The following is a 144179-nucleotide window of genomic DNA, read 5'->3' as shown; positions in this document are numbered from 1 at the left end:
GTAATGGGTGATCTAGGTTGAATTCCATACAAAAGCATAAAAGGAATAAACCTTGTAGTCACATGCTTTGAACTATTATAAGCAAATTCCAATATAGGTAAGTAGTCTTCCGAATTGGTTTTCTTCTTGCTAACGTATGATCGTTGCATATCCTCTAGCACTTGATTAACTCTTTTTGTTTGACCATCCGTTTCTGGATGATCAACCGTACTTAGATTAAGTTTAGGTTTCAAATTTTGAAACACAGCTCTCCAGAAGTGATTATCAAACTTTCGACCTCTCTCACTAACGATACTAGCTGGAAGACCGTAGAGTTTATATATATGCTCTACAAATAGCCTGCTAATTCCGGTGTCTGAACCGTAGTCTTAGTGGGAATGGATTGACCCATCTTTGTGAGATGGTCTACAATTACCCAAATTTCATCATGGCCACGATTTGTAGTAGGTAGTCCTACTACAAAATCCATAGAGATGCTCTCCCACTTACCTTGTGGAATCTCTAAAGGATGTAAAAGTCCGCCTACCTTGAGGCGCTCTATGTTATTAACTTGGCACTGTTGGTAGTTTAGTACGAACATCATGATGTAAGACCGGCCAATAAAATTGCCGTCGAACTAAGGCATATGTCTTACGGATACTTAGATGACCAGCACTTGGACTATCGTGACGCTCAAATAAGATTTGGCGCCTAGTTTCTGAGTCCTTTGGCACACACACTCTACCTTTGTGGAGTAAGTAGCCATCATCAATGGAAAAATTCTTCCATCGCTTAAGCTCTTCCTGAGTAGGGGTGGAGCTCTGTGTGTTGGAGTTTCTATTTGCGCATCCAGAGACATGTTGATCTGGCTATTAAGAGACATGTGAGTGTGAGGGATCCCTTTTTAAAACTGCACTCCACACTTTAGCATATGATTGATCTTGTGTACACTTGCTACGTAATGACTCCAAAAATCCACTCTTTAGTTCCGTGAAAGCAGGTGAATTAATATGAGGCATTCAACTTAGTGCATCCGCTACTACATTATATTGCCCTTGCAATACTGTAGCTTACAATCATAGTCTTGAAGGATTTCTGCCCATCTAGCTTTACGTCCCTTCAAGTCTGTTTGAATAGTAAACCATTTGATACTCTCATGGTCAAAAACTTCTTCAAACTTGGCACCATATAAATAGTGTTGCCACTTTTGTAAAGCATGAATTATGGCATAGAGCTCTCTCTCATAGACAAAATAATTTTTTTCAGCTCTATCTAACTTTTTACTTTCAAAGGCTATAGGTCTTCCCTCCTAGAGAAGTACCGCACCGATGGCTTTATCACTAGCATCAATCTCTACCACAAATGGCTTAAGAGGGTCGACCATTGCTAGGATGGGAGAAATGGCTATAGCAACCTTGAGCTGTTCGAAACTGCCTTTTTGGGCTTCTTCCCAAGAAAAGGTCTTACATTTTTCTTTAAGTTGATCCATCATAGGAACAGTGATTTGGCATAGTCACGGATATACTGTCGATAAAATCTAGCAATGCCTAAGAATATTTGAAGCTCCTCAACCGTGTTGGGATGTGGCCATCGAAGAATGGCAGCGACCTTGTTAGTGTCGATCTTGATGCCAGAATAAGAGATCACATGACCGAGGTAATGTATCTCTGTTTTAAAGAAATCGCACTTGCTTTGCTTAGCATACAACACGTGAGCTCATAGCTGTTCAAACACTAATCATAAGTGTTCTACGTGTTCATCTTCAATCTTACTGTAAATGAGAATATCATCAAGGAAAACCGCAACAAATTTTCCAAGATAGGGACGTAAGACACTATCCATGAGTGTCATAAATGTAGCTGGAGCATTCGTTAGATCAAAAGGCATAACCAAAAATTCAAAATGCCCAAACCGTGTTCTAAAGGTAGTTTTGGAGATATCTTGCAGTAGATACGTACCTAGTGGTATCCTGAACGAAGATCTATCTTTGTATAGTATCTTGCCCCGTGGAGTTGATCAAACAACTCATCCACTCGAGGCAGAGGATACTCTTTCTTGATGGTTATCGCATTTAACCCGCGATAATCTATGCACATGCGCATAGTACCATCTTTCTTTTTTACCATTAGAATTGGTGATGTCCAAGGCGAAGTACTAGGTCTAATGAAACCACAAGCAAGGTAGTCAGCCAACTGACTCTCAACCTCCTTGGCTTATTTAGCACTCATATGATAAGGTGGTTTACTCACCGGTTTAGTGCCTGGCAAGACATCTATGCCATGCTGCACATCACGTGTAGGGGGTAAACCCAGTAGTAAATCACTTGAGAACACATCACTATACTTCGTGAGTAAGTGAGTCAGCTTTTGCCGTGCAAAAGGAGAAAGTAAACTAGAGTTATGTTTGGGATGGAGAATCTTGTAACTCTTGTAATGTTCGTTTTACAACAGTTGCACGTTTCTCTATTGAAAATTGAGAGCACTCTGCTCGTTAGATTTGTTAACACTTTGTTTATCAGTAGAATTCATTGCACTTTACACACCATTACTAGAATTCACAGCAATTTGCTCTTGAGAATTCACAAGACTTGGAGACAAGCAGTAACACAAAAAGACTTCATCTATTAGATTTTCTTTTTGCAAAATAGAAAGCTCGTATGTACATATAAGAGGTGCACATGGTATATTTTTCTCACTGAGCAAAAGCACATGTTTACCATTGGCCATAAAGGATAAGAAGTTGTGCTCATAACTAGTGTGCAATGTGTTTCCTAAAACATGCAGCCACTCCCGTCCTAAAACTACATCAGTACGGTCCATGTTCATAACTTGGAAGTCAAGGGTCATCGTATGATCTTGAGCAATAAGCTCAACCCCTTGAACTACCGTGTTCCATACTTCTTTATCATTCACAGACATCTGATCCAACACATACTTGTGAGAGCAGGGAGTCTGTGTAAGCTTCAATTTCTGGACTAGTTTATAGTTCAAGAAGTTATGAGTTGCACCATCATCCACTAAAATACGAACATGTTGTCCGTTAATAGTGCCATGCATGCGAATCAAATCATGGGGGCCAAAGGTGGGCTGCCACATTGAAGCAGGCACACAACACTTGTGCTTTTCTTCCATATGAAGAACCTCTACAACACAATATTTAGGAGATGAATCTAATGTGAGGCATTGCATTGTGTGCATGGCCTTTTCTTTGCCTTGCAAAAGAGGACAATGTTTCTTGTTATGTTGGTCCAAAAAACATTTAAAAGACAAATTGTGTTTCTTTGCACGCTCAAAATCAGTAGTGCTGAGAGACCCACGCGGTATCTCGTGATTGCTTAGGCTTCTTAGCCTCTTGTGGGCGTGGAGAGGTAGATTGTCTCTTATTCCTCTTGGAACGTGTGGGAGATCTATCTCGCCATTGGCTCTTAGCCACATTGCTCTTAGAAAAGGTATTCTTAGAGTAGGGAACATTTCCTTTCCTCTCTTAGTCACCATCATATCTTTGTGCATGACTAATGGCTTCTTCCAAAGTTTTTGGATGTTGGGTCTTGACATGAAAACGATAGTCTTTGTCAAGACCCCTATTAAAACCCCATATCTTTTGGAATTCATCAAGATCTTCTAGTTTTAATATGATTTCCCGATACTTTGAAAGGTACTTTGTGAGAGAGAGGCCACACATGCGGCATGCATGTAAGGATTAAACACATGCCTTCACTCGATCTCTTAGCCATGTGGGAACTAGCCCTAGAACACTCTAGAACATCTCATGAGAGCCTACATAAGAAGGCACCCTCCACAAGCTCTAGACATCACTTGTAGTTACAAGCTTTGCTTATGCACTAGTTATTTTGTTCATTTCAATGGTGTAAGTTCTCCTCTTGCATAGGCATTTTATTTCTCTCTCATCTCTCCTCATTTTGTGTCTACAACATGAATGCTACATGTGTGTATCCACCCTAAAAACCCAAAAACTAGTATCAGAGCATTAAAGACCCTCATGGTATCACTAGCACACACTAGCATTCACTTTTAGGTGGTTTTCTCACACTCTCTCTAAGCATTTTTGGAAGAGCTAAAAGAGGAGAAAGTCAAGCCTCACAAGTGGGCATGCAAGTGGACAAGTGGCCTTGAAATGTGGAAAGTGCTCTTCACTTGATTCTTGCTCATTCAACCACCTACTTTATCTCTCCTCTAAGAGCTTCTCCTTCTTCCCACCAAGCTTTCATGGAAAGATTCAGCTCTCCATCAGTCCCAAGCTTCATCTCAATGCTCCTTACTCTCACTTGCTTCATTCTTGCAAGACTAGGCTTCTACTAGCTCCTATCTTCGTCTATCTTATCCTCTACTTCACAAATAAGCTCTCGAAGGTTTCATGAATTTTTTTTTCCTTCAAAAACAGTCCATTTACTTGCTCTAATTAGCCCCATTTCATGTTTCTTTGATGCCTAAAGCTCCGTACATTAATAGTACAAGACTAGCTAACTAGTCACTAGCTACTAGTCACATTTTCATGAGTTTTAAGCTTCATTAATTCTCCGTTTTCATATCAGAGAATTAAAAGTGGAAAACATGCCCTTATATCTAATTTTTATGCTCTATTAAAGCACTCTTAATTAACACTAGAATGGTAACATGACACTTTTATGTCCTTGGACACTTTTGTGTCCTGTTAAGTGACCATTTTGCTTGAATTATTTGAAGAGTATGAAAATGAATTTCTAGGTGCTATATATCCACAAAGTTGCCTTATGAGCTGAAAAAAACTTAGCATTTTTTTTGGAGTATCAATCTCACCATTAACCTTACTCTTGCACAACATTTTTGAACCTAAACTGTGTGAAAAAATGGGTCTTGTTTTTGGCTTTTTTTTCAATTTTTGGCAACTATACCACTCTAAACTTCATGTTTGTGAGGTTTAGATGGCTAGAGGTTAGGCCTTCATAGTTCTCAACATGTTTTGATGCTTGTAGGGAGAGCTAAGTGTTAAAATTGAAAGTTATGACCAATTTATAAGAATTGAACTTTTATGATTTTTTTGGTGGCTTTCTTGATATCCAAATTCAATTTTGATTGTGTAAGTGTAATGTATAACATAAATCTAATCTTCCTTGAGTTTTGGGGGACCTAATATGCTATATAGCATAGTATATGATAATGGTTGAGTTTTTTGATTGCTGAAGAATACGATACATTTTAGAGTAGCAAGTATAACTTTCTCAATATTGCTAGTTTCTTAGGCCAATTGTGTGTATTTTGTAGGTAGTAACCATATCTAATCATAGACTACAAACTTGGCTAGATATTGAGTAGTTTCTATGGGTTTCTAGAGGTCATAATGCTAAACCCAGTTTTTTCATGTTTGCTGTATTTAGCACTTTATCATTGCCCCCAAAGTTCCAATTATAAGAGATCCATTATCCTTTTGACATGCTCCATGGATCCTTTTGAATCCAAAGGCCCAAAGGGAACTAATAAAACATGTATATAGTATCTGTATTGAGCGTGAATATAGAAACTTTGATGATAGGTCCGCAGAATGGAAAACATGCAACTTTTTTGTACCTATTTTTTTTGCCCAAAAAAAAAATAGTGAGGTAAAAGCAACCATATGTTTTGGTCACCAACCCACTGAAGTTAACGGGGCATTTTATCTCATGTCCTACAAAAATCCCCACTCTTATTTATATGCAATCAACCGTAAGAAATTGTTGTTTTGGGCAAAATGCACTGGTCCATCAACTTTGGAGGCTTGTAGTGACCAAGGGATGAGAAAATTTCCATATGTAGTAGTTATTGAACTATAAGCTCATGAAAGGATTTTTCACAATGAGTGGATCTACTATGGTTTTGGAATTTTTTCCCAAAACACGGAAAGGACACTTTTATGTCCTGTTAGGTTACCATTCTAGTGTTAAGGCTTGGGCAACACTCTACGACACTTGCCAACAAAGACTACATCAATTGAGAGCGTCTACATCACTAGTTCGAGGCCGATTCTACTTCAACAAAGGGGACATTTCAAATCAGAAAAAACAGCAAGCAATAGGCTGATTTCTCATCATTCCACACTCTTCAACAAAGGGGGAAAAGGACGCTTCAACTCTACTTTGAAGTGGCAATACATTGCCGCACTTGGTAACCCAAAACAAGCATTTTGTAACTCTATATACTACATTTTACTTGCTTCATTTGTTTGCTATTGTAACGGGCCAAGACACCATCAAGAGAGTCTCCTGATAGGACCGCTCTTGCGATTGCATATTCACCTATCATCATACATCTGTAAGATTGGTAACATTTGCATTGAGTGCAGAGAGGTTTCTTTCAAGTATGCTTTGGTGATGTTCCAAAGTCTTGAAGGAAGCCATACCTACAAGCCCATGATCTCCTAGATCATCATCATCATGCATATTAGTATCAGCAGCACGCGTGGTGCCCTGATTTTGGTCTACGTGCTCAAAATCAAACGTGTGTGTAGGTGGGATATCCTCACTGGCCAAGGTAAACACACACTAATGCAAAGAGAGAAAAAGAAACGACAACTTGTACCTTGAGAAATTGAAGTCTTTGTGTTTTGTATGATCCACAATTTGTGTTGCATGCGAACCTCGCCTTGCGGAAATTTGAGAGCTTCACTTGTCGTTCCTTGTAAGAGCACCTTTGATGATTCTTCACAAAAACTCGTCGTTTTTGTGAAGGCGTTTCTTCACTTTGAAGCTATCTCCTTGAGGAAAAAAGAATTTTTGGAAGAAAACTTGCCTTCCTCCAAGAAGTGAAAAGGAAGGGTAAAGCTACTTCCTTGAAGTTTGAAGCTTTCCCTTTCCTTCTAGTTTTCCTTTCAACACAAGTAGATTATCTTTCCTTGTTATACACAATAAAGGCCAATATCTTGATGGTAAAGTGTTGGCCTCTTAGCCTCATGGGCTGGGCTCAACCCTCCTTCATGCAAGGGTTAAGCGGGCCTCCCTATGCGCGCAACCAATGGTGTCAACGGAAGCCTTTGGAGCCTCACTGCTATAGAGTTGTCGATCGAGTTTGCCTTTCTTCCCTGCCTTAGTCGACCGCTCTGGGGTGGCAACCGCGGTTGGTTGTCATTGTCTGTCTACGCGTTGCATGACGAAAACATCGCTGTCTGCGAAACGTGGGAGAGAAGCAGGGCGTCGCATGCACATGTAAGACACTTTAAGCCTCCTCCCAAAAATAGCTCTAATACCAGTGAAAGGGTGGTGGTAATGCGTGTGCTAGTCTCCACCCAATCGTGCTATCTTATAGCGCCCCCCTAGCATACACATTGTCCGGCCGTGCTGGTGGCCTTGTCCATAGGACCCATGTCCTTACACTTCAGTTTTACTATGTCCTTAGATTAGTTGTGTTTTGTGAGTGTTCTTCAAAATGTAAAAGATCATTTCACCATTCAAATTCCATAATTGGATCACGACGCGCCAGTTATGTTATGAAGATTTGTTTACATACTCCGCGCGCCGTTATCCTCTTCTAATATTTACAAAGGGATTTTTTGTATAATAATATTGTAGGTATTTCAACGCATGAAATCCTGCTAAGTGGATCAGGACGCGTCAACAACTTTTTAACCATTAATTTACATACTTCATGTGCCGTGATCCTCTTTTGATTTTGTACAAACGTTTTTTCTGAAAGTACAATTGCTTTGATGTATTGGTAGCTATTCTATTTTTTGAAAGCCCAATAAGTGGACCACGGTGCACCTATAGCTGTATGGATATTGTTTTATGTATTCTTCGCGCCATGATCCACTTGTATGGCTTTTAATCCTCACATGTATAACCCATTTTAACCCAGTTTTGCATTTAATCCATAGTAATCATCTTATTTTTTTGACTATATGATTCGTTGGTAACAATTGTGAGATACCTAATTATAGTTTGTTCAAAACTTATATGATCATTTGGTGCTCTTCTTTTTATATATACTCATTGAAACTTATATTTCTGAGTATGAAATAAATGGTAGGTTTAAGATCACATAGGAGGAAGAGGCAGAAAATAGATCCCGAGCACATTGTTGTCCAAGGAAACCTTCCAAGAAGACTGCCGGAGCTATTAAAAACATCAATGAAGAGGAATGTAGACTTCACAGACCCCATTGATATAACTACTGTAGAGCCTACCAGTAGTTTGGAGGAGCCTGCTCTAGGTTTGGAGGAGACTGATACTGACCCATCTGTAGAAATGGAGTCCCCTTCTACTCCAAAATTTACTGTACCCAACTCACTTAAGAGAGAAGTGGATTTTTCAGCACCTACTTTGCAGAGTGCCCAATGTATTGCAACAATCCAAAAGAAAAAAGAGACATTTATTTATGCAGACCCTATAATGATTGATGAAAGGCTTTTAGATTTTGCAGTTTCTTCTGGGGCTGGTGATAAGTTTGATTTGGTCTCCTGCATTTTTAATGCTCCATTTAATCTTGATGTTTTTATAGCTGAACAGAGTGAACACTTGAAGCTGGAACGAGAGAAGTTTGACCTTCACACCCAAGAGGGCAAGGTTAATGTTGGTGAAATGGTGGTAGTCCATTTAAAAGTCTGTGATCCTAAAAGACAGTCTTACAAGAAGTATAATTAGCTGCCTCTTATGTACATGCCCCATTGGAGCAGCTTACATGATCGGGAGTGCAAGCTGATTCAAGAGTCCTTTGGATTTCTAATATTTTTAAATGGATTATTTACAAGTCTTATGCAAGATCCTAAGGAGGTCATGGAGGAACAAGATTTACCAGCAGATGAAAAAGAGGAAAAGAATGAGGAATACATTGAAGTGACAGAGATAGAGGAGTCCATTGATCTTGAAGAAAAAGCAAAGGAGGTGAAACGAAGCAATCTTCTCTCAGTGAAAACCTCAGATATCAAGCTACCTCTAGATGTGTCAGGTTTCAATGGGCGGCAAGCCACCTTAATGCTACCAGGAGTGCCAAAGTTTAAATTTGGAGATAGGTCGTACATTTTCCTTCATGATATACAAAGTATTTTTGTTTGTGGGAGGACTTTGCACTGGCCACTATCTCCAAGTATCAGGAGGAGAGGAATGGATTTGTTTCAGATGGCAGTAGTGATGACGAGGCAATGGAGATCTCCATTAACCCACTGGAATACCTTAAACTCTGCTTTGAAAAGGCAGAAAAGTATAAAGAAAGCCTTCCTGATGAAGCCACAATTCAAGCTATTCGAAATAATCTTAAGCCATCAACTAGTAAAGAGGATATGGAGGATTGGTTTAAGCGACCATCACAGGAGTAAACCGGGTCAGTCAACCTATGGAAGGATGAGTTTTTTTTGCAAGGTGAAAGTTTCATGGTATAAATTCTTGCCCCCCCCCCCCCCACGATCTTTGTCTCTCTCTCTCTCTACACAAACACTTCTTTTGTTTACAGCCATGGATTGCTGAAAAGGATGTCTTTCTTCGTCGTCAAAGAAGACATTTCCGTGGTAGGGATGCAGCTCTAGGACAATATCTTCCTAGTTTATGCGAGGCACCCATCCTAATCTTCCACAATGGAATGTCACAAGAGGGAAATACTGCAACCTATGCTTTCAAGACATTATCTTGCTTCTTAGGTGGTCCAATGTTGCCACAAAATGCTGACGAAGTAATCCTTGTTGACAAGGTTTTTGGGAGATAATGTTTTGGTTACTCGCCAGGATATACTGGGGGCCGTGCAACATATTACTACACATACACAACAATGAAAACATTTAATAATTAGATACAAGGGCGAGGTTCCAAATGATATTTGCAAATATTCAAAATGTTGAAATAGTTGTGGTACATATTGAATTTAATTCTACTGGCATTTTGGGTACATCGATCATCTAAACTCTAACTCTCTTGTTTCACCGATGATTGGCATATTGCATTGTCTCTCTCCACCTGATTTGAATTTCAAGAGCACTTGAGTTGTTGAATGCGTCTGCTCGCTTTCTTTTCTGAATTTGCAAATGTCTGATTGCCTGTACAACTACTGAAGAGGCCAATACTTGCTTTTGTTGCATGTGATGAATGATTCTGCGATAAAACCACTGAAATAACTCCTTTAGACTGCTCACCTTATTTCGAGAGCCTCCATGTTGTGTGTGTCTGAAGTAGGCATTTCTAGCCATGTAATGAGACTTCTCCAGGCCCTAGGTGTTCCATATACCTGGATTCCCATAATTTTGGATGAAGTATGGAAAATGATTAAAAATAATGTGCTGCAAAAGAAGAAATTTATTTAGAAATTTAAACACACACTTAGTACTAAGACTATATGAGGCACTTTGAATTTACCATGTAATGAGTGATTTGAGTGTCAGTCCATGCTGTCTTGAAGGATTTTTAAGTAGCTGAAGGTTCTGTTTAAACTTACTGACATTATCCTTCGACCAATCATCATTTTCACACATTTGAAATAATGTGTCAATGGAACGCCACACAACACCCTTTGCATTGCGAGTTGTTGGCTCTTGGTCTTTCACTACTAAATGAAGTTTTTTCGAGTGCATATACTCAACTTTTCTAATGTAGGTAGAGTGATATACTCTCCCTCACTTTGCTAGCTTCACATCTTTCATACCTTGAGGTGTAGATAGAAAACGGCGTGCCTTGACCCCACCTATGGATGGCTTGCAGGTTACATCTTTCTTATTGATTGACCTTTTTTCATCCCGCTGTATTTTCACATTTCCCCCATGTAGACCAATATCTGACAAAACTAGTTCCAAAGCCTCTAGAGTGACTTGTCGTTCAGATGACTTTTTGATTTTCCAAGCAAACCCAATGTACAAATAGACCAACTTCTCTACAAATAGACCAACTTCTCTACAAATTGGCAAAGAGCATGCATTGTACAAATATGGACATTAACAAGTGGTATATTCAGAACTCGTTAGAAATTAGAGTCTTGATTGTGACGAGTAGGAGCCTTTCTCCACCACTTTGTGTCCATCACTTTTGTAGGTTCCATGAAATACAAGCATGGAGACTTTGCCATGGCATCCACTCCAAAATTATACATACACTTCAGTGTTTTGAGGTCACCTGCAAGATGCCATTGAACTTGAAAGTCTCCTCTCCCATCTATAGCTGCCAATACCTCTCCTCGATTCATTTGCCTATCAATGATATGTGGAATAGGGGTTTGATGGAACACTCAAAATAAAATGTCATGGTATTCTTTCTTTACCTGCAAGATGAATCCTTATGAGATACAAAAAATTAAATCTAAAATTTAGATACAATAGAGGGCTTGCTAGAGCTGCAAAATTGGAGATAATTTAGATTACCTGAAATGCACCAAGCCACCATATGTTTGTTTCTGATTGAACACTGAAGTATGAAGAGTCATCAGTGGGACATTTGGAAAGGGCCCTATTCATTAATGTGATTGTATCTCGCTCTAGCTTCTTCTCTTTTAAGAATATCACACTCATCTAGCTTCAAAACAAAATGTAGAACGCCACCTATCTCTTCAAATGTGATATTGTAGAACTCTACCATTCTAGTTTGCAGCAAAGTGAGGTCCATGAAGATATTGTTGTACTCATCATAAGTGAAAGTAGTTCCCTGTGAGCTATAAATATCTTGAATATGAAATGGACATCCAATGAATTCTGTCTGTTCATTATTGAGATGTAGTCTTTCCTTCCAAACACTTGCAGCTGTTGGTAAAAGCTTAGACTTTATTCCCTTCTTCACAAACATGGAAGAAATAGACTGTTGAATAGCTGAGTAACCTCTTTTACTAACTCCAAGGGAGTCCAATGTACCCTGTACATGCTTGGGAGGCACTGCATTCTTTGAAATGAATCTGTCAACAACATCTTGTTGCAAAACCTTAAACTTTTTGTCATGCATGATATCCTTTGCAAGACCACTAGTTATCAATGGCTTTAAGTACTTTCGTACATTGGCCTTCGGGTCTATGTTTTCTTTGTCTGGGTAGATGGAATCTCTACAAAGAAAGCATAAATAGCATAAACAAACACTTAGATTAATTTAAATTAATTAGGCAGTTTACAATGCTCACCTCAATTCTTGGATTCTTTTCTTAAGGCCGCCAGAGCCTACCTTCAACGTTTCAAGATTCCGTAGTTTCTTCTTTCGCACACGAGTGCCTAACATTGTCTCTTTGTTTTGTAATGACCGTACCTTTGTTCGCAAGACCTGTGATTCTTGTGTGCGCTGCATTACAGTCTTTTGGTCCTCATGATGCAAGTTGGAAAGTCTTTGAATCTCATTTTCTTGGTGCTTCACCATGTCTTTATAAGTTTTTGATTTGTTGTTTAGAGCTTTATAGTAGCCAAGCAATCCATTCTCGCCATTACCTGCAAAGGTCAATAAGTTAGTGGGATTTGAAAATGCTAGGAAAGCATTTGTCATGGGATTCAATGGATAGAGTGAGTCTTTTGTCCAAATATCTAAGTGTTTTGCTCCCTCCGCTCTGAGCCTCTCTGTCATGATCGGTGTCACTTTGATGTTAGTTTTGCATCTTTTACACAGTGGTGTATATTGGGGATCCAGGTCAATGTGTAGATGATAGAAGGTTCTTTCCAGGAGGAAATTTGTCGGGGTGGAAGAAGAATCCATGTGTGCAACAGGTCAAGTAAGGGAGGATTTCTTTAAGGTCAGCGCACAAACAGTGAGAGAGTAGGTTTCGAAGGATACGTCCTATTTCCTTTACGCATACATTCCATGTACAAGAAACTCCCTCCAATTCTACGACGTTCACTAAATGCAACTGAAAACGATTTATACTTCAATCATCACGGTTGTTATGACACTTTGGCAAGAATCTACTTGTAAGTACACTTTTCGAATGGTTATTCCAACATTACATTTGCTTTTACCACACCTATTTTCTAGAGAGAGAAATTCAAAATTCTATTTTTCTTAGAAGGCCCTCCAAATGACCTCCAAAATTTCCTAATGCTCTTGATGATATCAATTATCGTTTCATGGAACTCCCAAGTGTCTTGGCTTTGCTCCACCCTCACATATCTTATTAGGGTTATCATGTGTGGTTGCTGGGCTTTTGCGGTCCTTTGAGAGGGCTACTACATTGGAACCCCACCAATCACAAAGTCATTTCAAGTGTGCGTATGTACTCCTCTCACCATGACTCTCGCTCCATGTTCCATTCGTGATTTATGTGGAGCATTAGCAACTTGTCCAAAATTCTAAGTCTCAAATTTAAGGAACACACATGCACTCATTTAAGGGGAATTGAAAGAATGGAATTCCAATCTAGATCCTCCTCTGCGCGAGATTGTGGCTTGCTCTAGTCGCAATTCATGATGACATTGAACCACACATGCCCCCCACTATCCTTTTGATTATCATTTGGGCTCTTAAACCCTGCTTGCTTGTGGAATTTTGATCTTCTGACCCTTGTGCCCTTCCCCAATGCATCCTTACGCATCTTTGCATGGCAACAAAAAATGCATGAAAATAAAGTATTTGCACCGCGCTTTTTGCCCAACATACATTTTAGGGTCTTCATGTCGCCACCAAGGTGCCAGTCTATTTCAAAGTCGCCAATGCCAGGGACATTGAGGAGTTCCCCATTGCATTGTCGATATATTGCCTCTTGAATACCTAAATGGTTGAAATACCACCTCAAAATTTCACGGTCCTCTTGAATACCTAAATGGTTGAAATACCACCTCAAACCCATAAAAATCTTGCCTTTGCTGCCTCCTGCCAAGTGGCCGGCTTGACCACCTCTTCACACTCTAACCCCTTTTCCACCAGTCCTTGCTCATTAGTGTGAGGCTTGTGTGCTCCACCCCCTGGCCTTTGAAAACCTGCTAATCTTAACACAAAAATAGTTTTTCCACCTGTCTCCTCTATTGTGATATCGTAATATTGGATCATATCTTGCTGTAGGGCTTCTACTTCACCATAAACATTGTTGAACCTGTTGTAAACAAAACTCTTTGAGGACATTGACATGTTATCATCCACCCACTTGTACCCACCTCGCAGGGTTGAAATGTCATTGTTTGTGGGTTTTCTTGCCATAGTCATACTGTATGGGGCTAGTAACATTGATCAAGCCATTCCCTTGCTGCATAGATGCTTTGTTATGCATGTATATAATGCTTTGTACCCCTTGTCGGTGATCCCGATTGAGCTGCACACTATAAGCATGTCGCAAGGGGGAATAATATGATGAAACTCCTTCAGTTAATAGTTTTTGAAGGGATTGTTGTTGCAATGTAGCATGTATGGGCTCAAAGATGATATTCAAAATGTCTTTCTCATCAGAGGATCCCTAACTCCGAGCAAGAATTTCCGAGCAATCTCTAAACCGAGCAAAACAACAAGCTACAATAAAAAAAAAACAAGGAGCTCTCTTAATTTTTAGCACACAAACCAAGGGAGCGAGTAGAGGTGTTATTTTTCACGTGATTGCAATATTCTGTTGTAGTTTATATATATACAATCACTAATAAGTAGACACTAAGCTAGCAATGCCCAAAATTGAAATTTTGTGACATGTCAATAGAAAGATATATAGTGCTATTACAATGTATGAAACTTCAGGATGATTGTCTATGAGTTGCAAGTCCTCTAATATGCAAGTCTAATGAGCTAGTGATGGCTGTAAAATAGAAATCTTTGCTATGGACTATTATAACATAAGGACTAAAATAAACAATTATAAAGATACTTGCAATTTTGCACAAGAACGAGTCTTACAAACACTCTTAAATGTGTCCATTCCAGAGACCTCTTTCTCAATTTTAGACCAATTAGAATTGTGTAAAGCTATGAAGATCTTTCTTAGAGTATGGTAGAACGCTCCCATAAAAAAGAATAACTTTTCCTATTTAAGGTGTAGTTACAAATGTAGGGCCCATGGAAAATAGCTATAAAGAAAACTTTTAGTATTAGAACACAAGGCTAGATCCACAAAAAAAAAAAAAACGGTTTTGACAAATTTTCCTTTAAAAGAGAGCTCCTCATTACCTTAGTTTTTCTATTTTTTTAACATCATAACTTTCTACTGGATTGACACATCTAGGTTTGGTATGGGCACAAGATTTTTGTTTCTACTAACAGGGTGAGTAATTTTGTCACAAGAAGCCATCATTCCTCCCCCTATTATTCCCACATGGTGAAGTATGGAAACATCATGTGCTTATATTTGTATTGTCTTTGCTTAGCTAGCTAGGTTTGACATTGGAGGTAGGAGGAGTATTGGCCTTTGTAGTCCTCGTACACAAATGCCATCTCTTTGCAAACTTAGCTAGGTGCATTTGTGTGTGAAGGCTACAAAGGCCGATAGTCCTCCTACCTCCAATGTTAGGCCTCTATTGGGTCCATGTTTGGGAAAGGTATGCCTCAACTTAATATTGAGCTGATTGAAAATCAAGATTACTAGACTGCAAACATTTGAAAAGGGAATAAAAATTGATAAAATATATAAAAAATAGTTCAAAAATCCTACAAATTTGTACATTTCTACTTGTACTTCTAGTTTTCATGTCTACAAGGAGGAATCTCAATGGTTTGACCGAAAGAGAATAATCAACTTTCTTGAACATGATCCTCTCAAACAGAATTGCAGGGACACATACCAATAATAGTGTTTTTAAATGGTGTCCCAGCCAGGGCTTCCAAAAAACACACTTTTGTAATTGAAGAAAATAAGGGCATATTAAAAACTTCAACCATTAGGTCAAAATTTGAAGCATTTCCTAGTTTTCTTATTCTTCAAACCATGCTAAAAATCTAGCTAGAATGTTGTAATTCCGACTCGTAGGTGTCTACTTTTAGCTTGAACTTTCCTCCAATTTGGAGGTTGATCAAGGGATCAAGATGCACAGCTTGACCATGCCTGTAGAGTAGGTAAACAATCTTTGATTTGCATCGAGCTTTCGTTTGATGCCTTTGTCATATTTGTAGGAGTAGGTCATATGTAGGCTGGTTGCAAAGAGAGGGGACCATCATAATGATTCTGGGGCACCCCCTTATTTTTTGTGATATAGCCATACACATAGTGCTTTCCCATCTGCTAACACTAGCAAGATACACCATCTGCTAAGAGATATAACTGTGGACTTATTTTGTATCTCTCTGGATTCTTCCCTCCCTTATTTTTTGTGATATAGCCATACACATAGTGCTTTCCTATCTTTCTAACACTAGCAAGATACACCATTTGCTAAGAGATATAATTGTGGACTTATTTTGTATCTCTCTGGATTCTTCCCTCTCTTACGACCTATGCCCCTTAGGATTCTTCACCCTTTGTGCCAATTGTGCCCCTTTGGATTTTTTATTCTATGCACTATGCCCCTTAGGATTCACCACTTGCACCGCCTTCATGAAGCTAGAGTAGATTATTCATGAAGCCTGATATCATTCCAAAACCATAACACCTCTTACCTTCAAAGCTCACTGTGTTGAGATTGTGTTATCACGATCACTATGGGAATTAATAATCTGCATGATAGTGTAAAATTTTCAAAATCTTCTTGGTGGATCCGCATGCGGCATACGTCCTGGTAGGTCATTGGCCTACTGTTGTGCTTCTTTGAGTGTCATGTTGGAGACTCTCTCTCTCTCTCTCTCTCTCTGACCAGGTGTCGGTGTGCGCCCTTAAAGTCAGTTCAAGGCACATGAGAAAACACACACACACGTACACACCCTCAATTTCTGCCTCCCTCTCTCTCTCTCTCTCTCTCTCTCTCTCTCTCTTTAAAAAAAAATCGCACCAATACCTATATAAGCAAGACAAAAAATTCCTAAAAAATCAAAGTACAAAGTCACCCATGATTCCAATTTCCAACACCACCAAAGAAGTGGAGGTCATGATCTGTCAAAGGCAGCTTCCTCAACTTAGGAATGTCTGATGACAATAGTTGCTTGCAGCAACAAAGGCCACAAAATCTAGAAGTTCTGGTCATGCTAAAGAATTGTGGACCCCCCCATGAATGAAGAAAAACATTGATTTATTACACTAGGCACAATAAGCAAGATCATCATCGGCAGGTGCAACCCTCTTGGATTGTGGGTTGCCATCATTAGGTTGAGGAGGGATAGGGGAGGTGGCATTGTTTTTTGTCAAGCTCGTCATCGACACTGTAGTCGAGATCAAGAGACTTCTTGATCCCTGCCCTGCCTACTTCAACCATGGATTGAAAGCCAGCTTAGCTACGGCTACCCATGCACAAGCCAAACCTCCCACACATAGCAATGTCAACCTAAGTCCACCATCTTCCCCATCCTTCTCCTTCCTGTCCTTGCGTTTTTTCCTACTGATAGGCATACTCTCTCTCTCACTAATCTTTTTGTGTGTGTCTCTCTCTCTCTCTCTCTCTCTCCAGTGTGCACCCTTTATTGTACTTCCAAGTGCTGTTCAGATATGAGGAATACTCTCTCTCTCTCTCTGTCTCTCTCTCTCTCTCTCTCTCTCTCTCTCTCTCTCTTATCCTGTACAAATGAGCCGTATGCAAGCTCCGTTCAGCAAAAAATCGCAACTTGGCCCAGCTTGCCCCACCACACCCCTGTCTTCCCATGATCGGCTACATGAACAACTACATGCATCGGAATGAAGACCAACCGTACAGGTGTTGATTACACAAGAAGTTTTAGAAGGAGTTCATAAAAGAAAACACCATGGTTTCTCACATTATTTCCCTTTCTCAAGTAGGGAAGAAATTAGGGAGATATTTTTCCATGTGGAATAGAGAGGTGGATGTGGAAAATCTAATTCCCATGAGGAAGCATGATGTCATAGTAGTCCCTTTGAGGGAATCTCAAGGGATAGCCTTTCCCTAAGTTAGAAGTGGGATTGACAAATGGAAAATCTTGTAAGTCTCCCTTCGAGGGAAACTTCTCCCTAATGTAAAAGTGGGACTGTCAAGATTACCTATATATGTGTAAGTGGGAGATTATTTCCTTCAAAAGAGTCTTTATTCCATTTCCCTTTTAAAAAAACTTGGTTTTCCTATTTCTAAAAGAGGCTTTGTAAAGAGTTGGTTTCACTTAAGAAAACACTTCAAATAACTAAAAGATAATGAGAGTCTTTACAAATGTAAGCTAAAAGATAATGAGAATCTTTATAAAAAAAAAAAGACAGGTTCTATGTGATAATGTTTGGAATGAAGTATAGAGTGTCTTGAAGGATTCCATGTACTATGTACTAAGAGCTTATGTGTAAAGGGTTGGTTTCACTAAAGAAAACATTTCAAATAACTAAAAAGTAATGAGAAACCTTACAAATGTAGGTAGTAGCAATGTGTAATTTATGCATGTCCTCCATAGTACCAAGAAGTAATATATATATCGCATACATGTTGAGAAGGCATGAGAATTCTCCCTATTAATGCCTCCCAAGATGGATTTTAGAATAAGACACATAAAAAACCTTTTTATTTGAGAAGAGAAGAATGTAAATGACTCACAAGAGATGGCAAAGTATGAGAGCTTTGAGGCTCTTCACCATCTACTTGTCCATTTTGACCATTGGGCTGAAATTGAGACAAGTATAAAAATATAAATAAAAGGATCATAAGACTATATAACAGGGTACATGGATCACTTATTATACCATAAATTTGACGCTTTCAAAGCATCTTGCTTGCTGAATTTCTTTTCCATGTGGCTCCCTTGTGTACATTTTGTCATTGACATCCTTCAAAAGAGAGAGAAATTTAGACATCGAAAAAGAAAAGAAAAAACAATAATTATGCAATTATCCTATTCTTACATCATGGTACTCAAATGCATCTAGTCCATCTTGTATTAGCTTTGTGAAAGGCTTAGAACTCTGAGTTGGCATAGCTTGCTCCATAAAACCTTCTTCCTTCTCTAGGACATGGGTGAGTGGCTCATACTTTTTTCTTCTAGCATAGACGGATGGTATTTCAATAACATCTCCCTGAAAAAAATATCATGATTAATTTGCACAAGCATGAATTGGGATATATCATAACCTAACAAGGAAAAATAAAAATTACCAATTGTATATTATGGATAAATTTTCCTCCGCTATTGGGGATAAAGGCAAGGTCCAAACCACTTCTTAGCCAAGCAACTTGCACCTCCCATACATCATAGTATCATATGTTCATTGATTTTATAAAAACACCAACACCAAATTGGATCACATCATTATCAAACAAAGGGGTTTCAATGTACTCCCTTATGTCTCCTTGTTGCATATTGTAGCGCCATGCTACAACTTGAGGAGGTAGGTCATGGATGGTTCCATATAGCTCAATATGATAACCCAATTGCTCCTTACACAAGAAACACACTTCACTAGGGGCATATAACTGTTGGCATCGAACATCTAGGTGTGCAATGCTAGCTTCACTCTCCTAACTAGTATGGTCCATCTTTTTAGTTTTTGTAAGTCCTGTGGGGTTGGAGGAGCATGGATTTTTTGACTTTCTTTGATAGTGACACCACTCCAATACTTTTAAGTAAACATCACTAGCGTGCCATGAAATGGTTGTTTTCCCAAAATGCAAGGGCTCTAGCATGTACATGTGTGCATTACTAAAGTTGTGGATGTGGTTTGCTTCATCCCTATGGGTGCGTAGATTAATGTAAGCAAATTCAACCCCCACATAGAGCTCATGTTTGCACCAATTCCGATTACAACCATGCTTCGATTGTAAGAGGCATGTTGGTTCTTATAGAACCTCTCGAGGAAGGCTTTACCTCTCAAAGGAAACAAGTGAGCAACTATCGTTGGCTGAAATATGTGCTCATAGGTTACCGGTTAGAGCATCCGGATGCATGTAAGCATTGAAGTTGATAAACCTTGGCATTTCCCTTTCAAGATCTAGAGCTTTGAAGTTCATGTTTGGAGCACCATTGATGATTATGCTTGTGGTTGACCTTTCTCCATGGGCTGCCATGCTTACTTGATTAGCCTCATTAACCCTACACAAAATGAGAAACACATTGAGCATAAACTAAAGTTCAAACATTTAAAAAACATTCAAAATCAAAAGGTAACTCTCTTTCTGTGTGTGTGTGTGTGTGTGTGTCTTTCTGTCTGCCAAGAGATGAGGAGGCGCAGCTGGGGGTAGCCAAGTTGCAGGGCCTCCATGCCCTCATCGGTCAACTCACCATCCCTCTGAATGGCATCGAGCTCCTATAGCTACCTCCTTCACTCTGCCGGAGCATGCCATCCGACCATGTCCACCTCAACATTCTCGATTCGCTTCAAGCATTCATGGGCTATGGCCAGCAAGTAGATAGCTTCAACCCTCTCTCTCTCTCTCTCTCTCTCTCTCTCTCTCTCTCTCTCTCTCTCTCTCTCTCTCTCTCTCTCTCTCTCTCTCTCTCAAACAACTGATGAGAAAGTTAGTTGGAAGCCCAACATTGTTTGTTGGGGTATAAAGCCCAATGTGGTCGCCCAGGTAAGTGGCGGGCCGCCAGGTATGTACACATATTCTTTTGTAAAAACCTAATAAGAACTCACTATGCTCTACACATTACAGTAGAGCGACTTCACCATATCGTCGTGCTCTTCTTCTCGCACTCTCTCTCGCGTCACACTTCCGCTCGTACTCCTTCAACTGGTATCAAAGCTCAGATGGAGGCTCGGGGCAGCACTGCAGGAGGCTAGAGTCACCAGCTCAGATTGGAGTGAAATTCAACAGGCGAAGACATGGCCCCTAATCTCGTGGGAACACCCAAAGGGCTCGGTGTGCTCAGAATTTCATTCTGAGGTCATCTCGATCACCGTTCGGCTTCGACAAAGGTCTGCGCAGGCCATTTTCGACTATGTGGTCTCGACGGGTGCAGATCCGACTCTGCAAATTTGGGGTTTTTGGCCTACGACTGCAGGTGCTGAGGATATCGACACTCCCAGAGTGTTGATTTGTGGTTGTCTACACATCGAAGGACGGCTCACAGTTCTTGGAGGCGTGTCACATACGACACGGGCGCATCTACACACAGACTGTAGGCGACATCCACTAGTTCATCAGGTAGCTTGTGTTTGTTGCTTGATATTCCAGATTTCATCCTGACATTGCAGGTACTTCCACATGGGATGTATTGTCAGAGATGATGTATGCTTATTGAGGGTTTGCTGGCTATGAGTCACGCAGCAAACAACCGCCGCAGCGGTTACAGCATATAGTGGGAAATTTGTGGATGTATGACTTTGTGGGAAGTCTATGTACTGTCACATTTATTGCAGCCTTTGTTGAGGGTCGAGTGAGGTTTTATTGAGATGGGGGATTCTCGAATGTTGAGATCCTTTCGGTGATACAGGTCTTGGAGCGATCCCTCGAGCACCCTTACATAGGCAGCTAGGATGTATTGACTGTGAGTTAGATAGTTGGGATTGCATCTTTGCTTTACTGCCGTTGAGGCATTGTCACAGTCTATGCTTACAGGACAGGGACAGGACAATGAGAGATAGTACAGGTGAAGAACAGGTTTACCCATTGCTTACAGTGTCAGAGAGACAATGTTTTTTGAGCTGTTTTTTGGTCTGTTTTTAGTACACCAGAGCCATTTTACAAAGGAGACTTTGCCAAAATTTTTGCAGAATCTGAAGCTTTTTTGGTTCATTTGACAGGTTGATATTGGTTCAGAGGTCAGTTTACAGGGGAAACTCTGCCGAATTTTTCCCAGGAAAGTAAACCACTGTGAAGCGTAGCTATGGCTGGATCATAGGACACTGCTCTTTACAATATCAAGAAGCTGGATGGAACCAATTTCCCATTGTGGAAGAAGTAGATTTGGCACGTGTTGGTACAAAAGAAGCAGATAAAACCTATAAAGCTCAAGGGGATAAAACCAGAAGATATGGACGAAGATAAATGGAGCGAAATGGATGAATTGGCACTTTCTACCATTATGCTGGCTTTGGCAGAAAGCGTTTACTTCAATGTAGCAGACGAGATGTCGGCTTATCAAGCATGGTTAAAGCTGAGTGATCTTTATGAGAAGCAGAGTGCAGCTTCACAGGTATACTGGCTTAAGAAGCTTGTTGACTTGAAGATGAAAGAAGGGACACCTATGTCCAATCATCTGAATGAATTCAACACAATCTACAGTCAGTTGTCAGCTCAAGGTGTCAAGTTTGATGAACCTGTTAGAGCTATGTTCCTATTGATCACATTGCCGGAAAGTTGGGACACTTTTCGCACAGCTTTGAGTAATTCTGCACCTCCAGATGGTTTGAGCATAGCAGGTGTAGAAGGAAGTCTGCTTACTGAAGAAACCAATAGAAAGACAATGGACAAAGGCAAAGGAACAGCCTTACTTGTCAGGGGAAGGACCAAAGAAAAGTACAAAGGTGGAAAGAGGAATCAGTCTCGTAGCAAGTCCCGCAGTGCTAAAGGCAAGAGTGACATAGAATGCTACCATTGTGGCAAGAAGGGTCACATGAAAAGAGACTGCAGAGAATGGAAAGCAGAAAAAGGCAAAGAGAAAGCTGAAGACCATAGTGAGAAGAACAAGTCCTCAGTGAAGATTCAAGAAATAAATGTGACAAACACTGTTGCAGAGGATGACAGTCTAGTGTCAGGAGACATCTACTTCTTGAAGAATACAATGGACTCAGCTCTTCTTACAGCATCTGATGGAAATGCAATGAGTGATTGGATTATAGACTCAGGGGCATCACTTCATGTGTCTCTAAACAAGGAGTGGTTTACCTCTTATGTGACCACTAAAGATCATGTTCGGCTAGGCAATGGGAAGACATTTGAGATCTTAGGTGTTGGAGATGTTCAATTGAAGTTTCAGAATGGCTCTTCTTTCACGCTGAAGAATGTGAGACATGTTCCCGCAATTACAAAGAGCTTGATCAGCACAGGTTTACTTGATGATGGTGGCTACGTCACCACTTTTGGACAGAACATGTGGAAGATATCCAAGGGTTCTATGACAGTAGCACATGGAGTAAAGTCTGGAGGACTTTACATGATTTATGTATCAAATGTCTCTAAAAATGTAATCAATGTAACCGAGCAGCCGAACGTTTCTTTGTGGCATAGCCGGTTAGGACATATGTCCAAGAAGGGAATGGAAATTTTGTCTTGTTCTGGTTATTTGCCTGGCTTTTCATTTAATGATTTTGAATTCTGTGAACATTGTCTGTATGGTAAGCAAACACAGAAACCACATAAGCATAGAAGCAGTAGAAGAGATACACAGTTGGCACTTGTTCATAGTGATTTGTGTGGACCTATGCCTAACCTATCTCTAGGGGGAGCTTCTTACTTTATGACATTTATAGATGATTACTCGAGGAAAGTATGGGTTTACTTTCTCAAGCACAAGGATGAAGCGTTTAGTGTTTTCAAAACGTTTGTGACACTTGTGGAGAATTAGAGTGGCAAGAAGCTTAAATGCTTACGCACTGTCAATGGTGGAGAGTATGTTTCAAAGGCCTTTCAGGACTTTGTGAGTCAAAAGGTATAAAACGTGAACTTAATGCTCCTTACAATCCTCCTCAAAATGGTGTTGCTGAGAGGATGAATAGGACCATACAAGAGAAGGTCAGAAGTATGTTGTCTAATGCACACCCTAAACCCTAAAACCGGGAATTGGCAATTGGCCATGCAGTCAGAGATGAGAGCTCTGCATAAAAACAGGACATGGAAACTAGTTAAATTACCACAGGGCAAAAAGGCTCTACCTTGTAAATGGGTTTACAGGTATAAGATCACCGCTCATGATAGTCAGCCAAAGTACAAAGCAAGGCTTGTTGCCAAGGGCTTTAAGCAAGAACAAGGCATTGACTTTGATGAAGTCTTCTCTCCGGTGGTCAAGATGACTACATTGAGATGCTTTCTTGCATTGGTTGCCATATTAGATTTGGTGTTGCACCGAATGGATGTCAAGACAGCGTTCTTGCATGGTGATTTAGATGTGGAAATTTACATGCAGCAGCCAGAAGGGTTTGTTGAGAAAGGCAAGGAAGATTGGGTATGCCAGTTGTTAAAGAGTCTTTATGGATTAAAACAATCACCGAGGGCATGGTACCATAAATTCCACAAGTTTATGCTTTCTCAAGGCTACAAACGTAGTGAGTTCGATCACTGTCTATATACAAAGAAGGCTAAGGATGGCAGTTGGCTGATCCTTATTTTGTATGTGGATGACATGTTGATTGCTGGCAAGCACTTGGAAGAAATTTCAGCTTTGAAGTCAAAGATGGCAAAATCGTTTGACATGAAAGACATGGGTGAGGCAAGTCATATACTTGGTATGCGCATTGAGAGAGACAGATCAAAGAAGTTGATTTGGTTATCTCAAACAGAGTATATTGACAAGGTTTTGCAACGTTTCAATATGGAGAAGGGAAAAGCACTGAGTGTTCCATTGCCACCATATGTGAAACTTAGCAAACAAGATTTTCCTGTGTCTGAGGAAGAACAGGCTGAAATGGATAAGATTCCATATGCATTTGCAGTGGGTAGTTTGATGTATGCAATGATTGATACTCGCCCAGACATTGCATTTGCAGTGGGAGTAGTAAGTCGATACATGTAAAACCGAGACAAGAAACATTGGGAGGCAGTGAAAGGAATATTGAGATACTTGAAAGCTACAAAGAGTATGCGTATATGCTATGGGAGTCAGGAGCTAAGTGTAAAGGGTTTTACAGACTCAGATTATGCAGGTGACTTAGACAACCGAAGGTCTACGTCAGGGTATGTCTTTACATTGGCTGGTGGAGCAGTATCATGGCGTTCTAGATTACAAGATTGTGTTACTCAGTCTACTACAGAGGCTGAATATGTTGCAGCATCAGAGGCATGCAAAGAATCAATTTGGCTTAATCGACTAGTAACAGATTTGGGAATCAAAGAAGAGATGCCTGTGTTATATTGTGATAGTCAAAGTGCTATACAATTGGCTCGCAATCCAGTTTATCACTCAAAGACAAAGCATGTGGATGTGAAGTATCATTTCATCAGGGAAATGCTCGAGGATAAGCAACTTCAGCTTGTCAAAGTTCACACCACAGAAAATCCTGCTGATCTACTTACAAAAGGACTTCCCTCAGAGAGCTTTGCGCATTTTCGCAAGCAGTTAGGTGTAGGGTAGTACATCACTTCTCTACATCTCTTGTATATTAGCTTGTATAGTAGCTTCTCTCACACTTAAAGTACCACATTGGACTTTAAGTGGGAGGTTGTTGGGGTATAAAGCCCAATGTGGTCGCCCAGGTAAGTGGGAGGGCCGCCAGGTATGTACACATATTCTTTTGTAAAAACCTAATAAGAACTCACTATGCTCTACACATTACAGTAGAGCGAGTTCACCATATCGTCATGCTCTTCTTCTCGCACTCTCTCTCGCGTCGCACTTCCGCTCGTACTGCTTCATTGTTGACCATGGGAAGTGCTTGATCCTACCATAATGACAATGGAATATGTGTAACTAGTATATTAGCAGCACGGGTTCAATATACGATAGCAGCTCATGTGCAATATTGGCCGAGATTAGAGCCATGATACATAATATTTATAGAGGAGCGGGAGAGCATATATTCGAGATGTCTTATGGCACGAGCACTATGTGTGTGTGTGTGTGTGTGTGTGTGTGTGTGTGAGAGAGAGAGAGAGAGAGAGAGAGAGAGAGAGAGAGAGAGAGAGAGAGAGAGAGAGAGAGAGAGAGAGAGAGAGAGAGAGAGAGAGAGATTGATGCAGCTACAAATGAACGACCCTGCACCATGAGCATGCAGGTATAAGATCTGCAAGTTCTCAATCTCCGAGATGGCAATTGATGCAAGACTCATAGAGAGAGGAGGCACTTGACGTGAGAGAGAGAGAGAGAGAGAGAGAGAGAGAGAGAGAGAGAGAGAGAGAGAGAGAGAGAGAGAGAGAGAGAGAGAGAGAGAGAGAGAGAGAGAGAGAGAGAGAGAGAGGTGTGGTCTTAGATGTGTACCAAAGAAAGAAAACCTACTTGCCATTGGCTACAGGAGATGGAGCATGACACATTGCTCGTTAAAATTGTCTAAAGCAAGTTGTGAGTCCCCATGCCTACCTCATTAAGGCCAAGGTCACGTGTCATGCCATTTTCTCAAACATACAAAATTGTTTTTCTTGAATTTGTCAAGAGGAGATTTTTAGAAATTATCTTATTTTTAACAGTATTTTTATCTATTTTGGGGGGCAAGGAATTGGAGGAGGGTGAATTTCTCCCTTTTGCGCTTGCCATTGATGCATTGTATCATATTATCTTGTGGCTTGTTATCTCTCTATCTCTCTCTCTCTCTCTCTCTCTCTCTCTCTCTCTCTCTCTCTCTCTCTCTCTCTTTGCCTCTTGGCCAAGCTTTTGGGGCTGGCTGTAGGACCCTTCCCTTGACTGGCCTAGGGCTCGTACTGTGTGTGTGTGTGTGTGTGTGTGTGTGTGGGCGCAAACCCTAAGCCTAAGCCCTCCTTCCTTGCATCAAGCGGGTCTCCCCTTGGGCGAGGGCAGCCCTGTGGGGGGACTTCAAAACTCAAGCTCTGCCCCCAGCACTAGCGCGACACGCACAAGGGCCCTCCCGCGTGCTGCTGCCGAAGACAGGCTCCGTGAGCTGCTGTTGAAGATAGAGGACGGCCAAAAACCTCTCTCTCTCTCTCTCTCTCTCTCTCTCTCTCTCTCTCTCTCTCTCTCTCTCTCTCTCTCTCTCTCTCTCTCTCTCTCTCTCTCTCTCTCTCTCTCTGGGAGGGCGTCCGGGCCCTGGCCCTGCTCTACACACCGCCAAGCCCTGCTGTCTACACAGAGCCCCCATTTCTGTCGACAGAGGCAGTTTTTCTCCTTTTTTCGAGCTGAATCAAAAAATGCCTTCTCAGGGCTTGAGCTTGGTCACACAGTGAGCGACTACAACACAAGGGCCGTGAGAGAATCTCTTGATTTGGAAAATAACAAGCACAACACCTCACAGGGGTACAGAGAGTCAAAATTCCAGGGGCTATGCACTCCCTACACAGCACTTAAAGATCTACCCACCAAGCCATGGCTTCTTTCAACACACCGACCCCTAGCACACGTAAGAGCTTTCTTGCTGTGGCGGCAACTTCACCTCGGAAAGACCCTGCCGCTCGCCAAGACGCAAGGATCACAGCCAATGATGTTTCAGAGAATGATGCACTCAAACAACGCTTGAATAATCTCGAGGAGGCGACAAAGGAGAACACAACTCTACTTGCAAAGAAACATGAAGTTGAAGCTTCCCTCAATGAGACTGTCAAGGTGGCTCAACAAGAAGCAAATGCGGGAGCACATAAGAAGATGGACATCGAAATCCAAGCAGCCCTACAAGAATGTCGGCTACAAGATTCCCTTGCCCTCAAGATCATAATTGGAGGACTCTCTTCACCCCGGTGCATCGAGGACACCCTTGAAGAGGCCATCACCAAGCTTAATGACACCCTGCAACCAATCAACATCGAGCCCGATACTGTCTCCTGGATCAACGACACGCATAGGCATATACCACTTGGCCAATGTATCCTTACTTTCAAAACCAAAGAATAACGGACAAGGTTGCTACACCAATCCCACCGTCTCAAGGGGACAAAGCTCTGGATTGCGGAGGAATTGACTACAAACCAACTCAAGCTTAAAGCAAGCGAGCTCAAAAAGGTGCATGACACACGAAAGCAAGGTAAATGGGCAGTCTACCGCGGCGGTAAATCCATCATTCAGGAGTTTCAAACTCCCAAGCCAGCCCCCCCTCCACTTGACTCCCCTTAGGATTCTTCTCTTGATCTCATCCTCCTTCCCCCTTGATGGACCCTTAGTCCCTGACTCATATGTATCCAACGCCCTCACCTCAAAAAAGAACGGATGTAATGTTTTTTCTTGGTCCCATAGGTCATATTGACCTCCGTGGACGATAATCCATCCATCTATCTATCTATCTATCTATCTATCTCTCTCTCTGTCTCTCTCTCTCTCTCTCTCTCTCTCTCTCTCTCAGGTGGGTGGGCGGCTGCATATTGACTTCTCCCTCTTATATATATTTGGCTGCTTCTCAATCAAATCGCTACGCAAACATGTGAGAGAGGGAAAGGTTGGTGTAGGTGGTGTGTGCAAGATCGGTAGTAAGGTGGCATATTCATCTAAATAGATGGATAGCCCATGGAGAGAGAGAGAGAGAGAGAGAGAGAGAGAGAGAGAGAGAGAGAGAGAGAGAGAGAGAGAGAGAGAGAGAGGATCAAAAGAATAATAAGGTATACATTCATAATACATAAAAATACAAGGATAGGTCGATATATATCCTGTGTGTGTGTGTGAATCTTTTGGGGTTATTTATCAAAATTAATTACATATAATACATAGATCAAAAGATATATTTTCTAGCATATAATATAGTATTCATGGATAGACCATTACATGGATAATTGAGAGAGAAAGATACATGCATGTGGTCATTATGATACATGATATAGGCAAGTCAATAGATATTTAGATACATAGATAAATATTGGTAGATATAATATAGAGAGTGGATGGATAGAGATAGAAGGAGACACATAGTCATATTGATAGATAAATATGTAGATGGGTACTTATATAGGTGTAAATTATTTTTCAATTGGATATATATATATATATATATATATATATATATATATATATATCTCTCTCTCTCTCTCTCTATATATATATATATATATATCTCTCTCTCTCTCTCTCTCTCTCTCTATATATATATATATATATATATATATATATATATATATATATATATATATATATATGGTATGTGTATGTACATGAGTGCATGTGTATGTATGTGCATACATATGTCCATATAATTAGCTTGCCAATGATTATTTATCTACTTATTACTATCTATCCACTAACACTCTATATTCATGCTTCTATATTATATATTATCTATCTATCTCACCTTGACTAAAATAGAAAAATTGATAGACTTATTATAAAAATCTAGGTAAAGTGATAATGGATGGACATTGGATATAGTATATACAAAATGTTATTATGAGATATAGGAAAATGTTTGCACAAACAAATGTATAGTCCATGAATAGAGAGATAGGAGGATAGTGGCTTGTCAGGCACATAACAAGTCAAAACATATAAATATAGAGTTTTGGATCATTTATCAATAACAGATAGGTGAATATATAAATAAATAGGGACGTGATAGATAGATGGATACATGAATACATAGAGAGATAGGCTTAATATATATATCATGTAGCTTACTATTTATTGATAGATAGGCCATAGATACATGATTGACCAGTCAATATATATAATATATTGTAGATAGCTAGGTCAATATATAGAAATAAATGAATAGTTATTAGGTGGATATGTATATGCGTGTGTATGTGTGCGTGTGATATATATATAGTGTGTGTGTGTGTGCGTGTGTAATATATATATACACAGGTAGATAGGCTCAATATATATATTTGGTAGCTTCCTAATTCTCTATCTACTAATTAGTATCTATCTATCAATTAACTCTCTACACTCATGCTTCTATCTTATATATTATGATCTATCTATCTCACCAGTAGACCTCTAACTACGCATACATTCTATTTTTTCATTAAACCTATGTTGCCACTAAATCTCTATCTACTTCTCATTATGTATATATCCACCAATATTTCTCTAGATTTATGCTTCTATCTTATATAGTCCATGCATAGCGAGATAGAGAGAGTGGATGGATATAAAGAGAAAGGGATACATTTACAATGACATAAGAATATATAGATATATTCATGTGTGTGTGTGTGTGTATCTTATGTGCGTAGGTATGCATGCGTGTGTGTATATATGAATGTTTTGGGATCATTTTATCGTGTTAGAATGTCAATACATGGAAAAATACGATGATACATAGATAAATAGTGGATAGGTAGAAAATGAAAGTGATACATATAAACTATAAATGATAAATATATAGATAAGTCAATATATATCGTGTTAGAAGGTGAATACATGGAAAACAGATACACACACACCAACACACACACACACACACACACACACACACACACACACACACACACACACACACACACACACACACACACACACACACACACACACACACACACACACACACACACACACACACACTGTTGGACGGATACGCCGCGATGGACGTCAACATAGCGAGACCTCACCTAACAAGATTTTTCAGCTAAGGACGAAGCTCAACCCGCCGGCGCATGGAAGAAAGTATAAGGTGTCAACCTACACTCGACCGACTCCTAACTAATTCCTACAGAGGTCTCTACCCAATGTCTGAGTCACAGCCTTCAAGAGTGCATAAGAGGAAACTTCCTACAACGCTTTCTAGAGCCGAACACCCATAAAAAAATCCCAAAACACCACAGAGCTTGAAGGAGACCCTACTAACACCAATAGGTCGCTCTCCCTAAGGTCTATGAACCAAAATCCCAACCCAAAATACACAGTGCAAAATCACGTAGGATGTATGGCCAAAATTTTCAGGTCTTTGTTTCCAAAATCTAAAGTGCCTAATGTGTAGCTCTACTCAATGTGAATGCGTGGATATGCTGCAATGCAAAATTGGATGACGTATGCTCACCAAATCACCAGATGAAGCTCGTAGAAGGAGCTCACAAAATAGGAACGTACGCGCGCAATGTAGGTATCGGCGCGTAGCTCTCGTCGGGGGCAACACGCTGCACTTCTTTGCACTTGATTCCGACCACCAGTGCACACGTAGTATCAAGATGAATCTCACTCTCTCTCTCGTACACAGTACACTCACTCACAGACTTCAAAACTTCCTTTTAAAAAAAAATGACAAAAGGTTTTTCATTAAGGTCAAAAAGTGGTATAAATACCTTACAATTCTCAAACCCTAAAGTTCCAAATCAACCATCTACTCAATCTAACTATCAAAACTGGGATACAATTTGGAAACTTCTATTAAGCCCCAATATTTACAAGGTGAAATGTCAAGTTTTCTCAATAAATGAATAATTACAAAAAAATGATAATCTGCCGAGAAGTCAGTTTTCGTAGGGTGTGTCCAGCTTCTAACACTCCCCCCCTCCTTGCTCATGTCGTCCCCGACATGGCTGTTGAGCTGCTTCTTCATCGTATGGTTTCGCGCATCTTGATCAGTGATTCATATCTTGAATGTAGATTCATCATTGTTGGGCCGAAAATATTAGTGTTTATAGTGAAGAAGCCGATGTAGAACACTTCTTCAAAGGCCTGGAGGTGATAGGATGGCAGAAACATTATCCTTTGATACAAAGCATGTATCACCTCCTTGGAAGGCTGACCAGACAAATCATAGGCACATCTATAAGTATCTTGGAAGAAGAAGATACTATTTGTCACCTGGCCTTGCTTGAATGTTTCAAATACTGCTAAAAGAGTTTTGCAAATTTTCTTCATCATGATGCACGTAAGGTCAGGTGAGCTTAGGATAATTTAGCCAAGTGGGTTGGCTCCTTTGTAATATCTCCTGGCCCTTCCACATCCTGATCCTTGGTAGAGGACAAAAGCTGAGGTTGTCTTTGATGTTTTTGGGTGCCTCTACCAAATGGATTAGCTACTGTAGGTACTTCGTCAGCCACACCTTCCTCCATTTTGGTTGAGAGTCAACTATTAACCTAGCCCCTTCTGGTTGGGAGATATCTACGTTGTACAGTGGCAATGTCGACTCTTCTCTAATCCTCTTATTGATGGTGTCGGCTTCATACTTTAGCAAAGGATATGGGAGAGAGGGCTAAAGCCATTCGCGCCTGAGGTTGCTGGAGTCAATCTTCTGGATGGTCATGGATTTGAAAACCCTCTGCTCCCATTCCAAGCCTTCCTTAGTTGTCTCTCTCATCTCCAACTCTATTTCTTTACGCAACTTTTCTTCCTCTTCCTGTGTCACATCTTGTGGATCTTGAGAGGATCCTACTGGGATTTTCTCTTGCATAGGTGTGTCCATAGGATCTGCCACATTTTCTAAATCTATGCCCTCAGTGGCTGCTGGCCCTGTACCTTCTTGCTCTCCGGCTTGCTGTCCTCTCAGCTCCTCAATCTGCTTTAGGAGTTTTTGTTTTTCTGTTTCAGCTCCTTCTCCCATGTTCACGAGGAGGTCATTCAACTCGGCGTTTATCTTCTCCGTCTCCTCGAGCTTTCTTTTGATACTTTCTAATTCCTCTTTCATGCCTTTTTGTTCTTCTTCCATTCATGTTTGCATAACAATTGACCCTTCTGCCATCATCAATCGTTTCTTTTTCTCTAGAGTCAGCTCTTTCTAAAGTTCTTGCATCTATTCTTCATAAATTTGGCTTTCCGTAGTGATGTGAGTCGAGCTAGTAGCTCTGACTCTGGCAGGAGATGCCCGTAGCCTTTGGATGGTCTGATCTTTCACTTTAAGCTGGTCCTTGAGCTCAAGGACCTCATCCTGGCTGGCTTCTTGATCTAACTCCGCCTTTTCTTTTGCGTTTTTCATTGCTTCAACTTCTTTGGACTCCTCAGCTAGCTGTAGGGTCAGGTTATCCCTTTCCCTCTCCGGATCTATCAATGATTTGCTGAGTTGCTTACACTCCTCTTCGACTCCTTGCATTCTTTGGGTTGCTTCCTGATTTTCTTTTTCCATTTCCTGGCATCTTTGCAATGCCTTTGCTAGACTGGACTATAGCTCCGCTTCTCTCTCTTTTTGCCTTTGACTTTGTCTTTGTAAAGAGTCTACTTCCAGTTTTATCTTCACTTCAGTGGCCTTGAGAGTTGCCATCTCACTTTCTGAGGCCGTGGACTGGGATCTTAACCCGGTTAACTTTGTCATCACCACATCCCAATCGTTGGAGGGGGGTGCAGGTCCACTGTATCTGTAGCCTTCTCTTTTAGTTCTACTAACCTGATGCTTTGCATTTGCTCCTTAGGCCCTGTGCTTGCCAAGTCGAATGCGAATGTGGCAGCCTCTTCTTTTGTGTATCTTGCAGCTAGCAGGTCCAGAAATGTGTTGTATGCTTCATGTGGCTTTGGATCCTCACTCTTGGGTTTAACCTCTTCCCTCTCCTGGCTTTGTTCTTTCTTGGACTCTTCCTGGCCTTCGTGGTTGTCTTCCTTCTCTTTATCTTCTTGTGGAGGGCTGCAAGGAGGTGGTGAGGGCGGTGGACTGGACTCAGGGCTGATGTAGGCTTTTCTTTAAATCTTGGTCTGCCTTTGTCTTCCTTTCTCTCTCTTGGCTTTCCTGCTCGTCTAGCAGTTTCTGTCCTACTAGCTCCACTTCCTCTTCTGTAAAATATACATGTGGGATATTTTCTGCTGTGGCATCAAGAATCTCAATAATTTTAATGTAATCTTCGAATCTGTCCCTTTGCACGCTTTGGGATGATCCCGACATTGCTTCTAGAGACGGTTTCTAGAGTTCACTCAAATCGCCTTTAAGGGCCCTTTCTGCTCTAAAGCTCTCCATCAACCGCTCTAGTCTATCTTCTTTTTGTGACTTTGTCTCTTTTTCCAGCACTTGGGCAAATTCTTTCTTTCCCTTATTTTGCTCCGGCTGCTCTTCTTGAACAGGCTCTAGCCATCTTTTCAATCTTGTGGAAACCCTTGGTGCTTTTTGTTGCTCGTCTTCTTTGTATTCTTTGAGCCTCAGCCAGTTGTTTTGTGATGGAGGGTCAGGCCATCTTCCTTTTATGTGCAATGCCCCTTAAATCACCTTAGTGATTAGTTCTCCTGGAACAATATATGTGGGCTTCTTGTTACCCATCTTCACTAGGTTGTCATGTATATATCCTGCATAATTGATTAGCTTTGGAGTGCTCTTCATCATTGCCCAAGTGAATGTCGTGGCAATTGCTCCTGGCGGCATTTTTTACTTTTGTGGCCGCTTCGTACACATATGGAAGTATTGGTTGTACAAATGACTCATGATTTCCACTTTTGGGTTGGCAATATCTTCAAAAGTGTAGTTACTTTTATTCTCAGTGTACACCTTGACATCATGTCTTCTTTTAGTTACACTATCCCCCTTGTTGGAGAGGTCTAATGCATCTGCTACCACTTGCTCGGTGATGACTATTTCTATTTCTGGCCTGCCTTGTAGATCGGTTACTCTGGCCACTCCATCTTCTTTTATTGTTGTCACAAATTCCTAGACTCTCTTTATGTCAACCCCCGTCGGCACTGCTTCAAAATAGTTGTGGAGATCAATCTTCTCCAAGTACCCGGCCATCTTGCTTCTTACAAACTCATTGAGTTTCCGCGATAGCATTGGTAGCTCGATCACATTCCCTTCAAAATGTCTTTGAATACTCCTTGGTAGATCTTCAGGTCGTTGGACTCTAGCAGATCTTCAAGGATCCATGTGCTGGTGGGCTTTAGTGTTCCTTCTGGTATGATGAAGGGCTTCACTTCTTCTAGGTAATCCTTAATGGTCATTCTTTTCTTCTTTGCTGGTGACTTTGCGACTGCCAGTGATCCTGTTACACACAGTAGTCCGAAGTCAGCGTTTTTTTTTCATATTAACTGAGAACCTAAGTTTTATCTATCCAAATGACTTGAAAATTGAAAATAAAGCTTAAAAGGAACTTGTGAAACTGTGCATGTGATCACAATGCAATTCTGGCAAAAAAATTCCCTCTAGACATCCTACGTGTAGGATGTCTTTTTCATCAGAATTGGGTGATACTTGACATGCTGGTAGTCCTTGGCCTATGGAACATGGCTATGTGCTTGGATATGGATTTGGGCATCAAAAAGTGAAAATTTTTGGGCTGATTCAGACTTTAGGTCACAAATTGGGTAGAAAGTCCATAACAGGTAGCAAGTGATGTCCAAATGGGTTGAAAATTGATATATGGGCTCATTGCACTATGTTATTGACTTCCATTATGTCACTCTTTGCACATAAGGTCTAAATTATGCTGGAGACATCCTACGCCTAGGATGTCTATTTCATCAAAATGGCATGGGATTTGTTATGTGGGTAGTCCTTGGCCTATGGAACATGGCTATGCTCTTGGATTTGGATTTGACAAGGATTGATGCTTCTAAGAGACTGTGTAGTGTTTTTGGGCTCAAAAAAGTTTATCTTGAAGGTGGTGGGGGTAAAAAATGATTAGAATGGCTTCAAAATTGGTATATGAGCTCTTGAAGATAATGTGATTGGATCTGGAATGGACAAACATCCTCTGTAGGCCAAAAATTTCAAATAGACATCCTACTCATAGGATGTCTACTTCACCAAATTTTGCATGTGAGTACACAGATGGATTGGTTATGTGCTTGTAAATGTGTTGTGCAAGTTTCATGTGATTTGGACAAGTTTTGGTAGGTCTATGGCCTATTATTGCCTCTATGCCCTAACTTTGCGTTTTTTATGCATATGAGGTCAATTTTGGTCCAAATGTGATTAAACTTGGTGGCTAGCATGTAAAGGTCATTCAGAAAACGTGTGTGATGAAAAATGTTGGGATCTGTGCCCAGAAATGACCTTGAGACTAAATCGTTTTCTATATAGACCGGCTGAGACTTTTCACCTGGTTCCGCGAGGTCTATCCTTTTTGCATTTTCTAGACCATTGTAAGATTCTTGGTTGGTGGTTCTTTCCCTGAGTGGTGGCGTCATGATGATTTTTCTATCATGGATGGTAAATTTTCGATAGTGTGATGTGTGCGCTCCTTGCCACACTGTCGAAGCAAGGGACTTGCCAATACACCGTGTGCGAGCCACAAACGGCTCCAAGCACACAACAAGCCTAAACTAGCAAGCTCAAGAGAGCAAAGGGTGTGTCACTCACCGCTCTACGCTCGCCTTCGTGGTGGATTCCTCGCCGTGATGAAGAAGAAGCTGCAGTCGTGCCGCGCTCAACCGCCTCGCCCCCGTCGTGCCTTCGTAATGCTCGATCGCACACACACTCTCCCTCTCTCTCTCTCTCTCACACACACACACACACAAGGAGGTGAAGAAGAAGAAGATGGAGATGGAGCAAGAGCACTCTTCTATTGCACAAATGAGAGAATGAGTAAAAATTAGGTTTAGTTGGCTTTTATAGGAGCTCACCCCATTCACACTTGGGCGCCCATGCTTAGCCAACTAACCCTAGCATGTTCGTGTTAGAGTGCGCCTCTCATCGGCGATCACTCTACCTTTCCCTATTGGACCGACAAGCCCGGTGCCTGACTCTACTTAAATAAATAATATGGTTACAGTGTCCGTCGTAGGCGATAGGGTGTCCGTGAGCCACGAGGGTTAACATTGCCCCCCTTCCTGATGTAGATTCCGTCCTCGGAAGCTATTGAGTTGAAGCTTGGTATGTCCATGTTGTAGAGCATCTAGATTTGAATCTGCAAGGCAAAGTCACTGTTTTAGCAAGCGGAATTATATTGCCATAAATCATGAGGGGAATGTAAAGTACATGTGGAAATGAGTAATTGCAAGACTTATGAAATGTTAGACTGCCATTAAGGACAAATAAATTGCACTTTGAGTAGATTAATTAATCAAGAGTTTTGAGCTTATGGGTGAGTCTATCAATTAGTTAGCTATGACTAAGGTTAAAACAACTACTCTAGTACTAGCTAAGCTAAGAAGATTATCTAAATGCAAGATTCCCTAATTATGCTTTTCAGCTTTGATTAGCCAACTCGCTCTCACAACTGCAAACAAAAGCTTGAAATGTTAATTGTAAGCTCAATGGAAGTCTTTTAATTTTTCTTTATCTTTTTTTAATACTTTTTTGCTTTGGGTCACAATCATGTGACGTGTGTGCTTATTTTGTATGTCCGGGGTTTTTTGCTTCTCAAGGAAAAGCGCCCACAGTGGGAACCTCTAGGGCTCTAGTACCATAGACAATACATGTGAGTGAAGTACCAATTCAAGCCAGGATTTCTCTTCCAGCATAAGATTTTTCATTTGTGGCACTTATGTTTTTTTTTTTTTTTTTGCTTCCATTTCCTTGGTATTCGCACTAGTGTTTTTTGTTGTTTGAGTGAGCAAGCCTTTCTCTGCCTAAAACATTCCTAAGGTCTCAAATACTCGGATAATTTTATTAGCTAGGCCTAGTGGTCAAGTAAATGAGTTAACCTAAAGTCACGGTCTCCTAATCTCCAGGCTCATCCATAAGATTAAACTGGAGTTCAATCAACTTAAGCAAAGACAAATTTATACATCTATAATGGCAGATAACAATCATAACTATTGCACTCAAACAAAGAATGAAAAATCATTATTAGCAACTACACATATCCACCAACATGAATCATGGAAAGTAGTACACCTAGAGGTATGGAGTGGCTCATTTCGTTGAAGCAGATGTCCTCAGCCATGTGGATGGAGATCCATATAAGTCCTACCTAACACATCCAAAAACAGGCACTATACCTCTAGGAGGCATGTCAGTGTGAAAAATTAAAACTCCTAAAAAACAAACTCAAAACACAATCTAGACCCCTAACCTACCTATCTGTCACCCCTTTTAGAATCAAGGAAAGAGGATATTATATAAACCGGGTGGCCACCCTAAGGCTAGGCCTCTATCCTCATCATCTAGATAAATAAAATCGTTGTCCGTGAGGCCATAGTCTTCCTCGTTCTCTATTAGTTCCTCTTCATCATCCTCTTGTGCAAGCATGCTAATCAAGAACCTCATGATGCGTGGATACTCATCTTGTGCAAAAGAATAAGCATGTGCCATTGGAGACACATTCGCTACTGGGTAGGGATCACTAGTTATCCATAGATGTATCAGCCATTCTAACTCCTCAAAATTTCTCTCACATGCAAAGCTCTCTATCAAATCCCATTCGCAAGAAAGTATAGGGTAGCATACGTAGAACACTTGAGGAAAAGACAAAGGGTACCTTTCATCAAAAATAGAAGTGCATGCCTCTGGTGAAGTAGCCATTTCTGACAAGACAGATAGATTTGGTTAGGCCTTTAAAACATAAGAGTTGTTTTTGTGTGTTGCTTGAATTGACACGGTGAATTTGGACTTATATGTAAGATCTGATAGGGTGCTCTCTCATTGCTAGGCGCTCTTGCTCTTTACTATTTTTGTTTTTTTGTGAGTATAAGGCTATATATATACATTCCCTAAGATTGGAATTGAGAGGTCAGGGAGGAAGGTTGAGAGGGGAGCGAGTGAATGATTGATGTTAGCAAACACTCCCCCCTTCCTTGGGTAGATCATACCATTTGAAATGAGCTTGTCACCCTCTGAAACCAATTGTTCCAGTTGGTAATAGGTGAGGATTTTTGCCAGTAGTTTTCTATTACCCTAGGTGCCTCGTCAAGTTGCAAGGGTGGTAAGGTACTCTCCCAGGATCGAACTTGAAGTGGTTCATCAGGTGATTCTTGAACACTGGGAGGTGTGGATTCTTTTGTAGCTTCATGGAGGTCCACTACTATAGATGGAGGCGGTGTAGAAGCTTTTACCTCTATGGATGTATTACATGAGGAGCTAGAAGCTTCATGGGACTCCCCCCTTCCTGAGCTAGGTAGAACAAATCGTTCTTTCTTTGGTACCCAAACTAGGTCGGGAACGGGGGTGTAGCATTCTGTGATTTTTTTCTTTCCACGATCATTGATTCGTTTTGGAGCTACGGGATTGGGCTCACTTGGATCAGGTGTTAGGTAAGAGCACAATCTACATTTCGGCACCCAGATTTGATCATTTCCTTGATAGTAGCCTTGGGCTTCCAATAGTCGTTTAGGGATCCATCGCAACATTTTCTTACTTTTCTTGGAGCGAGTGGTACGTTTCTTACAAGGCTTCTGTTTTTTAGCACTAGCTATGGTCACTAAAGAAGCTTTAGGGACCCACTTGTATGTTTTCTTCGTTACATTAGGATGAGTTTTGTCGGAAGCGATATGCATTGCTTGTAGCATATTTAAGGGTATAGGCATTTCAACCCCCTCAGGTGTTACCCAGGTCGTCCCCCTATTTCCCCAAGTGTCTATGGTTGATGCTAGGTGGACCCAATCCACATTGTCTGACTCAGTCATACCCGGTAACACATCCATGTAAGGAGAATCTTGGCCAATGTCTGTATCCTTCTTACAAGTGTAACAATATTGTAGTGGGGCCGAGTGAACTGTGGTGTCAGAGCGATGATCAATAATGGTTTTACTCCCTAAGGGGTGTACCTTACCAGTCACCAAATCCACTCTAAGGACAGAGTCTTGGAATTGCAAATAGACATGATTTTTAGACCAATCGTGAACCATTTGTGCTTCCCTCATGAATGGTCGTCCTAAAATCATCTCATATGACATAAGGTGTTTAGAGAAATCTATTACAATGAACGTATGTCGTACCTTGTGTCCTAGAACTTTGATCTTAAGATCCTTGAGCATCCCCATAGGTTTGGCTATGGTACCATTTGCCATCTTTACCACAATGTTAGTAACACTGAGGCGGGGTTTTCCCATGGATTCCCAACAATCTTTTGTAACGATGCTAACTCCCGCACCACCATCAAGAATTCCCTTTATAGTTAATCCCTTGGTAGTGATGGGTAGGGTCTCATTAGACTCGTCGCCTTCAAAATACTGCCCTAATTCGTTAATGGGTACCTCGATCACAGACTCGTGTCCATCTAAGTCAAGTGATTGCACATGATTTTCCTCATCAATCATAATCGAGTCAGGCCTATTTGGTTGCGCAAACTGCGGTAATCCCGTTCGTAGCTCTCCGTTAAGGAATGCTCGAAGTGCAAGGAATAACTCAGGATCTCCATACAGCTTTGCTATGATCGTGGTTCGGACCTCAGAAGACATGAAGTCCACTAGTTTGGCAACATTCATTGGCGTTTTGCAGGGTGTAGGTCCTTGACTAGGAACTGGTGAGGATGGAATCTCATATTCCTCAATGGGATCAGGTATTCCTTCGTTAAACATCCTTTCCAACAAGAAGGGTGTATGCTCACTTTCTGATGTCCCGTCCTCACTCCCTTCTTGGATGATACTAGATATGGCTAACGGTCTATGGTTCATGTGGGGTGGATGAACTTGTGTGGGAAACACTGTGTCATGAATTTTGACATGCATGGGTTCTGGTTCTAGTTTCCTTTGAGTCTCCTCCACTAAACCTCTTAGATGTTTCACCTGCTCAATCTCGTCTACTAGGTTTGGGTACGTCCCGATCTTCTTTTTACGATTTTTCCCTTTTTGCCCCTGCGGTTTATCTTGGGGGTCTTGGATTGGATTTGGAAACACCTGTGGTGTTTTCAGAGGCTCTTTATGGTTTTGTCTTATTCGGTTTTCATTTGGTTCCATGTTACGGTTTTCTGTGTCGGTCTTTCCCCTTGTGGTATTGGTTCTAGTCTCCATTGTCTCGATTGAATCTGAATCATCCTCGAGGTCATTCATATACACGGGGTCATCTCCTGTTCCTATGTTTGTTTTGGAACTTGGCTTTGAATTTTTCGTATTCTGCGACTTCTTCCTTCGTGTCTTCTTTTTCTTTGCTTGGATAACTGAAATGGTATCTCTCTCTTCGAGGATATGGCCTGGCCCTTGAAGCATGGACCGTGTAATCGCATAAGCGGGTGCGACGGGTGGTATTGGCGATGTCACACTAGCAATTTCGACCAAATTCAGGGGTGTGATTTTAGGCGCATTTGGGTTATAGGGGCATTGGGCAATCAAGTGATCTATGCCACAACGATTACATGTGAGTATTGGCATTGCAGACGTGCTCCCTTGATTCATTTGCATCTGTGCAGCATTCTTTTGCAGCCTAATAGGGCACTCCGCTGCTCGATGTGGTGCACCACACTCGTAGCATTGAAGAGGTGGCCTCCTAGCCTGGGTGTTGATATTTTGACCTCTGGATGCGAGAGCAGCAGCTTGATAAACCGGCTTGACTTGCCCCCAACAATCTTCCATGTAGTATATAGGACACTCTTCCAATGTATCAAGTCCGTAGGCAATACTAGTGTCTATTTCCTCCTCACAGCCATCTGGATAAGCATTTGATGGCTCGCAACCCACTTGGTTCATAGGGGCGACTCTTGGATGCGGGGGCTGCGGTCCTAGCACAGGAGGTGGTAGCGGTGTAGCTTGTACAACATTTTGAGATCTAGGGACCATGTGTTGCGGCAGTTGCTCAACAGGTTGAGCAGGCATCAATACAGGAGCTCGAGGCGCATCCGTCCAGGCTACAGGTGGTCTATTTGCCATCATACGTTTGATCATTAAACAATCCTTAGCTTGGTGACCATACCTACCACATGCGTTGCAAGTTCCATTAAATTTTACTCTAAACGTAGGGCACTCACTAGTGCTATGTGGACCTAAGCAAATGGATTACCATTGTTGCTCCCTTCTTGGATACATGTGACTATTTTGAGGGGGTCGATTATCCTTAAGAGACTCTTGGATTGCCTTGGTGAGGTCTGTCAAGAATGTCTCAAATACCTTTGGCTCATTGGCAATGGGCTTTGCAGTCATGGGTTCATACTCAATGGCTTGTGAGCTAGTGGATCTCGTGTCAGTAGACACCCTCATGCCTGCTATCATCAAGTTGTCCTCTAATTGGATTGCATTGGCAGTGACATCTTCCCAGATTGTGATACCTCTAATCACTAGTCCATTATAGATTCCTTCATTCCTCAACCCTCGAATGAATCGATCAAGCAGTTGGTTATTGTTGAAGCGCTCATTTACAGGGCAGCGAGAGTTTAAGTGCTTTAGACGACTAATGAAGTCCCTTACTGACTCTCCTTCCTTACGTTCGGCCTTCTGTAGCTGAGATGCTACACCCCAAAGCACACCTTCTCGTATGTACTCCTTTAGAAACAACCTTCGAAGGGTAGGGTAGATTGTTTTCTCGTCCACCCTTAGGGTTCTATACCAATCTCCAGCCTTCCCACTTAATGTCAAGCTTAAGGCATTGCACTTATGTAGTTCGTTGCGTTCCCCTAAGGAATCACATACTTGTTCAAACACTTCAATGTGTTTCCTAGCATCTTCGTCCCCATTGAATTTTTGCGTGAGTTTGGCAATTTGTACTGCCTTACTTCTAGGCTCTCTATCAGATGCGTGACGCATATTTTCTGTGATAGATCGACCTATGGTTTGAGCAAACGCTGCCAAGTCACCTATGGGAGGAGGTAGGGCCGGTGGAGGTACTCTTGGAATCATATGTGGGAGAGGAACGGGTACCGGTCTTGGCATATGTGTGGATGATGCAGTATATGGAACATAACCGGGCAGAGGTCCACCCGGATAAGGGCTAGGGAGCGGCACTCGAGGAGCATAAGCAAGTGGTACAATTGGAGGTGTGGGGGCCATGTGTGCATAAGGGGCTAGAGGCACATATGGTCGAGGCCCCATATTAGGTACTACGACACTAGGTAGTGGCATTGCGCTAACCGTAGATGTCATCGGTACATTCTCTGTCAGGCTTATCCCTGGAGTGAGCACTGTGTTTTCCTTGATAGAGGGTTGAGCCAAGTTAGGGAAGCTAAAGTTTTTTCTCGGAGTCTCAGATTGCATAGAGACCCCAGGTGAAATGACGTAAGATGGGTCCATGGGGCTCATTAGAGGAGTCTCCATTTGTGATAGAGTAGGCTGTTGAGCCTTGCTCGTATCCAGAAATCTCATGGGGCCAGTTGAGAGTATATTTACCCCTTGGTTTTGCCTTTCTGATTGAATAATGCCATGGATAACATTACAGATCATTTTCTGTTGATCTTCGATGCTCGTGGCACTAGAGGTGGATTGTACAATCTCTATCCATCCTACATGGTAGGCGTGGCCAGAGTGTAGATCCGTCAACACCTCAGTGTGGAGGTCGTATATCCAATGATCATTAATGAACAATCCTTCTAGAGTCGACGTGTTAATGGTTTCTTGTGAGGTAGAAGCAATGTTGCTCCCCGTGGTTTTACTTGTCACCAACGGTACTCTAGAGGGAAATTCGAAGGAGGCAGCTCAACAGGGCCTTCTTGGTAAGAAGTTGGTAGGATATCCACATGGACACTCTTTGGGGGTGTGGGGTCCACGTGCGATGTGAAAGGAGATTCCACTTCCCCACCCCCTTCGTGTGCTTCATTTGCATCAGGTTCCGAGCGAGTAGCTCTACCTAATGTTTCCATGAAACGGCTAAACATACTAGTACTAGGCTGTGGAGCTTCGCGAGGTGCATGGCCTTCTCTCTCAGTGTTTTGGGTAGGGTATGCTTCCATGATTTCTGAGTCGGAGGAGGAATCACTAGCGGCTATTTTAGGGTCTTGGGTGGTGCTACCTTGTGTCCCCGCTGAGGGTCTAGAGCTTATCGTGGATGGGTAATGGGTGTCCGTATGAACAGAGGCACCCTCAATATGCTCGTGTTCTAGCACCCGCCCAGAGCGTAAGTGCACGTGCTTTTGATACCCTAAGGTGTCAAAAAGCTGCTCTAGGAGGCCTTGTGACTAGTTTTTAGCGTGTTTTTTGTTTGTTTTTTTGCTAGATTTTTTAGAGCGTGTCGTGGAATGGGTCGTGTGATAGCTCGAAACGAGCGTATCGGTCAGAGGGTCGTGCCGTGCTTTACAGCCCTTTGTTTGGTCACTCTATGCCCTCAGAATCCCTAAAACTGTCAATTTCCAGTAGGGAACTAGGCCCAAACTAGAAAGTCTAAGGGTGCAAGTGGGAAGAGAAAGGAGGAGAGTGGAGGACTTGTCCCACATCCTATCATTCTCTCTTGATGGAGTAGGGTATATATATAAGAGTGAGTCTAGTATATATCATAAGATTGAGGACTGAGGCCTGGGCCTAGGCTTGGGCTTGGGGAAATGATCCCGATCTATCTTTTATACAAACCAACCCGTCCGTTTTAAGAGTGACGTTTTTTATTTTCGAAAAATTTCGCCTCAATCGCGTTTTTAATTTCCGTTTTTTTTAAAATTTTATTATTATTATTATTTTTTTTAAATGCAGAAAACGCAAAAATTGAAATTGCAGAAATGCAGAAAATTGCAGAAATTGAAAACGCAGAAATTGAAAATGCAGAAATGCAGAAAATTGAAAAAACGCAGAAATGCAAAAAATTGCAGAAATTGAAAACGCCGAAATTGTAAATGCAGAAATTGCAGAAATTGAAAAAACGCAAGAAATGCAGAAAATTGAAAAAGCACAGACAATAGCAGAAATTGAAACTTGACAGAAAACGCAAAAACAGAAATCTCCACACACTCCTTCCCTGCCTTTCCTATGATAGAAATTGCACCACAAGGAAGCGTAAAGTGCTAACCGAGCTTAGTGTAGGGCATATCCCCGGCAACGGCGCCAAAAATGTGCGCTCCTTGCCGCACTGTCGAAGCAAGGGACTTGCCAATACACCGTGTGCGAGCCACAAACGGCTCCAAGCACACAACAAGCCTAAACTAGCAAGCTCAAGAGAGCAAAGGGTGTGTCACTCACCGCTCTACGCTCGCCTTCGTGGTGGATTCCTCGCCGCGATGAAGAAGAAGCTGCAGTCGTGCCGCGCTCAACCGCCTCGCCGCCGTCGTGCCTTCGTAATGCTCGATCGCACACACACTCTCCCTCTCTCTCTCTCTCTCACACACACACACACACACAAGGAGGTGAAGAAGAAGAAGATGGAGATGGAGCAAGAGCACTCTTCTATTGCACAAATGAGAGAATGAGTAAAAATTAGGTTTAGTTGGCTTTTATAGGAGCTCACCCCATTCACACTTGGGCGCCCATGCTTAGCCAACTAACCCTAGCATGTTCGTGTTAGAGTGCGCCTCTCATCGGCGATCACTCTACCTTTCCCTATTGGATCGACAAGCCCGGTGCCTGACTCTACTTAAATAAATAATATGGTTACAGTGTCCGTCGTAGGCGATAGGGTGTCCGTGAGCCACGAGGGTTAACATGATGATACATTCATGTTTCCCTTCTCTGACTCCCCTTTACCATGACTATCTTATGCCGTAGTCCATATCTCACGTAAGGACCGTTTCAGTTCTTGGTATTTCTGTTTACAATCCAGTTTGGTCCACTCTTGGTCTTTTGTTGTTTCTTTTTTTGATTTTTTTAATTTTTGTGATTCTGTTTCTGTTTTAGCTTTTTGTACCTGTTTTATTTCCTCTTGCGTTCTTTCCCTTCGATCTTTTGAGAATCTTCCTGATATTTGATCTTTTACACAATCCTCTGCTTTTACAAGCATCAAATAATGAGTTTTACCTTTTATCCTGGGCATCAGGTTCTCTCTCACTTTGTTTCCTGCAGCTCGTTTCCTCCTATAGCGTTCCTGGCATCTAGGGTGCTGATTAGCAAAATCATAAAACCTGATATTCTCTGTTTTCCCCCCACACTCACTTGAGTTGTCTGAACACTCATTAATTGCATCATCATTTACTTCGAGATGTTCAGAGGAGTTATAAAACTCTTCTTTTTCTAGTGGTTCTATCGTCTCATCTTCTCCGGGTATAATGCTTACCATGTAGTAGGGTAACACATCAAAGCCATCCTTATCGCAAAATTTTATTGTTGGACTATCTGTAATGGTATAGACATCCAATGTTGCTAGTATGTGTTCCCATTGTAGAGGTTCCAAGGCATCTTCAGGGAAAGGTTCCGGAATATACTCCTTGTCCTCAATCTCTCTTTCTAAGACGCATTCATCCCTTCTTAAGCTTCCACAATGTGAAGCTCCGCACATCCATAGCTCTTTTTGTTGCCCTAACCATGTTGGGAGTTCCAATCCTGCTACTGTAGTAGCTGAATCAAACTCTTTCACAGGTGTTTGGTTCACATCTTTGTAACTATGGTCTTTCAGGTGTATTTTAGTTGTTGTCTCACCATGTCTGAGGTATATGTGGTCGTAACCCCAATCTTGGACCATCTTCAATTTTCGCATGAATGGTCTTCCCAAGATGATCTCATAATTGTTCTTTTTGTCGAAATCGATTATTGCAAATGTATGATTATACTCGATCCCACACGAAGTGACAATCACTTTTTCTAAAAGTCCTAGAGGCTTCTCCATGAACCCATCTGCCAATTGCAATTTCATTCTGGTAGCTCTTAAATATGGTTTTCCTCATTTTTTCCAGATTTTCTTGGTGGCGATAGCAACTCCCGCTCCACTATCAAGAATAGCTTTGGAAACTACTCCTTGGAATTCTACTGGTAGCGTGGTGTTTCCATCTTCTCCCTCGCAATACTCTCCAACCTTGTTTAATGGTATTGGCCTAGTGTTTAGTTGAGGCCTGTCCAACTCTCTGATCCCTTCCTGTAGCCTCAAGGTGGGGTCTTTTACTCCAAATTTTTCTAGGCATTTACCTACTGTGGTCCACATGTTTGGTCGTAACCTTAGGAGTTCGGCTAATGTGATCATGTGCATGCCACCGGGGTGGACAATAACTCAATCAATCCTTGTGAATCCATCACTTTGTTAGAAGAAAGTCTTTGAGATGGGATTGCTCTCACTTTAGACTTGGCTTCATACTCTCCTAGGTAAGAGGGTAAAGTTTTCACTGAGTCTGGTTGGTTGTGCCCCGAACTAATTGATCCCTGGTCTCCCCCTTGTGAATGTATCTCAAAGTTCATTTGTGACCTTGCCTCAAATTCTTCAATAGGAGGTAAGATCATATTCTTCTCTTTTCTCATGCTATTCATGTGGTTACTCATCCTGTTAGCCTTGTTGGCCTCACGGATTTGCTTCCACAAATCGTCTAGACCGTTACAATCCTTACCCATTTCTGTCAATGTTTTAGGCCGGAACCCATCACTTGCCTCATCTATTGTATTTGGCACTAGGATAGGTTCTCCTCTGGACTCATAGGCATTAGCGAGTCTTCCCTTTGTTTCTACTTGTTCCTCTAAAGTTGGTTGGATAGGGGTTGGAGCTAGTGCTTCATGCCAATTTGCAGGTTTACCCAGCGGGACTTCCATCAATGATTGGGTTGTTTCAATCATCTTTTTACACATTTCTAACCTTTGTTTTTCTATTTCTGCTCCTGGGTTTGGTTCTTTTTGAGTCTGGCTTCATAAGCTTTTAGAAGCGCATCCAACTGCTCATTTACCTTGTCTGCCAGTACAGATCCTCTTGATCCTGCAATTTTGGGCTCTGCTATTTCCTTGGGTGCTATGGTTGCCGTGGTGTGTGAACTTAAGCTAGCTAGATCCTCTAACCTCTCTAATCTATCCTTTGTATGTTTTAACTCCTCGGATAGAGCTGTTTGCTCTCGTTCTTTCTTGGCTCTCACACGCGCCTTTCTAGCTTTCCAAGTGCTTCTCTGATTTTTTGTTTCTGAACTTTGGGCATCGGTTTTTGGCTCTTCAATTATGGGTTCATTCGTCATTCCTTGAGCTTGGGCTCGTGTCACCGCCTGAATAGGTATTATTGTTTCATTTTGTGGCCCTCCACTGGAAGGTACTGTTTCTAGCATGTTCAAGGTGGTTTTTGCTCCTTTGCTCGGATTTTTAGGGAAATCGGGAATCAAATGAGTAACTCCACACTCGGTGCAATATGCGTTGACTCTAATGATATCATCATGAGGACAGCCTCTTAGTCAATGGTCTCCACCACACTTGTAGAAGGGTCCCTTGGGCTATTGAAGTGTTCCTTGAGCTCCCCTTTGTTGGTATGCATGTCTCTTTCCGCCCATGCCTCTGTTGGCTATGAACAACAATGTTCGTTCATCTAAGCTATATCTTCCTTCTCCTGCTACATGTGCAGCTGTTGGTGGTCCTGTACTTCCGATCGTGCTCCATGGTTTTGGTGTCGAGGTTTCTTGCAGTGGATAATAGGTAGAGTTTTCCGCATATCCATTGGGATCTTCATAATATGCATGCATAGGCACCAAAGCATTATCCTCTGATTCGGTTACGGTTGGTGTGTATCTTATACCGACGGCTGGTCGTAATCCTGGTAGGGGTGGTTGTTGCCCCAACACCGGTTGTGGTCTTTCTACACCTACAGGTTCTGGTAGGTTGCCTGCTTGATACCTAGGCATGGGTGGAACTTGAGGAGAAGCTACCTGAGCTTGGGGAGCATAGGGTCTCTCTCTCACATATCCCTTGTTATAATAACATTCCTCGGTCCCATGGTTTGTCCATTTTTGTTCAATAGCACACCACTTGGGCTATTTAGCATGGGGTTTGGCGTACAACTTAATCTTTTTTAACACTTCATCTACAAGCAGCTCTTGGTTTACAGCTATTTATCCTTTTGGTGCTGACTTAGAACTTGCTTCCACTTTGTTGTGAAGATGAATCGTCGTCAAGGTCCTTGAACTCCCCCTCTTTGTAGACTGCACAATTGTCCACAAGGTAAAGAGTCTCCTTGGTCAACTCATTCAACGTCGTGCTCCTCTTCATATGTAAGTCTTTTTGGAGATCCGCATTCCTTAGTCCTTGGATGAATATAAGCATAAGTTTGGACTCAGTTGGCAGTTCTTCCATAGGACAGAACTTAACATATCTTTTTAGTCTTAGGACTGCCTTTCGTACAGATTCCCCATCTTTCTATTTGAATTTATGGATTTGTGAGATGGTATTATGAGCTATCCCCCTTTGTGAGAATTCGATAAATTCGTCAAACACTTCCTCCATAGACTAAAAGTCTCTACGCTCTACAGAGTCAAACCAAGTAGCAGCGTCATCCTCTAGGGTTAGTCCAAACCCTGCAAATTGGGTAGGGAAGTTTAACACCTCTTTAGCTCTAATTACACGCACAAAGGCTACTACATGATCCCTTGAGTCTCTGTTTCCTGTGTATTTCTTGTTTACCCATTTTTGCACTTGAGAAGGTCTAATTCTATGATGGTCTAAAAAACTCATCACTGGATCTCCACGTCCTAATCGATATACCTCCTCAGGTCTTCTGTAGTAGGCTGGTTCCTCTCCCAGTGGTGCTCCTAAGCCATAATTTCTAACAGTTCTTGCCAGAGATGGTTCATCTCTTCGAACTCGTTCTATGATTGGTCCTCAAGGATCTGTTGACCCTTGAGTCTTTGGCTTACTTTCTCCTTGATACCTTGAATAGAGTGGTGGTTCTTGCAAATCCCTTAGCCCTCGTGCGGCTTGATAACCATCTCGGTTTTAGTCTTGTTTCAATGTTGCACTCTGTCAAAGCCATGCCTGCAATGATGGCTGAGTTGCTGGTTGGTTTTGATTGTTGAACGTCTGCGATTGGGTAGAATGTGAGATGGCATCATAATCTTCTGAAAAGGGATTCGTCGACTTGCTAGGGGTGTAGGTGGCTCTTGGCACGTTGTCTGGGGTGTATGTTGATGCTCCTAGAACTGTTGCTTTTTCTACCTCCTCCGGGAGAATACGTTGGTATTCTCACCCGTATCTATCAACAAAAACTATACCCTTCCCCATAGCAGTTTCATAAGAGAATAAGTAAAGAACCTTGTCTTTGCTTAATTCGTTTAAGTATGGTTCTTTGCTGCGAAAGTAAGCGACTATACCCTCACTCTCATGCTTGTAGATTCCCACGTTCTCATTATAAATTGGAAACCTGGTTGTTTTCTTATCATACATAAAAATAGCTCCGGGCCGATCAATGTTTGGTGGCGGTTCTTGAGCTTCTGAAACCATTTTCCTTTCGCCACGTTATCTCCATATCTGTTGTAATCTTCAGGGTTACTGACTATCAGATAGTGGTTCCCCTTTTCGTTTCGAAATCTATCTCCATCATCATAGACTCAAATTATCTCCAATCTCTGAGCCGGCCTCTCTTTGATACAAATGCACTTGCGTCCTCAATAGTCAGAATAGACTAGGGCTCCCCTCAGGTTTAAGAAGATCACAATGAGCTTGGAATCATTCAAAGGATTTAGGGAGGTGCTTCCTCTTGGCATTGGTCCGTCATAGGTGAAACCTCCTAGCTCTTGACTACCCATCATGAAGAAATATTTTTCTGACGAAGTGTTAGTATCACTACCTTCCTCAATAATCTGTGCTAGTGGATCTAGCCTTGCTTGAGTTACACTCTCCTCGGTGGACACTAAGATATCTTGGTCACTTGCCACCTTCTGGTCTCTAAAAATGTATCTTCCTGATCTTAAATTCATCAAAATTATCAATGCAATTTACCACAAATCCAACCACTCACCTGGCAAAGGATCAGTCTCCGCACAACTTCTTGATTTGCTGCTGAATATACCTGTACACAAGCGTTTAATTTCGGCAATCGAATCAAAGCATTTATTTGCTAGAGGTTATCTTAGTAATGATTGGTATAACTGGAGAGTTAATCTCAACCACTAATATATTTTATACACTGCTGATGTTCTGGATTAGGTGTGCTAATCTGGAACTGTACTTCTCTCGGATGTTGGTCAATTTACGTGAAAAAGTCTGAATTTAGTCTTTGCTCCGTCAAATGGACAAACAAGGTCCAAATTCACTTTTGAAAGAAGCTCTGGAACCCTTAAGCCAAATGGAATCTCACTGTCTAAGCCCAGTCAATTTTTCTCTTCAGTAGAGTGTAGTAGACATCCTATGCGTAGGATGTCTCCTACTTTGTTTTGCCTAGATTTTTGCACTATGGATTCCCCTTGATGTGCTGAGTCCACAGCTGTTTTTACTTTTTGATTTGGACACCTATAAGCTGGTCAATGGATCAGAAATCTGTTCCGAAAGCCTGTTGCTGATCTTGATCAGTCTATTCAACTCCAATTTGGACCAAAATGGACTAGGGAGCTTGCCTCAGGCTATACAACACCTTGCTATGTCCACTGTCAGTATCTGGCTTTAATTTCTTGCTTTAGACATCCTACGTGTAGGATGTATTTTTCATCAGAATGGCTTCAAATTCAAAACATAGGCTCCCCTTGAGTTGCTGATCACTTTGGTATGCTCAAATTAGGTTTGGAGTGTAAAATCACACAGAAGACATTCTACGGGTAGGATGTCTTTTTGGCCTGTTTGACCCCGGACTTGATCCACAGCTTCCCCTTGATGTCAGCAACCCAGTGGTATGCTTAGATTTTGCTTTGGATTTCAAAAGTCCCCAATTTTAGCTGTTCTTGCCTTTTTCAGTCAAAATGCTAAAGTCCGCTTTGAATCCAAATTTTCTCACCCAAATGAGGTGAAACCCCTCTCAGTCACTCAATATATCATGCAAATCATGCTCATATAGCCATCATATGGTTTTGGTCTTAAAATAATGCTTTGGCACAATTTGGGTAGGATGTCTGGCAATTTCAGTCTATCTGGCCTTATTCTGTCAAGATATGGTCAAATTTCCACTTTCCAGTTGAAAATACGGTAAACCCCACCTTCTGAACACACTGGTCAACTCAAAATCCCAAAATTCCCACCAAATTAGCCTGTAGACATCCTACGCATAAGATGTCTCCTGGCTTAAAATTAAAATTTTTCCTGATAGAAATGCTCTCGATGCTCTGTAGCTCTATCAGAAACACTCGCAGTAACTTTTGGACTTCACTTAGGCCTTCAAACACACTTTTGTGTCTTTTTGCATCTTTTAAAAACTTGTGATGAATTTACTAAGCAAGTATACATGCATGAAGTGCTCTAGATCGTGAATCATGATGTCCTACTTACTCTACTCTTACTCATCATGTGAAATGGTGATAATGGTGTTTTGGTTGCTTTTTGGACTCTCCGGACTCTCAAGCTCTGCTCTCAGCACTTCTACCACTCCAACTCCTACTCAAGAACTCAACTAATACCTAAAACTATCTTAGTCTACCTAAATCTACCTAAGTCGAAGGATCTAGGCCAGACACATGCTTCCTAGACTCTCTCTAAGACCTAGAGAGTCCTCCACCCTCTGGTCCTATCTAAATATAAAATGAGACTCTTGGCAAGCCAAAAATCCCTATCCTCAAGGACTAGTTTTGATCACCTACCTAAGGTTTTCGTCCGCGGCAGCGGTGTCGTGCTGTGACATGTACATAGTGGGAACGCATGCTACAAGATCTATCTTGTAACTTTTTAGATACATAATTATCTTTCCTATAATTTACATATGCATATTTAAGTATAATAATAAGCCTTCTATCTCATCCTATTATTTTTCTCAAGGGTAACCTATCCTTACTTTACCATCAAAAAATACTATGGGAAAAGCTCAATAGCTCCGTCTCTTTAACTTGGGGCAAAAAGCATTGATTCTTTATTTCTACTATCTCATTATCATCTCACACCCTAGCTAGATCCTATATCTAGGGTAAACTCCAATATATATATATTCTATGTATTTTTTATACTTTTCTTATATTTCTTTTTAAATAGCTACTAGGAGGGAATCAAATCCTAGTGGGACACTAGGTGGCATGATTTCAAAGATACACTTATTTTAATACATTATTTCAAGCATGATTACAAAACTTTGTCAAGGAGCAATGTCATGCTTTCATATGGCATGAGGTGTCCTTTAGAATTAAATGAAAGTCTAGACTAAGGGGACCACGGAAAGACTTTTGCTGCTAGAAATGGACCCTATTTTGATGAATTTTTTACACAAGGTTCCAATTCGAATTGGAAAATGATTTTAAAATGAAAATCGTAGCTAATGAGCTGAAGTTTCTGTCCATATTTTTACTTTTTTATTTGGAGCCACGGTTGAGGAGATATAATCAAAATACTGGACCCCAGTCTGCCCACATCATGCAGGGACAGCTCATTTCCAACTTTTCCAATTCCTATTCACACTAGCTCCTCTCTTCTTGTGTAAACCCTTGGGGGTTCCCTTCACCTATAAAAGGGGACCTCTTCTTCCTTGAAAAGGAACTCAAGCATTCAAGCCATTGATGAGAGGAATTGTTGAGGGAGTGAGTAGTAATGCCTAATTGTACTTAGCCCCATTAACATAAGCCCAAGCCTACACTTTCTCCTAGAGGAAGACTAGCCATTCTTGTACGCTATCCTTGGAAGATCAACTCTAATCAAAGAAGGTGTTGTACTTGGCGTATCAATCAACGTTGAATTCTCCCCTCTTCTTCTCTCTCCCATCAATAATGGTGCCGAAGGGTTTCAAGTAAGATGTGTTCTACATTGATGTTTTCTTGATTTCTTGTTGTTTTCATTTTCATCTCTAATCCAACATATATATATATATATGTATCTAATCTCATCTCCTTAACAAAACCTATCTCTCTCATTCTTAGTAATTCATCCTCTCTAGGTTCTCTTTGCTACAGGTACATCTCTCCCCGCAGTATCCTTATTGCCTACGGGCAAGAATAGGGCTTGGGAGAGAAACTTCTCATCTCTTCACTTCTCTCATATCTACATTTCTCACATACTATCCTAGATGAATAACCCACATGATGATCATTTCTATCGCTTTCACTCTGTACGATCTATCAGAATTAACGTATGGATTAGCCGAAAAATACACTTTCAACAACGTATAGTGTTTCTCTTTGGCCCAGAAAGGCTTAATAAAATACTTCTATCACCAGATCCCATCATACTACCTCTCATAGACTATAAATTTTCTTTTGACGTAAGCGTGGTTATCTTGCTATGAACCAAGAGGATTTGTACACACAATTAATCCCAATCACTAAACAAAATATATATATTATGGTAAGCACAAAACTACAATTCCAAAGAACAATTCGTAGCCTATTTGGTCAGCCAAGATTGAATGTCATTAACTCATCTCTTTTCCCTTTCATATTACCCATGATACGATATGACCATAGCCTTGATGTTTTCATTTTCGTATTGTTTTGACATTCTCTTTTGTGTTCTTTCTTTGTGTGTGTGAGTGCAAGAGAGAAAGAGTGAATCTTCTTTGATTGCACTTCTTTCCAAACCCTAGTCTTCATGGCATCTATGGTTTAACTCCTTCATATAGTTTTTGTTGAGTTCTCTCACAAACTCTCACAGCCATAAGCCCGGTGCTTTCCTGGCAAGACCGCAAATTTCTCGACAGCGGCGCTAATGTTGGACTGATACGCCACGACGGACTTCAGCATAGCGAGAACTCACCTAACAAGATTTGTCAGCTAAGGATGAAGGTCGACCCGCAGGCGCGTGGAAGCAAGTATAAGGTGTCAACCTACACTCGACCGACTCCTAACTAATTCCTATAGAGGTCTCTACCCAATGTCTAAGTCACGGCCTTCAAGAGTGCATGCATAAGAGAAAACTTCCTACAACGCTTTTTAGAGCCGAACACCCATCAAACAATCCCGAAACACCACAGAACTTGAAGGAGACCCTACTAACACCAATAGGTCGGTCTCCCTAAGGTCTATGAACCAAAATACCAACCCAAAACACAAGGTGTAAAATCACGTAGGATATATGGCCAAAATTTTCTGGTCTTTGTTTTCAAAATCTAAAGTGCCTAATGTGTAGCTCTACTCAATGTGAACGCGTGGATATGCTGAAATGAAAAATCGGACAACGTATGCTCACCAAATCACCAGATGAAGCTCGTAGAAGGAGCTCGCAAAACAGGACCATACGCACGCAATGTAGGTATCGGCGCGTAGCTCTCGTCGGGGGCAACACGCTGCACTTCTCCGCCCTCGACCACCGGTGCACTCATAGCATCAAGATGAATCTCACACTACGCTCACTCACAGACTTCAAAACTTCCTTTTTTTTAAAAATGACAAAAGGTTTTTTATTAAGGTCAAAAAGTGGTATACATACCTTACAATTCTCAAACCCTAAAGTTCCAAATCAACCATCTACTCAATCTAACTATCAAAACTGGGATACAATCTGGAAACTTCTATTAAGCCCCAATATTTACAAGGTGAAATATTAAGTTTTCTCAATAAATGAATAATTACAAAAAATTGATAATCTACCGAGAAGTCAATTTCCGTAGGGTGTGTCCAGCTTCTAACACACACACACACACACACACACACACACACATATATATAGATATGTATGTATGTACGTATCTATATATATATGTATCTATATATATATATATATATATATATATAGATATGTATGTATCTATATATATATATATATATATATATATATATATATATATATATATATATATATATATATATATATATATATAGATATGTATATATATATATACATATATACATATATATATGTATGTATGTATGTATGTATGTATATATATGTAATTATATATATATATCATCTGTGTGTGTGTGTGTGTGTGTGTGTATGTGTATGTATACCTTATGCCATGTGGGCATGCAAGTATGTGTATATATATGAATGTTTTGGGATCATTTTATCATGCTAGAAGGTGAATACATGGACAAAAACGTTGATACATAGATAAAAAGTGGATAGATAGAAAATGAAAGTGATACATATAAACTATAATGATAAATATATGTTTGCATAGATAGACCATTGATAGATAATAGAGAGACAAACATGATATAGGCAAGTCAATGTATAGTGTTATGTCAATATGCCAATATATATATTCATCTACAAAGCTAAAGATTGATACATATTATTCATGGATAGACCGTTACATGGATAATAGAGAGAGAAAGAGAGAGGCATGTAGACATTATAATACATGAAATAGGCAAGTCACTAGATATTTAGATATAGTGACTATACATAGAAGGTCAACATGTCAATATATATTTTGATACATAGATAAATATTGGTAGATATAATGTAGATAGTGGATGGATAGAGATAGAAGGAGACACATAGTCATGTTGATAGATAAATATGTAGATGGGTACTTATATAGGCGTAAATTATTTCTCAATTGGATATTTTACATATATGGGTGTGTGTATGTGCATGTGTGCATGTATATGTATGCATATACATATGTCCATATGTTGATCTTGCCACTGACTAAGTTGCATTTATACGCCCGTATATTAAAAATTGTACGTATATTATGTATTTATATGCTATATATCCGTATTATACATGTTTATCCGAATAAAATTTACTTCGATCGAAATATATCTTGATCAAAATATTGTTAGACAAAACAATGCCATGGCAGTTCGAATGAACTGCTGTGATAGTGATTGTTAGAGAGAGGTAGAGACAATTTCTAGAGAGAGAGAGGATAGTAGAGAGAGTAGGTACAGAGCAGTAGAGTAGCCCGCACCGAGACAGCCGCCCCGAGACAGACAGAGCAAGTAATTTTTTTTGTAATGTTTTTTATTTATTTACTTTTTGTAATTTATTTGGTGACACTATTGTTGTGGAGCTTTGCTCACACCTCAGTGTTATTTTATGTTTTGTTTTATACTAGCGTTGTTGTTGTGGAGCTTTGCTCACACCTCATCGTTAGTCTACAGGTTTAGACACCTGTCCTTGACTGTGTTGATCCTCGTGACATAGTGCAAGGGGGGGTAGACTTTAGACGCTTCGTCCTTGACTGTTGCTGACCTCCGTGTCGCACTGCAGGGAGTAGCTTAGATTGTTCAATTAGACTTTTCGTCCCTGGTTGTTGCTGACCACCGAGTGGCACTGCAGGGAGGAGTTAGCTAACTTATATCTTTTCTTCCTAGTTGTTGCTGACCATTGTGTCACACTATTGGAAGATAGGATTTAAAAAAATAGATTCCTCGTCTATGGTTGTTGCTGACCACCATATCGCACTGCACGGAGGGGTTTAGGGTTGTTAAATCCATTGTCTTTGGTTGTTGCTGACCATCATGTTGCACTGCAATGAGATTGGATTTAATAGATTCCTTGTCTCTGGTTGTTGCGGACCCCCGTGTCGTATCGCAGGGAGGGGTTTAGGGTTATCAAATCCATCATCTTTGGTTGTTGCTGACCATTGCGTTTCACTACAAGGAGATTTGATTTAATAGATTCCTTATCTCTGGTTGTTGCTGACCACTTTGTCGCACTACAGGGAGGGGTTTAGGATTTTTAAATCCATCATCCTTGGTTGTTGCTGAACATCGCATCGCACTGCAAGGAGATTGTATTTAATAGATTCCTCATCTCTGGTTTTTGCTGACCACCGTGTGGCACTGTAGGGAGAGGTTTAGAGTTTTTAAATCCATCATTCATGGTTGTTGCTGACCATCATGTCGCACTGCAAGGAGATTGGATTTAATGGATTCTTTGTCTCCGGTTGTTGCTAACCACCGTGTCACACAATAGGGAGGAGATATATATTTTACATCCTTCAATCCTGAATGCTTTGACCCCATCACGTCGCACTTTAGGTTGATTGGATTTAATAGATTCCTCCTCTCTAGTTGTTGCTGAACACTATGTCGCACTATAGAGAGAGGTTTGGAAGTCTTTCATTTTAAAGTCTTTCATTACTGTTGTTATTATGGTGCATGAAATGTTTTGATCTCTCAATACGGGAGGTTATTATTGTCCATGAAATGTTTTTGTTTAGAATGATTTACAATCATATATGTCAAATTTTTATCTATTCTAGATTTACCTTACTTATATTTGCTTCATGTATTTTCAGGCTCGAGTCATGGTAGAGACAAAGTTAATGCATTAGCATGGCAAAATAATTAGTGATGATCTAATTTTGTATCTCTATGGTGCTTCAAATGATCATTTGCGACGAGCATTTGATTCAGTACAGGCAAAGTTCGATGATTTTGTTATTGCACTTGTGGAACAGTGTTGGCTGGAGTTGTGTAGTGCATTCCCAGTTTCATTTGACCCAGCTCTGTGAACTAATGGAGTGATGCATAACACAATAAAGCAATTATTGGGTCATGTCACTAGAAGCTTTGAAAGTATGGTTCATCCAGAAATCAAAACAAAACCTAGAAACAAAGAGTGAATGCAGCTTGTAGTACAACTACATTCAGAATTGAAGAGGAAAGATAAGATTGAAGGCTCTTCAAAACGTCCTAGGACAGAAGAGGATGTACCTCCTCCATCAGGTGCTCAACCCTTAGCTGTACACCTAGATGATACAATATGTTCTCTTGTCCTACACTTACTTAGGGAGCATTCCATCTTTCACTTGCAAGCACCCCAATTCGGTGAGGGATGTTTTGTAAATGTGAAACAAGTATCAGTGGATCATCCTCTCTTCAAAGATCCTGTCTATGCGGAAAAGATCTAGAAAGACCAAATAGGAAGCAAGCCGACATTACAGATCGTGCTAGAGGAGGAAGCTGCTACAAATGTTCAATATTCTGGCATGATATTGCCTCATGCTCTTGTTCGGTATAGCAAAAGACCTATGCTGATCTTCAAGATTTGGAATGGAGGTCATGTTGAGCAGTGGATTCAGGCATGTCATCATGATGGAAGAAAGCCTGCAATCAAAGAGTTCTAACACACGTCTAGAACTGTATAACAGTTCACAGACAACATTTTCCCAATTTGTAATGCTCTTCTGCAGACGATTAAATTTGTGTATAGTCACGCATTCATTCACAATGATCCACACACTAGAAATATTCATCTCATTTTGGTGAGCAAGGAGTGTATGCTGGCATTGCTGACTGTGGGCAAAGCACACCATTAAGCACGTCTGCTACATTTTCCAAGATGCCAAATCTCACCCCTCAATGCAGAGCTCAATTTGAATGAGATTATCCATGGACTACACGTGAAACTATCATCACAAATCCTCCTCCATTCACCAAGGCATCTGATATATATAGTATCTCATATATTCTTAGACTCTTGATTGCGTGTATTCTAGAGCCCGTTGAGGTTCTCAAGCGTGAATTTTTGCAAAATGTAAATAAACGTCGTGCTAGTGGAAAATCCCCCAAACCCTTAGACCTAAGATATGGGATTTACGCCTTTGTTTGAATGGAGGCCATAATGTTGGCTATCATATTGTAACCAAATGTGACTTGAGGCATGTTCATGACTAAACCATTAATCAAGTTTTTTGACATTAATGGTGTGCAATGTGTGATGATATTTAAAGTGTTTCATTAATGGTGTTCAATTACGTCTCTAAAGTTCTTCAAGTTGAGGTTTTAAAGTATTTCAAGCTGGATCGCAATTCTCTAAAACAACTCTCTTTTCCAATTGCTAAGACCTATTTCACTAAAGTTTATTATTTTGCATTTCAGTTAGGGAAGATATTGCTCCCAACCAGAATGCACACCCAGATGATCCTTTGCTTAATCATGCATTGGCTCAACAAATTTACAAAGAGGAAGAGATTTGGGTGGCTCAAGGAGATCTCAGCACTTTGGCTGCAACCCAACAAGACCAATCAGAACTTCAAGGGGAGCCACTAAATTACAAGCAATGCAGGCAGTTATGCCCGAATCACTTCGTACACAACACATTATTTTGAGTCAAAGGAAATGCTAAACCTTCCGCTCCCTTGAAGGTTTTTTATTTGCAACACACTGTCCTCGCAAGAAATATCCTTGCAAGATTTATCCAAGTGTACAGATCACCACCAAACAATAATCAAGTGGAAATTCACTTTGTACAACAATGCTATTGCTACTATGTATTGAGTCTCAAAGTTGATTGGAATGATCATCCCACTATAGGAGGTGTTTGAAAAGCACGTCCAGCCGAGAAGATTCATGCACAAGAAGCTAATCAAGAAGACCCCCCTCCCAAGAGAGGATATACATACTTGCCCAAAGAAACTGTAGTCATTGAGCAGCTTGCAACCCAAGGTGTGGATTTGGCAAGTCAAGGAGAGACCCCAACCATGCTACGCGCTTGTATAGCAGTCCTAGAAAGAAAGTTGGCATGGTACGAGGCAAAGTATGGGCTTGTTAATGAAGAAGAGATAGGCAATGTGGGTGCAAGAAATTCATTTGGCCAATCAAAATATTGTGTATCTGACCTTTTAGGAGATGCAACCCATGATTTAAATTAAATCTCCCTCACAATATTAAGCTCTTTTTGTATCTTAAATCTCAAGATTTGTAATGAAAACTGTTTTTTGGTATGTAAATCTTTATTTATTGCAACAAATGAACATGTCGGTTGTTGTTACAATTGTGTAAGTTTGTTCTCTCTCCCTCTCTTTTTGACAATGATATGGAGCAGATGGAGAGAAAGGGAGACAAAGATAGAGGGAGAGAGAAAGAGAGAGAGGTTTTGAAGCTAAACTCTACATAACTTTTGCATTGCAAAATTGATAGAGAATACAATACAAACTTTATAGCTCATCCGTCCCCTCAATCACAGGCACCATGTCATTAATTTCTTCAACATATAAACATTATGGATCAATATCTTCCGGGTTCCATTCCAATTCATCATCGAAGTTGAGCTCATTTGCAATTGCTTCGTGTGTTTGAAAGCGTCCAAAGATTTCTTCTGTGGCACGTGTGCATAAGTCGCATGTTACAAAATACATAAACCAAATCTGCAGCTTGTTTATGACTTAATCAATTTTGTTTTTTAGTATTTACGAAAGAAAACGAAGACCAATTCCTTTCACAACTACCACTCAAAGCGGCAATAGACAATACTCTCACAGCCACATGTTGAAGTTCCACTTTTTCTCCACCGTACTCTTTGCACCAAACTGGTGTGCTCATTGTCTTGATAGCATCTATATGCCAAGGATCCCCAAACATTCCTTTTTTGCTAGTATATGCCATCTTTTGTGTGTATGCCACCTCTCTATCCACATTACCTAGTAGTTGAGCACACACTTTCTTGAAATCACTGATCACTTAATTGTTTGAAGATTGCTTGTGCATATGGAAATTAGGATCTAAAAGAAAACCTGCTCCATGCAAAGAAGTATGCAACTGATCCCATTGTCTTTTGACAAACGACATCATCATGGCTTTCTCTTTTCTTGCATAAGATGTACAGTCTTTTAACTTGCGAGTGTCTTCATGCATGTACCAGTAAACCCGTCCAAAGATAGAGGCTTCTTTGTCCACTAATTGTATTAGATGAGTGAAGGGTTCTGTGGACAGAAACAATTTTGTCTACATTTCTCCAAAAAACAGGAGAGTCTACAAGCTGATATCATTTGGCTACAACACAACAGGTTCATACTTGGGATATTTATCAAGCCAAATGTCCAATCTTCTATCTGCGAGTGTTTCAACAAGGGCCGCTTTAACCTGCTGCAGTGTTGACAGAATGTAATATGCTATTGCAAAATGACTCACACAAAAAATCTGTAAATTTTTGGTGGGGGACTTTGTTTTGAACAAAGAATAAGAAAATGAATTCTCTCTTATAAACTTCACCAAGTGTTTTGCTTCTAGAAGAGTTTGTTTAATAGAAGGAAATTTCCCAAAGTCCTTTAAGAGCAGATTTAAAGTGTGAGCAGCACATGGAACCCACGTTATCTCTGGATACTTTGGTGCAATTGCTTTTCCAGCTACTTTGTAGTTAAATGCATTATCTCTGACAATGACTATCACATTATTAGGTCCTTCGGCCCTTCTGATCGAACGCTCATACACACGTACAAGATATCCACTAGTTTTCTCTTTCAAGGATGTATCGATCGCCTCAAGAAAGATGGAACCTCTTGGACGAATCATATTAATCAATGGTTTCTTCTAACAATTTGTCCAACCATCTAGAGCAATTGTGCATCCATATTGTGGCACATAATCAAGAGTTTTGCGCTCTAAAATATTTTTTGATGTAGTTTTTACTTTATCTAAGTATTTTGTACGCATCCTATTATAATCAAGTACCACAAAACCCTTCTTCGCCGTGCTCATTAAAGCATCTTTGAAGATAGGATTTTGAATGAAATTAAAAGGAATTCCACATACAACAAATGCTTGTGTCCATGTTTGTTATCATGTAATATACTCGTACATACACCATTATATAGATAATGGAGAGAGAAGCACGATATAGGCAAGTGAATCATGTATAGAGATAGGTAATGATAGATATATTCATCTACCTAGCTAAAGATTGATAGATATTATAGAGATAGCAGATGGATAGAGTTAGAAGGAGACACATAGTCATGTTGATAGTTAAATATTTAGATAGGTACTTAAATAGACATAAATTAATATACATATTATATATATGTGTGTGTGTGTATATATAAGCTATGTATGTGCATGCATAGCTATGTATATGCATGCATGTATACCTATGTATGTGCATGCATACCTATCTTATGTGTCTACGTAGGTATGCATGTATGTGTGCATATATAAATGTTTTGGGATCATTTTATCATTATTAGAAGTTGAAAACATAGACAAAGATATATGTGTGTGTGTATGTGTGTAGTTATGCATGTATGTGTGCATATATGAATGTTTTGGGATCATTTTATCGTTATTAGAAGCTAAAAACATAGAAAAATATGTTGATACATAGATAAATAGTGGATATATAAAAAATTAAAGTGATACATAGAATAAACTATAATGATAAATATATAGATAGGTCAATATATATGTTTGCTATCATGCAATATATTCGTAGATAGACCATTGGATAGATAATAGAGAGAGAAATATGATAAAGGCAAGTGAGTGTATAGAAATAGGTCAATATGCCGATAGATATATTCATTACATAGCTAAAGATTGATAGATGTTATAGAGATAGGATATGGATAGAGATAGAAGGAGACACATTGTCATGATGATAGATAAATATGTAGATAGGTACTTACATAGACATAAATTAATAGACATAATATATATATATATATATATATATATATAGAGAGAGAGAGAGAGAGAGAGAGAGATTATTTATCTTTGGGGGAGTGTTTTCTACAAGAATTCTTGATTGTGATATCTAAAGTCTATAAAGTGTCTCCCTATAGCTATTGAACTAGGGACCATGAAAAAATTCTTCCTAAAGAAAGAACAATAAACATAATTTCAACTTGTTGGAATTGCAAAGTATAACTGGCTAGTTTATGAGCTTGCAAAACTCTATGCGAGAGAGGTCCCCGAGGCTATAAATAAAGAAATCAAAGTTTATTAAGACTTAACAAAAAAGGTCTTGGAAGCACTTAATGGACCTCCCCTCTCTCTCTCTCTCTCTCTCTCTCTCTCTCTCTCTCTCTCTCTCTCTCTCTCTCTCTCTCTACTCCCTTTTGAAGGCGTTAGTACATACTTTCAATTTAAGCGGCACAGGCTAAGCCAAGACACACTTTTCTTGAACATTGTGGGCCCCTTTTAATGTTAACAGAAAATCCAAGTTTGTCTTATAAAAAACGGGCCTTTAGAATTTGTCTATGAAATTATTTTGGCAAGCCTTGTTCCTTCCCTTTCTTCCTTTCCTACATGGCATTGATGAGCAAAATTGATTTAGAACTCCCGCCCTTAGAATCCAAGCTCCCTCCCTCCCTCACTTTTAGGGCTCCAAGTACTATGAGGGAATATAATGTCAATGTGGTATGCCAGGTTGCTAAAGTTGAGGCTGCAGTGTACAATACTGAAACTCCTAAATTACCACATTGTATTTTCAAATATATGTCCTCCAAAATTTGGAGGTCATTTTCAATTGTACTATTGTGCATGAATTTGCTCCCCCCCTCTTGGTGATTGAACTCTACCATGCACAAATTCACTCCCACCTCCTTCTCTCTTGATAGCACTCCGTCTCCTGCGTCTACTCAAACAATTGAGTGTTTCTCTCCCCAAACCCCTCACACATAGGCACCATTCACCACCACCACCACCTTCAACTTATTAACGGCGGCTAGATTAAGTGGAAATCCAAGTACAAAAAGAAAGGGGCATCTAGCTGCTGTCAACGGCTAGTATCAGAAGGCCCAAGGGAAATCAACACATCCTACTGCTGCTGGTCGAAACTGTGAGTGGAGCAGCATCAAGAGTTTGGAGGAAAATTACTCTAGGTAACCTCAAATTTTTACTCTAATTTCCATCACATAATGGGCACACTATTCACTGTGAATTTTGTTTAAATTGGTATATACTTCCCCATGAGGTTGCATAAGAAGAGATTGACAACGTTTGATGCACACTAATCCATCCACATTCACACATACATGCATACCTACACACATAAGATACACACATCCCATACACATAATTAATACTCATCAGTCATCTTTGGACTAGATGGTATGCCATTAGGTTTGGAAGATGTGTTGGTATAGGATTTTTGGGCATGTGTTGTAACTTGGGTACCATACTGTCTTATCATTTAGTAAGAACTTTTGATTGTTTTCGCTTGATCATCATTTGATCTGCTATGCATGAAATGCTAAAGAGAGTGTATGCCTCGATATTATGTCTTACCGACCTAAAGCTGGTTGATGATAGAATGGCTTGTGTGCTCTTATCTCTGTTAGGATAGGAGAGATCAATCTACCCCTGAAGTGGTGGATATGAGCAATATGAGAAGGGATGGGGGTAGTGATAATCAACTATGTTGTCTATCTTTTGAAGTGTTTTTGCCTTTATGGTTTGATATTGGATTTGCTATCCCTGGCCAATCCACTAGGGACAATAATATTCACGAGTAGTCTCAGGTTAGAATGTGTGTTGATTGAACAAAAAATATCTAATTAAGTTTTGTATTGCTAGGTTTGGGAAAGGTCCGATTGTTTGTCTTCATATGTAGAAGTAGAGGGGAAAATCTGCGTGTTTTATTTACAGGTGTCTTGCATGAAAATAACCTTTTGTTGGGACCGGCTAGCTTAAACATATTCGGAGTGTGTATGTGAAGGTGAAACCTTGTACATATTCATGTGCTGGTGTATTTGTTGAAAACGATAAATTAAATCAAAGACAACTAGAACAGAGCTTTGTGTAAAGTAAGTAGTTTAAAAAGCTCACTTAATAGTGTTTTGAAACAAGAAAAATTGGGCGTTGTCATCTTGAGTAGCATTTCTCTAGTCCACTACCTGTTGGTAGATTTGTAGGTCTTTTTGGGTTGTCTCTTCTCCTTGGTTTGCACACTAATCCATCCACATTCGCATCCAACCATTGCATAATGCGTTTATTTTGATATTTTTTGGAAATCATGGCTGAGAGAGTACCCCTTCCCCTCCCTGCCTCCTTAGAGGGGTTGCTTAGGAGGCCAATCTTGAAGCCCACACTTGTTCCGAATGCTGTGACCAAGGTACTTCCAAGTGAAATTCAGTGTCCAGAGGCTTTTTAGGATCACATTATCAAACGTCTGGGAGATACAAAAGTCTGGGGGACTGATAGGTTTGGAGGTGTGTATCATCTATCCTATGAGGACATTTGAATGGGAGTCATGAGAGAGGCCTTGCTATTTTAGATCAATGTATTCCCTTGGGTAACTCTTTTTTGGAGCCCCTTCATAGTTTCCATGTTTTTACGGATGACATCCATCATGACTTGAAAAAAGCGATGGGGGTTGGACACGTCGACTCCAAGGTAGGAGTCCTTTATACCGGCAAAATTTTATTTACGGCCTCACATGTAGACCCCATGTGTATAATGGGGTGGATGCTATTGGTAGAGGGGAGGAAGACATTCTACTTCTAGGATTGAAATGACCCTAAAATTATGGATGCTTGACAAGCATGTATGAATAAGGGTATGAGTGTTCTCTCTCAAGCACAATATCACTTTGTGGCTGAGGCAATATCGCTTGTATTTATCCCTCTAGAATGGCCCCATGTAGTGCATACAAGCAAGCGGTCCGTGAGATTGATAGACACATTGTTCACAGCTCAGAGTCTATTTCAGATTCAAAAGAGATGGGACTGGTGGATGAGGAAGCATCCTCAAGATGAAGCTCCATTATCCAAGGACGTGAAATTCCTTCTTCGGAAAATTCTTGGATTATCTCAAAAGGCTCCCAGTTAGAAGCTTAAAATGGTTGATGTATAGTGGAAAGTGTCACTAGCCAAGAACATCTTATATTGGTCAAGAGGGGGCACAAGCGAGGCTCCTGAGGGAAGGTTGCAAGGCCAAAGCCTTCGTACCAATGGGTAAAAAAAACCACATGCCAGAAAACACTGCCAAGACCAGGAGCATGATCACGAAAAACGCCTTAGTTGCTCCAATATGCTCGTTTCTGTAGCCTAAGGCTTTCCTATTTCATCGATGTGCGCCTCATGCTACAAATGGAATCGCTACAATGAAAAAATTCATGCCGAGGCTTGACTGTGACATGGGTACATTGTCATTTGGGTGCTTTTTCTTTTTTGATGCTTTGATAATGCAATCATATGGTTGGTTGATGTAGAAACCAGTTTTGTCTTCTTTTGATGTTGTCACATGGTACAGTAAAAAAAAATATCTTTTGCAATATTTATCAACAACGAATATGTAATTTCCAATGTCTTATGTTGATGTGAGTTTGATACAAAGTTGAGTGTAGTGACAAAAGATGTGGAACACTTGTTATCGTTGATAATTTCATGACGGTCAAAGCATAAGCATTCAAATATTGTTTCAATTGCTAGAATATGTTCACAGCTTTGTTCTCTGTATACATCTTTGTTTTACATACATCTTCATGTTCATAGCTTTGGAAATTCTGATTTTTTCTCTTATTTTTTGGTGGTATAGGAGCCCCCTGGTTTTAAGGTTTGGATAATGAACTGCTTCTTTTACATGTTCACAGCTTCAAGAAATTGTGAGTTGGTCCAATAATTTTTTGGTGGTAGTGGGACCTCCAGATTTCAAGGTTTGCCATAAGGAAATGCTACCTTCACATAAATCTTTAGTTTCAAACTTTAAGAAAAATTGATTGGTAGTCTTCGTTAAGGTTTATGTTTTCTATCATTTATGATCCTTCTTGGTTGAAACTTCACAGCCTAAGTTGTATATGCATGCATGATGTCCTGTGGTTTTTACTCAGCTTACTCGACCTTGGATTCTTTTATGATAGTACTTTACCTATACTGCCTTTGTGGGTGTTTTTGACATTCTATGAGACCCTATCTAAAGTTCCTCTTACATGGGTTTACACGTAGATTTAGACATGTATATTAAGCCTGGCCTATTGTTGAGTAGCTCTCTCCTACTTGCCTCATTCCATAGCATGCACAAGTTTCCCAGATAGTTGGAAAGAGTACGAAGATGGTCATTGAGGGTGGAAATTCTTGATTATTTCTCAACAGAAGCGCAGTGTCCTTTCCCATAGAAATCAGCCCATTAAGGCTAGTTTAGTGACATAGCCAAAGCAACATGCACTGCATGAAATTCTTCATGGAGGTAGAAACTCTGAGCCTGCAACTCACAACATTCTTGGTTGCGTATGTTGTATTTCAGTCTATTAGGGATTCCCTTCTTACTTGTGGCTTTTGCAAGCCCCCAACTTTGTGATTCTTTTATAGTCTAAAACTGGCTCCCGGCTGCCAGCAAATCGAGGACAAATGTGTGGACTATCCTCACTCTGATGCACTTTTGAGCACCTTCTTGAATAATAAATCTGAGTGTATTCTTACTTCATTGTGAGTAATCATGCCTTTGGGATAAATTGTCTTCCAGGAGGAAAAAGCTGTCAACTGTGCCCATATGTTGCTTCGAAGTTTCAAGGCCTTAAATGAAGAAGCTCTTGGCGATCAAACTTTAGATTGCGTGTGTGGTTGCAATAGACCCTAGATCAGCATTGGGCATCGATAAAATTATAAGATGAGGTATTACGAGTGTTGTTTGAAGGACGTCCTCAAAGGGAAAGAAATCAATTGCCACTAAGGAACCATGCTTGGCTTCTCTATTGATACAAAAGTCAAAGGATTGGGATGGATGTCTCAATGGCAGCCCAATTCCTTCTAGCTTCTCAAAGTTATTGAGGTTGTACAAAGATAGGGTCACGGTCTCTCTGGAAGAGTGGAAGCCATGCATCGAATAGGACAGTCATACCCACGAGCCAAGAGTACTCCGCCCAAGCTTAGAGGAACTTGACGAAGAAGAAGCACTAAAATGCACGTGTAATGACACATTATCATCGACTCGCTTAAAGAGTGATTGTGAAAGGTGCTATGAGAGGTGTAATTTATGTAACAATCCAAGGAAACAAATGATATCGTTTCACTAGATCTCTTTGATTGAGCAGTTAAAGACATTATGTCTCAGTCAATCATACTACCACGACTTCTTAGGTATGTGGCGTGCAAGAAGCAAATGGCTGGGCAAAGATGTGTGAGACTTTCTTGAGCACATACATGAGTTTTGGGACGGTGAAAAGGCAAGAATTTATCAACAGTTTTGGGATCCAGGTTCATTTTGGGAAGCTCTTGTAATTTGCAACAATGGATCTTGCAATTTATCGTATCGAGCCTTTTCCTAGCAGTTTACGAAGTCCACAATTAGATCTGGCTTGGGATGTGATAGCAGCAAGCTAACCCGGATACCATTTTTCGGAGCTCTCTTTGTAAAAACCATTATTATTTTGATGAATCGGGATTTTTTTGAGAAAAAGATCCTTCTATTAGTTAATGAAAACTGCCCATAGGGCTACAACCACCTCTGCAAGAGAGGGCTACAACAAGCATGATGGGGAGACTCTCCCAATGAAAAAACAACATATATACAATGAGGCTAAATCAAGAGATGGGAGGAGGGAAAAGCCACACAGGTGGACAGTAGTGCCATCTGAGCACCCCCTGGACTATGGTGTAGAAAGGCTCAAGGCACCAGAGTTGAAGGAAAGCCTCGCGGCGCTCCCGCATGCGGTCGGAGCTGCCCTGTAGTCCCTCAAGCTGTCCTCTAAGAGTATGGATCAGCTCTAGCCAAAAGTCACGAACAGTCTCTGCTAGTGGCACAAGGCGAGCCTCAAAGATGCGGAAACAGCGGGCCCGCCAGATGAACCAAAGTGTAAGGCCATTGATGAGCTCCCAACACTCCTCTCTCTCACTGCACCACTCTTGTGGAGTAAGCTCTGTAGCAGGCTAGAGTGTAGGTCGCCCCCCCTGCATCACTATCATCTTGCTGGTGGAAGATAGCTCAAACTGAAGTGCCGGGCCCATGAGGGTGGACCAAGCCGCTACCCCCCAAGGGTACTGTCGAGCCGTGGAGAGAGCAGGCATCAGCCGAAGAACTCGTAGCCACACCTGCTGGGCTGAGGGACAATCCCAAAGACAATGACGCTGACTCTCCACCAACTGGTCACAGGCTGTACATGCGGCCGAGAGACCACTATGCACAAGCCATCTCCCTACTGTTGTGGCTCTCTGTGCAACCAGCCACTGAAACAAAGTGATGCGCCTCGGCTGTCTGGAGTCCCACAACCTCTGCCAAAAGGCTGCCAAGAACTCGACTGTGAGGCCCTCCTCCTGCCAATGACGTGCTGCAGCGGGGCGGGCCTCTCTCTGTGCTGCAAGTATATGACATCCAAGCCGAACAATGTACTGAAAGAAGGGGATTCCTGGGTGGTCTGCAGAAGAGAAGGGGTACCTCCATAGCCACTCACCAGGATCCCACTGTACTCGTGCCAGTGGACAACACTCCCAAGCCCATAGCCTCCAATGTCCAGTCTCAAGGGCTGCTGGGTCAGGGTCTATGATGCAAGTCCTCCCACAGATGCCCACAACTCGGAACCTCTGGAAACAGCACTCCGCTACTTGCGGGGCCTCTACTGCAACTCGCTGTAATTGTCCCCCACCCTGAAGCTCGAAGAACAGGGCTGGGACAGTCTCTGAGCAGGCCCTGACTGAAATGAGAACCTCCAGTTGTGTGAAGGCTCCCATCCACCGGGGTGCTACTGGCTCAAGAGGCGTGAGCCACTCAGCTGGAACTGACTCTGAGATGTCCTGACACATGCTCTGCACCCCTCTCATGCCCTGTAGCTGGAAACCCTACACCTCCTCTGACAAACCTGTGAACTCTAGCCAGTCACCTAGAGAGCGCGCTGGACCTGCTGCAATGGGACCCCAAGAAACATGAGGCCGACTCCCAACCAAGTGGCCTCTCTGAGTGCTAACCATGGGGTTCCAGATGAGGGGCTACCATAGGCGCTCCTCCGTGCACGTCGGCTGTCTCTCTCTCTCTCTCTCTCTCTCTCTCTCTCTCTCTCTCTCTCTCTCTCTCTCTCTCTCTCTCTCTCTCTCTCTCTCTCTCTCTCTCCCCCCCCCCCCCCCCCCCCCCCCCCCCCCCCCCCCCCCCCCTTAGGTCACTCTCCTTTGCAAGTGTTTCACCTGTGTACGCACAGAAGCCACTACGTCACGTGCTAGGGCACAAGGAGAACAACACTTGAAGGACCAAGAGTAGTTGTTAGGGTTAGATTACAACGCCAAAATTGGTATAGTTACAGATCGTACAAATTAGTTGAGATTCCCCATGCAAAGTTAGAATAACTCCTTGTGTGACCATGCAAGGATATGGTTGTTCATTTAATGTTATGTTCGAGCATAGTGAGTGAGTGGGCCTAGATATCTATTGTTGATAACATTTAATGCTATGTCCTGACCCATCTATGTTGAATGGACATGGGTACAACCTAAATTCTACTAACGTTATCACTTGGTTCAGAACCAAGCAAATAGGGGCCTTGGGGGATTCCTCAGGCCCTTATTTGCCTGGTTTTGACTCTCATCATGTGACGTGTGCTGAGGACATGGATATAATGTGAATTGTATTGACATAATCACATGGGTCAGAAGCAAGAAAATTGCAGCCATGGGGGATTCTTCAGGCCCCTATTTTCTTGACTCTCATCATGTGACTTGTTATGACCTCAACACATAGGTTGAAACCAAGCAAATAGGGGCCTTGGGGGACTCCTCAGGCCCTTATTTTCCTAGTTTTGGCTCTCATCACATGATGTGTATTAAAAGGACATGGATACATTGCAAATTGTATTGACATAATTACATGGGTCAAAAGAAAGCAAATAGGGTCCATGGGAGATTCTTAAGGCCCCTATTCGTCTAGTTTTGATTCTCATCACATGACTTGTTGTGACCTCAAGACACAAGTTAGAACCAAGCAAATAGAGACTTTGAGGGATTCTCCGGGCTCACTATTTGCTTGGTTCTAATACCAAATACCATTCAATATATAATAGTAGTTTTGGATTGGTCTTCTTTCAAACATGGGAACATGGTCTTGGAGACGGACAATGGAGAGGAGGATACATGTGAAGAAAAAATTATACACATTCTTATACTGCACCCGTGCTCATCACTGTGCACGAAAGCTATCAAAAATGTTTAATGAAAAGTTTTCTATCTAGTGGATCATTGATTGCTCAATTGAGTACCTACAAACGCATTTGCAACAATATGAAGCAATCATTTGTGACAATTCCTTGACAATTGATGGCATGAGATACGTGCACCCAATGGATCTTGACCTTGAGAAGCATGTGGCAAGAAGACTAAATCACTGTCATTAGGGAAATTTTGGACTTAAATTTGGTCCTTTTAGTGCTAGAGAGAGAATGCAACGCGACCAATGGATGGCAGGCTACCGTAACAGTAGCTCGGATTTTCCTTGTTTTTATCTCAAATTTCAACATCTTTAAAAAACAATCTTTAGTTGCATAAAAAACTTTAACACTAGTATACGTTGTGATTTTCTCAAATCTTTCTTGTCAAGACGGAATATAGGACAAATGTACCATAACTCACACTCAATGCAGTTGTGCGCACTTTTTTGATAGAAGAGACTTCATAGTATTCCCGCTCATTCTCATTCATTTACGCTCAACTAACTGTTCTGATCACATTTAACTGTTCGCTCAAAAGCACTCCCCCTCTCATATTTTTTCTATGCATCTTGCCATAGAAGAATTACTAATGGAGAACAGAAGACCTAGATGACCATCCGCAAGTATTAAGTCCGTCGAAATGTTCAACAGCTTCGATTTGGACAATGGTCGATGGGCTTCCACCACCATTACCGTTGGAAGCTGGATTCTCCTATAGACCAAGAAGAGAAAGTGCACGGGCAATGATTTTTTGAACATCTATAAAGGTAGGGTGAAAAACTTTTGCTTGTCACAAACGGGCAAAACAGTCAAAGAGGTTCTCATTGAACACGCATATATGCACTGAGAGTTGCATCTACGAACAATGCCAACAAGATTTCCAACTATTGGCGGATACGCCGCGACGGACGTTAGCACAATGAGAACTCACCTAACAAGATTTGTCAGCTAAGGACGAAGCTCGACCCGCAGGCGCATGGAAGCAAGCATAGGATGTCAATCTACACTCGACTGACTCTCGACTAATTCCTACAAAGGTCTCTACCCAATGTCTAAGCTACAGCCTTCAAGAGTGCATAAGAGGAGGTTTCCTACAACGCTTTCTAGAGCCGAATACCCATCAAACGGTCTCGAAATGCCACGGAACTTGAAGGAGACCCTACTAACACCAATAGGTCACTCTCCCTAAGGTCCATGAACCAAAATCCCAACCCTAAACACCTGGTGCAAAATCATGTAGGATGTCTGGTCGAAATTTGCAGGTCGTCATTTTTGAAAACTAAAGTGCCTAATGTGTAGCTCTACTCAATGCGAATGCGTGGATATGTTGAAATGCGAAAACGGACAACGTATGCTTACCGAATCACCTGATGAAGCTCGTAGGTCGAGCTCACAAAACCAGATCGTACGCCCGCAATGTAGGTATCAGCGCGTAGCTCTCGTCAGGGGCAACATGTTGCACTTCTCCGCACTCGATTCCGACCATCGGTGCGCGCGTAGCGTCAAGATGAATCTCTCACTCTCTCTCATACACAGTACGCTCACTCACAGACAGTACTCTTTTTTTAAAATGACAAAGGGTTTTTTCATTAAGGTCAAAAAGTGGTATAAATACCTTACAATCTCAAACCCTAATGTTCCAAATTAGCCATCTACTCAATCTAAATGTCAAAAATGGGATACAATCTGGAAACTTCTGTAACCCAATATTTACAAAGGTGAAATGTCGGGTTTTCTCAATAAATGAATAATTTCAAAAAATAATAATCCGTCGAGCAGTCAGTTTCCGTAGGGTGTGTCCAGCTTCTAACACTCCCCCCCTCCTTGTTCATGTTGTCCCCGACATGGCTGTTGAGCTCCTTCTTTAGCGTAGGCTTTCTCTCATCTTGAGAAGGGACTCATATCTTGCATGTTGAGCTAGTAGCGTTGGGCCGAATATATTTGTGCTGAGAAGAAGCCGGTGTAGAAGGCTTCTTCAAAGGCCTGCAGGTGATAAGAAGGTAAAAACATGATCCTTTGATACAATGCATGTATCACCTCGTGAGAAGGGTGACCAAACAGATCGTATGCACGTCTGTATGTATCTTGAAAGAAGAATATACTGTCTGTCGCCTGGCCTAGTTTGAAGGTCTCGAAGACTGCTAAAAGTGTTTTGCATATCTTTCTCATCATGATGCAAGATATGTGAGGCGAGCAAGTGAACAATTTGATGGCGCCCGTTAGAGTTTTCACCATATATTGCTCACTTATTCTCTTGCCTACCTTCGAGCCTGGCAGCTTCGGGTAATTTAGCCAAGTGGGTTGGCTTCTCTACAGCAACTCATGGGCTTTCCATGTCCTCATCCTTGGTAGAGGGCAGAAACTGAGGTTATCTTTGATCACTTTAGGTGCCTCTACCAAATGGATTAGATATTGAGGATACTTTGTCAGCCATGCCTTTCTCCACCTGGGCTGGGAGTCCACTATCAGCTTGACTCCTTCAGGTTTGGAGATGTCTGCTTTGTACATTGGCACTGTTGGCTCCTCTCTGATCCGTTTGTTGATTGTGGCAGCTTCATACTTCAGCAGAGGATATGGGAGAGATGGTTGTAGCCATTCACGCCGAAGGTTACTGGCATCTATCTTTTGAATAGTCATTGATTTAAAGACCCTCTGCTCCCATTCCAATGCTTCTTTGGCTGTGTCTCTAATTGTTGCTTCTATGGCCTTTTGCAGCTTCTCTTCTTCTTCTTGTGTCAGATCTTCTAGCTCTTGTGAGGGTCCCACAAGGATTTCCTCTTGCACGGTGGTGTCCACTGGATCTGTCACATTCTCTATGTCTATTCCCTCCATGGCTGCTGGCCCAGTGCTAAACTATCAAGAGATGCTTCTTTGAACCCCAAAACACTCAAAAACTATGGCAAGACATTGTTTCTCATAAGCAAAAAGATTTAGATGACTACTACTTGTACAAGCAAGAGTTTCTACGTCTTTGGGCTCTATGGATACAAAATGTTGTTAACCCTGGTGATGGTGCAAAATTTCTAAAGAAGGAGAGATTCATAGCTGGACTCTTTCCTGATCTTAAGGTAAAAGTGGAGGCAGATGCACCTACCACCTATGATGCAGCTGAAATTAGAGCTTCCAAGAAGTATAGGAAACTCAAGTGCCTAAGGGGAGAGGTTCCAATAGAATGTCTTAGACCCAAAGGTAAGTCACAAGCATCAATATCTAGGGAGCTTCCTGAGGTAACAGCGAAAGTGATTGAGAAGTTAAATGAATCTTTAAGCAGCCTGTCAATTCACCTTGCACAAGCTGTAGGTCCAAAGGGACAAGCAAAGAAGTCTGAAGAGCGAGATCCACGACCTAGGAGAGTCTTGCAATGTTGGAATTGCGGAGAGTCTGGACATGGGATGTATAATTGTCCTTGGCCCCATGGAAAGCCAGGGATACCTAACTTGAATTACCCAGTAATGAATGCAGGTGAAGGAATGGGTCAACAACCAAGGATTCTACAAAGGCCCAATGGAACAAGACCACCTCCACAAGGGGTAGAAGGAGTTCCACCCTTGCCAGATCCAAATGTGCATGTGTAGAGGTGTAAAATTCCAATGAGGTTGACATGGAAGCAAATGGCATTAAGTGTGGCCAAGGAAAAGGTAAAGAGAAAGAAGGAGTCACATCACAGAGTGACCATGGACAAGGCAAGAAGGCAAAGGAGACCAAGGAAGCTAAGAGGACTCGACGTCGTATCAATCTCCAAGACTTCCCTCTTGGACATGGTATGGCTCCATACAACTTGTTGGAAGACATGAGAGGTAAGGGTCCTGATATCTCATGGCCTCAATTCCTTGCATTATGTCCACAAGTTAGAAGGGATTTAACAAAGGCAGTTAGCACTAGGAGGAAGGTAAAAGAGAGTGTGCTTGTTGTAAAAATTGCACATGATGAAATGAACGAGGATATTACACCTATGCTAGATTGTTACATCAAAGGAAGATTGGTTACGAAAGGTCTAGTGCATGGGGGTGCACAAATTTTCATCATGACAGAGGGTCTATACAATCATAGCAAAGCTAGGTGTGTAGGCATTTGTAGAAAGTTTTTTGTAGAGGCCTTTGGCATCAAGAAGGCAGTGGATTTCTATGTCATGTCTACCAAAGGAAATGGTTACCCATTTATCCTAGGAAGACCATGGCTAATGAAAATGCGAGCTTTGTAGGATTGGGAGAGTGGAAAGCTAATTTGCATGAATGAAAATCATAAGAAGGTTGTCTTTGACATGAAGGAGCACCGCCAAGAGGAGCTCCATGAAGAATCATCTCAAAGTGAGACGGAAGAAGATTGGATCGATAACACTTCAGAAGAAGAAAGTAGCAGCAGCATTACTGAAGAGGAGTCTTCCATCGAAGTCATGGGGGTAAGGTTTAAGCCAAACAACCAGGAGACCTCTTGTCAAGGTTTGGAAGAGGTAGGTACTCAAGAGAACCAAAATGTGCAAGATGAAGGAATGTTAGAAGGTATGTTGTCTACAACACTTACAAAGGGTGAAAGAGAGGAGTTCAAAGGTGTGTTAAAGAAATTTCCTAGGATTTTTTCTAAAGACTACAACGATGTGCATGGAGTAGATGCTGTTCAACACAAGATTGAGTTGAAGCCAGAGGTCTCACCTAAGGCTCAAAAGCTACGAAGTCTAGGAGTCATCAAGGAGAAGGCTTTACTCAAGGAGGTAAGAAAGCTTCTAGCAACAGGTTTCATTTATCCAGTGGAGAATTTAGAGTGGGTTTCTCCCGTTGTTGTCACTCCTAAGAAAAATGGCAAGTGGAGGGTGTGTGTGGATTACCGTCCACTCAATGAGGCAACAAAAAGAGATCATTTTCCCTCCCATTTTAGGATGAGATACTAAATGAGGTAGCTAGTCATGAGAAGTACATTGTGTAGGATGGCTACTCAGGTTAATTTCAAATAGGAATTGCATTGGAGGATCAATTGAAAACAAGGACTTTATCACTCCTTGGGGTTGTTATGCTTTTAGAGTCATGCCATTTGGTCTGACAAATGCTCCTGCAACATTCCAACGTTTCATGAACATGGTATTTCAAGCATTCTTTGGAAAGTCAACTAGGGTGTTCATTGATGATCTTTGCATTTATGGCTCAAAATCATTGCATCTACAAAGGGTAGAAGAAGGTTTAAAGAAGCTCTACGACATGGGAGGTCAACTCAACCCCGACAAATGTCACATAGGTGAGGATGAAGTGATCTTGCTTGGTCACAAGGTTTCCTATAAAGGCATTGAGGTGGATCCTTCAAAGGAAAAGGCTTTTATTGAGCTCCCATCACCCAAGAATCTTAAGGAGGCCGTCTCATTCATTCAAAAGGTGAAGTATATGTCATGCTTCATTCACTTAGCTTCAGAGTTACTTCACCCTTTGTAAAATTTGACACAACAAGTGGAATTTGCATGGTCTGATGAGCTTGAAGAGTATTTTTGTAACATTAAAATCATTCTGTCAGAGCTACCAACACTCATGCCTCCTTGTTGGGAATACACATTCTTTGTTAGCTCTAGTGTTGGGAAGGAAACAATTGGTGTAGTTTTATTACAATAAGATCCCCACAGTACCAGGATGCGACCCATCTATTTTGCTAGTAGGGTCATGAATGCTTTGGAGAGAGGCTACATGGAGGCACAACTCATGATGCTTTCTCTCATGTTTGCGGTGAGAAAGTTTAGATCCTACTTGCTACCAAAACCTTTTGTAATTCTCATTGTAGAAAATTTGTTTCTTTGGGTGTCATCTCAAATGAATCTTAGCACTAGGATCTCAAAGTGGATTATGGAATTGCAAGAGTTCCAATACTCTTTCAAGGTAGAAGATAGTGTGCATGCACAATTGGCAGGGATCCTTACTTATAGGGTAAATGATAAGGAGATTAAGGTGCGTGAAATAAAGACCCTACCATTCACACCACCAAAAAGTATTCCTACTGCTTTTACCATGTTCTTTGATGGAGCTTTTTGACGAGCCACAGGAAAAGCAAGGGGAGGGCTAGTGTTGCTCAACCCAAGTGGAGAGGTGGTCATGAAAGAGAAGGTCAATCTACCATGTTCAACTAGCAACAATGAAGCAGAATATGACACACTACTTCATGGTACTTCATGGTTTAAAGATATGCATTGGCCAAGGTATACAACGTCTCATGGTAAAAGGGGATGAACTTCTCATTGTGAAGCAGATTTTAGGCATTTGGGGATGCAAGAATGAGAGCCTAATGACAAAATTTCATGCCATTCATAGATTGTTTAATCAGTTTGAAGAAGTGCAACTATATTATATTCCTAGGAAACAAAATGAAGATGCCGATTTACTTGCACAACAAGCAGTTACATGTGTTGAGAAAGAAATGCAGGTCATCATGGTGGCAGCAACCGTCAAGCAACCAAGATACCAGGGATTGGAGTCATTGACTGCCATTATTGGCTACATTTTGGAGGGTGAGTTTCCACAAGACTCCACGAAGGCTTAGAAGTGGAGACTCATGAAGAAGGCAAGTGCGTATCTCTTCTTAGAAGGATCCCTCTATCAAAGAGGGAAGGATCAAGTGTGCAGAAGAGTACCAACTATCGAGGAAATTTCAGCTATTCTAAAAGGTTTGCATGAAGAGGCATGTGGTGGTCATTTTGCCGAGGAGTTAACTGTGAAGAAGATTTTGCTTGCAGGGTATGTTTGGCCAAGTCTGCATGTGGATGTCCAACAATGGTGTAAAAGTTGTCACGATTGTTAGGTAAATGGGAATAGAAGATTGGTTTATGGTCCAAGGCAAATCATGCTTGCAAATGGACCCTTTGAAAAGTGGGGCATTGATGCTATGGGTCCTCAACCTAGGACAAAAAATGGTAAACTCTACATTCTAGTGGCTGTAGACTATATGACTAGGTGGGTGGAAACACAAAGTGTGGCAAAGGTAAATGATAGGACAGTGAGAAAATTTGTCTGCACTCACAATTGTTGTAGATTTGGCACACCTTTGGAGATTGTTTCTGATAATGGTCCAGGGTTTAGAAAGGGCTTGCTCACAGAAGTCTGTGAAGAACTTCACTTCTACATCGTCATAGTACACCCTACTATCCCAAGTTAAATGGTTTGGTAGAAAACTCTAATGGTTTCATTGCAAGCATCATGAGAAAGAAGGTGAAAAATAAGACAAAGTTGTGGGATGACTTCTTGGATGGTGCCTTGTGGGCGTATCGAACCACATATAGGGAAGCCACAGAGTTCACACCATTTCACTTGGTCTATGGTCAAGAGGCTTTACAACCAATTGAGCTCAACATTCCAACAATGTGACTTCATGGCAAAGAAGCATAACATGATCAAGAAGCATGGATGGATCACCTTCTTACCTTCGCTGAGCTTGAGTGGAAAAGAGAAGCAGCATACGAGTGCTACAAGAGGAAAGCTACACAGGCGAAGGAGAAGCTTGACAAGAAACTAAAGGACAAAGGCATCAATGAAGGAGATCTTGTGCTAAGGTATGACAATCGACTCGATAATCATTTTGATGCCAAATTTGAAACTAGATGGCAGGGGCCATACATAGTTAAGAAGGCTTTCAATTCAATTTTGTAAGAGCTAGGGGAAACTAGACTGAAGATCCTCCTTCCAACCTCTCTTTATATAGGCGGGCTCCTAGATCCTTGCCCTAGAAGGAACCCCTGTCCACATTGTCTAGCCCGACCCTTGGCCGTAGTCCATGACCATCCTAGTTCTTAGGGTACAGGACCCTTGTCCTGACATTACTCCCCCCTTAAAGAAGAGTTTTGGTCCTTGAAAACAAAAGCGGGAAACTTCTTCTTAATAACACTAATGTTTTCCCAAGTGGCACCTTCTTCAGGTCGGTCTTTCCACTTGATTAAGCCTTGTTGGCATACGTGATGTCGTGTACGCAACTCATGATAATCCATAACACGTTCAGGTGCATGTGGTAAGGTAGGAGGTTCAATGTAATCAGCCAAAACGTGCTGGTCAATGACGTTGTCGTCCCCATGTAACTGCTTTCGTAGACAGCTTACATGAAACACCGGATGAATGCGATAATGTGATGGTAGTAATAGTTTGTACGCACGATCACCAACTCTCTTGAGTATTTTGAAAGGCCCAAAATATCAGGGAGATAATTTAGGTGTCGGTCTAGTTTTCAGACTTTTTGAATGTTCTGGCACACGTAAAAATACTTCCTCCACTTCTTTGAAGGTAACTTACTGACGTTTCTCATCAGTGTATTTCTTATACCGATCTTGTGCTTTCCGGACATTCTGACGAGCAAGTTTTAGCATATCCATGTGGTCTTGGAGAAAATCCTTAACCTGTTGGAGTTTTTCGATCGTCAATCCCACCGTAATTGGTGACCTAGGTTGAAACCCGTACATGAGCATGAAAGGACTAAAACCTGCTGTGACATGGTTAGAACTGTTCTAGGAAAACTCGAGAATAGGTAAGTATTCTTCCCAGTCTGACTGTTTTTTGCTGATGTATGCTCTTAGCATATCCTCTAGTACCTGGTTAACCCGTTCCGTTTGACCATTTGTTTCTGGATGATCAGTTGTACTGAGGTTGAGTTAAATATGTACCCAATCGTTTAAATACAGCTCTCCAAAAGTGGCTATTAAACTTGGAATCACGGTCACTAACAATGTTACTTGGCAACCCATACAGTTTGTATAGATTGTCCACAAATAACTTTGCTAGTTCCGGTGTCTTAACAGTTGATTTGGTCGGAATAAACTTACATAGTTTAGTCAACCTGTCTACGACCACCCATACTAAGTCATGACCTCGTATAGTGGTTGGTAAAGCTACAATGAAATCCATAGAGGTACTTTCCCATTTTTCATTGGGAATTTCCAAAGGATGTAAGAGTCCTCCTGATTTCAGGCGCTCTGCTTTGTTAACTTGAAATTTTTGGCAATGCAAGACATAAGCTTGAACAAAGACATGTAGACCTAGCTAGTAAAACTGTCGTCGTACGAGAGAATAAGTTTTTCTACTCCCCGGGTGCCCTGCACTTGGACTATCATGACATTCATAAAGAATTTGGCACCGAATGTCTGTGTCCGTCGGTACACAAACTCTCCCCTTGTGAAGTAGGTACCCATTGTCGATGGTAAAATGCTTCCATCACTGTACTTCGTCACTTGATAAAGGAGAACTAGGTGTGGAGGTTAACTGTACACTACCTGCATTGGAGTGACAAGGATCCCTCTTTTGAACATGGCTCCACACTTTGGAATATGTTTCATCTTGCTCGTATTTGCCCTTGAGAGAATCCAAAAATTCACTACGAAGTTCCGTGAACAAGAGAGAATTGATCTGTGGCATTCGACTTAGAGCGTCAGCCACTACATTGTATCGTCCTTTGCGATACCTTAACTTGGCATCATATTCACGAAGGATCTTGGCCCACCTGGATTTTTGACCCTTTAAATCCGTTTGTTGTGTAAACCATTTGATGCTTTCATGGTCAAACACAATCTCGAACTGAGCACCATACAGATAGTGCCGCCATGTCTTTAAGGCAGACACTATTGCATAGAGTTTGCGTTCGTAAGTAGAATAATTCTTCTGAGCTACATCCAGCTTCTTACTTTCAAATGCAATTTGTTGTCCGTCTTGTAATAACAGGACTGCTCCAATAGCACAATCACTGGAATCCGTTTCCAAAATGAATGGTTTCAAAGGATTTACAATAGCCAGTATAGGAGCTGTAGCTAATGGGTCTTTGAGTGTTTCAAAACTCTACTGTTGAGCGGAACCCCACTGAAAAGCTTTACTTTTTCCTTTTAGTTGGTCCGTCATAGGTACAACAATGTGAGCATAGTTTTTAACGAACCTTCGATAAAACCTTGCAAAGCCTAAAAAGATCTGTAATTCTTCTAGATTTTTAGGAGGTGGCCATTTCCGTATGGTATCCACTTTGGATTGATCCATGTATAAGCCATTAGCTGAAATAACATGCCCTAAATAGTGAATTTCCTCCTTGAGAAAATCACATTTAGATTCCTTGGCATATAACTTGTGTGTGCATAACAACTCAAACACCTGCCTGAGATGTTGTAAGTGTTCTTCCTCAGAAGCACTATAAACTAGAATGTCATCGAGGAACACAATGACAAATTTGCCCAAAAACGGATTCAAGACACTATCCATAAGTGTCATGAATGTCGCGGGCACATTGGTTAACCCAAAGGGAATCACCAAAAACTCGCAATGTCCAAACCGTGTTTGGAATGCAGTCTTAGGTATATCGGCAAGCAGAATACGGACTTGGTGATATCCTGACCGCAAGTCAATTTTCGTAAAAATTCGAGCATGTGTTAGCTTATCAAATAACTCATCTACCCTTGGCAATGGGTATTTGTTCTTAACTGTAACCGCATTTAAACCCTGGTAGTCTACGCACATGCACATACTGCCGTCTTTTTTCTTCACCAAAAGGATAGGCAAAGACCATGGTGAAGAATTGGGTTGTATAAACCCTCTACTAAGGTAGTCATCAAGCTGACATTCCACCTCAGCAGCTTCTGAGTAACTCATTCGGTAAGGTGGTTTACGAATAGGTTTACAGCCTGCAGTCACGTTACTGAGCGTGTCAACAGTAAACCTGATGGCAAATCATTAGGAAAGACATCTTGAAATTCCTTTAATAATTTTTGTAATTGATTAGCAACGTTTGCTTGTGTAGAATTAGCCATTGGTGGAAGAGAGGACATAGAAGCATGCGGCATTGAGGAATGTTCAACAGACTCAATGTTAGAAAGAAAATGAGACAGTGAGTAACAGAAGGAAACCTGTTCTATTTCATTATCATAAATGAGCTGCATAAGCTCGGAATTATAAATTAGTGGTGATGAAGGTATATCCTTTTCTCTGAACAACAATACATGTGTGCCATGGGAATCAAACATCAAACTGTTGTGCTCATAGCTACGCTTCAGTGATGATCCTAGGCTATGCAAGCACTCCCTACCAAGAACCACATCAGCTCTTTCCATGTTCATAACTTGAAAATCCAAGCAAGTAGAGTACCCTTGTACTTCCAATGGAACAGCTCGGCATTGAGTATCCCATATTTTAGTATCATGTCCATTCATCATTGCTACCTTGTAGCGGTGGATACTCGGAGTTTGAGGCAGTTTGAGCCTTTTCACCAATCCATAATTGATGAAATCGTGAGTAGCATTGTCATCTACCAAGATGTGCGCACACCTTGTGCCCTTGCAGATATCCATGCATACGTACTAACTCATGTGTTCGAAAGGTTTGCTGCCATATGGAAGCTGCGAGAGAGCATTCATACACCACCTCAGTGTGTGTTACTTCCACTGTGGAGAATTTGGAGGAAGACTCAAGAGCAAGTAGTTGCACCATGTGCACTGCTTTCTCCTTCCCTTGAGCAGCAGATTTCCCCTTGGGACAATACTTTTTGCCATGGCCTCTTCCTAAGCATTGAAAACATAGCTTCTCTTTCTTGGCTTTATCAAAATCCTTAGGAGAGAGAGGACCCCTGGACCCCTTGGGTTTTTTAGATGCATGTGAATTAGCAACTATAAATTTTCTTTTATTGTGCCCGTACTGAGTACGTGTATTACCATGTATACTAGCAGGCACGCTACTATTATTTGTTTTCTTATCATCAGGGTCATCATGAATATGTGCTTTCACTATTGCTTCCTCAAGTGTTTTAGGGTCCTGGGACTTGACATACTTATTAAGTTCTAGAGTTAGCCCTTGTATGAACCCTCATACTTGTTGAAGGTATCCAAGCCTTCCAACTTGAGGATGACGTCCCAATAGTGAGAGATATATTCAAGGAGTGATGGATATTGGCGCATGGAACACGTGTCCCAAGCAGTCCAATTTAGATCGGCCTCGTTTGTAGGCAAAAATTCCTTGCTAAACATTGATTCAAAGGCTGCCCAACTCTGTGGTATGATGTTGTTCTCCTTGAGAGACATCCACCATTTGTAGGCCTTGCCTTCCAAAGTTAAGCTCGTTTGCAGAGCTCTTACTGCATCCGGAGTACGCCGTAAGGCGTGAATTCCATCCCATTTACTGAGAAAGATGTTCACTGCATCCTTATTGTGGTCCCGGTCTTTGCCCTTGAACACTAGTGGTTTAAAGTTTTTTAACAAGTCATCTACCTCTTTGGAAGTGAGAGTATGCAGGGTTTCATTAATTGGGCCTTGCCCTTGTGTTCCAACGTGCTCATGCATGTGGATGTCAGTAGTACTCTTAGTCTGTTTTTGCATTAATTGAATGACTAATGTGGAAAGTTTAGTAACATTTTTATTTAAAGCCTTAAAATTTTCATCCATGACTGTCATGCGTGTCTGAAATGCACGAAATTCTTGAATACGAGCAATTCATAAGTATCTTCTCCTGCCGTTGTGTCGCGGGTACTCTCCTTGAGAGGATCTGACTATGAGCTGTCATTGGCGGGATCAGAGTACTTTGCTCAAAATCGAATGTCATGTTGATATCCGAATCCATGGCTACACAGTGCAGTGAAAGAAGTACTAAAAAAAAATACCTGATTTTGGTAGCACTTGCAAAGTATAGCTAACTCCACTTGTGCATTGTAGCACCTAACCGTCGAAAAAAGAAGAATTTGTACCAGTGGCGTACAAATAAAATTCCGCACAATCGCCCGTGGTTCAAAAGATGACTGAAATCATGCAGTGTAGATGGTTGAAGTGTCACCGTTGTGAAGAAGCTTAATTATTGAAAGCTTCGGCTATTATGTTGCTTGAACGCCACTTGAAGTCGTCGCAATTGTAAAAATACGTAGGTTCCTGGAATTTCCTGCAATAACTGAGTTGAACCTTAAGCCGTGAAGCTCAAGGGAAAAGCCGAGATGGCTTGTAAGTTGCTCGCACACGAAGGCTCGTCCTTGTGCTGCCTTGCCTAGGGGAAGGGCCACCTAAAATGGCCAAGGCTCAAAATTGCTTGTCCAATGGCCTTGCCATGTGAATATGATGGATTTTTTTGAAGCAAAAAATACACAGGCAGCGTGCCGTCAACAACACGATGAAGAGGATGATGTGTGTGGCTTGCCCAGGCCGGTAGCGGCCGCGAGGTATTGGATTCTCCCCTTCCTCCCTAGGGCGCTTCGTTCAAGTCCAAGCCCTCCCGAAATCATGCACCACACAATGGTATCCAAAATGGGAAAGACATCCCAAATTAGAAAAAATATATATATTTTTGGAAAAGCCTCACAAAGACCACGGTTCTCACCTAAAGGCCCTATTTTTAGGAGCCAAAAGTGACCACGCCTAGAGAGAGAGTGGAAGAGAGACCTAAGATCTCATACCAGTGTAAGAACTAGGGGAAACTAGACTGAAGATCCTCCTCCCAACCTTCCTTTATATAGGCGGGCTCCTAGCCCCTTGCCCTAGACGGATCCCCTGTCCACTGTCTAGCCCGACCCTTGGCCGTAGTCCATGACCATCCTAGTTCTTAGGGTACAGGACCCTTGTCCTGACAAAGTTACTATCAACTTATGGACTTGAATGGGAAAGAGCACTCTAGGAAGGTAAATGGTTATCGCTTGAAGCCCTATTTGAGTCACCTTCTACCAAAGGATCTACCAAAGATCTGTCAAAGGGCAACTATCTCATGTAAGTATTGTTCCATGAAGCATGAGTGTAACTCGAGCCAAAATGCCAAGGGGCCAAACAATGAATATCTCATCAAGGACTCTGAAGCACTCTCTTTGGAAAAGATGCTCTATGATGGTACATGAATATACTATCATCCGGGGGGAGGGCTAATGATAGTCATTTTTTGGCTATCCAAATTGCCAAAGTGAGCTACCTCACCCTACCAAAATCACCCAAACATTGTGGCTATCCCTACAATTTTACTGTACATAGGCGTGTGTGACATATTTTCTAAAAAAACATCAATTAGCTAGTCACTGGGCTAGTTGAGCCAAAAAAATAAAAAAACAATTAAAAAAGGTATATTATGGCCTCTTTGTGTGTAAATATTTCATTGTACATAGGGTCTAAATATAAGGGATTTTCATAATTATTTTGGTATTTATTTAAATATTTCTACTTACGTGTGTGTTATTTATGCTATGTACATTGACTCACCATTACCACAATTTTTCTTACCATTTTGCATACTCTTTATTCCATAAAGAAATAATTTCATGCAAGCTTCTCTTATTTTTGGTGTAACTCCATCCCAACAAAAATCCAAAAAAGCTAGTTTTATTTATGTGTATATTTTTTCACTATTGTGATTTTTTCCTTCCTACATCTATTCTCTATTACTCTCATAAATTAGAATGCAAAAAATATTCATCTTTTTATGGTAGATTATAATGAGAGAGATTTATTTTGACCCCTTTATATTTTTTCCACCTATATTATTTATATACATATTTTTTTAGACCCCTCAATATTTGATTTCCTTAGTTGTACTATTCATTTATATCATAATCTCAACAATATCTTCAATTATAGACCTACCAAATAAGGTCAAGGGTATGTGGCATGCATACATGCACTATGGAGGGCTCACTCTTGGAGGCATTCCAAAGAATCATCCAAAGAAGGACCCCACAAGGACTTTGTGCAGTGGGAAAAGATAGTTGTTTTGCTGAATTTTTAAAGGTCACTTGCTCTTTGAATTTGAAAAGTTGATACAAACAAACATTGTAGCTCGTGGGCTGAAATTTTGCCTCAAATTCTGTCATATTTTTTTGAGCTACGAGCTGTGAGCTATGATATTATTGGTGGACCCCAGTTTGCCCATGCTATGCAGCCGCACTCCCTCTTCCACTTTATCATTTTTCTCTTTCACACACACTTCTCCACTCATCATCTCCACCTCTCTCACCACTCCTCTCTACACCCTACTCACCTTCTTCTCAACCTTGAAGAATAAGAGAAACCATGGTGAACTCATGTCTCCTACACACACTTCCATTCCAAAATTGACCACCTAGTCTCATTTTTCCTCCTCCATATTACCCATATCTATCAACAAAACCACAAAATTCAGCCTCTTCTCTTGAAAGACAGGATCATGATAATTGATTACTCACATTCAATTACCTTGGCTCCCAAGGAAGGTCAAGAGTGGAGAAAAAACGTACCGTCAAAGCTAGTGGACCGTCAAAAAGCGTCAAAATTGACCCCACTCAAGACACTTGGAGCATCAACATTGTAAGAAATCCATATTTTCTTACCTATTAAGAGTTTTTTCTTCCTTATTTGTATCCAACATGGATACTCCCATTGTAAATATCCAATTCCATTTGTAAATCAATAAAAATACTAACACTAACCTACTATGAAAAGTCCTATCACCTCCACTTCTCTCCTCTCTCTTTTCTTCATCTATCCCCACCAACTTCTTGATATTTCTAAGCAAAAGAAATTAGATAAGTGCTGAAAATCTAACCCAACCATGGTTAGAGGAATAACCCTAGCCCTCAAAATTTCTATAAAAGGAGGGTGTAGCTAGCACAAAAGAGGGGAGCCATAAGCAAGAGCACTATGATATAGCTTGAGAAGCCAAGCTCAACCTCTTGAGAAAGAGCTCTTGAGTGGAAGCTCATTGGCTTATGCATATGCATGTGTTATATTAGGGGTGATTAGCAAGGGAGCTCTATGCCATTGTAAGAGAGAGTGATCATTCAATTGAGGATAGGAAATCTATCATTTCTCCTACTATTGTAAGCCCAACATTTGCTGAATCAAGGAGGGTGGATTTGGACTAAGCATGGATACTTTGTCTCTCTTCCAACATGAAGTCATGGACAAAAATGATGTGTAAGTGTCTCTGTGTTTTATTTAAGTTCTTGATAGCTTGTCTCTGGGTGCTGTCATCAATTTAGCCATAAATCCCACATACTGTAAGAGGGCGATAGGGTGGAGAGGACTCCCCTGGCCTTAAGACAGTGATTGGGGTGTATTTTCTTGTGATGTGTTGTGGTGTAATTTACTCAATCTATGTTGGAAAAATACTAATCTCACTTTGATTGGTCGTGACAGATTTGTAAGAAGGTATTAATGCAACAAGCACGCCCTCCCCCTTCTCTCTCTTTATTACATATATAATTGTGTTCGCTTAATCACTACCGATACATTTCAAAGCATCCCGAGCACTCTCTCTCTCTCTCTCTCTCTCTCTCTCTCTCTCTCTCTCTCTCTCTCTCTCTCTCTCTCTCTCTCTCTTTACGCGTTCTAGTTCGCATCCAGACTAGGTGGTGCCCCAAATTTGTGTAGGGTTAGGTTTTGGATTTGTGTGTGTGTTTGTTGTTGTTTTCAATCCCAACCCAATTAAGCAACATGGGAGCCTAGAAGGGTGCTTAGAGGCCACTCTTCTTGTTGCACGCCCTGGACTGCCTCAACGTGTTCTGTGGAGCATACCATCTATATCCATCAATCAGTAACTGCCATTGTTGTAGTTCTTTCTAATGACGAATGGCCCCTCCCATCTGGGTGAAAACTTTTTATCCTTCCTAGTGTCAAACCTATTATCATATCTTAGGACCAACATATCTTTCTTGAAACTTTTTTCTCTAAATCCCTTGTTGAATGTAAGTCGACATTGCTCTGTCTGTGCTGCATAATAGTTAATAACATCTTCTCATCTAGTTGAAGCCTCTCTAGATCAAGAATATGGTTGTGAAGATGAGGCATTCCATCAACCTAGATAGCACCCTAAGACTAGCCAATTGTACTTGGGTCAAAACATATATAGGTCGTACCACTTTTGGGTGTCTTGGACACTATTTCAATTAGTACTTTGGGACCCCCATTCTCACTTCATATAAAATATCACCTATCATATTATATTAATAGATAGCTCTTCTTAAGGAGAATCTAAAAGCATATGGAGCGCCAAATTTTAAGTAAGTTTTTGAAAATTTTACCGGTCCCCACTTTTTGCAAGTGGTAACACCAAAAGATGCAAAAAGTGGTACCACCTAAACATGCTTTAAGCCACTTCAATGGGTAAAATAGCCTCCTTACCATACACCAAGTGATATGGCATGAACCCAAGGGATGTGCGAAATGAAGTGTGATAAGCTCAAGTGAAGCCATAAGATGATTGTCCCAGTCACTTTTGTGATTATTTTACATGTTTAGTGATGATCTTGCAAGTCATACCATTTACCTTCTCCACCAAACCGTTGCATCGTGGGTAGTAGGGAGTTGAGTGTTGTTGTGAGAAACCCAGCTTCTCCATCAACTCTCCTACCAGGTCTCCTCTAAAAACTGGTACCCTATCAAAAATTATTTCAAGAGGAGTTTCAAAATGGCAACAAATGTTCTCAAATAAAAACTTAGCCACTTCCTTAGCTATAATCTGGGTGGTAGCAACTGCTTCAATCCACCTGGTCATGTAGTCCACACCCATGATGATATACAATTTACATGATTGTCTCCTTGGAAGAGGCCCAATGGCATCAATTACCCATTTCTCAAATGGTCCATAAGATATTATAGGAGTCTGTGGATCATACCAGCATCTCTCTGTAAACTAGGCCACAAAAACCCGGCTTTTAGAACCTTCCTATTGGTGATGTCAAGTGCAAAGATCACTCCACAAACACCATCAAGGCAACTTGAAATTATTTTTGTGATCTCTCTAGAGAGAGGTAAAAGCCTAAGAATTTGATCCTTACCCTTGTAATATAGGTCGTCATTAAAAAGGCGGTATTTTGCTGCCTTGCGCACAAGCCGCTGCTTTTGGCCCTTAGTAAGATCTTTAGGACACTCTTCTGTGTCCAAGAAACTCATGATGTCAGGCATAGCATCTCTACCTTGTAAGAGAGACAGCTTCAACTTGATAGCACCCACCACTGGAAAATCTTGTAGCTTCTCTCTATTTAGAGCATCTGCTTCTTGATTTTATGCTCGAGGGACATGATGTAATTGTACAGCTTTAAACTTCCCTAAAGTTTTCGTAACTTGGTGCAAATGGCCTAGCAAGCTATGATTTTTACAAGCTCAAGTTCCTTGTATTTGTTTTATTAAAAGCATGGAATCACCAAATACATTCAATCGTTGGACACCTTGTTTCACAAACCACTCTAACCCAAGAGTTAAGGCTGCATATTATACTTCATTGTTGGAGTGGAAACCCAAGAGATGCCCAATGGAGAATAACTTTTCCCTTTGTTCATTGAAGACGAAAATGCATGCAGCTTTGTCCATTGTTCTCTTATAGGCTCCATCAAAGAAAAGAGAGTGAGCCCTCTCTTAGGGACTTCCAACACGTGTGTTACTTCTTTGTCACTTGTCTTGATCTTCGGCTTCTTTTCATAGTGGCGATGAGTGAGAATACCTTCTAGACTGGCTCTTGCGGAGCTCTCCACTTGCATTGTGTAGTCAAACTCTTGCAACCTTGTAAGCCATTTGGAAATCCTAGAGGAAACATCCATGTGCTGCATTACATAAGGAAACATTTCTTCCATTGTTAAGATTATGAATAGTCTAGACAATAAATAAGAGAGAACTTCGGTGGTAGAAAACATTAATGCAAGCACCATGTGCTCCATTGCCGTGTCTCCCTTTTCTGATCGAGTCATCATGCGAGTAAAGAAGTAGATAGGATGCATGAAAGAAGTTTGAGGATCCTTTTGCATCAATGCCGCCCCAAGTGTGTCATTGTCCCACACTAGGGCTTATATAAAATGGATCGCCCCACTTTGGAGGTGCAATGGTGGGAAGTGAGGCTAGAATATGTTTTACCTCATTAAAATACTGCTCATTTTCTTCACTCCATGTGAATATCTCTTGATGGGTAACTTGTTGTAAAGGGAGAACCACTTCAGAGAGCAGGTGAATGAATCTACTCAAATACCTCACCTTTTGAAGAAAAGAGACCAATCACTTTGTTTTGGTGGGAGAGGTCAAAGACACCAAGGCTTGAACCTTGCTTGGGTCAACTTCAATGCCCTTGGCAGAGATCACATGTCCAAGAAGATTAACTTTGGTTTCACCAATGTGGCATTTCTCCACGTTGAGTTGGCCACCCAAAGCTTGCAGCCTAGGTAGACCTTCATAAAATTTCTACAAAGGAAGAGAGTGAGAGCTATAGATACAAAAGTCATCAAGAAAAACATAAAATGATTTTCCAAAGAAGGGCTGAAAAACAAATGTCACATAGCACTGAGGGTGGTTGGAGCATTGGTGAGACCAAAAGGCATTACTCTATAAACAAAACATCCCCATGGTGTGATGAAGGTTGTGTTCTTTTGATCTTCTTCAGTGATTCTACTTTGGAAGTAGCCTGAGTAGCCATCACATATTGTGTAGAACTCATGTACTGCTACCTCATTGAGAATTTCATCTTGAAAAGGAAGAGGAAAATTGTCCCTCTTTGTGGATGCATTAAAGGGATTGTAATTAACACAAACCCTCCACTTACCATTCTTCTTTGGTGTGACTACAACTAGATAAACCTACTCTTAGTCTTTAACAAGATAGATGAAACCTACCTCTAGAAGTTTCCTTACCTCTTTGGGCAAGGTCTCTTGTTGAATTACTCCTAGTTGCCTTAGCTTCTACACTACAGGTTTACTTCCCTCCATGATCTTAATGTGATGCTGAATCATATTAATCAATGAACAATGTGGTAAAAGTAGAATCAAAATATAATCTTCACGCTCCATTCCACACAACTCACTAAAGAGCATTCAATGTAGCTTACTTGCTTCTACCAGAGGTTGTATACCTGGTGTCTCCCCTTAGTTTTATGATAATGCATCAGGTTGCTTCATCTTCTTAGGGTCCTTGAGAATGACCCCCATCAGCTCAATGCTATTGTCGATTTCTTCAGTCATTGTTGACTCCTCCTTTGAAGTGGTTGAAGAGTCATTACTAGAAAACTCATCCCCGTAGGTTTCTAGATCCATGTCATGTTGTTGACCTCTCTTCATGCCATAAAGTATTGGCTTCCATTTTGCATCCGTCATCTTGATTATGCCAGTGTCCCGGTCCTGCTTAGATCTCATAGCCATAAGACAAGTCCTCCCTAGGATGATAGGATAGATCTCCCCCTTGTGTGGCATGACAAGAATGTCCACTTCTACCTCGGTGTTGAACACCTCTATCCTAGCTGCTTTCATAACACCAACACAATGAACTTTTACATTATTTGCCATTTTGGCTCGGCATGGTGCCGGCCTACTACTCATCTCTAAAACCAAACGGTGCATCATTTTTTACTCATGATGCATATTTGTGTGCCACCATCAATGTAGATATTGGAGATGTGTTTCCCTTTGATGTGAGCATCCATCACTCGTAGGATGTCATCTAGATTCCTCCCAAAGATAGCCCCAGCTATCTTTGGCTTTGGTTGTCTCGTGCTAACTATCTTTGTCCATTGTCTCCTCAGCCTAGGTGCTAGGTGGAGTAGCTAGGACCAGGTGATTTTTAGGCCCTTCACAGAAACATCTTGAACCAAATCATATGGTTTAGAACATTCCCCCAAAGAGAAATCTACAATGTCAATTTTTTGTCGTGACTTGGATGGCCTTTTGCTAGATTCCCCTTTAGTTTTCATCTTTTCTTCCTTTTGGGAGGATTCACCATGCCTAACGCGCTTTACCCCCATGACATATACCCCTTTAACCTTGGTCTTACCTTTCCCCACTCCCTTGATATCCTCCTCCACTTTCTCCTTTCCCTTATCTTCAAGACTAATGACACTTACTTCCTGGTTGCCGACTAGTGGTGGGGGTGAGGGTGGAATGAGAGGTTGTGGCAGTGGTGGATGTGGTGAATGGGTGGTTGTAGGATTTTCACAGGTGATGCTTGTTGTGGTGCCCTCGGTGGTGGTGGTCTTTCACTCAGTGGTGAAATCTAGTTTTGTCTGGCTCCTCTGTTGAAATTTTACCTCCTTGGGTGTGGGCGGTAATACATGCCATGGCCATCTTCCCCACAATTATAGCATTGATATTCTTGGTTTTGCCTTCATTTTCCTCTCCCTTGCTCTTGATTGCAATTGTGTGCATGACCTTGTTGCACCAAATGCACAAATAGATTCTCAAACTGAGTAGTGATGTGACTCAACAAGTCTTATCGCTCTTCTAATTCCTCTTGTGGTTGGGTTCTCTGAGCGGTTGTTGCAATTATTGGGGTTAGCTGGACTGGAATTGACTCCTTTGACTCGTTGACTCTTGCTTGCATGCATACCTTCTTGTCTTTAAGGTGGGCTACTTCCACTGCCAACTCATACGTTGTAGGGAATTTCCAATTCACCTTCTCTTTAATTGGCGACCACAGGCAAGCAATGAAATGGTCCTTCTTCAAGAAATTAGGCACTCCTTCACCTTCCTCCAGTGAGTAAACCCATCGCTCCCACAAATCCACAAACTTGGATTTGTAAGTGGCATCTAGTAGACTTCCCTGCTTTAACTCTATCGGTAGCTTTCGTAACTTTTCTGAGGTTGTCCCTCCACCAAACCTCTTCACAAAGACAACACGTAATAAGTCCCATGCATCCTTGGTAGCTTGGGGCAAAGCATTGTACCAAAACTTGGTCTCTACTTTCATCAATAGAGGAAATATTTGTAGTCGTGAGGCATTGTCATCCTTGTTGGAAACCACACAATCAATGTCAAAGTTATCCAGAAAATCCGTGGTGGTGTCTTCAGCTCCCTTCTTGCTAGAAACATGGGAAAAGAGACACTTGCCATGGTAGTAAATCAATGAGCCAAAAATAACAAAATCTTTTTTTGCTAATTTTGTTTTGTTTTTCTGGAATGATTTAGTGATTTATAAAGGTTTATACATGGGTGGAAAACTTGAGCAGGAGGTAAGAAGATCGCCAGGCTAGAATAGAATAAAGATGCTTACATTAAAAGAGTGGTAGTAATCAAGAATGGGCAAGATGATGGGACATGGGGATCTAAGGATTCTATCAAGCATCTCTGCGAATAGGAAACAAATCTTTTGATGGTAGAATATTTTCATCTCAATGTACACGTGTACATGCATGTGTTGCAAGACATGAAAAGGAAAGACTTCTGGCCTATTGTTATTATTCATGTTGGGTGTAGTGCAAGGCTTTTACCAAGTTCTAGAGTTGTATCCCTTAAGTGTTAACAAGGTGACACCTTCACCATAGGCCTCTACCTCTTGTTGAAGTCTACATAATCCTCCATATTGGGTTCAAAACAGGCTCGGTGACAAGAGTCTACCTCAATCGGCTTTCCATTTTGCATGTAGCGGTGATGCTTGGGTGGTCGTACTTCACTTAAACTCTCTAGGACTAGAGAGAGCGTAGTCCCACTTGCTTCCACCAAATGCTTTAGGCTTTGTGGCTTGGACTTTGTGGTTGATGTGGTTAAAAACTATTCTATGAATGTTGTAGAGAAAACATTGGTGCTACACAAAATCTCATTAATGTGAGAGTGCTGATGCAGTTCTCAAAAGCAAAACTCAGCATTCTTTCTTCACTTCCCCTTTTGGCACTCATTGATAGAATTCTTTGATTGACAGTTGTGATGACATTCTGTAGCCCTCCCTCTTAATGATCTTGATTTGAAATTAGCACGAGCAATGCGAGATGGGGACCTTACCCTCTTGGATATCGCTGACACTACAACCTGGCAGTAGATCTTCGATGAATGCCTTGAGTGCTTCTACAGTCTCCTCTTCTTCAGTCCTCCAATTAGAAAATCTTGTAGCCACTCGTCCATGCTTGATGGCATGCTTCTTCGTCCATGATTGAAGGTCTTTGCAAAGCCCTCTTCTATGGGGGCACCAAATGAGAGGTGGATGTGCAAAACAGACATGGTGGCCTCTATGACAAGACTATGCAGTACAGCCTTGTCATGGAGGTACACAATAGGGGAACCACCTATCTTGGAATGTGGCTAGGACGCACGTTAAGGGGAAGATGTGAGAAAGGAGAGAGACGGAGAGGAAGAGATCATTAAATCTTCATTAGTATAGGCTTCATAAACACCATAACACAAGGAAGAAGTGAGAGAAGGAGAGAGAGGGAGAGGAAGAGATTATTAGATCTTCATTAATATAAGATTTATAAACACCATACAAACATTCACGAGGGGAATTGCACATAATCAACATCTCACAAACTCATGTGTGCATGGTAAATCAAACCTCTTGGCCATTAAGAAACCAACACGAATAACCATAGCCAATACTATACCATAGTAGAACTTTGTGCACGTAGAGGTGCATACATAAGGATATACATATGAGAGCGTGAGTGCTAGAGCTTGATTGTGTGTTTATTTACAAAAGAGAAGGCCTTCTTTTATAGTCCAAGTGAGTGATTAGGAAGAGATTATGAGTAAAAGGAGTTATTACAAAGTAACATCAGTTAGAGGCATTCCCCTAATGAGAGAGCTCCGTGTGCCCTGCTTATTGACCAATTTTCTCCTAATTGCCTTCATCATGGCAAGCTTTGTCTCTATGCCACCTTCCATAGATTGAGCAAGAGCTTCCTTATAATATTTGAGAGAATTTTGATAAAATAAGAGAAAATCAAGCAATAATGGAGAGAAAGCTATCAAAAATTATGTGTGTGGAGCTAGATAACCATGACTTCTTCCCATGTGAACATATAGGCTCCACCATTCTTGCCATATCTCCCAAACCAAAGCTCCAAAAATTAGTAAAAAAAATAGTGGCAAAAAAATCAACTCGATGCTTACAACTTTGTTGTTGGGATTTTTTACCAATTCAGAATTGAAAATATAGAGGAAAAAAATCCCACAAAAATATGTGTCCGTCTTTTTCCTTCCAAAAGTCTTCAAGAATGTCCCCTCTTGACTCCATGTGCAATCTTTGTGTCCACAAGTGAATTATGCTTGCATTTGATAATATTTTGCTAACTCCAACTCCATAATGCATAAGATTCTCTTCCCGTTCACTATTGACTCTTGTTCTTCACCTATAGTGACCGTCACATAGTGATCGTCAGGTAGAATCAACATCCAATGATTTTTTTATTTTTTTTCATAGGGTTTGTGCCTACCTCTTCTTATTTCTGAGATTCAAATGTGTCAAAACCATAGCTATGTACAAAATATATACATAGACTTTTTTATGATTTTCATGCATCAGGTCCTTCCTCCTTCATGAATCCTTGAAGCCTTGCCCTTAAGTACATACCAAGGGAGAGGTGGACAAAAAATTTGAAAAGCGGCCCTCAATAAATAATCTAAATATGGCATAGTAAGCTGCAATTAAAAGATGTTGTGATGGGCTACACTTTCATGTGTGTATAGATGTGAAGACTCCAATGCACCCAAAGTTGCAAGCTTACCAAATGATAGGGTTTATGCACAACATTAGGAAAAATATGAACCCTCTAGGGACCCTTTGGGATTAAGGTTAATTAGAGGCCAGCCAATGAGAAGAGGGTGGTGAACACACTCTATGCCCTCAAAAATGTAGGGGGACAAAGTAGTCTTACACTTCTTAAATGGGCTCTTACCTAGTGAGAAGGTGGGGTGGGGGGGAGGAGAGGGGGGTGGGCCATATGGAACCTCCAACTTCTCTCCTTTTTTATCCGGTTCTGAAAAAATCCCAAAAATTTGAAATTTTTCAAAATTTTCAAAACTCAAAATTTATCTTCTTAAAGCCCCCCTAAATCTATTTTATGATCAAAAAAACATTTTTTGAGCTCAAAAAGTCAAAACGTGCACCCAAAAACCCTAAAATTCAAAATTTTTAAAAAACTTTTGAAAAAACTTTTTTTACTATCCAGAGCTCCCCCAAAAGTAGTCCTTAGGCAAAAATTTATTTTCTCTCTCTAGAACCCCTTTTCCAACCCCTCCTTGGTTGCAACCATCACACTCATCCTCTACTCCGACACTCTTTCTCTACACCATCTCCATTGCTGCAGCAAGGAATCTCCTCTCTCCTCCCCTACCCCCTTCCATTGCCGCACCAAGCAAGGGTTATCCACCTTCTCCTCCCATTGCCACAAGGGTTAACCACCATCTCATATCACTTTATCCCACCTACATTGTAGCAACAAGCAAGGTCCTGCTCCTCCTCCTAATTTTCTTTGCTCAACCATGGCCAACTCTACTTCGCAAAGGCGGCCAAAGGATGAGGTCACAGCACTTACATGCCACAACACTAGAGGTGTAGATGATGAGTGGGTGCCACAAGAGTTCACCATAGGTGCTTGGGTGTACATGCAACCATATGCTATTGGCCCTCATCGTGTGCGGAATTGTGCAAACTTGGATCTTCATTGGAAAGGAAAGCTCCTTGGCTTCAAGAACCGCAAAGATAAGAAGACCGTAGCATTGTGCAACATGTTTTCTCAATGTCAACCATGCATTTGCAACAACCACCTCGATTTCCAGCACATTGTAAGTACATGTTTTGAGAATACAAAGCTAGGTGTGAAATCACAGTGTAATGTTATTATGGATTCATACTTAAGACTTGTCATGCATTTATAGTCATATTTCCATCCACGTTGGTGGAGGAGCAGCCACTACATAGTCTCTCCGGCACATTCAATGCTATACATATGGATATTGGAGCAACAATGTTCTCGCATCTTTGCCCAACCAAATTGGTTCAAAGAAGGATTTTCTTCTATTCTCACTCCTATATTGTCCCTACTTCTACACAAGCATTTGGAATGCTTGAGCCCATCAAAGTAACTTCCTTATTAAGTATGGAGTGGCCGGTGCCAGATTTGTGGTCGGTAGCATCTTTCAAGCAAAAGATGATAATAGATGTCCAAAACTCTTTGAAATACTCTAAAGCTTCTAGGTCTGTGGGCTTGAGTTGGTGTTTGCCTATTCATTGTTTTGTGCACATTTTTAAAGAGTTTGGATGTGTGGAGACTACCACAATGCTTGTATGTAAAGATGTGCATTACGAGGAATTAGGAAGGCTTTTAGAAGAGGACTGGGGTTTTGTGGAGGGCATGCACAACGGGGACCGGTACCGTTGTAAGGTTGGAGCTTCAGGTATTGGAATGCGCTATTTGAAATCCCGCACCTCCTTGTACATACGATTTCACTATAATCGTTGGATGTGCAAGCTTGGAGTGTGGACTCCCTTACAGAGTGTAGACGGCGCTATTGCAAGATTTGACATTACAGTGAAGATTCCCAACGATTCTTTGGAGGCAATCCAAGTGAACAAGCATTGGACTCTCAGTAATGTGTGAGAAAATTTGGTTATTATGGGTTTTAAAGCCCTTCAACAAGTACAATTTCGTTTACAAGGTCACAAGGTGAGAATCCTTCCACCACATTTTCAATACATCATGGTTTCTCGATCATTGGATGCTTATTGTAATGAATGTCCGCAGATTGGGAAGAGAATGAAAGACAAATTGAAGGCTGAGGAGGACTCGGGGATGGATGGAACTATGCTATCGATCTTATAACTTTGTAACTCTTGCAATTTTCAAAATGATCCCCGATGTAATCAACATGATTTGCTTCGGCAAATCATGCCTTTGAATATAATTTTTCGCATTGAGATGAGAAATCATTTTTTGGTGAAAGTGCCTTTCTTTTAATGTCTTTAAAAAAGGGTCCATTATAAAAGGGGGGCCACCTAACTCATTCACTATTTTCACTTTTGCAACTCTTGAGCTCCTCCACTCTCTATGTACACCCCAGGCTAGACATGGATGCTTCCACAGCCTCTGCATCTGCAGCCACATCCACCCCTTTATCACGCTTCATCCTCTTCCTCGAGGACACCGAATACAAAGGGAAGTTCGACCTCCACACCTTTTTTACTCGTCTCCCTGACCTTGACGCCACAATTTCGCTTCACATGGATGCATTTTCCAAGATTTTTGCGTTCATGGAGAAGCCAATCATAAAATATTATGTATCTATCCCCCCACATGCACGGATCTGGGTGCCTTGCGATATTTTGCGCTCTATACACAAAGGTAATCGCCCATTCTCCAAGTGGTTGCAACGATTCCAAGAAATTGCAACCGATGCAGGCCATTACTTGGACAAGCAAGCCCTAGGGGTGTCAGCGCTCAAGAAGCGCAAATTGGGGGTGGAGTACCTTTCTCGGCTCGCAACATTTATCTTCTTGGTGAGCGAGGAACCTGATTTGGAGGAGCTCCGCTTACCACACCTTCAGGTTGGGTCCTTTATCAAGGACACCAAGGAGCAGCAGGTTATCCCCATGAACCTTACAGTGGAAGTAAAGACACTCCGGCTCAAGTACCCTAGGGGTCTCGAGGAAGTGGTTGAGAAATCCATAGTTGTGGCTGGCCCTAGTGACACTCCAGTGCCACTACCACTGTCGGATGTGGCTATCCCAGAGGTAGAAATCAGCCGCTTCTCCTCAGTGGTAGTGGATGGGAAGGAGTATGTGTTTCTGCATGATTTGGAGAAATCATTTGGCCTGCGCATGGATGAATGCTTGAGCGTTCTATGCAACAGCACTAAGTGTCCCTTAGACAATATGCCAGATGTCCTAGAAAGCAAGCTCTTGCCAGTTGGGGACTTTGTTGCTGACACTATTGCCGTTGTATGTGCGGAGGTCCTGACTGTAGAGCAATTGCACGTGGCTGAGGAAGAATTCCAAGCCACGTAAGCCAAGGTTGAGGCTGCTAGGATGCCTATGCCATTATGCAACCTCCCATCTGATGATCCAAAGCTCGTATCTGTGGTGCATGGGAGCATTGACTTGGATGCAAAGGGCAACAGGAAGGAGGGCGACAAGGAGCAGGAGGTAAACTGTATCCTAATTTTCATGTTACTATTTTATCCTTCATTGTTTTTTTTCTCAACCTTCATCGGTTTATGACAGGATGTTGTGGATCTTGATGATTTTGCTGCAATGACGGGTGGCAAGCAGACGGGATTTGGACCTCAAGCTTCCCTTGCACATTACCTAGGACAAATCCACCCTGGCGATGTGGCCATTATCCACAATGAATTTACTCCCCAAGCCCATTTTATGACTTGGTCTTTGAAAGCTTTGAGCATGTTTTTGTGTTTGAGCACCATTGCTCAAACTGCGCATCAAGTGTTCCAAGTGCGTAGATCCCTTGTATGCACAGTGTTTGGCACTAGCTTTCGTGGTAAAGTGCTTGCCCAGATAGGAATACATGCTTCCATTGGCTCAACTGACCCAAAGGCCAAAGCGCAGTCCCTCTTGACTGGGGAGTTGCCTTACGCGCAAAATAGGCGCCAGGAAATGGTCAAGAAAATTATGAACTCCTCAGATACATGATGTAAAATCACCGTTTTGGAAGTAATAAAAAATATTTGGAATTGTCTCTCTATCTTGAAAATTATTTTGAATGTGATTTGTCAATCTTGAAAATTGTTTCAATTGGTGATATGAAAATTGTTTTAATTGGTGACTTTGTAATTTCAAGTTCTGTATGTAATTTCAGTAAATTTAGGTATTTTAAGTACCCTGGGGGGTAGATAAGCCTACCAGGGGCAAAAAAAAGCCTGGCCACAAGGGCGCGCAAATCGCCCATCCATCAGTTTTGGATGGGCCATTTGTACGCCCTTGTGGTCAGGCTTTTTTTTTTGCCCCTGATAGGCTTATATACCCCCTAGGATACTTACAAAGAACAAATTTATTGAAATCAATTGGTTTTGCATCATTAATTTAGATGCACCCTTTTTATGGCAATTTCAGTATATGTTCACACTCAAGGACACTAGAAAAGGTGAAATCAATTCTGAATTTAAGTTTCCAACACACTATCACCTGCTTTAGCTCTACCTAGTACACGCCTCCACCAGAAAGCCCAATTACATTGGACATTTGAAAAATCCAAATTAATGTTGCATAGACACTTGGTTTCACAATATAACGTTTTTGATATCCTATGGGGAATTCAAAGCCTGAAATGGCCAAAAAAGGGTGGCCACAAGGCTCCATCTAAAATAATGTTGCAAAACCATTTGCTTTCAGTAAATTTGTGCTTTTTAAGTACCCTGGGGGTGGGGTAGATAAGCCTACTAGGGGCAAAAAAATGCCTGGCCACAAGGGCACGCAAATGGCCCATCCAAAACTGATGGATGGGCCATTTGCGCGCCTTTGTGGCCAGGATTTTTTTTGCCCATAGTAGGCTTATCTACCCCCCAGGGTACTTAAAAAGCACAAATTTATTGAAATTAACTAAAATTACATACAGAACTTGAAATTACAAAGTCATCTCATTACAAAGATAATAGACACAGTAGACACAACTGTTGATCATATTGTCATTGGAAAGTCAAAAAATTACAAAGATAAGGGTGTGCAATACAAAAAGAGGGGTAACTTCGGCTAATGCTCTAAGTCTCGTCACAATCGACGTGCAAGCTGCATATCTTTTGGTTGTATTGTCACTCGCTTTGCATGAATGGCGCATAGGTTGGTATCTTCCAACACCGAAATGATGTGGGCCTTTGCAGCTTCTTGAATAGCCTCTAGCGCTATTGCTTGCATTCTATACTGATTTCCATAGCTTTGAAGCACCTCCTTCAATGTGCGAGCAAAGGGGGCGCGTCGAATCAAAAGCTCCGTAGTCTTTTGGTAGTGGCGGATTTCTGCAAATGCCCTTGCTATTTATCGGCGCTGCTGCGGTTGTCTTGGGGGCACTTGCACATTTGTTGGCGGGCGGCGTTTAGGCTTCTTAACACTAGGTTGGTAATGGGACACTTTTATGTCCTGTTAAGTGACCGTTTTCCTTGAATTATGTCAAGAGTTTCAAAATGGATTTTGAGGTGCTATCAGTCTAGAAAGTTGTCTCATGAGCTGAAAAAAACTCGACATTTTTTTGGAATATCAATTCCATCTTTAACCTTGTCCTTGCACAACATTTCACAACCTAAACTGTGTGAAAAAACGGGTCCTGTTTTTGGCTTTTTTCAACTTTTTGCAACTATACCACTCTAGAATTCATGTTTGTGAGGTCTATAATGCTAGAGAACTATCTTTAGTAGTCCTCAACATGTCCTGATGCTTCTAGGGAGAAATAAATGTTAAAGTTGTAAGTTATGACCAAATCACAAAAATTGTCAAATCCTGTTTTTTAGCCAATTTTAGCTCTTCTATGATTTTTTTGGTAGCTTTCATGATATTCAAATGCAATTTTTATTTTCTATGTCACATATTGTAACATAAAGCTAATATTCCTTGAGTTTTGGGGCACCTAATACCCTATTTTGCATAGTAATCAACGATGGTTGATTTTTTCAATTACAGAAGAAAATGAAACATTTTAGTATATCAAGTATAGCTTTTTCAATATTGTTAGTTTCTTGTGATAACTACATGCATTTTGTAGGTAGTAACCATATCTAGTCATAAGGATCAAATTTGGCTAGATATTGAATAGTTTCTATGGGATTCTACAACTCATAATGTTAAACCCAGTTTTTTCATGTTTGCTGTATTTATCACTTCATCTTTGTCCCCAAGATTCCCCTTGGTAAGAGCTGTATTATTCTTTTGACATGCTCCATGGCTCCTTATGAACCTAAAGGACAATAGGGAACTAAGAAAACATGCATATATTATTTGTATTGAGCGTGGCTATAGAAACTTTGATGATAGGTTTGCAGAATGGTAAAAATTCAACTTTTTTATACCTATTTCTTTTGGCAAAACAAAAAATAGTGAGTGAGAAGAAATCATATGTTCAGATCACCAACCCATTGAAGTTAACTAAGGAATTTATCTCAAGTCCTACAAAAATCTCTTATCTTATTTTTATGCAACAAAACGTAAGAAATGACTGTTTTGATGAAAATGTACTGGTCCATCAACTTTGGAGGCTTGGTGTGACCAAAATATGAAAAATTTTACAAGTTTCTTATTTTTTCCATGTGTAGTAGGCCTTGAACTATAACCTGATGAAAGGATTTTACAAAATGAGTGGATCTACTATGGTTTTGGAGGTTTTTTTCAAAACCCTGAAAGGACACTTTTATGTCCTGTTAGGTTACCAACCTAGTGTTAAAAAACTTAGACTTGCGCATGTTTACATGCTTAGGGGCTGGGTCTGTAGCCTCTTATGATTCATCCTCTTCCCTTGGTTGCCGATCTTGTTGTGTTGGGAGAGCACCCTCGCCTCGAGGAAGTGTCTTCCCCCCAACGTCCACCCGGTGCGTGTGCGGTATTTTATCTCGTAGCCATGGTGGCTCCCTCTCTGATTCAGTGTCTGTATGGACCACCCGAGTCCTAGATGGTCCTGCTTGTGATTGGTGGCGCGATGGCTGCTCCCTATCGAACTATGTTGTTTGCTGTCCCTGTTCTTCTCTCCAGCACTGGGCACGTTGCTTCATTCTTCTTCTAGGTGTCATATCTTGAGGAGGTGGAGATTAAACAGTCCTCGATGAATCTCGTGCCCTACCACCATGCCCATTGCCAGAAGAGTTCTTGGAACAGCCAGGTGTTTGTGGCCGTTCTCTTGTGCCTTTAAGCCATGCCGGCTTCTCACATCCTTGGAGGGTGTTTTTGTTGGCAGGCGGATGCTCTTTCACGGTTTGTTTGGTGTGCGCCATTTCGTTTGTAAGAGCTCACCTGTTCTTAAGAAATGAGTGATTTATGAGAGCATGCAATATTTATAAGGGCCCATTTAAAAAGGGCCCTGTTCACACTAATTTTGAAAAAAAAAACTTTTTTTTTTTAAATAAACATATCGCTAAGAGTTGGACCCTACGTTCACGTTCAGTGACTCGTGCAGTATCCACTTTGATCCTTATCGCACTTTGCATTGCCGCCATGCAGCATGCTTGGTGGGACCTTGCAACATTTGCCACTTGTTGCTATGCTCTTAACGACTCCATTTCCGCACTTCAATAGCAATCTTGGATTGTCGTGCACGCTCCATTGTGTGCTTACGAGAAAATGTTGTGCGAAAAAACCAGTTGAACATCTCCTCCAAATAATTGGATTGCACCATTCCACCACCATGTCGAGTATTTTTGAAGTACAGTCCCCTCTCTCGATAATGGGACTTCTCCATACCTTGAGTGCTAAAAATTTCAAGCGATCCATACTTGTGCATAAAAAATGCACCATGCACAAACAAGATATGCTGTTCACATGAGTAAATGATCCGCATTATTTAAAAAAACAATTCCTTATAATAAATACACCACGTAAAATGACTTACCATGTAATGTATGATGTTATTTTCACCCCAAGAAAGGGTGAAGACCTTGGTAAAATCCGCCAAGGCTTCTTGAAATGATTGGCGTTGTTCTTCTGTTGTGCTGTTAAGGTCCATAGGCTTGACCATTTTATCAAAATGTGCCCAAACTTTCTTGCGCTTGTTTGCAAGCTCGCCATTTGAATCATTGTTAGTAGTAGCTTTCCATAACTCCTTCCAAAGCTCCCAAAGGTTACCTGCCTGCTGGTTGGAGTTTTTTTTATCATCATATCGACTTGGCTTTCCTTGGGAAACTTTCTTCAAAAAGTGTCTAGCTTTTTGTCCACTCATTGACACTTGTTGAGCAATTTCATGGGCCTCCCCTGTGTTCTTTGCAGCAACGATAGACACATTTCCACCATGATAGCCAATGGAATTCAAGAGTACCTCCACTCTTTCGATCGCTTCCTGGGACTTTTCCAACGGTTTCATTGTGAAAGCATAATCAATGTGGAGCTTCAATAGCCTATCAAAATTGCGCATGAATGCATGTAATGTACAAAAATGTACATTTGATAGAGGAAATGGAAAAATTGGATTCCAAGCGTGGTCCTTTTGATCACGGTCTGGGGCATTGAGCATGGGACATCTCAGAATAGACACTTCCCATTCTCTACCTTCATCTCCAACATCACGACAATCTAACCCTTGTTCTCCATGCCCTTGCCATGGAAGCATGGAACCGACCTTTGCAGTGCTCTTATGTGATTTTTGTCCATTAGGTTTGTACCCTCTAGTGAAAAATGGACAAGGCATGAGAGAAGAATCCCCTTGTTTGCAGCCAAGCAAACACTTTATGGTCTTCAAATCCCCACCTAAGTGCCACTCCACATCATAATTACCAAAACCCTTAATCTCCAACTTCTGACTTGCAATTTGGGAGTGGATTACTTCTGTGATCCATAGAGTTCTCTCAAAAATCCATGAAAGTACTCCATTTCTCTCTTTGGGCACCTCAATAGCACCCAACCACCAAATGTCTTTCTCTGATTGCACGCTAAAAGATGGGGTTGGAGATGGCTTGACTAAATCCCTTCGCTTGGTTTGCAGAAGGGCCTCATTCATTAGAGTGACACTTAGCCTCTCTAACCTTCGGCCTTTCACTATTTGACACTCATCTAGTTTCAGCACAAAAGCGACTTTTGTGCCAAGCACTACAAAATAAATAGTGCCAAGACCTTAAACTTCAGATTCTAAGATAAGAACAATACCAAAGAAAAAAGTAAAGTGTGTCACCTTCTTCAGGTAACTCGTAAAATCTAAGCATGGCTTCTTGATGCCTTCTAAGATCCACGAAAATATTGTTCCACATTGTGTAAGGAAAGCCCTTCTCTGAAGGTCTTATGGATTGTTTCTTACCTTTTCCCCTTGTCTTTGTTGCGCACGAGGCATAAAGGGAAGTTGGCATTGTGTCCTCAATGTGTAGGTATGTCCCAATGCGGGAGAACACATCATCGTTTGTGGCCTTCTTTGCGAGCTTGACCTTGTGAGGAACGGGAATAGGTTTTCCACAATGCCATGTTCTTTGAGGGCATCCTTTAGGAGTTGGAAAATAGCCTGATAGTCTTTGGTGCTAGTTCCAGTCCCATCAAAATCTTGAGGCACGTCATCATCACTAACCACATTTCTTAATTTATGCATAAGGTCATGTTGACCGCTGGGTCAACAACACAACATAACTCAAGTTTCGTACCAAAGTCTTATCTTTTGCGAGTTATGAAATGCTGCGGATTATGGCTATAAACGTCATTTGTAATGAATAGTTATTCTAGTTTCAGAAGCCGGGGTGCAATGGCACTTCCAGATTGTAAATACAAAGCCATTTGACCCTTTCAACCCCATTTTTGGTTAAACCTAAGGTAGCCTTAGTATATAAGGTACCTGGGTCATTTTGTAAAAAAATACTTTTATCATAATCAAAAACTTAAGCGCTGTCGTCTACTGTGTGTGAGAGAGAAAGAGAGTGAGCATGAGCTTCATCCTCTTGCTATGCCCGGCTCGCTCAACACATTGGAGATCCGACTACACCATTGCTGTAGGCTCGAGGAGAGCTACGCGACAACGCCAAGCATTCCACGCGAGACGAAGCGCACATGCCGATGCATCTACAAGCTATTTGTGGCCGTAAGTGTATCAAACAATGTCTGTTTTCTACGTGCTAGTAGTCTATAGAATTGTGGCGACATAAGGTACGCATAGGTACTCATAAATTTCAGTTTCGGACCCTTTCAAAATTCTGCTCTATCATCCTACGCGTTTTCCGCAGATGGGTTTAGAGTGAGGGTTTTGAGTGTAGAAGCTTAGGGACAGGTGTATCCTAGTGAGGGGATGGTGTTCCTTAAGTTTTGTATGAATCTGGCATCATTATGTGAGTTACCTTTCGTATGTGTGTATGTGTCTAGGTGGTGTAGTTGAGAGCAGTGAGGTTCTTGATTGTGGTTTAGTTGGCCTTCCAGAGTGTTGTATGTGTAGGATGGTCTCAGCTTGACAAGCTAAAGAGATTTCCTCCGTGTGCCTATCGTGTCATCTATGTCCTCGATTGACATTATGTTGATCTAGGTAGTGTTTGCATGCACTTCATGGGTGTGTGAGTCACTCCATCCAACATTGGCGCCGCTACCGGGGACACAAGGACCTAAGTAGGTTTCCTACTAACACTCGTGTGATGGTTGCTTGATTTAGTTTCGGCTAAAGAAATCGTTTTTCTTAAGTGGATCCGGAAGAGGATATTCCGCGATCAAGTGGATAGCCAGGAAGCACGTGTCTTGCCAAGGGTCTGCGACAAGATAGGTTTAGTTAGGATCTGTGGATTAGAGTAGTTGCTGGTAGTCGAGTGATTTGTGAGGTGATAAAAGTGTTTACTAGTCCGTGTGTGGCAGTGAAGCGTTTTTCTACTCATAGATGCAAAACCCCATATGATTTGTAGGAGTAGCTTTAGGTAAGTGATCTGATTCTGATCTAGAGCTATTCAACACTGAAATATTTGCTAAAGTGCTTGATTGCATTTGAAATCATGGAAAAGTGTGCTTTTGAGGGTAAAAATGCATTAAACAAGCTTTTGTGGATATTTTTGTATGACTGACTGATGATGTGCATATAAAAGAGCATTTGCAAGGGTTATGTGAAGAAAACCTGCAATTCTGTAAACATAGACATCCTACGCGTAGGATGTCTCAAGGGGGTTCTGGAGACCAAATTTGAAAATTCTGACTGCACCAGTGGGTTCAGAGGGTAGGTTTTACCCTAGTAACATATTGACTTGGGTGTTTTTCCCTTTTTTTTTTTACCAAAGCCAAAAGGCGGAGTTAGAAAACGTAAAATTTTAGAAAAGGCTTAAATTGAGTAATTTTTGCATGTTTTTGCAATTGTGAAGCATACTTGCACTTGCTGAGATCATAAGGAAGCATCAGGGACACTTCAGTCTGAAAAAATAAGTAGTAGACATCCTACGCGTAGGATGTCTACAGGGTGATCTGGTAGAAATTTTTAAAATCTGAGGTTACAAGTGTGTTTAGAAGGTAGGTTTTACCCTATTTTCACCTGGAAAGTGGAAATTTGACCAAATTTTGACATATCAAAGCCAAAAGACGAGAATTGTCAGACATCCTACCCAAATTGTGTCCAAGGCCTAATTTTGGGACCAAACCATAGGGTGACTTCATGTGCATGTTATACATGATGTTTTGAGTGCATGTGAGAGTTTTCAGCGCATTTGGGTGAGAAAACTGGGTTCAAAGCGGACTTTAGCACTTTTGACTAAAAAAGGCAAGAACAACTAAAATTTGAGTCTTTTGAAATCCAAACCAAAATCTAAGCATACCACTGGGTTACTGACATCAAGGGGAAGCTGTGGGACAAGTCTGGGGTCAAACAGGCCAAAAAGACATCCTATGCGTAGAATGTCTTTTATGTGATTTTGGACTCTAAACAAAATTATGAGCATACCACAGTGATCAGCACCTTAAGGAGAGTCTGTGGTTCAAATTTGGGGAAATTCTTAGCAAAAAGACATCCTACGTGTAGGATGCCTACTTCATGATTCTGAGACCAAAATTCTCCTGTGACCATACCATGCTGTTGTATAGCCTTAGGCAAGACTTCTAGGCAAATTTGGTCCAATTTGGAGTTGATTTGACTTAGGAATTCATCAGAACAGACATCAGGCTTTTGAAACAGATTCTTGATCATTTGACCAACCTATAGGTGTCAGAATCAAAAAGTAAAAATAGATGTGAGTTTAGCACATCAAGGGGAAGCTATAGTGCAAGTTTGAGCTGAAACAAAGCAAAAAGACATCCTACGCGTAGGATGTCTCCAACTTGATTTAGGACTACAAACCAACATATGAGCACACCACTGTGATCAGCAGACCAAGGAGAATCTGGGGTGACAATTTCAAGTCATTCTGAGCAAAAAGACATCCTACACGTAGGATGTCTCAATGCCATTTTTAGGTCCAAATGAAATTCTTAGCATACCATTGTGTTGTTGGACTTAAGGGAAGTCTCTGGACCAAATTTTGTTAAATTTTGAGCAAAAAGACATCCTACACGTAGGATGTCTCAAGGTCATTTTTAGGTCCAACTGTACTTTTGACCATACAGAATTATTCACAATGTCACAGAGATCCCAAATCTTCTTTTAAAATTGAATTTGGACTCATTTTGACCAGTCTAAACTGCATTTCACTGTTTTGGCTATAACTTTCACAAACGGTATCGGATCGGAAACGTTTTTATACCATTTAGTTCAACTTTGAAAAAACGTCCTTTGAGGCCTCAAAATTCATCCGCAAGTTAGGGGTGTCTGAAAGCGACAATTTGCGAGAATTATGACGAAACAGTTGCGGTTTTGTGTTACCATATACATGTGGTAGTGATGTGTGTGAACACACTAGGACCGCCGGGGCATTTTTTCCCTCTTTAGGAGGTTTTTTCCCCCGTGCATTGTATATACGCCCATCACTCTAGGGCTATCAATCTTTCCATTGCACACTAAGTAACACACTCTCTATTGTGTGCCTTGAGCTTCCTTCGTCTTCTCCAAGCTGTGTGTGTTTCTCTGCAACCCTAATTCCAACAATTGGTATCAGAGCAGGTCACGTCTTCCCGGGCTTAGTCGCCAGCTGCTCCAGCACACGCCTGCTCACTTTCTCCGATTTCAGTGAGCTTTGGCGAGCGTTCGCAGGTCGACAAATATTTTGGGAAGGCTCGAAGAGCTTGGTCTGCTCAGAATTTTGATTTGGGCTCATTTCGGCCTCCGTTTCCACTACGGGCAGTACTGCACAGGCTATTTCGTCATTTTGTGCAGATTTTCTGTCAGTGCCGTTTTCTGCATAACAGGTGCCTTATAGTCTTCTACAGTTTGTGCTATATAGCACAAGTTGTTCCCGCTCCATTTCTCCTATTTTCGGGCAGTTTTCACATCAGGTGCAGCATTTACCATGGCTGACAACAACAACACAGATGTGTTCAAGATGTTTGCTGCTGAGGATAGGTTGGATGGGGACAACTACCCTATGTGGGCTTATATGATGCAACATGTTCTTGTGTCAAAAGGTGTTTGGAACATTGTGCAGGGCATTGATGTACGTCCTGGTTTTGAAGATGTAGGCGATATTGAGGATGTTGCAGGTCTTGCTGCAAGGATTGCAGTTGTTAGAGTTGTTTTGCCTACGGCAGAACAAGCTCGTTGGGATGTTAAGGATGCGCAGGCTCATGCATTGATTGCGTTGTCTGTGAAGCGCACCATTATTCCTCACATCCGTTCAGCAAAATCTGCAAAACAGGCTTGGGATATTCTAGCAGGTCTTTATGCAAGCCGCAATGAGGCTAAAATTGCTTTGCTGCGTAAAGAGCTAGAGTCGAAGATTATGCATGAGGAAGATGATATGGACACTTTCCTTGCTAGTGTCAAGGATATCAATGAGCAACTCATTTCTGCAGGTGAAGTCATTTCGGACAGTTCCCTTATGCAGACTGTTCTTGATGCCTTACCAGATTCCTACCAGACTTTTGCTAGTACTTGGAGACTGATGACCCAAGGAAATCCTGAAGTTGTCAAGTTTGATGCATTATGCACATTGCTGTTGCAAGAGTCACTTTCTAGAAAAAACAGGACTAGGCAGCGTGCAGTTGAACAGGCTTTTATTGCTTCTCAAAGAAAGGGTGGTAACAGTAATGCAGCCACTTCTTATGGTTCTGCTGCGAGTGGCAAAATTTCTGTTCCTAATGCTTCTGCTGGCAGCACTTCGTCTGGCAATTCTGGTGATAAGGGAAAAAAGAAGATGCGTTGCCATTATTGTAAAGCCAATGATCACTTGATCAAGTCGTGTCCTAAGTTGAAGGCCAAAGAGGCTAAGAAGAAAGAGGGTGGTTCGACTGCAAATGCTGGTTCCACTACAAATGTAGCCATTGTTGAGTCTTCTGTGAAAGGAGATTGTGATGCTGATGTTGATGCAGAATGGGCTTTTAGCGCAGAGTGCACTTACAATCCTGCTGTCCATGATGCATGCTTGTCAGTTGCTGCAGATTCACATGTGTGGTATTTCGACAGTGGTGCTACAAAGCACATTACCTCACATCGTGAATTGTTTACCTCTCTCGAGTCTGTCCCTCATGGGAATTCAGTCACTTGTGCCAACAACGCCTCTTATCCAGTTCAGGGAGTTGGAAAGATTGTGCTCACTGCTGCTAATGGCAGTTCCTTCACACTTGTTGATGCACTTTATGTACCTGGGATCAAGAAGAATCTCTTGTCTGTATCCGCACTTGCTAGACTTGGACTTGTAGTCAAATTTGTGGATGACAGATGTATAGTTCATGATCTCAGTTTTGGTGATGAAATTGTTGCATCTGGGCTTTTGTGCCGTGGGCTGTATAAGCTCACTTTGTATGACAAGTGTGGACAAAATTTTGCAAATGCTGTTGCAGATTCAAGGGCTATTTCAGATGCAAAACTTTGGCATGCACGTTTTGGTCATCTGAATTTTGCCAGTTTGCTGCGTTTGCAGAAATCTGATATGGTTGCTTCTTTGCCGCCTCTTGAAGCACCTGTCAAACATGTTTGTGAAGGCTGTATTCTGGGTAAAATGCAGCGTTCTAAGTTTCCAAAGGATGGTTCAGTTAGGGCCACATGCAGGTTGCAGCTTGTGCATAGTGATGTTTGTGGGCCCATGCAAACTCCGTCCTTGGGCAATTACCTGTACTTCGTGACTTTCATTGATGATTACTCCAGGCATGCATGGGTATTTCTGCTTAAAGCGAAGTCCGAAGTTTTTATGTGCTTCAAACAATTTTTGGCTATGGCTGAAAATGTCTCAAAATGTACTATGGGCACCCTCCGTTCCGATCGAGGGGGGGAGTATATGTCTCATGAATTTAATGCATTTCTGGCTAGTCGTGGGATAAAACACCAATGTACAGTGCCTTATACACCTCAGCAAAATGGTGTTGCTGAGAGGAAAAACAGGTCACTAACGGAAATGGCACGATGTATGGTCAAAAGTCAAGCTTTGCCGCATTCTTTTTGGCTTGAGGCCATCATGTGTGCCACTTATGTACTTAACAGGTGTCCTACGAAAGCTTTGCAGTCTATTACTCCATATGAAGCATGGCATGATAGAAAACCTTCTATTGAGCACATGCGTGTTTTTGGCTGTTTGGCATATGCTTTGGTGCCTGTGCGCTCCTTGCCGCACTGTCGAAGCAAGGGACTTGCCAATACACCGTGTGCGAGCCACAAACGGCTCCAAGCACACAACAAGCCTAAACTAGCAAGCTCAAGAGAACAAAGGGTGTGTCACTCACCGCTCTACGCTCGCCTTCGTGGTGGATTCCTCGCCGCGATGAAGAAGAAGCTGCAGTCGTGCCGCGCTCAACCGCTTCGCCGCCGTCGTGCCTTCGTAATGCTCGATCGCACACACACTCTCCCTCTCTCTCTCTCTCTCTCACACACACACACACACAAGGAGGTGAAGAAGAAGAAGATGGAGATGGAGCAAGAGCACTCTTCAATTGCACAAATGAGAGAATGAGTAAAAATTAGGTTTAGTTGGCTTTTATAGGAGCTCACCCCATTCACACTTGGGCGCCCATGCTTAACCAACTAATCTCTTGAATGTCCAAGTTAAAGTGCGCCTCTCATCGGCGATCACTCTACCTTTCCCTATTGGTCTGACAAGCCCGGTACCTGACTCTAAATAATACAACGTTTATAGATCATAGGGCGTCCGTGTGCCGTGAGGGTTAACATGCCCCCCTTCCTGATGTAGATTCCGTCCTTGGAAGCTATTGAGTTGAAGCTGGTTCGTCGAGGTGGAAGAGCATTTGAGATGAATGTCCTTAGCCTTCTTCAGTCACTGCAAAATCAAACAACATTGGCACAGTAATTGCATTCTCTTAAAAAGCATATGCAGTTTTAGGTAGACACATTGATTGGTAAAAGAATTTCAAACAATTTTTTAGCAATGAACATTAAATTGCAATGTAATCAAATGCATAAACAGATGTAAAGGTAGAAAATTAAACAAGTCTGGGGTCGCTAATTTGACGGTCGAAAGGCACTAGAGATCGAATATTAATACCATGGGTAAGCTTCTTAATTTTCAGTGGTCAATTAAGTTGTTTAATCGCGAGAGCCAAGTATTCATTTTCGAGGGCTGACTAGAGGCTATATCCAGAAGACTTTGTAGTTAAGCTACCATAAAAGGAATTTCTCATGAAATCATCGCTTGACTGATTACTTTTTCTTTGACCCCCCAAGGTCTTTTCACATTGATTCAGTTTTGTTGTGTGTGCTTATTTTGTATGCCTTGGGTTTTTTGCTTTTCAAGGAAAAGCGCCCACACTGGGAACCTCTAGGGCTCAAGTACCATAGGCGATACATGTGAGTGAAGTACCAAATCAAGCTGAGATTTCTCTTCCAGCTTAAAATTTTACATTGTGGCACTTTGATTTTTTGCTTGTTCATTTTCAACATTTAAATTTTGTAACTTTGGGGGGTCATATAACATTGTTACACTCCCCAGGCTCATCACATTAGTAAACTCCCTTTATAATACTTAAGCTAAAGGTCACTAGGGTTAAGCCCACTAGAAAGCCCTAGTACATTTCACACAATGCTGCCTAAATCGGATTAAGAACCTAAGTAACCATTGCTTATTAGGAAGGCATTCCCCATGGTATTAAGAGAAGATCTCTAACACCTAGCTTGGTCAAAGTAGCTTAGTCGGACTGCTTGATTTTTACACCTAAACAAGTGATTATGACAAAACATTACATTGAATTAAATGTTTGATACTAAGCCAATGCGCTGAATATTATGCTACCAATCACAATCAAAGCAGACAAACATGGATGCAAAAAGATAAGGGCAATGCTAATGGACATAAAACACCTGTTTGTGTCGATGGTCGCGCTTGATTTGAAGTGTGAACGAGAGAAAGGTTCCATGAACGTCCAAATCCTATCAATAGCAACACGCTCCTGTACACACTAGGAAACAAAAGGAATACCTCCAGGAGGCACATTAGTGGGAAAAGAGAACTTCGCTAATCACTCAACTCTAAAACAGAAACACTCCTATCGTACTAATCTTACTTACCCTCCATCACTCAAGTGATGAGGATCAAAGGTGTTTCATGGCATAGGTTTCTGTTTCACTGTACCAGATGTGACATGTGCAGGTCTGAGTCAATGTTTTGACTTTAATGTGCATACTCGTTTGCTAATTGCTCTTGCTCTTTTTCTTTTTTTTTTGTGAGTATAAATCTTTATATGTAGATTCCCTAAGATTGGTGATTGAGAGGTCAGGGAAAAAGGTTGAGAGGGAAACAAGTGAATGATGACTGTCAGCAAACACTCCCCCCTTCCTTGGGTAGATCATACCGTTTGAAATGAGCTTGTCACCCTTTGAAACCAATTGTTCCAGTTGGTAATAGGTGAGGATTTTTGCCAGTAGTTTTCTATTACCCTAGGTGCCTCGTCAAGCTGCAAGGGTGGTAAGGTACTCTCCCAGGATTGAACTTGAAGTGGTTCATCAGGTGATTCTTGAACACTGGGAGGTGTGGATTCTTTTGTAGCTTCATGGAGGTCCACTACTGTAGATGGAGGCGGTGTAGAAGCTTTTACCTCTATGGATGTATTACATGATGAGCTAGAATCTTCATGGGACTCCCCCCTTCCTGAGCTAGGTGGAACAAATCGTTCTTTCTTTGGTACCCAAACTAGCTCGGGAGCGGGTGTGTAGCATTCTGTGATTTTTTCCTTTCCAGGATCATTGATTCGTTTTGGAGCTACGGGATTGGGCTCACTTGGGTCAGGTGATAGGTAAGAGTACAATCTACGTTTTGGCACCCAGATTTGATCATTTCCTTGATAGTAGCCTTGGGCTTCCAATAGTCGTTTAGGGATCCATCGCAACATTTTCTTACTTTTCTTGGAGCGAGTGGTACGTTTCTTACAAGGCTTCTGTTTATTAGCACTAGCTATGGTCACTAAAGAAGCTTTAGGGACCCACTTGTATGTTTTCTTCGTTACCTTAGGAGGAGTCTTGTCGGAAGCGATACGCATTGCTTGTAGCATATTTAAGGGTATAGGCATTTCATCCCCCTCAGGTGTTACCCAGGTCGTCCCCCTATTTCCCCAAGTGTCTATGGTTGCAGCTAGGTGTACCCAATCCACATTGTCCGACTCAGTCATCCCAGGTAGGATATCCATATAAGGAGAATCTTGGCCAATGTCTGTATCCTTCTTACAAGTGTAACAATATTGTAGTGGGGCCGAGTGAACTGTGGTGTCAGAGCGATGATCAATAATGGTTTTACTCCCTAAGGGGTGTACCTTACCAGTCACCAAATCCACTCTAAGGACAGAGTCTTGGAATTGCAAATAGACATGATTTTTAGACCAATCGTGAACCATTTGTGCTTCCCTCATGAATGGTCGTCCTAAAATCATTTCATATGACATAAGGTGTTTAGAGAAATCCATTACAATGAACGTATGTCGTACCTTGTGTCCTAGAACTTTGATCTTAAGATCCTTGAGCATCCCCACAGGTTTGGCTATGGTACCATTTGCCATCTTTACCACAATGTTAGTAGCACTGAGGCGGGGTTTTCCCATGGATTCCCAACAATCTTTTGTAACGATGCTAACTCCCGCACCACCATCAAGAATTCCCTTTATAGTTAATCCCTTGGTAGTGATGGGTAGGGTCGCATTAGACTCGTCGCCTTCAAAATACTGCCCTAATTCGTTAATGGGTACCTCGATCACAGAATCGTGTCCATCTAAGTCAAGTGATTGCACTTGATTTTCCTCATCAATCATAATCGAGTTAGGCCTATTTGGTTGCGCAAACTACGGTAATCCCGTTCGTAGCTCTCCGTTAAGGAATGCTCGAAGTGCAAGGAATAACTCAGGATCTCCATACAGCTTTGCTATGATCGTGGTTCGGACCTCAGAAGACATGAAGTCCACTAGTTTGGCAACATTCATTGGCGTTTTGCAGGGTGTAGGTCCTTGACTAGGAACTGGTGAGGATGGAATCTCATATTCCTCAATGGGATCAGGTATTCCTTCGTTAAACATCCTTTCCAACAAGAAAGGTGTATGCTCACTTTCTGACGTCCCGTCCTCACTCCCTTCTTGGATGATACTAGATATGGCTAATGGTCTATGGTTCATGTGGGGTGGATGAACTTGCGTGGGAAACACTGTGTCATGAATTTTGACCTGCATGGGTTCTGGTTCTAGTTTTCTTTGAGTCTCCTCCACTAAACCTCTTAGATGTTTCACCTGCTCAATCTCGTCTACTGGGTTTGGGTACGTCCCAATCTTCTTTTTACGATTCTTCCCTTTTTGCCTCTGCGGTTTATCTTGGGGGTCTTGGATTGGATTTGGAAACACTTGTGGTGTTTTCAGAGGCTCTTTATGGTTTTCTCTTATTCGGTTTTCATTTGGTTCCATGTTACGGTTTTCTTTGTCGGTCTTTCCCTTTGTGGTATTGGTTCTAGTCTCCATTGTCTTGACTGAATCTAAATCATCCTCGAGGTCATTCATATACACGGGGTCATCTCCTGTTCCTATGTTTGTTTTGGAACTTGGCTTTGAATTTTCCGTATTCTGTGACTTCTTCCTTCGTGTCTTCTTTTTCTTTGCTTGGATAACTGACGCGGTATCTCTCTCTTCGAGGATATGTCCTGGCCCTTGAAGCATGGACCGTGTAATCGCATAAGCGGGTGCGACGGGTGGTATTGGCGATGTCACACTAGCAATTTCGACCAAATTCAAGGGTGTGATTTTAGGCGCATTTGGGTTATAGGGGCATTGGGAAATCAAGTGATCTATGCCACAACGATTACATGTGAGTATTGGCATTGCAGACGTGCTCCCTTGATTCATTTGCATCTGTGCAGCATTCTTTTGCAGCCTAATAGGGCACTCCGCTGCTCGATGTGGTCCACCACACTCGTAGCATTGAAGAGGTGGCCTCCTAGCCTGGGTGTTGATATTTTGACCTCTGGATGCGAGAGCAGCAGCTTGATAAACCGGCTTGACTTGCCCCCAACAATCTTCCATGTAGTATATAGGACATTCTTCCAATGTATCAAGTCCATAGGCAATACTAGTGTCTATTTCCTCCTCACAGCTATCTGGATAAGCATTTGATGGCTCGCAACCCACTTGGTTCATAGGGGCGACTCTTGGATGCGGGGGCTGCGGTCCTAGCACAGGAGGTGGTAGCGGTGTAGCTTGTACAACATTTTGAGATCTAGGGACCATGTGTTGCGGTAGTTGCTCAACAGGTGGAGTAGGCATCAATACAGGAGCTCGAGGCGCATCCGTCCAGGCTACAGGTGGTCTATTTGCCATCATACGTTTGATCATTAAACAATCCTTAGCTTGGTGACCATACCTACCACATGCGTTGCAAGTTCCATTAAATTTTACTCTAAACGTAGGGCACTCACTAGTGCTATGTGGACCTAAGCAAATGGAACACCATTGTTGCTCCCTTCTTGGATACATGTGACTATTTTGAGGGGGTCGATTATCCTTAAGAGACTCTTGGATTGCCTTGGTGAGGTCTGTCAAGAATGTCTCAAATACCTTTGGCTCATTGGCAATGGGCATTGCAGTCATGGGTTCATACTCAATGGCTTGTGAGCTAGTGGATCTTGTGTCAGTAGACACCCTCATGCCTGCTATCATCAAGTTGTCCTCTAATTGGATTGCATTGGCAGTGACATCTTCCCAGGTTGTGATACCTCTAATCACTAGTCCATTATAGATTCCTTCATTCCTCAACCCTCGAATGAATCGATCAAGCAGTTGGTTATTGTTGAAGCGCTCATTTACAGGGCAACGAGAGTTTAAGTGCTTTAGACGACTAATGAAGTCCCTTACTGACTCTCCTTCCTTACGTTCGGCCTTCTGTAGCTGAGATGCTACACCCCAAAGCACACCTTCTCGTATGTACTCCTTTAGAAACAACCTTCGAAGGGTAGGGTAGATTGTTTTCTCGTCCACCCTTAGGGTTCTATACCAATCTCCAGCCTTCCCACTTAATGTCAAGCTTAAGGCATTGCACTTATGTAGTTCCTTGCGTTCCCCTAAGGAATCACATACTTGTTCAAACACTTCAATGTGTTTCCTAGCATCTTCGTCCCCATTGAATTTTTGCGTGAGTTTGGCAATTTGTACTGCCTTACTTCTAGGCTCTCTATCAGATGCGTGACGCATATTTTCCGCGATAGATCGACCTATGGTTTGAGCAAACGCTGCCAAGTCACCTATGTGAGGAGGCAGGGCCGGTGGAGGTACTCTTGGAATCATATGTGGGAGAGGAACGGGTGCCGGTCTTGGCATATGTGTGGATGATGCAGGATATGGAACATAACGGGGCATAGGTCCACTCGGATAAGGGCTAGGGAGCGGCACTCGAGGAGCATAAGCAAGTGGTACAATTGGAGGTGTGGGGGCCATGTGTGCATAAGGGGCTAGAGGCACATATGGTCGAGGCCCCATATTAGGTACTACGACACTAGGTAGTGGCACTGCGCTAACCGTAGATGTCATCGGTACATTCTCTGTCAGGCTTATCCCTGGAGTGAGCACTGGGTTTTCCTTAATAGAGGGTTGAGCCAAGTTAGGGAAGCTAAAGTTGTCGCTCGGAGGCTCAGATTGCATAGAGACCCCAGGTGAAATGACGTAAGATGGGTCCATGGGGCTCATTAGAGGAGTCTCCATTTGAGATAGAGTAGGCTGTTGAGCCTTGCTTGTATCCAGAAATCTCATGGGGCCAGTTGAGTGTATATTTACCCCTCGGTTTTGCCTTTCTGATTGAATAATTCCATGGATAACATTACAGATCATTTTCTGTTGATCTTCGATGCTCGTGGCACTAGAGGTGGATTGTACAATCTCTATCCATCCTACATGGTAGGCGTGGCCAGAGTGTAGATCCGTCAACACCTCAGTGTGGAGGTCGTATGTCCAATGATCATTAATGTACAATCCTTCTAGAGTCGACGTGTTAATGGTTTCTTGTGAGGTAGAAGCAATGTTTCTCCCCGTGGTTTTACTTGTCACCAACGGTACTCTAGAGGGAACTTCTGAAGGAGGCAGCTCAACAGGGCCCTCTTGGTAAGAAGTTGGCAGGATATCCACATGGACACTCTTTGGGGGTGTGGGGTCCACGTGCGATGTGAAAGGAGAGTCCACTTCCCCACCCCCTTCGTGTGCTTCATTTGCATCAGGTTCCGAGCGAGTAGCTCTACCTAATGTTTCCATGAAACGGCTAAACATACTAGTACTAGGCTGTGGAGCTTCGGGAGGTGCATGGCCTTCTCTCTCAGTGTTTTGGGTAGGGTATGCTTCCTTGATTTCTGAGTCGGAGGAGGAATCACTAGCGGCTATTTTAGGGTCTTGGGTGGTGCTACCTTGTGTCCCCGCTGAGGGTCTAGATCCTATCGTGGATGGGTAATGGGCGTCCGTATGAACAGAGGCACTACCAATGTGATCGTGCTCTAACACTCGTCCAGAGCGTAAGTGCATGTGCTTTTGATACCCTAAGGTGTCAAAAAGCTGCTCTAGGAGGCCTTGTGACTAGTTTTTAGCGTGCTTTTTGTTTGTTTTTTTGCTATATTTTTTAGAGCGTGTCGTGGAATGGGCCGTGTGATAGCTCGAAACGAGCGTATCGGTCAGAGGGTCGTTTCGTGCTTTACAGCCCTCCGTTTGGTCACTCTATGCCCTCGGAATCCCTAAAACTGTCAATTTCCAGTAGGGAACTAGGCCCAAACTAGAAAGTCTAAGGGTGCAAGTGGGAAGAGAAAGGAGGAGAGTGGAGGACTTGTCCCACATGCTCTCATTCTCTCTTGAGGGAGTAGGGTATATATATAAGAGTGAGTCTAGTATATATCATAAGACTGAGGACTGAGGCCTGGGCCTGGGCTTGGGCTTGGGCTTGGGAAAATGATCCCGATCTATCTTTTATACAAACCAACCCGTCCGTTTTAAGAGTCACGTTTTTTATTTTCGAAAAATTTCGCCGCCCTCTCACTCGCGTTTTTAATTTCCGTTTTTTTTTTGTTTTTTTGTTTCTTTTTGTTTTTTTTGGAATTGCAGAAAACGCAGAAATTGAAAAAACGCAGAAATGTTGGAAATTGCAGAAATTGGAACCGCCGAAATTGAAAATGCAGAAATTGCAGGAAATTGAAAAAAAGGCAAGAAATGCAAAAAATTGAAAAAGCACAGACAATAGCAGAAATTGAAACTTGACAGAAAACGCAAAAAAAAGAAATCTCCACACACTCCTTCCCTGCCTTTCCTATGATAGAAATTGCACCACAAGGAAGCGTAAAGTGCTAACCAAGCTTAGTGTAGGGCATATCCCCGGCAGCGGCGCAAAAAATGTGCGCTCCTTGCCGCACTGTCGAAGCAAGGGACTTGCCAATACACCGTGTGCGAGCCACAAACGGCTCCAAGCACACAACAAGCCTAAACTAGCAAGCTCAAGAGAACAAAGGGTGTGTCACTCACCGCTCTACGCTCGCCTTCGTGGTGGATTCCTCGCCGCGATGAAGAAGAAGCTGCAGTCGTGCCGCGCTCAACCGCTTCGCCGCCGTCGTGCCTTCGTAATGCTCGATCGCACACACACTCTCCCTCTCTCTCTCTCTCTCACACACACACACACACACACACAAGGAGGTGAAGAAGAAGAAGATGGAGATGGAGCAAGAGCACTCTTCAATTGCACAAATGAGAGAATGAGTAAAAATTAGGTTTAGTTGGCTTTTATAGGAGCTCACCCCATTCACACTTGGGCGCCCATGCTTAACCAACTAATCTCTTGAATGTCCAAGTTAAAGTGCGCCTCTCATCGGCGATCACTCTACCTTTCCCTATTGGTCCGACAAGCCCGGTACTTGACTCTAAATAATACAACGTTTATAGATCATAGGGTGTCCGTGTGCCGTGAGGGTTAACAGTGCCACAAGTGCAACGCAGAAAATTGGATGATAAGGCTGTCAAATGTATTTTTGTTGGTTATAGTGCTGAAAGCAAAGGTTACAGGTTGTATCATCCGCAAACAAAACGTATTCTGGTTTCACGGGATGTAGTGTTTGTGGAAGATTCTGTTCAACCCTTGCTGTCATGTACTAGAGATAGTAATGTAAGTTCACAGGACATTTATGACACTTTGTTGCCTCTTTTCAGTGGTGGAAATACGAATGTAAGTTCCAATGAGGCAAATGTACAGCCTATGGGGGTTTCTGAAAATGTTTTAGAACAGCCTATTACTGATGCAGATGTACATGATGTACTTGATGAGGAAAGGGCTGAAAATGAGCAGGCTAGAGGTATGCCAAAATGGCTGGTGCACACTTTGCGTGACAGTAAATTGGATGCACCTTTATCTAGTCGTACTCGTTCAGGCTCTCGCCATGCATCTTATGCATCAGATTGTTATGCTTTGGCTGTGTCTAGTTTACATGATGTTGAGGAGCCTCTGTCTTTTGATGAAGCACAGAATTCAGAAAATTGGATTGCTGCCATGAAATCAGAATATGATGCACTTATAGAGAATGACACATGGACTTTATGTGATTTGCCTCCTGGCAAAAAGGCCATTGGTACGAAGTGGGTTTACAAGTTGAAATGCAAGCCGGATGGTGAGATCGATCGCCATAAGGCTCGACTTGTTGCAAAGGGTTATGCACAACAAAAAGGCATAGATTATGAAGAGACTTTTGCTCCCACTTGTCGTATGACTACTGTGCGTTTTCTATGTGCATTGGCAGCTCATTTTGGTTGGGATGTACATCAATCAGACATTGTTACTGCTTTCTTGAATGGTGACATATTTGAGGAAGTTTATGTAACGCAGCCACGCGGTTTTGTCATAAAAGGACAAGAGGACAAAGTGTGCAAATGTAAGAAGGCTTTGTATGGGTTGAAGCAATCTCCTCGTGCTTGGTATGAGAAAGCTGACACTCATTTGGTTAAACGAGGCTTTCGTAACAGTCCAACAGAAAGCACATTGTATGTAAAGCGTGAGGATGATGTATTTCTCATTGTGGTTCTTTATGTTGATGGTTTGCTGATCACTGGACCAAATGAGAGACATATTGCTGAATTTAAGGTTGATTTGAATGCTACTTTCAGGATGAAAGATTTGGGGCTGTTGCATCATTACTTGGGTATACAGTTTAAGCAGTGTGATGGTGGTATTGCCTTGTGTCAAAAAAGTTACATAGAGACATTGCTATGTAAGTTTGGACTTGAGGATTGCAAACCTATTGCCACTCCCATGGAAACAGGTTTGAAGTTGAGTCTACATGATGCTGGCGATCCTGCTGATGTCACTCTTTACCAAACTGCTGTTGGCTGCCTCATTTATGTATGCAACATGAGGCCAGATATTCAGTTTGCAGTCTCGCAGGTCAGCAGATTTATGCATAGCCCAGGGTCTAAGCATTGTTAGGCTGTCACGAGGATTTTCCGCTACCTTAGTGGCACTTTACATCTTGGCTTGTTTTATCCCAAGGGGGGATCATTGCCGCCAGACTTACATGCTTTTTCGGACTCAGATTGGGCTGGTTGTTTTGACACGCGAGTGTCCGCAAGTGGTTTTTGTTTCATGCTTGGCAGTTCATGTATATCATGGTTGAGCAAGAAGCAACCTACTGTGGCCACTTCGAGTTGTGAGGCTGAGAACAGGGCAGTCTTCACAGCTACGGTTGAGTGTGTATGGCTCAGACGCCTTATGGCTGACTTGGGTGTTGGACAGGACACTGCCAACACTATCTACACTGACAGTCAGAGCGCATTGGCAGTTGCGAGGAACCCAGTTTTTCATGCTCGCACAAAGCACATTGAGGTGCATTACCACTATGTCAGGGAGAGGCTCTCAGCAGGAGAGATCAGCTTGGCTTATGTGCCAACACAGGACAACCTTGCAGATCTTTTCACAAAGGCATTGTCTCGTGAGAAGCTTGAAGCTTTCCGTAAAGCTTTGGGCTTACTCCCCTTTGTGGACTGATCCTGTCCTCAGGGCATGGCACTTCCCTTTACTCATGTGCCAGCTCTCGTTCACCGCATCACTCCAAGGGGGATTTGTTACCATATACATGTGGTAGTGATGTGTGTGAACACACTAGGACCGCCGGGGCATTTTTTCCCTCTTTAGGAGGTTTTTTCCCCCGTGCATTGTATATACGCCCATCACTCTAGGGCTATCAATCTTTCCATTGCACACTAAGTAACACACTCTCTATTGTGTGCCTTGAGCTTCCTTCGTCTTCTCCAAGTTGTGTGTGTTTCTCTGCAACCCTAATTCCAACATTTTGGACATAGTTTCAACTTTTCCCTAACCAAAGCACTTGAACACAGTGGACTAAGTCTACTTGAACCAAGCAAAAGCTCTTAAGCCCAGAAATCATGTCTACCCTAGATTCAAACGTAGCTTACACAAGCTTGGAGATCCCGACAATAGAGGAATATCCTCCCACAATGGATCTTCCAATCTTGCAATTGATAAAGATCCATCATGTTGAGAGAGTTTGGATGATTGGTCATGAGAGTGAAGGACTATATAGATACATTGACGACAATGAGTTCAATCTTTATAGGTGCTCAGATCCATACCTAGAAGAGATAACGGATTACAAGCTCTTATATGTCTACACATACGGAGTCGATTGTCAATGGAGATCTATAGTTGTCGACAAGTATGGACGAGAATACAGAGTTGTAGAAAGAACAAATCCACAGACTGTACTAGAAAGAGGTGGATATTTGGTCAATGAAGGACCACAAATGCCTCCACCAAACACGAGAATTCCTGTAGGAATTCCAAGAAGAGAGCCACCAGGATTCCCTTCAAGAGCGATAACGAGAGAAGGATTGCGAGAGTCTCTGGTTAGACTTGTAGATAGTCCACGAGTTAGACCATCCCAAGTCCAGAAATGGGTAAAAAAAAATTACTCTAGAGATAAAGATCCGAGAGATCACGTAACGGCTTTTAGAAGAGTGATTAGAGCAGAGGAAGTTTCAGATTTTGCGACACAGTTTGCGGGATTTGGATTGACTCTAGAAGATGATGCAGCTACATGGTTTGACTCGGTGGAAAAATGGGATTTTGAGACCCTAGATGAGCTGTTTGAGGAGTTTATTAAAGAATTCTCGCCAAAAGGCATTGCTCACAACACGGTCTCGCAAATCCATAGATTCAAACAGAAAGAGGATGAATCAGTACGCAAAGCATCATTACGGCTCAAGAGATATGTTAAGCTCTGTCCGAGAGCGGAATTACCTACGCAAGCACGACTGATGTTGATCTTTATCCAGGGAATGAGACATGCGGGCCTTCAGAAGGATCTGCATATGATAAGGAGGATGACGCTAAACGAGTTGATCAAAGAAGCTGTTTATCTAGTGGATAACTGTGAGGCATACAAAGAAAAGGACTTAAAGAGTCAAGGAGATGACACATCCTCTCAGCATAGTGTTTCAGAGATAAGTGAGTCCATTGCCAAGCCAACGACACCTATTGATCAAGAAAAGCTTATCGAAAACTTGGTCAAGAGGTTGATTCCTCTTGTAAGGTCTAATTCGGGAGAGCCGAAGTGGTGTGAAATTGAGAGAAAATGGACGAACCATACGGGGGAAGAGTGCTATTATAGCATCGAAAATGCTAGGGAGAGGTATGTACAACCTGTTGTAGAAGCACCTACTACACCTAGATACATTACGGGGAATGTGCCAGGACTAGTAGGAGTTTTAAGGCCACAACTTGTCTTAGGACAACAACCTCCACTGCCATGTGCTAGAATGCCGGTAGACATGAGATACATGCCAATGATGGAAGCATCAAATAAACCAACGCCAGTACCCGCTACAATGTGGTATAGCAACCAAAGTGAGTACTACCCTTCGGAGCAACAAAATGTGAGAGAAACACATGGAGTGGTGAGGCCGGTACAACCTCCACCTCTTGAGTTTCAGTTGAAACAAAGAAGGTATGAAATGGACGAAAGGACATTGCGATTCATTGCAAATAACGGCTTATCTAGGTCAAAGCTTGCTTATAGCCAAGAGGAAATGCTAAAAGAATCTCCTCAGCCAGAGACAGATTGTCACAAAAGTCGTGACAACCACTTGGTCAAACAATGTGCTCATACGGAGATCACTGAAGTAAATGCCTATTTTCTTGAGTGTGGCATCACTCACTTGATCCCCGATTGCCCGAAAAACCCAAACCAAATCAGGAAAAGCACGACAAATGTATTAGGGATTGTTCAGCTCCCTAGTAGCTCAGAAAATGAAAATGTTGTACCAGTTCAAGTGGTTACGAGAGCACAAGCTCAAAAGAAAGCTGATGAGAATCCAGAGACAAAGAACACAAAAACTAACATGAGTCCAAAGACAAATGATGGACCAAAGACAGACGCACCTAGTCAGAAAACCAAGAGCAAACGAAATAGTTGGAAAGCTAGAAATACTAGGATGAAAGCACGCAGGGAACGAGAGAAAAAATCCTTAGCTGAGAAGCTTACCGAATCTGAGGAGAAGATAAAACAACATGAGGAAAAGGAGGCACCTTCTCTTACAAAGATGTTAAACCTCTAGAACAACCATCCACGGATGAGAAACCGAGAACTGCTAGTTCAGGAGAATCTTTGTTGGTAGAGAAGGTTAATGAGACATTAGAAATGCCCTCTTGAAAGCCTATGATGTGAGGCTCAAAAACAACCAAACCCAAGAACATAGGTGGATGACATATCCCTATGCGGAACTAGAAAAGCAAAGGTTTGAAATGTGCCAGAAAATGATTCAAACAACCCAAGATTTACTTGAACCACCAGTTGCAAAACCTGAGGATGTGATCTGTGTCATGCCTACGCAAGTAATCCCACCAAACCACGAACTAAAAGAGCCAGATTCTAGTCATGAGCACAGACCAAACCTCAAAGACCCAGCATTAGAACCAAGGATAGTACTGAATACCACAGATAACTCTTCCGAGGGATTTCACCAAGCTATACCTGAGGACTGTAAAGAGATAGATGGTCTTGACGAATTGTGGAAACAAGTCAGAGAGGCCAATGAAGACGATGACCTAGGAAGACTAGTAGACAAGACTGGTGATGAACGAGGAGTGTTTCTACCACCAATAGAGGAATTTGAGACTGGATCTCAAATGAATCTAGACGTGCGATCGTATTGGGGCGACAAAGGATCTGTACAATCTATGGATAGTCAACCCCATTCTCTAAGAACACTACCATCCTACATGGGAGAGTACGAGACCAAGTCAAATGTGGTTGCTCTCCCATCACAGAGACTGTCTCCCAACAAGGCCATCGGTTCAAAGGGGCTAGTAGATATTCTATCTACCCCAGTCACCTGTACAATAATGTTAGCCGAGTTACTCAGAATAAGACCAAACATGTCGGCTAATGTGGGTAAATGTCTAGAGAAATTTGGTGTAAAAACCCCAATGACTCAAATCGAGGAAGGCATCAAAGAGCTTGAAATGCCTCAACTAAATACTAGGCTAGTGCCATTAAACAAGGTAGGCGAGTATTACGAGGGAGAAGATGGAAACACCACCCTTCCTATGGAATTCAATGGTGTAAAAACCATGGCAATCCTTGACAGTGGAGCTGGTGTGGCCATTGCAACCAAAGAGGTTTGGAAAAAATGGGGAAAACCTGCCTTGATATCCACACGAATAACCCTGCAACTTGCAGACGGACACAAAGAAAATCCCCTAGGACTGCTATAAAAAGTACTTGTTACTTCTTGTAGCATTGAATATGAACACACTTTTGTTGTTGTTGACTTTGGCAAGACGAACAACTATGACATCATTCTGGGAAGACCATTCATGCGACAATTGAAAATGGTTAAAGATTGGGGTTATGACCATATATACCTGAGACATATGGAAACCGTAACAAAGATAAACTTGAGGGACCATAGCTATAGGGATGTGACGAGAACACCGGTTGAGGAGTTTGATTCCGCCACAGTAGCAGGATCAGAACTTCCAACTTGGTTAGGTAAGCCTAAAGAACTGTGGATGTGTGGAGCTTCACAATGTGGTAGCTTGAAACGTGAGGAATGTATCCTAGAGCAGGTTATAGAGGATAAGGACTATATCCCAGAACCATTTCCCGAAGAAGAGTTAAAGCCTTTTGGATGGGAACACATCTTGGCTACTCTAGACGTGTGCGCTGTGGAGGATGCTCCCACGACAAAGTTTTGTGATGAAAATGGCTATGATATCGTTCCTTATTTTGCAGTGAGTGTAATCCAGGAAAATGAAGAGATCCAGACATCAACAAGCTCTCGAACTAAGGATCAAACAAATAAATGTGGAGAATCAAAAGATGAATAAGACGACGAGTTCTATGAATCTGTAGAACACTTCGAGCTTCACGAAGATCAACGACCCGGGAATCAATGTCATCGCTACACAAGTAAAGTGCATCAAAAGTGGATTCCAAAGTCCTCGGTGAAGACACAACCACCACAAGCATCCTCATACATGGTTCCTAATAAGGATGCAAAGACTCAGCTAGGAGGAATACGACAAGAGCAACGAGCTAACAATGCTCTAATCAATGGGCTAGAAAAGTCCTCCAAGAAACTACCACCCACGAGCAAACAGACAGTAACTTTCCACTACCAGCCAAAAAATAAGAAGAGAAAGTACAAGAAGTCAACCTTGCTGAGGATAGTAGCGATAATGGTGAATCTTATGACATCCCCTATCATCAACTCAGGCCATCACTATCACCAACCCCTTCAGCAACAACCATGACAGGTCAAAAGAACAGGACAACAAGTCAAAGCCAAAAAGCTCGACAAATCTGGATACCAAAAAGCCAAATCGGCCAAAAACAGATATGGATCAAGAAGACAAAGATCTCTAATAAAAAATAACAAGATCCAGCACCAAAACAAAAACAAGGAAAGCGTGCGTGAACGGGAGAAGACAAAGATCTCTAATGAAAAATCACAAGATCCAGCACCAAAACAAAAACAAGGAAAGCGTGCGCGAATGGGTAAGAATATCACAAAATTGCAAGCTTTCACAACTCAGGTTTGGGCCCCAACGAAGTTGATTCAAGCACGAAAAAGTCAAGAATTCATTTGGGTTCCAAAACAACCACAGTATCAACTTTCAAAGCCTAAATCCCGTCCCCAACCCAGCGTACTAGGGCTGAATCAAAGACCACCGGTGACTCACACAACAAAAAGGTGGATCCCAAAGAAGTCTCTTCAAACACAAACGAAGCACGGGAAAGTATGGGTTCCCAAACGAGCGTCAGCAACAAAACAGCCTATAATGACAAAGAAATGGGTCCCAAAGACGAACAACAAAACTGCTGTAAGTGCATCGCCGCTTGAATTCTTACAATTCTTCCTACGATTACAGTACAGTTAGAAGAGAGCAAGTCACTTCAATCAAGCAACGATACAGGAGATTCAATGACCATTACATTGCCTAGAATAGGAAGCCTCGCCAACAAATGCCAATAAGCAAATTGCTTATACCCACATCTTGCACAACATAAATCTTTTCCATGCATTGACTGTGTATGCGTAATAGGGCTACATTACAAGGCTTGCATAGGCACAACTTTTAATTGCCCAAGCACAACACATACCCTTTGCGATACCCTGTCGTAAAGGATGACTCCAAATAGGAAGGGGGGAGGCATTTTGAATGCGGACCTAACATTATGACTATTAGAGGGCAATGTTTGTGAGATGCATTGAAATTTTGCGTTTTATTGTGATAATTTTTTGATGAAATTTAGATTATATGCCCTCATAGTAGTGTTACATAGGAGTATGGGGACAAAATCCATATATGAGCCCCTAGGGACATGTGTATAGTGTACATAGCATTTAGATTTCTATTTGAATGATTTTTCTTTTGTTGAGTTGTTTTAAGATTTTCTTTGTTTATTATTAAGAAAAAAATAAAAAAATCCATAATCCACATGAAGAAAAGACTGACGAGAGGCCTGAGCACTACAAAGAGAAGAAGGTACAAGAAAATGATGAAACTTCACGAAGTATGTCTCAACAGCCACTACAACAGCCGAAGAACTTGTCACAAAGCAGTGTCAACATGCAACCGACAAGTCATAAAAGTCAGAATCGAGTCGCTAAGCCACAAAATGAGTGAGGTGTTAGTCCCAAAGCTTCAAGTAATATTCTTTGTGGTCTAAGAGTCTTAGCTATTCTAGGTACTGCTCAAGCTGGAAGAGTTGAGCATATTTACGTTGTGTCGCTCATGCTGGTATAGGTGAGCAAAAGAGTCGAAGTCTAAGTACTTAAGTCTGGTGAAGTGAAGGAGAAGGTCCAAAAAACACTCACGTACTGAGCACAGTGAGATACGAGTGGAGAAACTTCTACATCAAAAACCCTTCTTGGAAAGGTGGAAGCTATTGAGACATCTTTGATGTCACATGTGCTACATTTATTCCTCGAAACACCCATCATCTCCTTCTTTCACATTGCATGCTTTTGTTGACAAAATTTCTCATATGCATATAGAAAGTCCCATAAATGGCACTTGCATCAGACACTCTTTCTGTGTTTCACCCAAGCACTCACCTTTCATGAACATGTACTTCATGTTCAACTGCTCAACTCCAATAACAGCGTATACCAAAGGCATTTTTTCCCACCGGGTTTTTTCCCTTTGGTCATCCAGGTTTTAGACCCTAATCTAAAGACACCTATCACCATCCTCTTGTACATATTCCTTCTACATCAACAATAAGGAAATGCTAATCAAATCAATTAACAAATGAATTGGAGCACCAATTTCAGATCATAGCATACTTCTCCTCAATGGCGAGTCGAAGAATGGCCTACAATGACAAAGCTGCAGACAACACTAACAACATGATTGCACAGGAACAAAGAAGTTACCAATGAAGAAGAGCAAACAAAAAAGTAATCAGAGGATCTCAAAAGATGAATGGTTACGATGATAGACGTCCGCTCTAATGGATCATAGTTCTTGTTGTGGCTCGACAAAGATACAAGCAGTGCAACAGATGAGGCCAAAAAAACAGCAAAATGTTGACCGCTGGGTCAACAACACAACATAACTCAAGAACAAAGAAGTCCTCAATGACAAAGAGCAGACGTAAGGGTAATCAGAGGATCTCAAAAGCTTGTCCTTGATAATGCGCATCGAATGCTCGGCAGGGTTTTGAACCTCGAATTAGAATAATTAAGTCCTGGATTCGGCCTAACACACAGACTTTGCATTGGAGTGCAACTTGGCCTAAAGAAGTTAATGGTTTAGCCATAAAATTTCTACAAAATCCTTACAAAGTTGTCATTGGCTCACAAGATCAGAAAGCCAATCACTCAATTCTACAGATTGTAGAAGTTGTTTCTGAGAATCACAAATACTCTGAATTGACAGATTTGCTAGAGCAAGTGATGGATGGAGCTTTCTCTATCCATGATGATAAGAGTCCAGTTAAACGACATTGGGTTCTTTTTGAATTTAGATCTGGCAGTAGACCTATAATGACAGAAACAGATGCTGCAGCTCGGAGCGTGGATGTGAAAGACATAAAGTTCGTCATCAATTATGATTTTCCTGAATCATGTGAAGACTATGTACATCGGATTGGACAAACAAGACAAGCTACTTCAAAGGCTATAGTCTATACATTCTTTACAACAACAAAACGGCAGCAAAGACCACATCGCCATCGACAATCAGGTCATTTCGGGATGACATGAACGCAGAAGGGGGGAATGTTGACCGCTGGGTCAACAACACAACATAACTCAAGTTTCATACCAAAGTCTTATCTTTTGCGAGTTATGAAATGCTGCGGATTTATGGCTATAAACGTCATTTGTAATGAGTAGTTATTCTAGATTCAGAATCCGGGGTGCAATGGCCCTTCCAGATTGTAAATACAAAGCCATTTGACCCTTTCAACCCCATTTTTGGTTAAACCTAAGGTAGCCTTAGTATATAAGGTACCTAGGTCATTTTGTAAAAAAATACTTTTTTCATAATCAAAAACTTAAGCGCTGCCGTCTACTGTCTGTGAGAGACAAAGAGAGTGAGCATGAGCTTCATCCTCTTGCTACGCCCGGATCGCTCAACACATTGGAGATCCGATTGCACCATTGTTGTAGGCTCAAGGAGAGCTACGCGACAATGCCAAGCATTCTACGCGAGACGAAGCGCACACGCCGACGCATCTACGAGCTATTTGTGGCCGTAAGTGTATCAAACGATGTCTATTTTTTGCGTGCTAGTAGTCTATAGAATCGTGGCAACATAAGCTACGCATAGGTACTCATAAATTTCAGTTTCAGGAACTTTCAAAATTCTGCTCTGTCATCCTACGCGTTTTCCGCAGATGGGTTTAGAGTGAGGGTTTTGAGTGTATAAGCTTAGGGACAAGTGTATCCTAGTGAGGGGATGGTGTTCCTTAAGTTTTGTATGAATCTGGCATGATTATGTGAGTTACCTTCTGTACGTGTGTATGTGGCTAGGTGGTGTAGTTGAGAGCAGTGAGGTTCTTGATTGTCGTTTAGTTGGCCTTCCAGAGTGTTGTATGTGTAGGATGGTCTCAGCTTGACAAGCTAAAGAGATTGTGGTTTAGTTGGCCTTCCAGAGTGTTGTATGTGTAGGATGGTCTCAGCTTGACAAGCTAAAGAGATTTCCTATGTGTGCTTATCGTGTCATTTGTGTCCTGGATTGACATTATGTTGATCTAGGTAGTGTTTGCATACAGTTCATGGGTGTGTGAGTCGCTCCGTCCAACAGGTCCTTGGTAACTGCATCCTTAATGTGCTTACCTCTAGGTGATTGTAAGATAGAAATCACATCCTTGGTATTAAGACAACTAGTAACAAGGTTGACTCGATCATCTTGGCTTATTCCACCGCATGCCTCCAGATGAAGTTTCTAGGAACAAATAAACATAAATGTTAGAAAATAGTGTGAAGTAAGAATGTGTCATGAAAGTAAAGACCAAATCACCTTGTGCCTGTAACTCATCGTTTGCGTGCTCCCCCCGAATGTGCTAGAGTTTCAATGGATGAATACGTGCGTTTGCGTTCCCTTGCACCAAGGGGTGTTTCTTTCAAGTATGTGATGGTGTTGGTAAGCTTCTGGATGTGGGACTCCTTTTCTTGCATTTGTTCTTCAAGAGTTTTAACCACCCTCTCGAAGAGGCAACACTCTCTTGTAATGCTGTCGTCTTGAGTTAAAGAGCTTGACATTCATGTATCCACATATGCAAAGAAGCACCTGCACCCATACACAACCGCTTGCAATAGCCTAACAAACCTGCTTCTCCCCTCCCAAGAAATTGAAGAAATGTGGAAAGGTTATTAAACGGTGGATGGAAGTGGCTTATAGGATCGTAAGGGTACAAATGGCCATCCACCCAAATGTCAACATTGGTCTCACAAGCGGTGCGACGTTCCTGTGATGACCTTTGATCACCCTCGCTAGCGGTCTTCGGTGCAAATGCCATGGGTAAGCGAATATGTATGCTTTTGGTGTGCGGAGTATGTGGTGATGGAAGCAAACCATTTGTGATGTCCATGAGCACCATGGAAGCTATTGCGTGAGGAAGCAAATGATGAAAAGATAGAGGGGGAAGGGTAGGGAGGTTGAGGAAGATGGGAGGAGAAAAGGAGGGGGGGGGGGGGGGGGGGGGGGGGGGGGGGGGAGGGAGAGATTGGGAAGGAGAAGGAAGGTAGGGACAGGGAGGGAGAGAGGAGGGAGGAGGGAGGAGGAGGAGAGAACGAAATGTTTTTTACTTTTTGGGGGAAAAGATTTTTGAAAAAATGGACTTTCTAAGCTTGTGGGTTAAAAAATGGGTTAAAAATGGATTTTTGGATATGTATATATGTTGGGAGGGAGTTTTAAGTAAAAAACAGGTAAAAATGCTTTTTTTAAAAAAAGTCAAATTTTGACTCTTAATGACCCACGTTTTTGCTGATGTGGACACACCCCTATGCTACCTTCACTTTAAAAAAAGCTAGAGAGAGAAAGTAACCCCTTAGGTCCACATCCTACATTTGTCTAAAAAAAGGCTAGAAAAGCCTACTCAAAACTACCTTCTTCAATGCCCTTGCCCCCTAAACCCCACACAACATTAGCCTTAATCCCTAAAATTAGGATTCCTTACAAGGCCCATGCAAGGTTCATATTTCTCCTAATGATGCAGACAATCAAAAGGAAAAATTAAAAACTTGATCAAGAGGCACTATTGATTAAACCAAGTGAGGGTAGTGTCTCATTGGAATTACCAAGAACATGCTCAAACCTTGATTAAATCAACACGTGTAGGTATCCTTATTGCTAAAAAATCTAAGGAAAAATTATGTTTAGTGATTAAGCATATAGGGATGCTCAATGTAGCATAGAGAATATAAAGAGATTAGCATTTATGCTCATGACAACATGATGATGGCTCTTATACCAAGTTTTGATATTAGAGAGGATATAAAAAGGGAAGTATTCATAGTGTTGGCATAATAATGACAATGTTAATTACACAAGGAAGATAAAGTAGAATGTGAACGCAAAAGTAGATTAAGTGATACTTTCATAAAGTGTGTACAAAAGAGATCATTATAAAAAGCTAGTACAAGCTTCTTATCTAGCATCATTGATGACAGATAAGAAGATCATTATATAGAGCTCTAGTACAAGATTCTTATCTTGGCATCAATGATGCCAAGTTATGATGGCATCATACCTTGGGTGCCTTTTTCCACATTTGACCACATGTTTCTTTGCCACCTATGCATCACATGTTTTTATGCCACCTATACCAAGGTACGATGGCATCATACCTAGGGTGCCTTTTTCCACATTTGACCACATGTTTCTTTGCCACCTATACATCACATTTTTTTATGCCACCTATGTATCCCATTAGGATAGAGGAGATACACACCATCATAGGATAGAGCCCACAATTCCCAACACAAACTATTCTCCATCCACCTACTTGGAATCCAAGGCATGAAATTAACATGCTTATCTATTGAAAATGTAAGTATGAAGATTGTTAAGTATGGAGCCTAATTTACCCTTGTAATTTTCTGTGGTAAAAGCGCACATTTGTAAGGCCCCCATTATGAGGAGAAGCCATCGTACGTGAAGGAAAATCACTCACCGGAAACCAAAATTTTCACGGACAAGAATCAGGGGCAACTTTAAAGGCCAGAATATTCTTTTTCGCCGGAATACTATGGTCGGATGGCGGCCGAAAAGTGGTCGGAAAACAACCGGTCGATTGGTTGGTGGCTGGTAGTCAATGGCCGATGGCCGGTGGTCAGAAGTCAATGGCCGGTGGCCGGTGGTCGAAAGTCAATGGCCGGTGGCCAGTGGCCGAATTCAAAAGCGGACTTGTCTTCTCAAGGGCGGCCACACATGGGCGAATTGGAGGGTCCGATTTGGACTTATTCGCACAAGGGTGGCTACACATGGCTGTCTCTCATAAGAGAGGGCAACCCTTTTGGCCTATAAAAGGAGGCCATTTCTACACACATTTTATAGTGTGAAGTTGATGCAACAAGGTGAGTGTGAGATGGTGAGAGTGAAGCAAGGCGGGAGCTCCATTAAGGATATAATCCCTTTGTAAACTACTTCTTGTTTTCAAGTACTAAAGCCATTGAGTGGCTGCTTTCCCGTGGACGTAGCCCACATTGGGTGAACCACGTACATCGTGTGCACTCTCTCTCTCTCTCTCTCTCTCTCTCTCTACTCTATAATCTCGTGTATATAAATCTATCTCTCTCCATTAAGTAATCCACTCAATTATCTATTTAGCTATGTCTTATTTCCTAACAACTGGTATCAGAGCAAGGTTTTCTCGTAGCTAAATTATCTCAAGGAAAGGATTCCTTGAATTGAGTGGGAGTTATGGAGGAGGAAGGGAAGCTCAAGATTGAGAAGTTCAACGGCAAAAACTACCAACATTGGAAGATACAGATTGAAGACTATCTCTACCAGAAGGACCTCTATTTGCCACTAGGCGGTCTTGCGAAGAAGCCCGCAACAATGGCAGATGAAGCCTGGATTGTCCTTGATCGAAAGGCACTGGGAGCAATCCGGTTAAGCTTGGCGTCAACGGTGGCCTTCAATGTTTTGGAGATGAAGACCACGGAGGACTTGATGAAGTCACTTGACGACTTCTACGAGAAACCATCGGCATCCAATAAGGTATTTCTTATGAAGCGCTTGTTCAATCTAAATATGGCAGAGAATGGTTCAGTTGCAGAACACCTAAATGACTTTAACACAAACATAAGTCAACTTCGATCAGTGAAAATCAATTTCGATGACGAAGTGCGAGCTCTCCTTATACTATCATCTCTACCGGATAGTTGGGACAGCCTTGTGATGGCTGTAAGTAATTCTATATCTGGCACAAATACTCTTAAGTTTGATGATGTTGTGGGTGTTCTCCTAAGCGAGCAAATGCGAAGGAGAAGCATAGGAGAATCATCAAGTGCTGCACTATCAGTGGAAACAAGAGGAAGGCCTAAGGAGAGGTTCAAAAACCAAAAGGGTCGTGACCGCTCAAGGCGGAGCAAGTCACGCACAAAGTCAGTTCTTGAATGTTGGAACTGCGGCAAGAAGGGCCACGTCAAGAAGGATTGCTGGTCCAAGAAGAAGAAGGAGACAGAGTCTCAAGACAACAAGACAACATCGGAGGCCAATGTGGCAGGTAAAGTAGAGCAAGATGCTCTAATTCTCTCATTAGACAATGTGTCTAATTCCTGGATAGTAGATTCCGGGGCTTCATTCCATGCGACACCACACAAGCAACATTTCCAAGACTACACCAAAGGTAATTTTGGGTATGTATACTTGGGAGATGATGAAGCTTGTGAGATTGTCGACAAAGGTACAATTTTTGTCAAAACTGCTAACGGAAATGAATGGAAGCTTAAAGATGTTAGGCATGTTCCTTCTCTTCACAAAAATTTGATCTCTACAGGACAATTGGACGATGAAGGTCACAACATTGCATTCGGAAACAAACGGTGGAAGATCTCAAAGGGATCTTTGATGGTTGCCAAGGGTGCAAAAGTCGGTACACTTTACTTGTGTACTATTAGCACGCAACCTTCAGCTTGTGCAGCAACTACAGAAGTTGACAGTGCGGTGTGGCACTACCGACTTGGGCATATGAGTGCCAAAGGAATGCAAATCCTTCAAACAAAGAAGCTTCTACCAGGTTTGAAAGAAGTGGACTTAGAGTTCTGTGAAGATTGTGTTTATGGTAAACAAAAGAGGGTAAAATTTCAAAAATCAGGAAATGAAAGAAAAAATAAAAAACTTGAGTTGGTTCATTCTAATGTTTGGGGTCCTGCAAGTACACCATCACTTGGTGGCTCATTGTACTATGTAGCATTCATAGACGATGCGACTAGAAAAACATGGGTTTATGTCATGAAGAATAAATCCGATGTATTTTTCATATTTCAAAGGTGGAAAGCCTTTGTGGAGAATGAAATAGGTACCAAGGTTAAATGCCTCAGATCTGACAATGAAGGTGAATATTGCAGCCAAGCTTTTGAAAGCTTTTGTGCTAGCAATGGCATTCGGAGGCAAAGGACAACCCCAAGGACACCTCAGCAAAATGGGATTTCGGAAAGGATTAACAGGACAATCATGGAACGAGCACGAAGCATGCGGCTACATGCAGGCCTACCGCTTGAGCTTTGGGCGGAAGCTGTAAGTACCTCTGTGTACTTAATCAACCGGTCATCCTCAACGGCATTGGATGGGGGAGTTCCAGAAGAGGCATGGACAGGTAAACCGGTGAATTATGCATTTCTCAAAGTGTTTGGGTGTGAGGCTTTCATGCACATAGATAGAATCCTAAGATCAAAGATAGATGCAAAATCCAAAAAGTGTTTCTTCATTGGCTATGGAGAAGGAGAGTTTGGGTATCGCCTATGGAATCCTGAAGATGGTAAAATCTTAAGGAGTAGGGATGTAATTTTTAACGAACAAAATATGTACAAAGATTAACAAACAAAAGAAACAGGTGATGAGTACATGGAGCTTGAGGACGGTGAAGACTCAAGGACCGCAAACGGTGACAATGTGCAACAACGTCAACCAAATGAGGAGCCTCAACCTATTCCCCGAAGATCTACAAGAGCAAGTAGACCTCCAGAAAGGTTTGTTCCTTCCTTCAACCATCTCTTGATCTCAGATTCTGGAGAGTCGAAATCATATGAAGAAGCTATGCAACATGAATCCAGAGAAGAATGGACGAAGAGCATGCAAGTGGAGATGGACTCACTACATCGCAACCAAACATGGGAGTTGGTTGAGTTGCCTAAAGGTAAGCGGGCACTTCAAAACAAATGGGTGTACAAGCTAAAGGAAGAAGAAGGTGGGAAGAAAAGGTACAAGTCTAGGCTTGTGGTAAAAGGTTTTTCTCAAAAGAAAGGTATTGACTTCAATGAAATATTTTCTCCTGTTGTAAAAATGAACTCAATTAGGCTTGTCTTAAGCCTTGTGGCTGCTCATGATCTAAATCTCGAGCAAATGGATGTAAATACGGCATTCCCTCACGGTGACTTAGAGGAGGAAATCTACATGCTTCAACCAAAGGGGTATGAAGTAAAAGGTAAGGAGAAAATGGTTTGCAGATTAAAGAAGAGCTTGTATGGTTTAAAGCAAGCATCAAGACAATGGTACTTGAAGTTTGATCGATGGATGTTGGATCATGGATTCACAAGATGCAACTCGGATCACTGCGTCTACACGAAGAATTTGGGAGATGGGAAATTCATCATCCTAATGTTGTATGTTGATGACATGTTGATTGGAAGTGCTAACATGCAGGACATCAAAGACCTAAAAGAGGAGCTGTCTAAATCTTTTTCAATGAAAGATTTAGGTGCTGCAAAGAGGATACTTGGTATGAAAATATCAAGGGACATGACGAAGAAGACAATAAAGCTATCTCAAGAAGATTACATCAAGAAGGTACTAGAAAGGTTTGCAATGCAAAATGCAAAACTAGTTTCTACACCTTTGGCTGGTCATTTTAAACTAACGAAGGATATGTGTCCAAAGACACAAGACGAGATAGCCTATATGTCTAAAGTTCCATATGCTGCCGTAGTAGGTTCTCTAATGTATGCTATGGTCTGGACAAGGCCAGACATTGCACATGCAGTGGGAGTTGTGAGTAGGTTCATGGACAACCCAGGTAAAGAGCATTGGCAAGCTGTGAAGTGGATACTTAGGTATCTAAAAGGGACAACAACAAATGCTTTGTATTTTGGAGAAACTGATATTTTTCTAGAAGGGTATGCTGATACAGATATGGCAGATGACAAAGATACTCGAAGGAGCACTACTGGCTATGTGTTCACGGTTGGAGGCACAGCAGTAAGCTGGGCTTCAAAGCTGCAGAAAGTGGTTTCACTTTCTACCACGGAAGCAGAGTATGTAGCAATGACGGAGGCAAGAAAAGAAATTATGTGGCTTCACAGATTCTTAGAAGAGCTTGGATTCAAACAAGACAATTGTGTCTTGTACAGTGATAGCCAAAGCGCTATCCATCTTGCGAAGAACTCAGCCTTTCATTCAAGGACAAAGCACATTGAGGTGAGATATCACTTCATACGCAGTCTTTTGGAAGAGGGACAACTAAAGCTAGGAAAGGTGCATACAAGTGAAAATCCTGCAGACATGTTTACAAAGGTGGTCAACAAGGAGAAGTTGAGCTTTTGCTCATCTTCAATCGGCATTCAAGGATAAGAAGCCAGAATGGAAAGCAGTCACAGGTTTGGTTTGGAGATCAGTCTCCAAGTGGGAGATTGTTAAGTATGGAGCCTGATTTACCCTTGTAATTTTCTGTGGTAAAAGCGCACATTTGTAAGGCCCCCATTATGAGGAGAAGCCATCGTGCGTGAAGGAAAATCACTCACCGGAAACCAAAATTTTCACGGACAAGAATCAGGGGCAACCTTAAAGGCCTCGGGGGCGGAGGCCCCCGAGATTATTTTTTTTGCCGGAATATTCTTTTTCTCCGGAATATTATAGCCGGACAGCGGCCGAAAAGTGGTCGAAAAAAAACCGGTCGGTTGGCCGGTGGCCGGTAGTCAATGGCCGGTGGCCGGATTCAAAAGCGGACTTGTCTTCTCAAGGGCGGCCACACATGGGTGAATTGGAGGGTCCGATTTGGACTTATTCGCACAAGGGTGGCTACACATGGCTGTCTCTCATAAGAGAGGGTAACCCTTTTGGCCTATAAAAGGAGGCCATTTCTACACACATTTTATAGTGTGAAGTTGATGCAACAAGGTGAGTGTGAGGTGGTGAGAGTGAAGCAAGGCGGGAGCTCCATTAAGGGTATAATCCCTTTGTAAACTACTTCTTGTTTTCAAGTACTAAAGCCATTGGGTGGCTGCTTTCCCATGGACGTAGCCCACATTGGGTGAACCACGTATATCGTGTGTACTCTCTCTCTCTCTCTCTACTCTATAATCTCGTGTATATAAATCTGTCTCTCTCCATTAAGTAATCCACTCAATTATCTATTTAGCTACGTCTTATTTCCTAACAAAGATAACATGATACACATTCCCTTTAAAAAAAGCTCATAGTGTTTTTGTAGGCTTTCTCAAAAGTTATTTCATCAAGGAGATCAATGTCCACCTCCACAAGTATGTTTGATCGTGCTAACAAGAATTGTATCATCATTCCATTTTCAAGCCCACATTTGTTTTGTAGATTTGAGACAAATAAAAGTGCGATGAGAGCTAGATGGGAACTCTTGCCATTAGATTCACCTCTAGCTCAAGAGATTTGGATCAATACTTGGCCCTTAACCAACCTCCATGCCAATGGGTATGTTGGAGAGACAAAGATGGGTAGAGACACACTCAAGGGGATGAAGGGAGAGTTGTTGAGAATGTGTTGGTGGGAGGAACTCCCAATGTTCCAATTTCCCATTTGATATATATGTCTTAAATTCACACATTGAGAAAACAAGGGACTTGAAGAGACAAAGTTGAACAAAATCACTGAGGGAAATTATACTTTGGTTGTATTTCTTGGTTGGTGAAATATTCAAACCTCCCCTATGCAGATCCATTATGCGCGATCATTTGAAACCATAAGTATATTGTGCCATTGAAACAAAATCACACTTAAACCATAAAGTACTAGCAAACATCAAAAGAGTGGAGATACAAAATGACTCAATGGTGTGGCACCCAATGTATCTTCTTGAGATGTTGGAGAGGGGAAAATTTCAACACACCCTGAACACAAATAGCACGCATCTCTATAGCTTAGGATATACACAACACCCCAATACACTAGAGTTCACCTTCAAAACTCAACACAACTTATAGACAAACCACCATTTTCACACAACACAATGCACACACTCGTTGCAGCACATCAAACATTCTCAATCATTCTACATAGCTCAATCCATTGCCTTCCCTTCACACAAATACTCTCCCAGTCTCTCTTTGCACAATAGAACTTGCGGGGGCACACTTTCCAAAACACACCCAAAAAAGCATGGACACAAGTAGAGAAGAGAAGGTGGAAGGGGGAATCGACCCCAAGAAATGGTAGTGATGGCTTCTCTATCATCAAAACAACCCTCCGGGGGTTCACCGTTCAGTATCCCCCGTAATAACGTGCGTTTGTGGGGTATTAAGAAAACCCCTCTCTTAACATGTCGGAATAAATACAATGACCCCTTTTTTTAGGATTTTTTTCAAAATTAAATATAAAAACCCCTTATTTTCATGTATCTCTGTTAAATTGCCTTTTTTTTAAAATTTTAAAACCCCTCCTTTCGAACTCACATTATACATTAACATGATTACATAGTGCACCCCTCGAGAAACAACCATGTACAAATGCTCCAAGCTAGCACACGCATCGGCAAACTCAAAATCAAGAACTGGCAGCCCTTTCTATCTTCGTGTAGGAAAAATGGCCCAAAGCCCAATCGATAAAAAAACCTTAATGGAAAAAAGCCTCCTTTGCCTGTCAAAAGTCCCCCGAAATGGGTTAAAAATGTTTGTTTATAGAGCTCCAATAGCTACTGTTAGTAAGTGGATGAGCATCGAACACTTGTCCATTGTCTTTTGAAGTTTGCATGCAAAGTGAAACTTGTTAAGCTTCGTCTTTCTCTCTTTCACTTGCCTTTGTACCACCATGGCAGGAAGGCCCACCTCGCACTAGCACTAGTGCTAGTGGGGTCCCCCCTTTCCTTCAAAAAAATGGGCCAATTTTGAGCATTAGAGAAGTCCCCCAATCGGGATGCCATGTCATCATTGTGCAGAGTACTATTAAATGACCGTCGGATTACCACCCAACACCGACAATAGAACCACACATAGCAGGGCCCCAACGGACCACTTGGTCACGTCACAAACAACACCACAAGGGCCACCTCACATTACCACCATAGACACCAAGATTTATGTTGTGATGCTCATGGAGTGGGAGCACTTCAGGCTAAACACCCCCCTCCCCGACCTACCTTGCATATTGTATATGGGCTATCATGGGCACCATGTGGCATGCTCTAGTGTTTCCATCCTCTAAGAGCTCCCATACTTCACAAAAAAACCACTTGAAAGACCTCCTTGAGCACCTCTTTTAGCCTCCTTCAGTTTCTTTTTTCTTGGTGACTTGATTCCCAAACCACAAAGTGCATCAAAAAACCCACAACGTCAGCTCCCGTCCCTTGCCGCCTTTTGATTTTGTTGAGGCCTCGAATAGAACTGACCAAAACTAGAAAAGAAGTTTTTTCACCAAGTCGAGCAGTAAAACTAGCCACCTTAGATGTGGAAATAATGGAAAACTGAATTAGTGAGTATTAATTAAGAAAGTACCATTTTCCATTGACTATTGATCTTTTGCAAAGAATGGATACAACTAACAAATGCAAACTCAAATGACAAGAGGTGATCAAGGCAGCTCAAGAGGAGGTGCACATTTGTATCTTGAACCACAAAGCCACAATTCGACCAATTCCATAAGTTTTGCCAGTTGATACACTTAAAATTTAGTAGAGGATGAATTAGAGACTGATGATGATGAATGGCTGGATGGATCGGACATGAGAATAACAATAACGCTCGAAGATGGATTCAAAGTCAAAGCACTCATAGACATAAGTGCTCGGCTCAATGCACTAAACTACTCAACCTACAAAAGGGTGACCACCTAACCATTGGACTATTGTAAGCTAAATTCAAAGTGTGCCATAAGGAGTTCACTCCAACATTGGGTTTATCAATCTCAATATTTTGTGCATGGATCTCTATGTCTGCATACATTTTTTAGCATTACCAATGAGCATATTAATAAAGATATAGTGCTCAGATTTCCATGGATGAGAGCGTAAAAAGATTTCTAGGATTGGGATGACAAATTTATCAAGTTAACACTCAAGGGGTGCATAGAGATTACTAATAGAACATTCCCAATGATTCATATGACCATTTGACTCTTGAGGCCTTGGGGGGGGGGGGGGGGGGGGGGAGATCGGGGAGGTCTATAGATAATAAATTGGAATTTGTCCCAAAGTCAGAATCACATTTGACTTTACATAAGGCGTCCATATAGGTGTCATAACCAATGTACCTAGGTGAAACCAAATGAAAATCTTAGTTGAGGCCCCAAACATAAGAAATTGGCTCTAACCATCACAAAGCATCATTTATTAGCTATGGTCTCAATACTACTCCGAAAGATACCAAAACTCATAGGGCCACTCCCCATGACATATGGGACACTACTCCAAGCTTGGATGCACGAAAAATGACCATCAAGTGTCAAAAGAATAACCGCCAAATTTAGAGGACCAAGTGTAGAGAACAACCTCAAGAGACCAAATTCAATTCAAATTAGGGTTAAAAGTTACTTTTACTAACCTGCAGGACAAATATGTAGCATTAAAAGTTGAATAAGCTAAATTTTGTCAAGGGTAGATAATAAGAGCTCTTATTATCTACAAGCACCAAAAATGACCCAACTTGGCATTTTTTCCTCATGCATCCTGTCCACATGATGAGTCAAGGCCCTACAACAATTATCTCTTATGTAATTGTTTTGCCAATTACCATTCTAGTGCTTGCATTTTGTTTCTATGGATCAAAGTGATAATAATCTGATTTGAATTGTGAAATTGATTTGCTATATCTCAATTGGAGCTTGATAAGAGATTTTCTGTTGTGAAGTGCATATATTTCTAGTTTATGGTGTACTGACTCCGGATTAGTGCTGAACTAGTCTTCTACACCAAAAAGAAGACCCAATAGTAGAGGCTTCTAGAGATTCCAGAGTACCAACAGAAAGATGAGTCAATGAGAGAAGAAAAGAAAACCTCTCGGGGGGGTTACTATGCATAAATTATGTATATCGTGTGCATTCAAGGACTATGTCTAAAAGTCCTTATCTGTGAATTTTTGAGAAATAAATTACATCCTTTTCCTAGTCAATTGAAAATTTCTTGCCCAAATTCATTTTACAATATCCTTCTGTATGTGAAAATGTGAGACAAAATTAAATTTAATAACTCCTTCTGTTGCACTCACATGATAGTCACATAATTATTAGGTGACCCCCCTCCCCCCCCCCCCCCCAAACCGAGGAAAACCTTTGCAAGAGATATACCCAAGGGATTCACTCTTTATACAAAACGAGATGCCACATGCGAGCGGAAAACTTTATAAAACCCCTATACGACTCATATTGGGGAATATGACCCCTTTTTATGCTTATACGACAATCAATGAAGAAAACTATCATACCCCTATCTTACATATAAAATTTAGGTCTCACATAATCTAACTGAGTAAAACTAGTCAAAGAGTGTGTAGCGTAGTGACTGGAAATGTTCTAAGGAACCACTTCTGTTGATAACTATATGTATCCTCAATGTGTCCTAGTTTGACTTTTAGTCTGTGTGCTCGATCAGTGTGCACTCTAGGTACTCATCCTATTCTGACCCATCCAAATTTGGTGTAAATCAACCCTTGACCTACTCCAAATCAGCCCTTATCTATGACCGACTTGATGCAAAATTTGATGTGTGACTTGAAAAAACAAATTCCCCTAAATTCAAGCAAGTTCTAGTGCACATCGGTGTCCAATCGTTACAAGTAATCAACCCGAATCAGGTCCCTCCCTCCCCCTCCCCCTCCCCTCCCATAAATATCATACCCCCTCTCTTATTTTTAAGCTTGGGAGATAAATTATTGGGGGCCTCCCTCTAGCTTATACGCTTATGTAACTTGGTATAAAACCCCCCTCCCCTGCACTTACATGGTGCAGTAAGTTTTCCATGGTAAATCCCGGGGAGATGTACTGGACAGGAATCATGTGCCCATCTTCCATTGTAAATTCAGAATAGCAGACAACCAGACAATGGAACTGCAAATGATGCCAAAAGAGATATACAATATATCTCAAGGTCCAGAGCTCCGGGAGGCCCATAGGAAGCTATGCCTTCTACCATTTTATCAAATGGAACCTTGTGGAGTAGATCTTCAATGAGCTTATGAATTGCTGAGCTCCATTAAAGAATACGGGACAACTTAGATCTCAGACTCTACTAGCCATCCAACGGAAGTGAATATCACAAGGGAGATTTTTGTTGAGACCCTCAAGATGTCCACAAACGGAGATCCATGAGATCCAAAGAAAACAAGAGAACGAGAGTGTTTACTTGCAATATCATTGTGGCCACCTTTAAAGACATGATCAATAAGCCAGTGTCCACCAAAATTTTCACTTCTCAACCAAGAGACCACTAAGGTACACATGCCCAAACCATGTAGTGGCATTGGCATTCACGACTATTGTGGATACTAAGCTGCCCATGCAGATAAATCATACCTTGTATGTGCTCAATACTTTGGAAAACACCAAAAATTCAAAAGACATAAAGTACTTGGGAGAACTAGAATTCATGATATGCATTGCATACCATGCTGTGGAAATGGTAGAAAATCTACCACTTGCGTCTCAGATCAAAATGCTTGGTTGGAAGCCGGTTTGAAGAATGAGTAAGAAGAAGAAGATGAAGATAAACAGCCACCACTCCTTTGGAGATAAAAAAGAAAACTTTCTCAGTAAGCTCCAATCAAGAGCCCAATGGAGGAATCTTAGGACCAATTCTCTAAAGAAAGGGGTCCTTACTTAGAACTAGAAGAAGAAAAGAAACAAGCGGCCAAGGGAAAAGAGAAGAATGACCAATAAAAAAGAGTTTGAAATCCACCACTTGTAATCATTAAAGAGCCAACACAGAGGGCAGCTAGACTGGAGAGGAAAAAAGAATCTTTTGATAGAGAAAGAGGACTATAAGGGGATTTTGAGGAGTTTTGGCAACCGAGTCCGCGAATGAATTTGAGAACAAAGAGTTATCTCTATGGAACAGACCCTCTGGAAGAACTTGAACGGATCTACCGTGAAGAGGAGATGGGAAGGAAGAAGGATGAGTAAGTGAGTACCTCTGACCTATCAGAGACTCATCCAGTTGATCTACCCCCTTCTCCCATCATTGCAGATGCACCCTCTCCACATCAAACTGAAGCAAAAGAATCAAGAGAAATCGAGCATGAGGAGACCCAAGAGGAGGAGAACATAGAACAACC

General features: G+C 41.5%; 1 pseudogene; it reads left to right on the top strand.

Annotated features, from left to right (window-relative positions):
- Positions 1-26938: 26938 nt before the first annotated feature.
- Positions 26939-97221, top strand: LOC147459623 (uncharacterized; annotated as a pseudogene).
- The last annotated feature ends 46958 nt before the right edge of the window (positions 97222-144179 follow it).

The sequence above is a fragment of the Adiantum capillus-veneris genome, chromosome 4, assembly GCF_014529385.1.
Source record: "Adiantum capillus-veneris isolate H3 chromosome 4, ASM1452938v2, whole genome shotgun sequence".
Taxonomy (NCBI): domain Eukaryota; kingdom Viridiplantae; phylum Streptophyta; class Polypodiopsida; order Polypodiales; family Pteridaceae; genus Adiantum; species Adiantum capillus-veneris.
The sequence above is the reverse complement of the archived record's forward strand: the minus strand, read 5'-3'. Positions and strand labels throughout refer to the sequence as shown.